We start from the raw sequence: 144,179 nt of genomic DNA on the forward strand, positions 1-144,179 counted from the left end.
TGTGCTCATATGAGCTGGAAAATCCACTGGGCAACTTCCTGTACAGCAGCTCTTTATATGCAGTCTCAAATGTGATATATTTTTTCAAGGGTTGTTATTTTCAAGACATGGTCTCTTTATGTAACACTGGCTGTCCTGGAACTTGCTACCTTAACCAGGGTGGCCTTGGATTTAAAGAGACGCTACTGCCTCTGCCTCCCAAGTGCTGCGATTAAAGGTGTGTTTCAGCATAACCAGCTTTTAAAATATTTTTTAAAGATTAACTATATGTGTCTTAGCACACGTGACTCATGCACACATGCAGTTGCTGTGGAGGGCAGGAAAGGACACTGGGGCTAGACCTTGAGCCAGCTGACTTAGGTGTTGGGAACAGTCCTCAGCAAGGGTAAAATATTTATTAACTACTGAGCCACCTCTAACCTCCACCCCCAATGGATAACTTTAAAGGAATGATATTTTATATCATCATTTCCAACATACACATATATGTTTTTCAAAATATATGTATGTGTATGAAATGAGTCCCCGTAAAAGATCTGTGTGTGTCAGTGCCACATCAGACTGGGCTAATTTCGTGTTAGTCATCACTGCCTTCATCTTCATCGTCAGCTTCTTCATTCTCCTCAGCTGAAAGTACAGTGACCTCTTGTGAGGCCCTGGAACCCTATTCCTCACTCACACTGGGATCATCCATTTCTGTAATTTCCGGTCCACTGGGGTATTCCTGCTAGACTGGTGGCAGGCCTGGGGTGTGTAATTCTCCATAGCCTATGTAGATGTTTTCAATCTGCTTGTTTGTGAAAAGAGAATAATATCATGTCTCTTTAGAAAGGTTGACCCCTTTATACTAATAAGGGCTTTAAAAAAAACAGGGCATTTAAACTGCCATAGTGAAATAGTCCCCAGTAATTCATCAACTACTGGGAATTATTTTTTTACTAAACTGCTAAGTCAGTTATGAAAAACAGAGCCAGGAGGCTGGAGAGATGACTCAGAGGTTAAGTTCATTGGCTGTTTTTTCAGAGGACCTGGGTTCTATTCCCAGCATAGCAGCTTACAACTGTCTTTGACTCATTTCCAGTGGATCTGTAATCCACATACAAATGTGCATAAATTAATATAAAAAAACAGTCCAGTACATGGAGTAGGATCAAAATCTAGTGCCATTGTCCTTGACTTCTTTGCAGCCCTCATTGTCTGCCATGTTCAGAGAGTCCAGTTTTATCCCATACTTTTTCAGTCCCAGTCCAGCTGGCCTTGGTGAGCTCCCAATAGATCAGCCCCACTGTCTCAGTGGGTGGGTGCACCCCTCGCGGTCCTGACTTCCTTGCTCATGTTCTCCCTCCTTCTGCTCCTCATTTGGACCTTGGGAGCTCAGTCCAGTGCTCCAATGTGAGTCTCTGTCTCTATCTCCATCCATCGCCAGATGAAGGTGCCCACACTCTGGTTCTGGTTCTGGCCTGGTTCTGGGGACAAGGCCTCTCAACCCATGGAGCTTCCTTCCTGATAACCATGTTCTTTCTTTATCTCTGTGTTTTTAAAGTAACAAAGTGAGTTACTAGGGGAGTTTTGGACAGACATCTTAGGAGGAACTGGAAACCAAGGTCAGCCTCTTGGGCTGTCAGCAATGCCAGTGTGTCCAGCTCCTGGAAAATTTACTATCAGGGCTTGGGGGTCACCACACACTGTGCCTCATGTCACAGGTCTCCTGGCACCACTGGGGGACACTGCCCATGCTCTTTCCTTACAGATTTTGTGTGTGTATCTATGTGGAACATACATATGCAAGATATTCATTAGTATGGCTATAGGATTGGGCCATTTCAGGCTCTCTCTCCTCAGCTGCCCAAGGACCTAGCTGGGGACATCTCTCTGGACCCCTGGGAATCCCTCTAGAGTCAAGACTCTTGCCAAACCTAAGATGATTCCCTTAATTAAGATATATATTTCCCTACTCCCATATCCACCCTTTCTTTATCTCAACCATCCCATTCCCCCAAGCTCTCCCCATTCTCCCCTTTTCACTTTTCTCTCCCCATTTCCCCTTTCACCCATCCTACCCTACCCCCAGTTCCCAATTTTTGCCCAGCAATCTTGCCTACTTCCAATATCCAGGAGGATAACTATACGTTTTCTTTGGGCTCACCTTCTTATTGAGCTTCTCTAGGATCGCAAATTATAGGCTCAATGTTCTTTATTTATGGCTAACAACCAATTATGAGTGAATATATCCCATGTTCATCTTTTTGGGTCTGGGTTACCTAACTCAGGATAGTGTTTTCTATTTCTATCCATTTGCATGCAAAATTGAAGATGTCATTATTTTTTTACCGCTGAGTAGTACTCTAATATATATATATATATATATATATATATATATATATATATATATATATTCCACACTTTCTTCATCCATTAATCCATTGAGGGGATCTAGGTTGTTTCCAGGTTCTGGCTATTACAAATAATGCTACTATGAACATAGTTGAACAAATACTTTTGATCCTACTGCATATACTGGCTTTGTGGGAGCCTAGCCTGTTTGGATGCTCACCTTCCTAGACCTGGATGGAGGGGGGAGTACCTTGGACTTCCCACAGGGCAGGGAACCCTAACTGCTCTCCAGACTGGAAAGGAAAGGGGAGGGGAGTGACAGTGGAGAGTGGGCGGAGGGGGAGGGTAAAGGGAGGCGGGGAGGAGGCAGAAATTTTAAATTAAAAAAAAGAGCAGGGAAGTATATATCTTAATTAAGGGAGCCATTTTAGGGTTGGCAAGAGTCTTGATTCTAGAGGGGCTCCCAGGTGTCCAGGGAGATGTCCCAGTTAGTTCCTTGGGCAGCTGAGGAGAGAGAGCCTGAAATGGCTCGATCCTATAGCCATACTAATGAATATCTTGCATATCACCATAGAACCTTCATCTGGCCATGGATGGAGATAGAGACAGAGATTCACATTGGAGCACAGGACTGAGCTCCCAAGGTCCAAATGAGGAGCAGAAGTGATAAAGATAACTTTATCACTACAATCATCAACATAAAACCACCAGCCGTAACACAATATCAAACTCCCTTATTCGTCTGATCAGTACTTACTACTGCTGTACTTTTACTTCTCTCTCTCCCTGTTCTAGCCGCAGGAATTACAATACTTCTTACAGACCGTAACTTGAATACTACTTTCTTCGACCCAGCTGGGGGAGGCGACCCTATTCTCTATCAACACCTATTCTGATTCTTCGGACACCCAGAAGTATACATTCTTATTCTCCCTGGTTTCGGCATTATCTCCCACATCGTAACCTACTATTCAGGTAAAAAAGAACCATTCGGGTATATGGGTATAGTCTGAGCTATAATATCCATTGGATTCCTAGGATTTATCGTTTGAGCTCATCATATATTCACAGTAGGACTTGACGTAGATACACGAGCCTACTTTACATCAGCCACAATAATCATCGCCATTCCTACAGGAGTAAAAGTCTTTAGCTGACTGGCAACCTTACACGGAGGTAACATCAAATGATCCCCCGCAATACTATGAGCACTAGGATTTATTTTCCTATTCACAGTTGGAGGACTCACAGGTATTGTACTATCCAACTCCTCCTTAGATATTGTTCTTCATGACACATATTATGTAGTTGCCCATTTTCACTATGTTCTTTCCATAGGTGCTGTATTTGCCATTAGCTGGATTTGTTCACTGATTCCCCCTATTCACAGGGTATACACTAGACGACATGTGAGCTAAAACTAACTTCGCCATTATATTCGTAGGAGTAAACATGACATTCTTCCCACAGCATTTCCTTGGCCTATCAGGCATACCACGACGCTATTCAGACTATCCAGATGCTTATACAACATGAAATACAGTATCATCTATAGGATCCTTTATCTCACTAACAGCAGTTCTAATTATAATCTTTATAATCTGAGAGGCCTTCGCTTCCAAGCGAGAAGTACTTTATGTAGAGCATACTTCCACAAATCTAGAATGACTTCACGGTTGTCCCCCACCATACCACACATTTGAAGAACCAACTTTTGTCAAAGTAAAATAAGAAAGGAAGGATTCGAACCCCCTAAAACTGGTTTCAAGCCAGCACCATAACCTCTATGTCTTTCTCGATGAGATATTAGTAAATAAATTACATAACTTTGTCAAAGTTAAATTATAGACTAAACTCTCTATATCTTATATGGCTTACCCATTCCAACTAGGCTTACAAGATGCGTCCTCACCTATTATAGAAGAATTAATAAACTTTCATGATCATACACTTATAATCGTATTCCTAATTAGCTCCTTAGTCCTTTATATTATTACTCTCATACTTACAACAAAACTTACTCATACTTGCACTATAGACGCTCAAGAAGTAGAAACTATCTGAACCATTCTGCCCGCTGTAATTCTTATTCTAATTGCTCTTCCCTCCTTACGAATCTTATACATAATAGATGAAATTAACAACCCAACCCTTACAGTAAAGACAATAGGCCACCAATGATACTGAAGCTACGAATATACAGACTAGGAAGATCTCTGCTTCGACTCGTACGTAATTCCAACTACTGATTTAAAGCCAGGAGAACTTCGCCTACTAGAAGTAGACAATCGAGTAGTCCTACCTATAGAACTACCAATTCGGATACTAATCTCGTCTGAAGACGTACTTCATTCATGAGCTGTTCCCTCATTAGGATTAAAAACAGATGCTATCCCAGGGCGACTAAACCAGGCAACTATCTCATCCAATCGTCCTGGACTATTCTACGGGCAATGCTCAGAAATTTGTGGATCTAACCATAGTTTTATGCCTATTGTACTTGAAATAGTTCCCCTAAAAAACTTTGAAGACTGATCTTTATCAATAATCTAATTACATTACGAAGCTTAGAGCGTTAACCTTTTAAGTTAAAGTTAGAGATGGTAAGTCTCCGTAATGAATGCCACAACTGGACACATCTACATGATTTATCACTGTGCTATCAACTACAATCACATTATTTATACTTATACAACTAAAAATTTCACTTCACAACTTCCCACAAACCCCATCAGTAAAATCAGTTAAACTTATAAAAACAAACAATCCCTGAGAATCAAAATGAACGAAAATCTATTCGCCTCTTTCATTACCCCTACAATAATAGGGCTACCTATTGTCGTGCTTATTATTATACGTCCATCGATTCTTATAACTTCCTCTAAACGATTAGTCGCAAACCGCTTACACTCATTCCAACAATGACTAATTAAACTTATCATTAAAAAATAATATTAATTCACTCGCCAAAAGGACAAACATGAGCACTAATATTAGTATCTCTAATTATATTTATTGGCTCAACCAACCTCTTAGGACTCCTACCACATACATTTACCCTAACTACACAATTATCAACAAATCTAGGCATAGCAATTCCACTATGAGCTGGAGCTGTAATCCTAGGCTTTCGCCATAAACTAAAAGCTTCATTAGCCCACTTTCTGCCTCAAGGAACCCCCATTTCCCTTATTCCTATACTAATTATTATCGAAACAATCAGCTTATTTATTCAACCTATAGCCCTAGCAGTCCGTTTAACAGCTAATATTACTGCAGGTCACTTGTTAATTCACTTAATCGGTGGGGCTACTCTAGTTCTTACAAGCATCAGCCCACCAACAGCCACAATCACATTTATTATCCTGGCTCTTCTTACTATTCTAGAGTTTGCCATAGCCCTAATTCAAGCCTACGTATTCACCCTATTAGTAAGCCTCTATCTACATGATAATACCTAATGACCCACCAAACTCATGCTTTCCATATAGTTAACCCAAGTCCATGACCCCTGACAGGAGCTTTCTCTGCCCTTCTGCTAACCTCAGGTTTAGTTATATGACTTCACTACAGTTCATATATCCTTCTATCCCTAGGACTCCTAGGTAATACACTCACTATATATCAATGATGACGTGATGTAATCCGAGAAGGTACTTATCAAGGGCATCATACACCAGTTGTACAAAAAGGCCTACGCTACGGAATAATCTTATTTATCGTTTCCGAAGTATTCTTCTTCGCAGGCTTCTTCTGAGCATTCTATCACTCAAGCCTAGTTCCAACCCATGACCTTGGAGGGTGCTGACCACCAACAGGAATTACACCCCTTAATCCTCTAGAAGTCCCACTCCTTAATACATCAGTTCTACTAGCATCAGGAGTATCTATCACATGAGCTCACCATAGTTTAATAGAAGGAAAACGAAGTAACATAAATCAAGCCCTATTTATCACAATTATATTAGGAGTCTATTTTACCATTCTACAAGCCTCAGAATACTTCGAAACCCCATTCTCCATCTCAGATGGAATTTATGGATCAACATTCTTTATGGCAACCGGATTCCACGGCCTCCACGTAATTATTGGCTCTACCTTCCTAATTATTTGCCTACTACGACAATTAAAATATCACTTTACATCTAAACACCATTTTGGATTCGAAGCAGCAGCATGATATTGACACTTCGTAGACGTAGTATGACTATTCCTATATGTATCCATCTATTGATGAGGATCTTACTTTCTTAGTATAATTAGTACATCTGACTTCCAATCAGTTAGTTCTAGAGTAACCTAGAAGAAAGTAATTAACATAATACTTATCTTATTAGTAAACATCACTCTAGCCATTGTCTTAATTTCTGTAGCCTTTTGACTCCCCCACCTTAACACCTGTACTGAAAAAGCCAACCCATATGAATGCGGATTCGATCCAATAAGCTCTGCTCGACTACCCTTCTCAATAAAATTCTTTCTAGTAGCAATTACCTTCCTACTCTTTGATCTTGAAATCGCACTACTTCTTCCACTACCCTGGGCAATACAATTTCCCAATATAAGTATACCAACAATCATAGCATTTATTCTTATCACAATTTTAGCCCTAGGTCTAGCCTACGAATGAACACAAAAAGGCTTAGAATGAACAGAATAATTGGTAATTAGTTTAATTAAAATTAATGATTTCGACTCATTAGATTATGATGGTATCATAATTACCAAAAAATGACGCCTGCCGTACTTAACATTACCCTAGCCTTTTCTTTCTCTTTACTAGGGACACTCATATTTCGATCACACCTTATATCCACTCTACTCTGCCTAGAAGGCATAATGCTGTCCCTCTTTATCTTAGCCACTATTACACCCTTAAATACCCACTCAATAATCATATTTCCTATCCCTATCATTATCTTAGTATTTGCCACCTGCGAAGCAGCTGTTGGATTAGCCCTACTAGCAAAAATCTCAAACACCTATGGCTCTGATTTCGTTCACAATCTAAATCTTCTACAATGTTAAAAATTATCTTCCCATCATTCATGCTACTCCCTCTAACCTGACTTTCAAGCAATAAAAAAGTATGAGTCAACGTAACAGCCTACAGCCTCCTAATTAACTTAATTTCCATTAACCTTTTATGACAAAACAACGAAAACAACCTCAGTTTTTCTACCATATTCTCCGCAGATCCCCTATCAGCTCCACTTCTAGTCCTAACAACCTGACTTCTTCCACTAACACTCCTAGCCAGCCAAAATCATATTAAAAAAGAATCTGAACACAATAAAAAACTATATATTTCCTTACTAATTTGTCTTCAAGTCCTACTTACTATAACATTTTCTGCCAATGAACTTATCATATTTTACATTTTATTTGAAGCTACCCTAATCCCAACTCTTATTATCATTACACGATGAGGAAATCAGACGGAACGTCTTAATGCAGGAATCTACTTCCTATTCTACACCCTAGTAGGATCAATCCCTCTATTAATTGCTCTGATCTATATTCAAAACTCAATAGGAACATTAAACTTCATCCTAATAACACTAAACTCTTCACCCATCAACCAAACATGATCCAACAATATTCTGTGATTAGCCTGCATTATAGCCTTTATAGTTAAAATACCTCTCTACGGAGTCCATCTCTGACTCCCCAAAGCCCATGTCGAAGCTCCTATCGCAGGATCAATAATTCTAGCAGCTATTCTACTAAAACTAGGTGGATACGGTATAATACGTATCTCTACAATTTTAGACCCAGTAACCAAATACATAGCCTACCCATTTATTCTCTTATCCCTATGAGGAATAATCATAACTAGCTCCATCTGTCTACGACAAACAGACCTTAAATCTCTCATCGCTTACTCCTCAGTTAGCCATATAGCTCTAGTTATCGCCGCTATCATAATCCAAACTCCATGAAGTTTTATAGGCGCCACAGCACTAATAATTGCTCACGGCCTAACCTCCTCCCTACTATTCTGCCTAGCTAATACAAACTACGAACGTATCCACAGCCGAACAATAATTATAGCCCGAGGCCTACAAATGCTATTCCCTCTAATAGCTACATGATGAATTTTAGCAAGCCTAGCTAACCTTGCTCTACCACCAACAATTAATCTAATAGGAGAATTAATAATCACAACCTCTATATTCTCCTGATCTAATCCATCCATTATCCTCCTAGGAGTAAATATCCTTATCACTTCCCTCTACTCAATTTACATAATTGTTACTACACAACGAGGCAAACTAACTAATGATATAAACAACCTACAACCTTCATATACACAAGAATCCACACTCATAGCCCTACATATTCTACCACTCATCTTACTCACCATCAATCCTAAACTAATTATAGGCCCCACACTATGTTAATATAGTTTAAAAAAAAACACCAGACTGTGAATCTGAAGATAGGATATGAATATCCTTATTTACCAAGAAAGTATGCAAGAGCTGCTAACTCATGCTACCGTACTTAAACATACGGCTTTCTTACTTTTATAGGATAGAAGTAATCCGTTGGTCTTAGGAGCCAAAAACTTGGTGCAACTCCAAATGAAAGTAATAAACATTATCACATCCTCTATCTTTCTTATCCTCGCACTTCTAATCTTCCCCATAATCATCTCATTCACTAACATAACAAAACAAATCAACTTCCCCAATTACGTAACCTCATGCATCAAATCTGCATTTTTCATTAGCCTTATTCCCCTGTCTTCCTTCTTCAACTCTGGCGCAGAACTTATAATCACAAACTGACAGTGAGTCACTATTGGTTCTATTAAACTATCATTGAGCCTAAAATTTGATTTCTTCTCAGTTATCTTCCTGCCAGTAGCCCTGTACGTCACATGATCAATTATAGAATTCTCTACATGATATATACACTCAGACCCTAACCTAAGTCGATTTATCAAATATCTTCTAACTTTTTTAATTACTATAATTATCCTAACCACTGCCAATAACCTATTTCAACTTTTCATTGGCTGGGAAGGTGTAGGAATTATATCATTCTTACTTATTGGTTGATGGTATGGACGAGCTGATGCAAACACTGCCGCTCTACAGGCTATCTTATACAATCGTATTGGTGATATCGGCCTAATACTAGCAATAGCTTGATTCTGTACAAAAACTAACTCATGAGAACTTCAACAAATCTTCATCATAGATGACCCCAATACTATCCCCCTTATAGGACTCCTTCTAGCAGCTACAGGAAAATCAGCCCAATTCGGACTCCACCCATGACTACCCTCAGCCATAGAAGGTCCAACTCCTGTTTCAGCTTTACTCCACTCAAGCACTATAGTTGTTGCAGGAGTATTTCTATTAATCCGATTCCACCCACTTATCTCTAATAACAATCTCATCCTAACAAGCATACTATGCCTAGGTTCTATGACTACCCTATTTACAGCTATCTGCGCACTTACCCAAAACGATATTAAAAAATTGTAGCCTTCTCAACATCAAGTCAACTAGGGTTAATAATAGTCACTCTAGGTATTAACCAACCTCACCTAGCTTTTCTTCACATCTGCACCCACGCATTCTTTAAAGCTATGTTATTCATATGTGCAGGATCTATTATTCATAGCCTCAATGACGAACAAGACATCCGAAAAATAGGAGGGCTAGCAAAAACTATACCATTTACATCTTCCTGCTTAACAATCGGAAGCTTAGCCTTAACAGGAACACCATTTCTCACAGGATTTTACTCTAAAGACCTAATCATCGAAGCAGCCAATACCTGCTATACCAACGCCTGAGCCCTATTAATTACATTAGTAGCCACCTCTATAACAGCCGTTTACAGCATACGAATCATTTATTTCGCCCTTATGACTAAACCTCGCTTTCCTCCCACAATTATTATTAATGAAAATAACCCGCTACTAATCAACCCAATAAAACGACTAGCATTAGGAAGTATCCTAGCAGGATTTTTTATCTCATACAACATCCCACCCACAACTGTTCAAGTAATAACCATACCTTGATATCTAAAAATTACAGCTCTAATAGCCACCATTGCAGGATTTATAATCGCACTAGAACTAAACAATCTAACAAGCAATCTCTCACCAACAAAACCTTCACCAATAAATTCATTCTCAAATTCTCTAGGCTATTTCCCAACAATTATACATCGACTGTTACCCCTAAAATCACTTAACACTAGTTTCAAAACAGCCCTAACAACACTAGACCTGATCTGACTAGAAAAAGCAATCCCAAAAGTTACTTCCACCATTCATATACTAACTTCTTCTACACTAAGCACCCAAAAAGGGATAGTGAAATTATATTTCCTCTCATTCCTAATTACACTAATTTGTATCCCTGTAGTTTTACTCACTTAATTTCCATGAGTAATCTCAATAATAATAAAAACTCCTATAAATAAAGTTCAACCAGAAACAACTATTAATCATGCAGAGCAACTATATAAAGCAGCTACACCTGCACCCCCTTCACCCATTAATCCCAATCCATCACCATCATAAATTGCCCACCCCCCTATACTATTAAACTCTAACATTAATTCTACACCTTCATAATATTTACTCACAAATAATATAGCTACCTCTATAAAAATACTTATAAATAAAATCCCAATTGTCAGTCAACTAGACACTCATGCTTCAGGATAATCTTCCGCAGATATAGCAGTAGTATAACCAAACACAACTAATATTCCCCCTAAATAAATTAAAAATACCATTAAACCTAAAAACGAACCCCCAAACCCTAACACAGCTAAACAACCTGAACACCCACTAGCAATTAAACACAACCCACCATAAATAGGAGAAGGCTTCAAAGAAGTACCTAAACAACCTACCGCAATTACTAAACTTAAAAAATAAATTAATTCTGTCATAATTCCTACATAGACTTTAACTATGACCAATGACATGAAAAATCATCGTTGTTATTCAACTATAGAAACATCTAATGACAATCATCCGAAAAAAACATCCACTAATCAAAATCATTAACCACTCATTCATTGATCTCCCAGCCCCATCAAACATCTCATCATGATGGAACATTGGATCTCTACTAGGACTTTGCCTTATTATCCAAATTCTTACAGGACTGTTCCTAGCCATACATTATACATCAGATACAGCAACAACATTCTCATCAGTAGCCCATATCTGTCGAGACGTGAACTACGGATGACTAATCCGATATATACACGCTAACGGAGCTTCCATATTCTTTATTTGTCTATTCCTACATGTAGGACGCGGGGTCTACTATGGCTCTTATAATATAATCGAAACATGAAATATAGGAATTATCCTATTATTCGCCGTAATAGCAACAGCATTCATAGGCTATGTACTTCCATGAGGACAAATATCACTCTGAGGGGCCACAGTAATTACAAATCTACTATCAGCCATCCCTTATATTGGCACAACACTCGTAGAATGAATCTGAGGTGGTTTCTCAGTAGATAAAGCTACCCTTACACGATTCTTTGCCTTTCACTTTATCCTGCCCTTTATTATTACCGCCTTAGTACTAGTCCACCTATTATTTCTACACGAAACTGGATCAAACAACCCAACCGGCTTGAACTCAGACGCAGATAAAATCCCATTTCACCCTTACTACACAATCAAAGACTTTTTAGGAGTCCTTATCCTATTGATAGCTTTCATAATTTTAACTTTATTTTTCCCAGATATTCTCGGAGACCCTGATAATTATACTCCTGCAAATCCACTCAATACTCCACCACACATTAAACCAGAATGATATTTTCTCTTCGCCTATGCCATTTTACGATCTATTCCCAACAAACTAGGCGGTGTCTTAGCATTAATCTTATCAATCCTAATTCTAGCCTTCATACCACTACTCCACACCTCAAAACAACGAGCACTTACCTTTCGCCCAATCACACAAACTATATACTGAATCTTAGTAGCGGACCTCCTTATCCTCACATGAATCGGCGGTCAACCAGTTGAATACCCATTCATCATCATTGGACAAACAGCTTCAATTGCCTACTTTACTATTATCGTAATCCTTATACCAATCGCAGGTATAATTGAAAACAACATCCTAGATCTAGATTAAATGTCCTGATAGTATAAACATTACACTGGTCTTGTAAACCAGAAATGAAAAAAATTTTTCTCAGGACATCAAGAAGGAAGGACTACTCCCCCACCGTCAGCACCCAAAGCTGACATTCTGTTTAAACTACTTCTTGTACATAAATTTATTTAACACATAATACATTTATGTATATCGTACATTAATTTATATGCCCCTAGCATATAAGCATGTACTATATATTAATTATACAAGACATTAAATTCTTAATCAACATTAATTATATAAACCATAACTATTAAGATCAACTATTTAATTAATGCTTCTCATACATAACTGCAAGACTCCCCATACCCCATTAAGTCATAAACCTTTCTCATCCATACGACTATCCTTTTCCTCATTTGATCTATTAATCTTCCATCCTCCGTGAAACCAGCAACCCGCCCACCTTATGCCTCTCTCCTCGCTCCGGGCCCATTTTAACTTGGGGGTTACTAATGTGAAACTTTATCAGGCATCTGGTTCTTACCTCAGGGCCATACAATGCTTTATCGTCCATATGTTCCCCTTAAATAAGACATCTCGATGGTACGGGTCTAATCAGCCCACGCCTGTCATAACTGTAATCCCGGGCAGTTGGTATCTTTTATTTTCGGTATGCTCCGCCTCCCCATAGCCGTCAAGGCATGAAGTTCAACTTACCTTGTAGACGAACTTATCATTCAAGTGTCATTTATCCTCATACGTTCCCCATCAGCATATTAATTAATTGGACCGGGACATATAAATAAGTCGTATTAACCATGCAAATGTTTTTCTCCCATAACAACCCCCAAGCGCATATTTTTCATGCTTGTTAGACATAACTTCTACCTCCCACCTAGCCTCCAAGAACAAGGGACCATTTCCGGGTTCTCGTACATTCGAGTAATCACCCAAATATAGCTTGAAATTTAGTATTGATCAAAAAATAAAAAATAAAAAATCAATACCAAAAAACAAGTCAAAAATCCAAAAATTTTCAAGTACAATTTCAGTATTGATTTTTTTACTCTAGTTAATGTAGCTTATTCAAAGCAAAGCACTGAAAATGCTTAGATGGATGCTAGCATCCCATAAACAATAAAAGGTTTGGTCCTAGCCTTATAATTAGTTGGAGGCAGAATTACACATGCAAATTTCCATAGACCAGTGTCAAATCCCATAGAGTTTCTTTTAACTCTTAGGAGAGGGTATCAAGTACATTCAATAGCTAAAGACACCTTGCCTAGCCACGCCCCCACGGGACCCAGCAGTGATAAAAATTAAGCAATGAACGAAAGTTTGACTAAGCCACGCCTCTTCAAGGGTTGGTAAATTTCGTGCCAGCCACCGCGGTCATACGATTAACCCAAACTAATTATTCTCGGCGTAAAACGTGTTAACAGAGACAAACAAAATAGAATTAAAACCCATCCAATATGTGAAAATTCATCGCTGGACCTAAAACCAATGACAAAAGTAATTCTAACATATCTAATACACGATAGCTAAGATCCAAACTGGGATTAGATACCCCACTATGCTTAGCCCTAAACCTCAATAATTTAGAAACAAAAATATTTGCCTGAGAACTACTGGCCCAGCTTAAAACTCAAAGGACTTGGCAGTACTTTATATCCATCTAGAGGAGCCTGTTCTATAATCGATAAACCCCGTTATACCTTACCACCCCTTGCTAATACAACCTATATACCGCCATCTTCAGCAACCCTAAAAAGGAGCAAAAGTAAGCAAGAGAATCACCATAAAAACGTTAGGTCAAGGTGTAGCCAATGAGGTGGGAAGTAATGGGCTACATTTTCTTATTAAGAACATTACGCTACCCTTTATGAAACTAAAGGACAAAGGAGGATTTAGTAGTAAATTAAGAATAGAGAGCTTAATTGAATCGAGCAATGAAGTACGTACACACCGCCCGTCACCCTCCTCAAACTAAATAAGCAAGAACTATACATAATTTTATCAAACTTTTACGAGAGGAGATAAGTCGTAACAAGGTAAGCATACTGGAAAGTGTGCTTGGAACAATCATGACGTAGCTTAACAACAAAAGCATCTGGCCTACACCCAGAAGACTCCACAACCAATGGACATCATGAACCAAGCCTAGCCCTAACAAACTCTACATTCAACTATAAATCTTAATAAAACAAACCATTTGATAAAATGATAGTATTGGAGAAAGAAATCTATCTCAGGAGCTATAGAGAAAGTACTGCAAGGGAAAGATGAAAGAACACTTAAAAGTAAAAATAAGCAAAGATTAAACCTTGTACCTTTTGCATAATGAGTTAACTAGAAAAAAATCTAACTAAGAGACCTTAAGCTAGATACCCCGAAACCAAACGAGCTACCTAAGAGCAGTACAAAGAACCAACCCGTCTATGTAGCAAAATAGTGGGATGACTCCTAGGTAGGGGTGAAAAGCCTACCGAGCTTGGTGATAGCTGGTTACCCGATAAAGAATTTCAGTTCAACTTTAAGATTACCATAAGAAATATCAATTAAAATGTAATCTTAAATTTTAGCCTAAAGAGGGACAGCTCTTTAGGAATGGAAACAACCTTGTATAGTGAATAAATCTTATACACTAAGACCATTGTTGGCCTAGAAGCAGCCACCAATAAAGAAAGCGTTAAAGCTCAACACTATGAACTTCTTAATCTCAAAAACCACAATGAATTCCTATTATACTAATCGGGTCAATCTATAATTATATAGATGAGATACTGTTAACATGAGTAACAAGAACATAGTTCTCCAAGCACAAGCCTATAACAACCCGGATAACCATTGTTAGTTAACATCAACAGGCCAAAACACCACTAATAAAGCTAACCTGCATCTAAAATGTTAATCCAACACAGGCGTGCTACAAGGAAAGATTAAAAGAAGTAAAAGGAACTCGGCAAACAAGAATCCCGCCTGTTTACCAAAAACATCACCTCTAGCATAAAAAGTATTAGAGGCACTGCCTGCCCAGTGACAAACGTTCAACGGCCGCGGTATCCTGACCGTGCAAAGGTAGCATAATCACTTGTTCCTTAATTGGGGACTGGAATGAATGGCCTCACGAGGATTCAACTGTCTCTTACCTCTAATCAGTGAAATTGACCTCTCCGTGAAGAGGCGGGGATACTATAATAAGACGAGAAGACCCTATGGAGCTTTAATTTCCTGACTTACTTAATCAATTAGCAACCCTAAAGGAACAAAAAAAAAAAAGAAATAAGTCAGTAATTTTGGTTGGGGTGACCTCGGAGAATAAAAAAACCTCCGAATGATTTTAACTAAGACCTACAAGTCAAAGTATCAGAAAATCCAATTGACCCAATATATTTGATCAACGGACCAAGTTACCCTACGGATAACAGCGCAATCCTATTCAAGAGTTCATATCGACAATTAGGGTTTACGACCTCGATGTTGGATCAGGACATCCCAATGGTGCAGCAGCTATTAATGGTTCGTTTGTTCAACGATTAAAGTCCTACGTGATCTGAGTTCAGACCGGAGCAATCCAGGTCGGTTTCTATCTATTAACTATTTCTCCCAGTACGAAAGGATAAGAGAAATGTGGCCTCCTTAACACAAGTGTCTTAGAACTAATATATGAAATTATCTCAATTTAGTAAGTTTGTCCAACAGCACCCTAGACAAGGGTTTTATTAGGGTGGCAGAGTCAGGAAATTGCGTAAGATTTAAAACCTTGTCCCCAGAGGTTCAAATCCTCTCCCTAATAGTGTATTTCATTAACATCCTAACACTTCTAATCCCAGTATTAATCGCCATAGCATTCCTTACCTTAGTCGAACGAAAAATTCTAGGTTATATGCAACTACGAAAAGGCCCAAACATCGTAGGACCCTACGGAGTCCTTCAGCCTTTTGCAGACGCTCTAAAATTATTTATTAAAGAGCCATTACGACCCCTAGCCACTTCCACAACCCTATTTATTATCGCTCCCACACTATCCTTATCACTAGCTTTAAGCCTATGAATTCCACTACCCATACCACATCCTCTAGTTAACTTAAACCTAGGAATTCTATTTATTTTAGCCACATCAAGCCTCTCAGTTTACTCTATTCTATGATCAGGATGAGCATCCAACTCTAAATACTCAATATTCGGAGCCCTACGAGCAGTTGCACAAACAATTTCATATGAAGTAACTATAGCAATTATTCTCTTATCCGTCCTCCTAATAAACGGATCCTTCTCGATCCAATCCCTTATCTACACACAAGAAACATTATGACTTCTATTCCCAGCCTGACCATTGGCTATAATATGATTTATCTCAACTCTAGTAGAAACAAATCGAGCCCCATTCGACCTGACAGAAGGGGAATCAGAATTAGTCTCTGGCTTTAACGTAGAGTATGCTGCTGGACCTTTCGCCCTATTCTTCATAGCCGAATATATAAATATTATCCTAATAAATGCTCTTTCAACAATTGTATTTTTAGGCCCATTCCACAACTTAAACAACCCAGAACTCTACACAATAAACTTCATACTAAAAACCCTAATACTTACAGCTTTTTTCCTATGAATTCGAGCCTCCTATCCACGATTTCGATATGACCAACTAATACACCTACTATGAAAAAATTTCCTGCCCCTAACCCTAGCTTTCTGCATATGACACATTTCTATCCCAATTTTCTTAGCAAGAATTCCACCGTACACCTAGAAATATGTCTGAAAAAAGAGTTACTTTGATAGAGTAAATCATAGAGGTTTAAACCCTCTTATTTCTAGAACAATAGGAATTGAACCTATACTTGAGAATCCAAAATTCTCCGTGCTACCCATTACACCCCATTCTAAAAGTAAGGTCAGCTAGTAAAGCTATCGGGCCCATACCCCGAAAATGTTGGTTTAAATCCTTCCCGTACTAATTAACCCAATTACACTTATAATTATCTATACAACCATTATAACAGGACCTATAATCACTATACTAAGCTCAAATTTATTTGTCATATGAATCGGCTTAGAAATAAACTTACTAGCCCTTATTCCACTTATAATTAATAACCCAAATCCACGTTCCACTGAAGCAGCAACCAAATATTTCCTCACACAAGCAACCGCCTCAATAATTCTTCTACTATCTATTCTTCTAAACTTCAAACAATTAGGGTTATGAACATTTCAACCCGAAACTAACAACACAATCATAACTATAACCTTTATTTCCCTAGCAATCAAACTAGGACTGGCCCCCTTTCACTCATGACTACCAGAAGTCACACAAGGTATTAAACTTAACGTTGGACTAATTCTTCTAACTTGACAAAAAATTGCCCCACTATCTATTTTATTACAATTCTACGAACTAATTAACCCCAACCTTCTGATCCTATCAGCCATTATCTCAGTATTAATTGGAGCATGAAATGGACTCAACCAAACACAAACACGAAAAATCCTAGCCTACTCATCCATCGCCCACATAGGATGGATAGTCTCCATCTTGCCATATAACCCATCACTAACAACCCTATATCTCCTAATCTACATTATTATAACCATCCCCATATTCCTTATCTTCCACTCCCACTCATTCACATCAATCACTTCTATATCACTTATGTGAAACAAAATACCAATAGCCCTACCCATAATCTCATTAATTTTATTATCAACAGGAGAACATGAGCAAGGAAGTCAGGACCGCGAGGGGTGCACCCACCCACTGAGACGGTGGGTCTGATCTCTTGGTAGCTCACCAAGGCCAGCTGGACTGGGACTGAAGAATCATGGGATAAAACCGGACTCTCTGAAAATGGCAGACAATGAGGGCTGATGAGAAGCCAAGGACAATGGCACTGGGTTTTGATCCTACTGCATGAGGGGGCCTGGCCTGTTTGGATGCTCACCTTCCTAGACCTGGATGGAGGGGGGAGGACCTTGGACTTTCCACAGGACAGGGAACACTGACTGCTCTTCGGACTGAAGAGGGAGGGGGAAAGGAGTTGGGGGAGGGAGAGAGGAGTGGGGGAGGGGGAGAGGAGTAGGGGGAGGAGGAGGGAAATGGGAGGAGGGGAGGAGGCAGAAATTTTTTCAGTAAAAAGAAAAGAAAAGAAAAAAAAACAGGCCAGATCCTGTCGAAAATGCAGTGTATATCTATACCTTCCTCAAGAAAGGGCCTTCTCCCATTACACAATTATTTAATTTTTTACAGAGATATTCTACAAAATTTGAAAGTTGCTAGCCTTGACTGGATGAAGAATGAGGGTAGCTAAAAGTGATTTGCTATTTTTTCAGGCCAGATCATAGGAAATTGCAGATGTTTTCCCTTGTAGGCCTCACCCCACTTAGGGCATGATGCATAACCAGTCAACACACACCCCTGCCTTGCTAGTGGGAGTTCTAGTCAAGAACTCTGCCCCCAAGCCTTGCCATGCATCCTTAACTTAAGAGCCTTCATCTGCCCCCTAGGCTGTTCATGCATTCCTAACTCAAGAGCCTTTATCTGCTTCCAAGGCTGGTCATGCACCGCTAACTTAAGAGCCTTCATCTGCCCCCTAGGCTGGTTAAGCATTCCTAACTCAAGAGCCTTCTAGGTGTTCTGGTCTGGCTGGAAGGACCCACCCCTACACATGATCCCACCTCCACTTCCATAAAACTTCCTCAGTCTTTTTTCCTGGGGTTCCTTCTCAAAGACATGACCTCATGGTGCCCATATATCAGTGACACACATTTCTGCAAATCCATTTCATCCTTGGAAGAGAATAAGGTGAGGGAAAAAGTCAAAACTGTCTCTTCCTCATGCTATCATGGTAAGTAATTTAATGCTTGGCTTTTACTTGTTTTTTTTTTCAATGCACTGCTTTTTAATTATTTGAAATTTTCACATCATACAATCCGATCACACTCACTTCTCAGTCCTTCCAGGTCTGCCCCCTGACCCTTGTGACCCCCCAATAAATAAAGAATAAAGCCACATGTCCAATTTATGTTGCCCATTTACTCTCTGGAGCTTAGTCAAACTCGCAGTGGCCATTGGTTTTCACTTTTGACTTAACTATGGTTTCTAAATTTTGTCATACAATATATGTCATCCTATTCTTTCCTCCAACCCCTTCCAAATTCCCATGTGTCCAACTCACTCTTCTTTCTTAGAAACAAGGGATCAGACATACACAAAGTGTTTTGTGTTGGCTAGCTAACACCTGATCATGAGGCTTGCTTTAATGGCTAGTCTAACCAAGGTAGCACAGCTTTTACCTACTTATTTGAGCTTTCTGATACCAATTAAGGAAGAAACAAACAAGATAAATGGGACTGTGTTCTTTCTCAGCAAGGTATAAAGGAAGCTGTAATAGTCTCTTGATCCTAATTCCCTTGAAAGTGATCACTTAAATAAAGAATATTTTAAATAACTTTTTTCAAAATGCTCAACAATTTCAGTTGCATCTTAAACTCTCCACTAACTTAATGAGGGAGTGTTGTAAATCCATGCCCAATATAGATAAATGGGATAATTAAGATGAAAAAGTACAACCCTGAATTACTCTAGCTCTGAACTTCATCTTAACTATATTACAAAAGTCATTTTAATAAACCGCACACTATATATCTAACATGCCAAAAGGAGTTAAGACAGGAGTAACATCTGTGATAACATAATTTCCAGAGCCTAAACAATTACAATTGTCAGACACTAAGCAAACCTTTCAATGCCAAATGCTTATATGAATGTACTTTCAGTGAGTCTTGTATTTCTATCTAAAGTTTACCCTGCAAGCTAGGAATACCCAGAGTCATTCCTGTCTGGGATTCAATTCCCAAGTCATGTTATTTATGAATTTCAGCTAAACACATGTCAAAATATATCTGTAATCTTTCTTTACTGGATTGTGACTTTGAATTGAATGGGCTTATGCTTATGCTCAGTACACTACACACAGGACTATCTCTGCCTTGGGTAAATGTATGGGCTCCCTGGACAAAACCATCACCTTCCATCCTTTGGCCAGGGAGGGGCTTTGAATTGGATTTCAATATTTTGCTTACCTGCTGTGGGTGAATAAATCCTTTCCCAGCTTTATGTTTTGGAGGATCTTATTTTGGTTTTGAACTCATCAAAATATAAGCTGTGGAGTTTGGTTACATATGGCTTTGTAAGTGGTGAGATACTTACTTGCCATTGCAAAAGGCATATGCTCCAGGGCAAAGATTAGATCTAAGGACAGCAAAAGCATACTGTGGAATAAGATTTGAGGACAGCCATGTTGTCCAAGAGGGTATATTCTGAATATCTGGAACCCAATGAGAAATTTATAAGCTTAACTTCAAACAGAACAAGAATCTACTGGTAACTGAACTGATTTTTATAAATATGGGACAGACTTCAACATTTGGTATAAAAAGTTAAAACATTTTCTTTATCCATTTTTTTTTTGGTCGAGGGTCATCTAGAATTTTTCCCTGTCTGGCTATTACAAATAATGCTGCTGTAAACATAGTTGAACAACTTCTTTGTTGTGTGATTGAGCATCCTTTGGGTATATGCCCATGAATGGTATTGCCAGGTCTTGAGGTAGGTTGATCCCCATTTATCTGGCAAAATGCCATACTGATTTCCAAAGAAGCTGTGCAAGTTTTCATTCCCACCAGCAGTGGAGGAGTCTTAATAGAGGGTTTTATGAGTATCCTGGGCAAATATAATTGTAAGGATGTATATGTAGTGCACACATATACATACATATCTTATGTCTAAATATATAGAACATCTAATGATATGTACAAACATTTTGCAATGGAGACTTTACTAACGGAGAAGTATGTGCATCCAGGGGAATAGTTTTATTATCAAAGGAAAGACAATTCATGATTATGGAATAAAACTAGTAAGAGTTAGTATAGCTCAAAGTCCTCTTTACTCCCACCCTACAGAACCCAGGAAGGAGAGAAGGGATGAAACCTCGCTCTCTGCCCCCCTTTTAGGGCTTCCAACAGTTACGTGTTTACTACATGTGTGTAATGTATTGTTTATGAGTTCTCATTAACACTGTGTAAAGTTAGTTAAATCTTCAGAGACTGATGTCAAAAGAGGAGGCCCCTCTTCCTGTTCTATGTAGTCAAGCTCTTCTCCTTTGTCTTGTTTTTCTTCGTCTTCTTTTTCCTCTTCCTCGTTCTCTTGTGCAGGATTGAACCAAGTACAGTGACCCTGGAGATGAAAGTTGCAAGGTTTAACAGATTAATAAAAACCTTGTAACTGTCAAAATATTTTTAATATTTTAGAATTTATGGTTAGTAATTACAAAGACAAGAGTTCTCTGTGTGGAAAACTTGCCCAACTATTCTGATACAGGATCACTTTCTATGATTCTCCTATGTAGGACAAATAATAAAAAGCCAGACACAGATATTAGGGTTTAACCCAAAAACCAGAAAAGCAAGGCAGCCAAGCCATTAGAAAAGGCGTACCTCTACAAGAGTGGGTGACCAGAGACTAAACAGACAGAGCTTCTCTCTCCTCTTATTTTATATTCCATTTAGTTCTGGAATTAAGGACATATGATTCCCTAAAAGTGGGATTAAAGGTGCGAGCCACTACCACTTGGATTTTCTTTGAATTGATCTTGTATAGCTCAGGGTAGTCTTGACTTTACAGAGATCCATCTGATACTGTCTCCCAAATCCTGAAATTATAAGTGTGTCACCATTGCCTGACCTCTAATGGCTCTAACTTTGCCTCTGGTCTTCAGGGACGACTTATTCATCAAAATACAATGATATCCCACTACACTCCTACTTCAGTTTTCCCAGTGCTAGACTTGCTGACACATGCCTCCACACTGAGCTTCTTCTTTCTGTATGATTCTAACAAGTGTTATTTTCATTTGGGTTACTTCAGGAAAAACAACAAACTTGTACTAGTTATTTCAATAATTTTACATTTCTTGAAATTACAGAACTTGAAGGTGTATGCATTCTTTAAAATGGTAGTAATACATTTGGACTAGTTTACATACTTCTATTGAGGGGCACCTACCAAATCCTGGTCTCCTGCAAGAGCAACTAGTGCTCTTAACTGCTGAGCCCTCTCTTCACCGCCTACATCATAGTTTTTAAAGCAACAGTTTGCTTCATTCTTTTTAGACTCCCAAAGAAAGCATTTCATAGTGTTACCTGCCCAAGTTCAGGTAAAGACAAATCGCCAAATTCTTTACTTTTTTTCTCTTGTTTTAAACTATTTTTGTTAGTTCTTGGAGAATTTTGTATATGTTTTGATCATATTCTCCTTCCCCTCCCAATGCTTCCTAGATCCACCCACTCAACATTGTGTCTTTTTTCCCTTTCATTAAGGCGAATTTGTGCTGCCCAAATATTCTTATATGCATGCCTTCCTCTGGAGTGGTAATTATGACATTCTAGTATACTCTGTTTCACAATTAAATTAACAAAACTTCATTTACCTTCCCAATAATTAATCATACTTTGTTAATAATTCATATTCTATATTTTTATGCACCATATTTACAGGCGAAGCATGGGCTTTTCACACTCCTATGTACTTTTCTCCCAGCACAATACTGATTTACAGAGTAAGAATGAGTGGATGGATGGATGGATGGATAGATGGATGGATGGATGGAAAGACGAATGGATGGAATGATGGACAGATGATGGATAAATAGTTCAATGGATGGATAGATGAATGGATGGATGAATAGATAGATGGATGGATTAATGGGTGGATGGATGAAGGAATGAGGAAATAATGGCAAGGTCTCTAGCCTGTTCCTCCTAAGACTTTGTTTCCGTTTTCATCAGAATCTATTGCATTGCCTCCTTGTCAGTACAAACTGTCATCTGAAAAGGAATGTGGAAACTAAGCACCAGCTTCATGGGATCCAATATCATGATCTCCAAGGGCACCCACATTCATAAGCATACACCCACACATAAATATATAATTAACAATATTTTTTTATGACCTGGAGTTATGTAGTGGTTAAGAGTACTTGCTGTTCTTTGAGAGCATTTGAGTTGTGTTTCCAGTACTCACACGCAACTAAGGGAAGTGAGGTCAGCTCACCTGCTCTCACACGCTCAGGGCTGGTTCACTTTCATCCCTGGCAACAGGATCAGCTCTACTATGATGCCCAGGTGAGGATCTGGGCCTGCTTTCCTAAGTGTTGCCTTTGGGGAGGGACACGACCAGCTCTCTCACTCTCATGGCCTCCAGACCAGATTTCCCACCTGCCACAGGTGGCTAAGAGGAGATGCTTTCCCTCACCCTGACACCACATAGCAACAAAGCAGAGTGGGCTCAGTTCTCCTACTTTGACACCCTCAGGGCTGGTTCACTTTTATCCCTGTCAACACAGTCAGCTCTACTATGATGCCCAGGTGAGGTACAGGGGTCATTCTCCTGTGTGCTGCAGTCAATGAGAGACAGGGCCAGCTCTCCCACTCTTTTGATCCCCAGGCTGGCTCTCTCACCTGCCAGAAGTGGCAAAGTGAGAGGGAGGAAAGAAGCTTATTTTCCAGAGAATTAATTTTTCTTGAATTATTCCTGTCCCATGCCACTGATCTAAAATACTTTGATTACTAGGATCTCAAACAGTAGGTACTGTGCTTCCAAATTTTCACTGTGTTAAGGTAATCTTTCCAAGGCTACATGACTAAGAAAGAATTTAAGTAAGTTTTATTCTAAAAGCAAAAGGGCCCCTGCAAAACAAAGCAATATATTTCTCAAATTTCTCAAATGATATTTGGTTTTACTAAATCATACCTAGACTATAAAAGTAAGGAATAAGTGAAGGATCATAAATCTAAAAATAAATTAATTTAACAAAATTGGTATCAGCCTTTCCAGTTGACACATAGTAAAACTGTAATCCAGGAGTATTTAATGTATGTTCAGTTCTGCATAGGATGGTGGTGTCCCCACATTACCACACAGATTCAGGATTTCATGCTGTTCTCTGACTATAAATATCCATGTAGAAATTTTAACAGTTGTTTTTGGGAATGTTAGAGGATTAAAATTAGACGTAGTTTGACCTTTGGCTATCTGTAAGTTCAAACTACTTTTTGGAATGAACTTATTAACTGTATTCATAATTTTATTTATCATTTACAAAGCTGCAGAATTCTTTCATTCCAGGTTCTGTTTTCCTCCTGCCAGTGCCTTGCAGGTTTGTTCAGTCCCACCTGTAAGCCCCTTCCCTGCTGTTGTGGGCTAGTCCTCAGTTGGAAGGTCACTGTAAGAGTAGCTCTGGCAGCGTCTGCAGGATCTACAGATGACGATCAGATGGTAACACCCTGGCACAAACACCAAGAAGCCCACAATCAGGATGGCAATGACCCAGCTGCTCCCCATGTGGCTGATGTAGCCGGTCAGCAGAAGGCAGCCCGTCACGATGAGAGTAGTGCCAACCAAAAGCTGCAAGGTGGCACAGATGATGGCCTTGTAAGGAATCTTAGCAGGGTTGTTGTTTAAGAAGAGAGATCTCATGATACCAGGATCTCTTTAGCTTAGCGCTAGTCAGCAGTTAGGTCCATCCCGAAGGTTACAGTTTTCTGAGTCAGCAATGAAGAGCTTCCAGTATTTACTTTGCACCGAGTATCGCAATGTGAACTTTCAGCTCAGATCCCTTCCAAAGGTTGCAGTGTTCGGGTCAGTGCAGTTGAGCCATGTTTTCTTTGCTGGCGATCGCAATGTCAGCTACAGCTCAGAGCCGTTCCAAAGGTTGCAGTCTTCATAGACCTTGAGAGAACAATAATCAATTGTATAAGGAAAACCGAAAAACCCAGGATAGCCAAAACAATCCTATACAATAAAAGTACTTCCAGAGGCATTACCATTCCTAGCTTCAAACTCTATGGTGAATAAAAGGTCATTATTGAATCTTTTGAACCTGGCTTGGCCTGGTTATTCCCCCATGTACAGCTGGTTTGGAGAATTAGATATCTCTATCATTGCCTACTTTCCTCCAAATGAGCCTATTACGTGACCGAATATAAATTTAGAACTCCCCACAGAAATATAAATCAGAGGTAGAGCTCAGGTTTCCACTTCTTTATAATTTTGCAAAAAGTGAAGGCTAAATAGAAGACTCGCATTTAGGAGAAATTATAGCAAATAGCATAAATGAATTCGCTCACTTTGCCAGAATTACTTAGTCTTAAGCAATTAAAAATCATTATTTGTGCCATACACTCTAATATGATATGCTATTCTAGTGAAAATCTGTTCATATTTTTCAATTGGAAATTGAGGCCTGAGTGTTTTTTTTTTTTCTTTTAAAAAGTCTCCTTGCTACTCAGGCTTATGTGATTGTTTATTCTGGACCCACTCTGTTTGTTGTTTTCATTCAGTGCTCTTTCTGGAAAGTACCATCAGACCAGCACTCTCTCTTCTCTTTGCTGAATACACATTGAGCTGTACTTTAAAGTGTTTGGCAATTAACAAATCTCCAAGTCCTATTTATCTTCTACGAATAATTTCTCTTTTGTGCCTGTCAGATTAGTCTATTTCTCCACCATGGCTTAAACATCTTCAAATTCCCCCTTTTGGTGACTCATTTAATCTCAGTAAGGGAGTAAGAAAATGAAAGTTATTTAAAAAATAAAACAGACATAGACAATAACACTACATCGCAATGTGTATAATACTAAACATGTGAAAGAATAAGATTATAACTGGGTGAAATTCTTGAAATAAAGTAATTAGGAAAAAATCTTTTTATTTTCAGAGAATGAATAACAAAATGAAGATTTATTTGAGGAATTGATAGAACTTTAGGATATAAACCATGGCAAGGCAGCTACTAAAACAGTGATAGGTAGAAAGCTGTTTTAAGGTCTTAAGTGTGATGAATTAATTTCTTGCAATTACAGTACAAATATATAGTGTATACCTTACTATTGTAACAAGAGTTAAATGTACAACACGGTAATTTTAAGTAACTTCAAAGAGCCTTAATCCTGCTTTGTGCTTTTCTCCCAGATAAATTTCTCTTATTAATACATAAAAACATGAGATACTAGGTGTTCAAAATTCTCTACCTAAAGACAATATTCAAAATCAGAGGGCACTGACTAGTGAAAGTTTTCAAAAGAAAGAACACAAGATGCTAACATCCAGTGGAAGATTATACCAGAATTCTCTGTGATGAAACAGAATAAATATGAAAAATGAAATCAATGTAGCTCCTCAAAACTTAAAATCATAGTAATAGATTCCACAGTGGGTGGAATAGATAAAATTCCAGAGAAATAATTCAAAGGGGTTATTAGAATTTTCAATGAAGTCAGAAGATATGTATAAACTCTGAATGAATTAAAATGAGCACAAAAGAATAAATAAAATAAGATAATATAGGTCGGGAAAATGTAATTTAACAAAATCATAGAAAAACTGGAAAAAATCAACTTGAAATTTTGGGATATGCTCAATCAGTTAATCTGGAAAACAACCTAACCAAGAAAGTTAAATCGCTACAAAAACATGTAGAGACACCATATCAAGAAATTGAAGAAGACACCACCAGATGAACAGCCCTGTTACATTGTTAACAGAATTCAACTGCAATTAGTTAAAGATTCCATGGTATTTCCATTAAATTCAAAATACAATTGGTCTTGTGCTCTTCATAGCATAGAATTCCCACTGGGGACAGGTAGAGCAAGCAGGCAGTCGAGGCTTATTTCAGCAGATGTCAAAACAGTGGCAAGACTTTTTCTAGTATTTAGCCTTAGAAATCTTGGCTTACCATGTCTGCTCACCTTGCCTATCCATGAGGGCAGTCCAGGGTCTCTTTCCTGCAACAGGTGAAGGCTTTCTTAGACGTCATCCGTGCCCAGAATTCAGTCTCTTAGATAGCAAGAATATGTATAAATGTACATAGAATTGAGAAGTTCACTAGGGGAAAGGGCAAAAGTTTCATACTCATGTTCTGAAGGGTGAAGGGTGTGTGTTTCCTGAGAGCTGATTGGACTCTATTGAGACCACTAGCACCTGGTAACTTCCTTCTCTAGTTACCTTGGCAAGCTATCTCCTATCATACTCATCTGCAAGCCCCAGTACTTGCCTTTCTCAGTGTTTCATGAGACGTCTGATCCCTCTGTCCTGCTTTAGACAAAAGTCCTTTTAGGTCAGTTAAGCCAGAATATCCCCCAAACTTCATGTTTATTCTCAATAATTTTCCATCTAGTGACCTCTGCCCAACCTTATAATCTGGCTACACAGTCTCAATTTCCTATGGTGTATTCAAATTTAAGTTTGCTGTTTTGGTTCATTTAGTTACTCATTGAGATTAATCATCAGCCAGTTCTCTGTGTTCAAAAAGTGAATTTCCCACTACTGACTTTTGTTATTTTAATTTTCATGGATTTCCCCTTACAAAATGACTAGCTCTAACCTACTGAGTAAACGTAGTCTACCACCAAGTGCCAACTGCTAATCCAGTTAGTTTTTAGTGAACAAAAGCCAATTGGTTGAGAAACTGAACATATTCAATTTAAAGAGATTGTCGCTTCAAGGAATAGGTCTGAAAGACTTCACTTGCTTGTTGTTATTGTTGTTGTTGTTTTTCAAAACAGGGTTTCTCTGTATAACAGTCCTGGCTGTCATGGAACTGGCTTTGAAGACCAGCTGTCCTCAAACTTACAGAGATCCCATACCTCTGCCTCCCAAGTGTTCTAATTAAAGGTGTGTGCCCTCATGCCTAGTTGTGTTCAGTTTAACATTAGTCTGAGTTATATATCTTATCCTAGATCTTTCTCTGCATATACTCAATTACAGTTTAGAGCTAAGATTCTTTTCAAGCCATTTAACAAGAACACTTCATCCTTCCTGATTGATGGCCATCAACATCTGACTAGACTCATTCATCTTTTTCATGCAGTTACCAACAGGTCACCCTAACCTGGCTCCAGCAAGGATCCCGTTAAGTCAGTTTGCATGGTATTTCCCTCATTCCTGAGTTTTTAAGTTGTTCACCAATTGGGTTTTCCCTGGCCCTTTTCTAAACTTTGCCATTATACATTCTGCATTGAGCTCAGTCTTATTGCAAAATCCTATTGCAGAGGTTCCCACACCTGTCATGATGGTCTTTTTTAAAAACACATTTTAATGGCTGTCTTAAAATAATTTTTTATAAACAGTGAACACATCATCTATAGATGAGAGAACACAAAATTCCAAAATAATAAGTCAGAAAAGAAAGTTTAATAAACTGTAAATACCTTTCTACATCATATTTCTCATTTATGGTTCTGCATAGTTTCAAGAAAATTTCTTTCACTGGTACTCCAAAAATCACCATAATGAAATACTATATATTGTATAAGTTAATTGGAATCATATTATTCTTATTGCAACAAAATATTTGACTGAGACACTCCTGCAAAAGATCCAAGCTATCATAATGCTCTGTGCCATCATGGGTCCTGAAACAAAGCCAGTAAACCATGAGCTAGAACCTCTGAACCCAGGAACCAAGGTGAATCTTTTTCCTTGCCACAGACTAGAAAGAAGTAGTGCACTGAAATAGTTGAAACAAAAAACCAAAATAATCCTTTGAGGTCCATAAATTAGCCATCTTGGGTATTTGGTTGCAGTGATGACCAACTTGGGTTGGTTCCATCTGGTGACTCTCATGAATGCTGCTAGCATATATATTCATGATCCAAATATAATAAATTTTTAAACATCTGCAGTTGCTTTATTAATTAAATTTCTTCTTCATTTAGAATTTGAAATTCATCTAGATATTTTAGAATTATTAAAATGTCTTTATAGCATGTGTTTAATTAGGATATGTTGCAGAAAGAACAATTTTCATACTAATACCTTGTAATTAAACCAGTAGGATTTTTTATTTATCTCTTAATTGATTCTTTGTGGATTTCACACCATGTATCCTGATGCCACTCAACTTCCCATCCCCTCATTTCTACCTTCTGCCCTTGCAACCTCCACCCCCAAAATAAAACAAAATTTAAAAGAAAAATCAAAGTAAAAACAAACATACAAAAAGTCTCTCAGTATGTTGTTGTGTGAAGTAGTAAGTCACACTATATATGCTTTAGTCCATACTCCTTAACTTTTAAGTGTTCACTGCAATGCTCATTGGTTTATTTCCAGCCTCTGGCTTCTTCTATGCCCTGGATACTGGGTCATCACTGGGTCTACTCTTGGATATCCCATTGTTGCCTTGTGTTATAGAGATCCAGTAGCTCTCTGGAATAGATTGTTGCTGTCAGAAGCAGTCGTGTCTCTTGTCAACAGAACCCTAAGTTATTTAAATGCCATGTTTCCACAGATCCTTGAAATGATTGAAGATTACTTGTCTATAGAGAATACAATCTCAGTGTATCTAAAGAACCTAATTGATCTGACAGTATGTACAGCAAGCATGAACAACTATTGACTTATAATAATTAATACCAGTATAACTTAAAGACTAAAACTTCATGTAAGAATATTTAATAACCTGTAAACAAATGAGTAACAAAAGAGGACAATGACCTTGAAATGTTAACAATATATAAGTATCTTGATCAGAGGTAGGAGTAATATATAAAACAATATAAAAATAGATTCTAAAAGTTGTGTCAATATACAAAATGTCCTAAACAGAGACAACATACTTATATACAATCTGACATTATGTACAGGTATATAAATAATGTAAAAAAAAAAGTAACAAATATGATTTGAACTTTTATCAATATACAAAAACTATACTAACATAAATTATCCAGGAATAATAGCTCACGAGTATTCACTCTATTACTCACTATTACTACTCCCCTTTTTTAAAACAAAAATAGTTTTCACCCCAACCCTGTATCTAATACAATTAATAATCAACAATCCCTAAACAGTGTTCCCAACCCTATGGACAAACTTTTTTGGGATGGGGGTGTCATCTTCTAAAATTGCTTCCCACTGTCATGGGGGTGATGTTGTCCTCAATTATTGAGGGAGCAGCGGGGCTGCATCCCCAGCACCCAGCCCGCCCGCATGGCTTATGCCCCGAAATAATTACACGGAAACTGTATTCTTTTAAGCACTGCCTGGCCCATTAGTTCCAGCTTCTTATTGGCTAGCTCTTTCATATTTATCTAACCCATTTCTAATATTCTGTGTAGCACCACAAGCTGGCTTACCAGGAAAAATCTTAACCTGCATCTTTCTGGAGTGGGAGAATCATGGCGACTCACTGACTCAGCTTCTTTCCCCAAGAATTCTGTTCTGTCTACTCCGCCTACCTAATTTTTTGTCCTATTAGGGCCAAGCAGTTTTCTTTATTAATTAGCCAATGAAAGCAACAGATAAATACAAGACCCACCTCCATCACTTAATGGGATCCTACAAAATTAAAGTGATGGTTAAGTTTCCAAATTACTGTCTCATATAATTGGAAACAATTTCCGAGCAGATGATAGGTAGATTTTTTTCCCCTTAAGTTCTTATTTGAAATTCTGGCCAGAATGTCATGAGAAGGTGCACCATTTCAGCAGCTGGTAACCCCCCCCCCCCCAAAAAAAAAGAGAAACGGTCTTATAGTAGTGCTGTCTGCATCACAATGTCATCTCAACTAGGTAGAGTTTTTGCTATGGGGCCCCATCTTCTTCTTGGAATCTTCAAACATTACTGCAGAAAAGGATCTGTAGAAAAATTTATTGTTCACCATAAAAAACTTAAACACCATTCATATAATTATACATTCAATGAAGAATATGATATAGACAAAAAAGGCTTGGAGAAAGTAAAAAATTTTCCTAAAATCTTTCTTCCGACCAGATGGCGCCATATTTGAAACAGAAACTCTGAATGTTCCTTTTAACATTATTCTTAGATTTAGAAAAGTACAGAGCCAGTATAAAATATACAGGATCCAGTTATTGGAGCATCACAGACAATTTGGGGAAGAATACAAGGAAGTCCTCTTTATAATGTTAAGTATTGATTTTTTTTATAGTCGCTATTAATCTCTCCCAAAAAATTAATACAAGTCCTTTGCCATGATCCATTGTCTTCCCATAATTTTTTTTATTTCATCAGTATTGAAAGGCACTATAATTTCTGCTTGCTCTATACCTGTTAGTTGACAAAGTCTCAATTTACCTCATAGAATTAATTCAGGGACTTTTTCCACATAAGTTTTTAATTTTTTACTTGGTTTATGTGGTAAAAATATTCATTCTAGAATAATATCTTCCCTCTGCATTAAAATTCATGTAGAAGAAATTATGAAGGCAAGATGACTAGAATACAACTAAGTTTGGATTCACCCTATCCACATGTGCCTCCTGTATTTTTCCTCAACTATTGTTAATTTCTTTTCTGCTTCAGCTGTAAATTCTGTGGGAGTATTCAAATCTTTATCACCATCTAAGGATTTATTTAAATGAATTATTAGATCAGGTGTTATCCCAACAGCTGGTCGTAGACTGGAAATGTCTCCTAACAATCTTTGAAAGTCATTAAGAGTCTGTAACCGGTCTCTCTGAAATTGTGAGTTTTGTGTTCTAATTTTCTGTAAACCTATTCTGTAATATAGGTAATTAACAGAATCTCCTTTTTGAATCTTTTCAGGAGCAATTTGTAATCTCCATTTAGGCAAGACTTTCTTTACTTCTTCAAACATCCTTTCTAAAGTATCTATATTTGAATCAGATAACAAAATGTCATCCATGTAATGGTAGATTGTTGACTTAGGAAATTGCTTACGAATTATTTCCAATAGCTGGCTGACAAAGTATTAGCACAGGGTAGAGATATTGAGTATTCCCTGTAGAAGGATAGTCCATTTATATCTACTATTAGGCTGAGAATTATTATAAGTAGGCACCGTGAAAGCAAACTTTTCTCTATCCTTTTCTTGTAAAGTTATAATGAAGAAACAATCCTTTAAATCAATAACTATAAGAGGCCATCCCTTTGGTAACAGAGAGGGCAGAAGAATTCCAGATTGTAGAGGGCCCATAGGTTGAATAATCTCATTGATAGCCCCTAGATCTGTCAACATTCTCCATTTTCCAGATTTCTTTTTAAGAACAAATACAGGAGAATTCCAAGAGCTACTAGATTCTTCTATATGCTGAGCATCTAGTTGTTCTTATACCAGCTGTTCTAAAGCCTGCAACTTTTCCTCAGCTAGAGGCCACTGCTTAACCCATATTGGTTTATTAGTTAACCATTTTACAGGTAGAGCTGTTGGTACCTATGAAGATTTATCAATTGCTTTGTGTTCTTGTAAAGCCCAAGTGGCTGGTGTCCATCATCTCTAATATTTTCTAATATTTTCTTCAGCAGAGGGCTGTTATCTAGGACAGTGATCTTTAAGATTTCCCCTTAAATAAATAACCCTTATTAAAATTATCCTTCCAAACTGGTGTGGGATTGTTTTGTGACTTACGATAACACCCTCCCTTGGCATAAGAGGAAGTGGTGCAGCTCTCCTGCTCTCATACTCACAGACCTGGCTACCTGTCCGCTGCCAACAGGGTAAGTTCTAGTGTGCTGCACAGGTGATCTGTTGTTCCCACTCTGCCATGTGCATGAACAGTAGAGCCACTAATGTCTGCACAGACATTAGGAGTCTGTGCTGATACCTAGGGTCAAGTTACTGTCCAAGGGTTGAGTCTCTGTTGGGGCCATGTAGATCTGTGTAATCTATGCTGCCACCCAGGGCCATTGAGTCGACTGGGCCTAGACTGCTGCCAGGCATCATGTCTGGGTCTAATACCCTGCCATGGCTGACATTGTGTTGTGTTCCTCGATTCATTAATCCACAAAAAGCAGTGAGGATAGGGCTGTAGAGTTAGCCCTGACCCTCACTGACTGTACCAGTCTGGAGAGCAGGCCCTGGACCTCCTCAGGGCAGCACAGTAGAGCTGTCCCTCCTTGTGTGGGTGTGGGTGAGCAGACCCTGAAGACTGAGAGTAAGAGAGCTAGCCCCACGATCTGCCACATTGTGGTGTCGGCAAGGGAAAGCTACCTCCTTGCTCCTCACTCCTCACTGATCAATACAGATCCCAGCTGTGACTGGATGATGGATTCATAGTCCTTTGCTGCAGCCTGGGCTCAGGTATCACCATGAACCTGGTGGCAGTGCAGGTCAGTTTGGCATAGACCCAATAGCAGCATGGCCCTTGAACCTCCGTATGTCTCTAGGTGTGAGCACAGATCCTGAGCATCCACACTAAAACCACCATAAGTTTAATCTTTGACTTTTATGTCTTTACTACAAGCTAAGTTATATTAATTTTAAAAGGCACAAATGTTTTCATATGACATCTCTCTTTATTTTATACAGCACATTTGAACTGTTGTATTGATTTTGAAAGCAATCAATTAAAGTTAAGTTTAAGATTAAATGGATTTTTAGTGTTTATTTGATCCTGAGTTAATTAAAGGTAAAGAAAATGTGAACGATAGAAGAATCTCTGAAGACTACAAGCCATGTTTTCTGTTTTTTATTATACTATTTTTGTGAAATAAACCATTGCTAATAGATACCTTTAAAATCAATGTTATGGGCAGTAAGCAAAAGATAAGTTAATTATATTGTTTGAGAATTGTGCTTTATAATTCTTAGGTAAGTGAGTGGAAGAAATTAATTTTAATATTTAAGTATGGCCTTTCATTAGTACATTTTTATATGATTAATTCATATGGTAATTAAAATTCTACTCCTCATTCATATCCCAAATGAACTTTAAGGGAATGTTTTTCATGTTCCTGTTGAATATTCTGTCAAATCTTTCATTCTGATCCACAGTCAAGTGATGCTTCCAGTCTCCAATGGTTCCTAATGGGAGAAGCACAGGTTAGCACCTACATAAATAGCAGTGTTGGGGAGCAGTTCACCCAACAAACTCTACTCTCTACAGCTCACACTGCACATCACTGAATTCTCAGGAGGGTTAACTTGACTATCTCTCCTCTCATCACAGAAGAAACCCAAGAGTAGCAACATAACAAATAGGTATCACTAGCTACTACCACTGAGTTGTAGCCAATATTTAGAAAGAAAAAAAACCTAAAGAGTTAAAAAAAATATTAGAATTTTAAAAGCATATTTTACTATGCGCCAATCATTATCCTAGAAAAAGCTTATACTTCAAACACAGTGTATTTTCAACACAGTTCTTTGAGGTATATGCTGTTTGGTTTTTCATTTTTAAACTGAAAAAATAAATGAGACCCAGAAGTTTTTAGCCAGTCCAGTCAAGGTGAAACAGAGCATCAGAACAGTTATCATTGTGGTTTTATTGGATAGGAGTTTGAAAGGATCAGTATGCTAGTTAAAATGAAAATATTTATTTGGTTTTCTAATTTGTCTGAGAGGATGATATATTGTTTGCATTTGGAACCGATGGAGAGCTATCATGGGTAAGACATTTAAGCTTGTTGAGAAATGAGATGTGAGAATTGTTGTTAAGTGGCAGAAAAGACAAAATAAAACAGTTTCTGAAAATATGGAAAACCAGCAATATTAAAATATAAGCTAATAAAGGGCGTCAAGAGGGAAATACTCATTCTTAACCATATCTCTGGGCATAAAATGAGATCATAAGACGTTTACTGCCTGTATACTGAATTTATGGCAGATAAAGTTATTAAGATATCACTGTAATTTTTATGCTGATAAAAATCTCACACAAGAGGAAGCAGAATTTTAAAATTTATCTTCAATATAAACAGAAAGTTTACTTGTCCATTAATCCTTTGTATTTCTAGCTATCAGGGAGGTGTATGTTATAGAGATAGAAGGATTATAAATATAAGGTAACTGTATTTGCTTATAGTACACTGAGAAAGAAACATTCTCTCTCTCTCTCTCTCTCTCTCTCTCTCTCTCTCTCTTCTCAGACACATACAACACACACACACACACACACACACACACATCCAACAAAACAAGACAAAAATAAAACAAAAAATCCCCCCAAAAACAATAGCATAAGATGAATTAGAGTCCTAACTTCTAAGCCATCTAATTCCTAGGACAAGACTTCTGACAATCTTTAAAAAAGGAGTTGTGTAGACTGAAGGGAAGAAAAGGCATATTTATAAAGTAAGTGAAATTATCAGATTTATTTTTTACTGAAACTACTACAAACACTTCAAGGTCTCTTGTCAACTAAAATGCTTGATGCTTCCAAATGTCATTATTTGGAGAAATACTTTTAAAACACATATTATTTCTCCAAAGTACTCCAGGGAACACTCAACAATTTTTTGCTACTACAGACTAGTAAATTTTACCTTTGCGGAAAAACGTTCCCTGATCATTTCTTGTCCAAATATTCTTTTTTATAAAATCATCATAATTTGCTCGTGGGTCAGATTTCATGTTCTGAAATGTAGCTTGTCTCACAACAGAATCCACATCTTTGTCACTGAGTTCTTTCTCCAGAAAAGTGCAGATTTTAACTACTGAGCCACTGAGGTTCTGAAAAAGTCATGGGTTGAGAAGTTACTGACCTTTCAATGGAGGTGTGAGTTACAGCCCAGTGTGTAACATAAATAGGTAGATTTACATTTGGATTGCAAAGATTGCTCAACACATGAAATAATCATAGAATCAGGGCAAAGAAAAACTGAAATTATTATTTATTGTCATTGATACAGAATAAACCATTAATGAAACACAGTTCTTTTGAGACTCTGTAGCCTAAGCTGGTTTGGAATTGAGTATTAGTCTAGGCTGTTCTCAAAGTTAGAATGGTCTTCCTTTCATAATGTCCCACGGACTAGGATTAGGGGTAGGAGCTACTGCACTCATCTCAATATCATTGTTAAATAAAAGCATCAATTGATGAGCTGAAGAACCCAAGTAACTCCATGCAAATCACTGTGCATTCAATATTTTTGACTAGAAACAAAGTTGGTTGAGAACAATATGATCATTATTATCTGATCTCTGCAATCCATCAGACTTTAGTACTTTCATTTAACATATTACTGGAAAATAATAGGCAGATTATTTAGTCAAGAAAGAGAAACATAGTATCTAAATTATAGGTAAAGAAATAAAAACTTCTCTGTAAAATGGACAGCAATATGACATCATATGTAAAACAAAAATGAGGGAAAGCAAAGAATCTGCTAAAACAGTGAGCTTTTACAAATCTTTAATATATAAATCAAATCAACACACAAATATTACTTGAAATTATAAATACTAGTGATGAGTAATGCTGATGTAAGATAAAAATACATGAACTTTGAAGTGGTAAGAGTAAAAAACTTAATAATAAATGCAGAAAAGTTTAGAGACAGGTCCATTGAAACCAACAAAACATCAATGAAAGAGAAAGAAACAGAAACACATCATCCTACACTCATAAATTGGAGTACAGTTATTTATTTATTTATATATTTATGTATGTATGTATTATTTGTTTATTTATTTGGCTTTTTTTTAAAGACAGGATTTCTCTGAAGTTTTGGAGCCTGTCCTGGATCTCACTCTGTAGACCAGGCTGGCCTTGAACACACAGAGATACATTGCCTCTGCCTCCTGAGTACTGGGATTAAAGAATGTGCCACCACTGCCCAGATGAGGACAGTTATATTAAAGAAGCTATACAAACCAATCCACAAATTGTATGTAGTCTAAAACAAAATTGCTGTGTTTTTTCTGCAAAGAAAAAAAAAGAAAAGAAAGGAAGAAAAGAAAATCTATGTAAAAGTCATATGATTTTGACACCTCATAGGAGCTAGTTATCTTTTTTAACCATGTGTTCCCCAAGGATTGCTGTTAGCTGATTAGGAATGGCAGGAAACCCCTTTACCTACTGAACCTTCTCTACCCACAAAGAAGTACTTTATTGTCTTGGTGATTCTAACAGTGTGGTAATGACTTGAATATAAAAATGACCCATTAGGACAGAATAGACTTCCCCGAAATAATCTCTAGATAATAATTCTAAAAAGGTTTTTTGATATTACTGCCAAAAATGTTAAATGAAAATGATTATTCATTTTAAAAAATGTTCTTGGATAAATCAGATATCCATATTTAACAGAACAAAGCTGAATTCTCACCTTACAGTGTATTTCAAACCAATGAAAATTGGCCAAACATAAAAACAAGGGCCTAAACTACGATGCTCTTAGAGAGACTTAAAGGGAATGATTTACAGCATAGGATTTCACAGTGGTGTCTGTAATATGTCCCTAGAAGTACAAATATCCAGAAAAAATACTTATTAAATTGATTATACTAAATTTAGTAACACCTACGTAAAAGGGGACAGATTCAATGAAGTGAAAAGATCACCTATAGAATGGGAACAATATGTCATTTATCTGATACAGCATTACCCTCAGAAATCAACAATAACAAAATCAACTTAACTAAAACTTTAAATAAACTATCCTCAAAGGAAGTCTAGAACCATTAAACACAGGAGAAAACTGTTCTGTATCACTAGTCATTTGGGAAGTAGAAACCGACAAGAAGAGCACACATCTTATGTCCTATTACAATGACTATTTCTTAACAAATTAAAGAAAATCATAAGCACGGTTGCTGCTTGTAGTAAAAGAGCGTGCTGCATTCCTGGCATGCAGCTAGCTTATATCCCGAAATAACAACACACAAATTGTATTCATTTAAACACTGTCTGGCCCATTAGTTCTAGCCTCTTCTTCGCTAATTCTTACATCTTGATTCAGCCCATTTCTAACAATCTGTATTCACCACGAGGTCATGGCTTAATGGGAAAGATTCAGCATGTCACCTGGTGGGTGGCTGGCTCCATTGTGGCTCTCTCTGACTTTCTTTTCTTCCTCCCAGAATTCCGTTCTGTTTTTCCTGCCTATCTCAGTTCGCCCTATCAACTAGGCCAGGGCAGTCTCTTTAATTAACCAATGAAAGTAACACATAGACAGAAGACCCTCATACACCAGCTGGTGGTAAAAATATAAAGTGGTTCATTTGTGAAGGGAAACCTATGATGCTTGTTTCACAAAACAAAATCAGGATCACTGTATGACCCAGCAACTCCACTAATGGCTTTCACTTCTGACTCCAAGCAATTGAAACCAAAATCTATGAAGGATTTGTACCTCTATATTCACAGCATCAGTATGCACAACAGCTAAAATGTGGAATCAAGCCAAACTTATGTAGATTATAGAACATAAATGCAATGGGACGTTCAGACAGAGAGAAGGAATTCTGATATATGATGCAATAAGCCTTGATGACATAGAGGACATCACAGTAAGTAAAGTAAGTCAATAAAAATACAACTGCATGTCTCCACTCATGCCAAGTACTAAGCTTAAAGAAATTAATACAGGAAGAACATAGTGTGGTAATTTTCAGGACAGAGAAAAGAATAATAATGAGTTATGGTTTAATAGTCCCAGGGTTCAGCTTGCCAAAAGGAAATTGGATAGTGGAAGTGACAAATGGTTACATAAAAAGTCAGGATGGTCAAATGGCACATTTCATGTAATAGATTATAAATCATTATTAAGAGTGCAATTGGGGTTAATAGCCTGAGTATGAATGTAGTAGTTGCTTATGAAAAATTAATTTTTCATAATTTTTCAGAGAAGTCGCAACATTCTTCATGATGAAGAAGCACTTCCCCCAAATCACAAACAAAAATCATAAATAAGAATGAACACATGGGTTTTATTTGTAGATTTAAAAATAAATATTGATTAAGAGAAGCTTAAAATTCCATTCATATTTAATGAAAGCTGGGCTTTTGAGGAGTCTATACATTTAATACAAAAAACAGAGATGTGTTTGCAGCTGGGGACCAGATGGTTTAGTACACCGCTAAGATGATTTGAGTGTGTTAGTCTCCATCTTTGTCTGTGGCCAATTGTGAAAGGAACTTGGTGTGTTGTGATGAATAAAATAATAGGATCCTAATGCTAAGTGATTTACACAAATGGCTTTGATGCATAATAACTGACTACAAAACGAAGAGCAGAAAGAACATGAAAAACAAAACAATGCAGCTGAAAGAAAGAAAAGAGATGAGAACTCTAGATGCTGCCAACGATGGAATTATTGGAAATAATTTTTACATAATATTATATTCAAGGAGGTAAAAGACAAAAACTTAAACTGCCTGAACCCAATACTATAAATAAAAAGGAATTAAGAACAGACTGTCTTTAATTTAAAAAAAATGTAAATCTCCGTGAATAATTTTAGTACAAGCTTCAACTCAGATGAACTCATAAATAACAAACTTGGAGCCAGGGATAGGAGCAAATTAACTCTCAGAATGATACAGAATGGAAAGACAAAGATGTTGGCCCCTGTATGAAGAACTATGCCTGCCTTTGGTAAGGTGACACACAACTTTAATTCCAGGATTTAGGAGGCAGAAGCAGCTGGATCTCTGTAAGTTCAAGGCTACATTGGTCTAAATAAAGAGTTTTAGACAAGCTAGAATTACATACTCAGATGCTATCTCAATAAAAGTAACAAATTAACACAAACAAAATAGGGAGTTTTGAATGTGATACAAGTCATTAGACTCCTGTGACTTTCATTTTTTTTTTTTGTACAGGATAGTTTCTCAGCAAATGAGACATTTCCTCAATTCCCCACCTTTCTCTGTTCATAATTCTAAGGCACATTTTATGAAAGAGCAAACTGTTTTTCATATAAATCTAGGAACCCCTCTCTGATTTCCCCCATATTCAGTCTTCAGTGACTACTACAGTGAGGAACATAATACAGATGCAATTCTTTACTGTAGACTTCGACCATTTGGAACATACAAAGGAAAAATAAACACATATAGGAAGGAAAAATCAAGTCCCTCACATCCTTTGAGGATTTGCCATTAAGTGGATTCTGATGTCTTTTCAGGTAAATTAAAATATCTAGATTCTTTTGCTTGTTTGTGTTTACATTTTAAAGGAAAATACATGAAGAAAAGACAAGCATTCAGTTCAAGAGTTATTAGGACATGAATCATAATTCGAACATATATTTAGGTAACCGAAATATGTAGGTTATTTTAGATCCCCACCAAATGTATCTCCTCCTAGTAGTAAGCCTCATCTTTTCTCCAAACAATGACTGTCCTCATCAATGAGGATGACTTTTTGCTATACCCATACTTTTGTCCCATCAATAGGAATCTTTTAACACTGTCTGCATTCTATCCATTGCTCTGTTCTTGAGAAAGGAAAACAGAAATGTTTCTGTATAGTCATGAAGTGCCTAGAGATGGCACTTCTAAGTCAGTGAATAACCAAACTCATCTGAAATTAACTGGTGATAATCAGTGGAGAAGCAAGCATGAAGATTTAGACAAAAATTACAAAGTCATTTCACAGCAGTGGACAAGGAAGACACCAAAATTATCTTAACTTTGTTGCAAATATAATTACTTGAGTATATTGGGAGTTTTCTCTCTCTTTAAAAATAACTTCAGTTATAATTATGGGCATGATGTGTGAGAATAGTCAGTGGGTAAATCCTCATCTTTAACTGGTCTACTTACATTTACCATTTTCAGTTTTAAACTCTTGATAGGGAATGATATTCCAAAGATATTATTTTTTCCATTGCTGTGGATTTTTATAATTCTTAAAGTCTCTTCACCACTTTAGGAATAATCCTTAGCATGACGCACATATTTTGTGCAGTCCTGACTTTGGTCTCACATACTAGTTTCTTGTCTCCTAGCCCTACACCTTTGATGTTCAAGTCCTTTTCTTACTTGGTTCTAGGTACTGTATTTGTTCATAAAAATTCCATCTTGTGTTTTGCTTTTAGCCATTTCTTTTTTATTAATTCATATATATTAACTTGAAAATCCCATGTTCCTTTTCCCCCAGAAAAACCATTATCTTCACTTATTGTAGAAACCTTTATATGAATACTAACATTTTATTTGGCATTTCTTTAATAACTACACTTTCTAGTCTAAAATCTCTAAAAGTTTAAAAATCACAGTGTATAGGTGTGTGTGTGTGTGTGTGTGTGTGTGTGTGTGTGTGTGTGTGTGTGTGCATCCGTGTGAGCATGCAATATGTTTGCTGCAAGACTGGAACTAGTGCCATGGTGCATGGGTGGAGCTCAGAAGACAAATTTATGGAGTGATTTCTGGCCTTCCAACTTTATGGAGGTTAAGATGATTTAATTTGAGTTTCAGGCTCACATTGGAAGTCCCTTTACACACTTTGCCATACCTCCAACCCACACACACAAGGATTTTTTTAATTTGGGTATTTGCTTTTTGACTATTTGCCTTCTTTGTTAGTGCATAAACTCTCTATAAAAAGGTAAGTCCTTGTTTATTCATGTTTTGAAGAGTGTCACAGAGAAATAATTCACTTATTTTTGTCAATCAATATGTCAATAAGAACATGAATCTGGTGAATTTTAACTCATTTTTTTTATTTATACAGCATGTTAAGGTACTGTTTACTTATGAACATTCAAAAATATTCTATAGATTCATCTTCAAGATGCTCCAAGATTATTTTTTCAAAAAGGGAGAACTTGTTCCATTGGTTAAATTATGGTGTGGCTATAATTGTCCACATTTTATAGTAGTTACATGCCTCACTGTTGTTTGCTGGCCTTTAGTAGTGACTATAGACTCCCTGAGTATATAGCCAAAGGAAATGAAGTCACCATTCAAAATCTTACTGTTATCTAGTGTTATTCCTATACATCTTCAACATGTACTTTGTCTAGTGTCCATCAACAGATGGAGGAGTAAATAATTTATGATATATGATGTATACAGTATATAAAATAGATGATTATTCAGAAATAAAAATAAAATGTAATTATGTCATCTACAGTAAAATGTATGAAGTTCAGGACATCAGGTTAAGTTAATAAGCCAGACAATGAGGCAAATTTCTTGTGTTCGCTTATATGTTGAAACCAAAAGTCAACCTTAAAGTAGAATTGTGTTTAATAGTAATTGGGGAGGGTATTGACAATGCAAGAAGCATGGCAAGATAAGATCAATGCATACCCTATTCATGGGCAAGAATATAACATCAATTACCACTAATGGATGAAACTAACATGTAATAATAAAGTTTTTAATTATAAATCCATTGGCGCTATGAAGTTTTGGGGTTGCATTTGACACAGGTAGTTGCATAAGAAGGGATCACAAAAGATGAGTTTACATGGAGAATAGAGTATGGGGGAGTGCAGTGAATGAGGCAGAGGCTGGACATTAGGAATCATCTCCAACAAAAGGCCCAAAAAGAATTAAAGTATGAAGATAACAGGAAGAATGTATTTTCAACCAAGAGAAGTGTGGTGTAAAAGGAATCATTTAAAAATACAACTACCTCATCTTACCTTCTTCATATCTTCATAGCTCAGGAACATAATGTTGAAGTCCTGTCTGTGTTCATACCAGCCTCTTATGTGGTCAAACCAATTGCTTCCTACCACTGGGAAGAAAAGTAACAAGTGAGAATGCCAAGCTGTGTGTCCATGTAGTGGACAAGAAACTCTGTGCCTCCTTTTCTGGCTTGAAACTTTTAGAAATAAAACAGATGGCCTGAAATGGATATTCATATCCCTATTTAAAATGTTTAGTGGTTTGATGAAACAATTACCTGACATTCATAGAAACCAGTCTATATAATGTTTGTGCAGGAACATAAAAGAAATAATTGAGAAATAAAGAGCCTGAGGGTGCAGGTGGCTTTAAGGCACACTGGTTCTTTTTCCTACTTCTCCACAGAGGTCATATGTCTCTGTTTTTTTTTTTTTCTTATTCACTGTCTGCAGTGGTACAGAATCTGAATATCATCTTACAAGCAAGATAATGCTCTTGTACCCTATAAAGATTGGTTACATGCTTTGGTTTAATACAATGCTGATTGGCCAATATCCAGGCAGGAAGTATAGGTGGGGTGACCACACTAGGAGAATTCTAGGAAGAGGAAAGGCAGAGATAGTCATCAAACAGAGGAAGCAAGATGAACATGCTGCACTCAGAAAAGGTAACAAATCATGTAGTTAAACATATAGAAAAATTATGGATTAATTTAAGTTGTAAGAGCTAGTTAATAATAAGTCTGAGCTAATAGGACAAACTGTTTATGTAATTAGTATAAGCCTCTGTGTTTTTTTTGTGGGGGCGGACTGAATGACTATGGGTCCATGTAGGACAGAAAATTCTGCCTTAGTGATGAGCCTCTTGCCTTAATTAATCCACCTATGTAGTAGAATGTACAATTCCAGAGCTTCATTATAAAGCCATACACAGGCTCATGCAAAACATACAATACCCTTAGCATCTTCTCTGACAGAATGGATTATATTACCTTTGCCACTAGTTGGAAGGAATTGATAGAATATCTGTAAACCAAAATAGTTCCCAAATGACATGCCTTTGTAATCCTGAAAATCCTCAAGTGGTGAATAAAGAAAGAAAACTCAGTTGTTAGCGCATAGAGTTGACAACCAATTGTCACTAGAGATAAGTTCTATGTGTTTTTTGTTTGTCTGGTATTGTTTTTTTTTTGTTCTGGTATTTTTTTTCTTGTTCTTTCTAAAAAGAAATGCCATGCTCCATTCTTTAAATTATGTTCTGTAAGTCTAAGAATTTGGTTTACTGGTCCCTTTTGTGTAATTAATTTCATTCTGGGTCGATGAGTTAGTACTTACCTCTTCCATCTAGAAATGCTTGCATAAATGTTTCTAATGTATTTGAGGCTTCAGGTTGACGCAACAAATTTGAAAAATGAAAGTAGGAGGTCAAAACATCTTTCGGGTTTCTGTAGATATAAAGAATCTGCAGATAGAATTATGGAATTATTTCTTTAAGCAAATTTTGGTTATGCTTATAAGTTTTTAAATACAATTTTATGGTATTCAATAGTGACAACAAGCATAATTATTTCTTCTAGTCTTTGAGCTGTAGAAAGTCAAATGGCTATTTATTTATATTTTCGTATTACAAAGAGTACTATAATAAACAACCTTTCTCTATTGCATTTCATGTTTAAGGATGTAGTTCAAAAAGAGTGCAAGATCATGATGTGTACTCCCACTGAAACAGTCTACCTGATGTAATGGGAGCTCAGCAACTTCAGCTGGACCTGAAAGGAACAATCATAGATCCAAACCAGTCCCTCTGAATGTGGGTGACTGTTGCATGGCTTGGGCAGTCTGTGGGATCACTGGCAGTGGCATCAGGATTTATCCCTACTGCTTGTCCTGACTTTTTGGGAACCTATTCTTATTAAATGGATACCTTGCTCAGCCTAGATATAGTGGGAGGGCCTTGGACCTTCCCCAAATCAATGTGCTTTACCCTCTGTGAGGAGTGGTTGGGGGAGGTGGAGTGCAGGGGTATGTGGAGGAATGTGAGATGAAGAGGAAGTAGTAACTTGGATTGGTATGTATAATGAAAAAAGCTTGTTTTTTTAAGAGAATTAAAAATTAATTTAATTAAAAAGAATGTAGCTCAATTCTCAAAAAGCAATATTATTTGTAATGTTCATAAACATTTGAACAATAATTTGTCTTATGTGATCACAATATATAAAATTTTTAATTAAAAATTTAAAAGTAAAATTCATTACTCATGAGGGTCAATTGATAGATATTATATGATAGCAAAAAAAGATAAATCTGAAAACAAAAAACTAAGAATCATAATGAAATAACTAGTAATCTATTTATAATCTTCAAATACAAATGAGCTTTTCCTTCATATCTTTCAGAAAAAATAATGTAAACATGAGTTAAGAGCGTGAGTAGGATAAAAACTCATACATAGAAGCAATAATCTGTGGGTGTCTGTCCACAACATTAGCACCTGGGTATCTAGGGCAGGAGGAAGAGCCCATGCCAGCTTTGGCTACATGAAATACTCTCATAAGGGAAATAAAGTAAGAAAGTGAGGAAAAGAATAAGAAAGGAAAACTAAAACCCAGAGAACATATCTCTAGGCTTAACACAAGGAAAGTTTTTTCAAATGTGAATTTATTTAAAAGAAAAATAGGACAGGCTTCACAGACCCCACCTGCACCAGAAGAAACAGGTGAGTATCAGATATCTTGGCTGGAAAGCCCTGCTCTCTAGGCCCTATACCCTGCACTTCCGCAAACCACAGAACCCCCAGAAATCAGGCAGCAGTTCTCTCTCCCATCAACCATCCCTTGCTGCAGGACACACTGGCTGACCTACACATGAAGGGACAGCAACTCCTGGAGCCATAGGCCCAAACTGCACCCAGAGAAAGCGGCCTGAACTGCAGCTGGAGGAAGAGCAACCACCAGAACTACAGAACCCACTTGTACCAATTAGAGGAAAAGATGGGTAGATCGTAGTGTAAGAATAATACAACGACATAAAGAGCAACATGGCATCACCAGAAATGAGTGGTTCTACAACAACCAGGTCTGAATATCCCAACACACAGATGAAGCAGAAGAAAATGACCTTAAATATAACTTTCTGAAAATGATAGAGGCCCTTAAAGAGGAAATGAAAAGTTCCCTTAAAGAAATGGAGGAAAAAGAAAACAATAACCTGGAAGAAATCAATAAATCCTTTTTTTAAAAAAAAAGTAAAGAATACCATGAAAAAACAACCAGACAAGTGAAAGAAACAGTTCAAGACTTGAAATTTCAAATAGAGGCAATACAGAAAACACAAACTGAGGGAATTCTGGATGTGGAAAAACAGTATAAATGAACAGGAACTACAGGTGCAAGCTTAGCCAATAGTATGAAAGAGATGGAAGAGGGAATCTCAGGCACTGAAGACACAAGAAAGGAAATTGATTCATAGGTCAAAGAAAATGTTAAATCTAACAAATTCTTAGCACAACCCCCCCCCCAAAATTCCACTTGTCATGTATTAATCAAAACACTAAACATACATAATAAAGAAATTATACTAAGACCTGCAAAGGAAAAAGGACAAGTATCATAAAAAGGCTGAGCTATCAAAATTACTCCAGACTTCTCAATAGAAATTCTGAAAGCAAAGAGGTCCTTGGCAGATATTATGTAGACACTAAGAGATCATGTATGCCAGCCCAGGCTAGTATACCCAGCAAATTTCTCAATCACCATAGGTAGAGAAAACAAGATATTCCATGACAAATCCAGATTTGAACAATACCTAGCCACAAGTCCAGCCCTACAGAAAGTACTAAAAGAAAAACTCCAACCAAAGAAAGCTAGCTGCACCCACAAAAACCACAGGTAACAGGTAACCTCATATCAGCAAGCCCCTAGAAGGGAAGCATACAAACACGCCCACCACCACCAAAATCAAACAGGACAGCAATTAACAATCACTGTTCATTAATATCTCTTAATATGAATGGTCTCAACACACCTCAACCACAAAAACAGTGATTCCCTCAGAGTAAAGTTTAGGAAAGGATTTTCCAAGCAAATGGGCCAAAGAAGCAAGTGTATGTAACTATCCTAATGTCTAACAAAATAGATTTTAAACTAAAATTAATCAAAAGACATGGAGAAGGACATTTAGCTCATGTCAGTCTAGTGCGAGCTCAGGGACTGTTGACTGACAGATGAGAAACCTGCATGGGACTGAACTAGATTCTCTACATGTAAGTGACAGTTATGTGGCTTGATCTGTTGGAGGGGCGCCCAGAAGTAGCAACAGGGCCTATCCCAGGTACATGAACCTGCTTTTTGGAGTCTGTTCCCTATAGTGGGATACCTTACTTAGTCTTGATATCAAGGGTAGAGGCTTGCTCCTTCCTCAAGTTAGTATTCCAGACCTTGTTGATTTCTGAAGGAAGGCCTTACTACCTCTGAGAAGTGGATGGAGAATGAGGATGGGATAGGTGGAGGACAGGGAAAGAGGATAGAGGGGAACTGGGGCTGGTATATAAGGATGAAAAGTAATTTTTAATAAAAACATAAAAAATAGCAAGAAAAATCAATCAGTTTGATAACACTAAAATTAAGAATGTTGCTGATGAAAACCCACATGAGAAAAGCAATGAGGATAAGCTAAAATAGATTCGTATCTTGAAGTTATAGAAAACAAACTGACCAGAAGAATGTAATTAAACATTGGGCTAATGATAGACTCTTTTCACACAGTCAAACATCATGATGGCCACTAAACATCCAACATTGGCACTCCCATTACGAGGATGAGGATGCAAATTAACATACATTTGAGACACCTTTTCCTAGCTGCCATGTTTATAAACATCTAAAAGTCTGATATGTCAAGTTACTAGGGAAACACTAAGAATTCATCTATCGTGCATTTCTGCAAGAAATGACAAATACACTTTCTTCAGAAAGACTGCACCACCTTTGTAAGTGGAGTACTCTGGTCACTGTGGCTCTGCAGTCTATTCATGGGTGTGGGTTCTAGGGAAGCTGGTGGAAGAGTACCAGGAGACACACTCAAGATTGTTCATAGCAGCTGCATCACAGTGGCAAAATATTGGAATAGACTAATTATTCAGTACTTAGAGAAGGCATTCCATGGGTACAGTAAGTCACTAAACTCTATGACATACTTTGACTTTTTTGTTCTTGAAAACTTTTGGCACTAAATAATACGGGAGGTGGGTAGAAAAGATACGAGGCGATGGCCTTTTGGCAAAGTCCACATTACGAATATTGTACTCAAAGAATAGTACTCTGTCTGTGGTTTTGATGTTTTCAGTGTTGTTCCTGTGTCCCTCAAAATAAATCAGGGTGAGGATCTGTTGTGTCCAGACGGTTCCTGTAAGAACAAATAACAATCCCGTTTTCAATGCTGAAGTAGGTTTTTAATAATGAATACCAACAGTGATGTATCTGTTTTACAAATAATTTGGAGCTCTCTTTTCCTTTAGCACCCCAGGGATGCTTGGACATGCCCCTTTTTCATTTCGCCTTTTCTGCTTTGAACACTCAAGTCAGTAAGGCTGAACTCTACAACTCTTTGTTCCTTTCTCACTTACAAAGATGATAGTGATAATCCAGATGATTCTTGTAGTGTCTGTGTGTTCTATGCTTCATGTTGATTCCTTTCATTAATATTTAACTACTATTGACATATAACATTTGCAGATATTGACAGGTAAAATGCAGTACTACTACATGAGGATACATACAGTGTGGTCAGATCACACCAGGGATAGTGGCATTTCTGTCTTGCTGACAGTTCTTTCATGTTTGGAGCCTTCTAGCTTATTTATTAATTTTCATAAGATATATGGAAGATTACAGAATGCCACTTTATTTCTGTTTACGGGCAACTCTGACTCGTTTTGGAAATTACTTCATTATTTGCTTATATTTTAGAACTGAAAAATACTAATAGAATTAATATTTCCATTTTCTGCTCCTTATCTTGCTTTATACTCTCAAATACGTCTTGCCATATTCCTAGTAATTGATCATAGCACACATGTAGAAAGAAGAAACCAAAGATTTCAGTGTTATTGACATTTGGTCTCTGGACTATTAGATCATCATACAATGGAAGTATTTGGGAAATACATGCAAAATTTCAATTCTATTCCTTTTAAGAATGGATGCCATGTGATCAAATACTGTCGTGCTTAGGTTTAGCCTTAATTATTAATGGATATCCCTGATAATTTATTGGTGGCAGTATAGATTTGATTAATCCATAATAATTAATGGGATTCCAGATAATTCACTGGTAGTGGTATATATTGGATCAACCAGTCACTACTCCCAGTGAGGAGTGATGGTGCACCATATGAAGCAGTGCCTGAAATCTGGAAAGAGCTGATCATACCAAGACATCCCAGACTCCAGGGTTTCTGACAATGAATGTGCCAATATCCTGTGTGTCACAATATGAACACTCATCGCCTATTTCATTCTTTCTGAGGACCTCCAGAAGCACCCATCATCTCAGCAGCATCTGAGTTATTTAGTTATTATCTACAGTGAACCAGGGACTGCCTTACAGGGTCCTCCACGTTTTGTAGCACATTAAACATCACAAAGACAGAAAGCAAAGTAGGATTTGATAAGAACAATTTTTGCAATGCATCCTTATTTACTGAAATGTTTAAATATGGATACAAAATCTTATTATTTACATGGACAGTGGGGATGGGGTGGGGATGTTAATCTTAACACCTATAGCTTTACTATATAGTCTGTGTTAACCACTGAAAAAACTTACACTAAGACTTATAGGTTTCACCTTCTGCTGAAGAAGAAGTACCTTTACAAAAGTAACTTCAGTTCATCTTCATGTCCAACAGAAAACAGGAGTCAAACGGGAGTCGTTGTGCTTGCTTGTCCTGATTAGCTTCACAAACCTCAAGGCTTCTACACTTCTAGGAAGCCTCACTGCCTTGAGACTTTTTTTTACTATTTTTAAGAATTTTAAGTACATTACAGCTGTCTTGGTAATCTTGTCAACAGAATTGCATGCATTGGAAATTTAATCATTGTCTGAGATAAAGTCTCTACATAATAAAGCATGTATCTTTTACAGAAAAGGTTTTTCATTATCAGACCTGTTCAACAGGCTACGGAAACATGTCATCATTTACCAATAAGCTGTTGCTGGCTTCATATTTGATTCGCACCCTCCAGCATTTTTCCACAATAAATTACAATATATACATGGCAAGTGTTCTTATCCATAGAGACTTGTGATTTATTTACTCTTTGTACATACATTGTTCTAAAGTATAATTTGCTGTGATTACAGATACTGATGTCTGATGGAATTTAGGATATTCATGGAGACAAATCATTGGACTCCTATGAGGGGTTATCTAGATTAGGTTCATCAAGTTCACTGCAGATGGAAGTTGACAAGGAACCTTCAGCTGCCATTGGGACTTCTCCAACATGATGATGTATTCTGGTGCAGCAGTGAAAAAAGAAACTAATATTATTAAAATGACAGTGTGTGGAAAGTTGAATATTTATGCACTTATTATCAAACCAATATACAGGGTGGTGATGGAGCCCAACTTTAACCCCAGCACTTGGGAGGCAGAGGCAGATGGATCTCTGTGAGTTTGAGGCCAGCCTTGTCTACAACAGTAAATTCCAGGACAGGATCCTAAGCGACAGAGAAACCCTGACTTGAAAAAACAAACAAAATAAACAAACAAAAACAAATTCCATATGGCCTATTTATGCCACTCACCAGATTTCGGATATGTGACTATGAAGACATCATCATCTCTAATTTCCTGATTGTCCATGTTTTCCACTATGTTCATTTTAACTATAGACCTTTCAAAGTTATAGCCTCTGAAGTTAAGTATATGTTCACCTTTATTGTCCATATTTATTTACCTAGAAGAAAAAATTATGAAATTTTCTTAATTATCATAGTATTTTTCAATACTAAGTAATGCTTTTGAGTGGTCAACATGTACGAAGCATGACAAAAATGTCCCTCACATATTAATATTTTCTACAATAATCAATTACATATCCTAGATTATTTAAATTTACAATAATCTTATGTTACTACATTTTTATTATCACTGTATAATATATGAAGAAACAAACATAGAAGAAATCAGGAAGTTAGTAAGATTTTTCTATAATTTCAGATGGGAAAGGTGATCTTAGTTCTAAACATGCAGATGAGGAAATTAGGGTACAGAGAATGCAACCAAGTTTTGCAAGGTTGTTCAGTTGATCATCTTACAAAAAAGACAGCAAACAATTGGGGCAGAGTACGTGTTTGTAAATGAAGAGTTTTTTTGTATAATAAATTTTTATTCCTTATTTAGGGGCTGTATTATACAGCCATAATTCTGAAACCTTCAGAGCACAATTTGTACCTGTCACACGGAAGGTGGTCATCTAACCTTTTGAGAAAACCAGACCTTATCTTAACCAAAGGGTTAGGATATGCTAATGTCACTCTGAGACTTCTATGGTAATTTAAAAGGTTGCCTGGGAAGAGGTGGTAATTCAGTCTATGTGAGAGAGGAGCAATAGTTGCAGATGTGACCTAACTCATTCTCCCCTGCTACCCATAAAAAAAGATGCTAAGGGAACTTTCCCCTAGTTTACCTTTTGATATGAAAGTTGTTCAGATAATAAACACAACACGGGTGATCTTCAGGATTTGAATGAACCCTGAGACTCTCTCCTGATATTGCCACGTGAACTGTTTATATTCCCGTATCTCCACTCTGGTTCAAGAAATAATTTATGTTTGGGCTGGGCCCTGACATAGTGGTATCCAATGTGGGGCTGATCGTTGAACCCTAAAAATCACTGAAGAAGTGACCAGACATATGGAGGAGAACATGAGTATCCCATGAGGAAATTTCACCACAGTTAGTGAATGAGTAATGAGCACTCAGAACTGAAGAATAAAATATAAAGAAGCATAGAATAAAACAGGACAAAAAATGGTAATAAAAAATTTGTAAATATATTGAAATATGGGTGAATGAAGAAGTAATCAAATAGCTATACAGTTGATTGGAGCTATATTAAAGGATAGAAAGAGCAAGAGAACAGCAACATCAGATACAAGAATTTTTAGAATTTATAGAGCAGCTATGTCCTTGGTTTTCTGAGTACAGGACTTTAGAAAGAAGTTGGGATAAAGATTCAACAATATTATTGTAATTGTGGAGCAGAAAGCTTCCCTGTAAATACACTTTATTTCTGGATCCTAATACAGGAAAGGTTGGACTAAAATCCCATACAGCAGGACATACTTCCCTCTAAGTCAGTTAGAAGGGAGACAATACATTCTGCACCACAGGAAGAGTTGCAAGATGCTGTTACAGAACTGAGTGTTTACAGTCAGTCAGAGCCTAATGAATTAGAGAACTATGAAGAGGAATCTTCATCTCCCTCGTTAATAACCAGCAATGCTGAGAGACAAAAAAAAATGATAATGAGGATCAGAAGGAGCTAAAAGGCTTGATAAAGTTGGTAACCTCACTATAGCAGAGATGAGAAACTCTGCTGATCCAGGACTCTTGCCAGAAGAGTAATTCTCTTCCTAGCATAATAACTGGTTTAGATTCACCTATGGTGAATCAAAGAGCTCTGAAGGTTATGCAAATTCCATATAATAGTAATGAATCTCCTTTATAAGCTTGTATCAGAGACGACACTAACAGAGGGGAAGAGATGCAAGAAATTCAATTGTATTTCATAATAGAACAAAAAAATGCTTAAGGAAATTTTCTTAGGATACACACTCCCATTTAAGTTACTTGTCATTTAAGTTACTCAAAGAATTTAAAACTGACTGATCTCAGTATCCAATGGCCCATTTACCCAGATGCTATTAGAAAATATAGCAATAGACGCTCTGAAGCCACGGGATTGGAAGCAGATAGCCAAAGCTTGCCTATCGGAAGGAGACTATCTATTGTTGAAAACCAAATTTGCAGAGCAATGTCAGGCCACAGCTGAGAGAAACAGAGCTCAGCAGATTCTTATTTCCTATTAAATGCTGGCAGGTGAGAGACCTTATACAGGGGCAGATCAGCAATTAGGACATTGATGTGGCAGCATATGTTCAAATGTGTGCAGCAGCCAGGAATGCCTGGAATAGACTTCCATTGTGAGAAGAACAGATTCAGAAGTTGTCTAGTGTGAGATAGTGACCAGATGAATTATTTCAGGACTTTGTTTCCAGAATAACACAGGCATCTATTAAGTTGCTTGGAGACACAGAAGAAGGCTTGTTCATAATCGAACAACTAGCCTTTGAGAACACTAATGCTGTAGGTAAGGCAACTCTAAGACCTTTTAGAAAGCAGGATATCATAAGACATTATATCTGAATTTGCACAGACATTGGCCAGTTGTATACACAGGGAATGGCTATAGCTGCTGTGTTGCAGAGAAAGACAATTAATGACATCCTATCCCAGAAGAGAGATCTAGGCCTAGGAAGAATGCAAGCTACAAGACTTCCTGGAAGCTGTTTTGGATGTGGTTTGATGGAGTATCAGGACAGACAACATACCAATAGGAGAGTAAGCATGAGGACAGAAAAAGAACTAGGATTATGCAGGATATGCAGGGGAGAAAAACATTGGACTAGTGAGTGCATATCAAAAAGAGACAATCTAGGAAACTCTCTTTCAGGAAATGGATGCAGGAGCCAGTCTCGGGACCTGAGACAAAATTATGGGGCAATCCAACAACCTGTTCATCCACAAGGAAATCCATTCAGAACCTTTTCAGAGCAACCCCAGGAAGCACAGGACTTCACCTCTGTTCTTCCATATGCACGGTTCTGACACCTGAATTGGGGATGCAAGCTCTCCGTACTGTTGTTTATGGGCCCTTACCAAAGGGCACTGTAGGTATGTAACTAGGAAAAAGTTGGACCATTTATGTTATTGTTGCTCCTAGAGTCACTGATGCTGATTTTGAGGGAGAGATCAAGATGATGACTCACTCACCAAGTGGAGTTTCTGTAGTAAAAACAGGTTAAGAGGCTTGCAAAATTAATTTTACTTCCTGATATGCAAATCAAAAATCAGATAAAGAAAGATAAGAGAGGAAAAGATGGATTTGTTTCATCTGACCACAATTGGCTACAAGCCAAAGGTCCTCAAAGACGACAACTCACTTACTTTACAAATGGAAAAAAAAATATCTAGTCTTCTATATCCTGGCACAGAAATTTCAGTTATAACTGCTAGCCAGTGGCCTTCTAAGTGGCCAAAGACAGAGACTAAGACACATCTACAGGGAATTGGTCATACTTGAAATCCTGATCAAAGTAGTAATGAGCTGCAATGGAAGGATGGAGACTGCCATGAAAGACCTTTCCAGCCATATGTTTTTCCTCATTAGCCAGTAAATTTATGGGGGCGAGATATTATGTCCAGAATGGGGGTATATTTACATTCTTCCAGCAAGCTGTTACAAATCAAATGTTTCAATAAGGATTATTACCTAATCAATGTCTAGGCAAGGAAAATCAGGGAAGGATTGATCCTATCATACCAGACAGTAGACTTCTTAGGGCAAGATTAGGTATTTTTTTTAGGAGAGTTCACTAAAAAACCTGCACTCAATGCAGATCTAGACAAGGATTTACAGAAACAGGTCAAGACTTGTAACCTAATCCAAATTAGGCCTAAGACAACAAACTCCAAGGGAGCAGAGCAAAGTCCAAGAGTGTTGAGCTACCACCAGGATCATAGAGTAATCAATGGGGTAGTTAGAACTGTGGCACTAGCTCTACCATAAGGAACAGCCATCTCAGTTTTAGATTTACGGACACCTAGAGGATTAATCAACAAAATCTCCAATAGCCCCAACCGCACCTATTAAAGGAAAAGATGAGTAGAAAAGGTAAGAACACATACAACACTACAAATATCAACACCAGTAAAACCTAAAGACCCTACAACAGCAAGACATGAACAACCAACTAAAGATGAAGCAGAAGAAAATGACCTAAAAATAACTTCAGGAGAATGCTTGAAACAATGAAAGAGGAAATGAGACATTCCCTCCATGAAATGGAGGAAAAGACAAACAAAAAGTGGAAGATATCAGCAAATCCCATAAAAAATACCACATACAACAAAGAAAGTGCTCTTTTCTGGACTGCTTACCTGGACGAGTAAGACCCACAGAGAAATGACTGCTGAACTTACCTAAAGGTGACCCAGTCTGCAGGGGTTCCTGCTTCATGAAGAAAGAGACTGACAAACTGCCAATATATGTGGAACACTCTTTGGAATTTCCTCATTCATGGAAAAGTTTGCTGGATACTATGTGTCTGAAGGCTGAAGATGGATGCCCCAATGATACATAAGAACTTTGTGTGACTGTCCAGGCAGCACACACATAACTATCATTTTTAAGATAGCAGATTGACTATTGCTTAAGGAAGGTCAAGATTGCAATAGTAGAGGTGACAGGGTGGAGGGGGGTGCTGTTATGAATGGTTGTTAGAGCTACTTGTCATTCTGGTACATTCTTGGGTGACACAGCATCTTAGCGCCTTTGCACTTCTTGTGGTCCTTTTCTGGATCACTGCTCTCATTATCCATCCCTTTCCTTCTTACAGTCTTTATTCGCTTGTTACTATATTAAGCCTTTCCAGACTGCACTTATTTAAAACTGCAAGTGTGTGTGTGTTCTAAACACACATATGTCAACTCAGAGACTGCAAATGTATATATAGTAAGAAATGTGTTAAGATATGACATATTAACTGATATTTATACTTTGACTAGGTCACAGTTGAACAATTGTTGGAATTTAAGAGAGGAAAACCCGGACATTGTGCTTACTAACATTTGCTCGTAGATGTCCTTCCCAAGAAATGCAGAGACTGCTAAAGGAAGACATAGAGGCTGGTAGTGTCAGGCAGCTATGGAAATCTGTGGAGAATCTTAAACATAAGCAGTACCAGATAGTAGCAGTAGAGAGTGTTCTTTCACCAGGGGAGAAAGTTATAAGTATCTCAGTATCAGGTGAAGTTGCTTAAAAATATTTAGTTAAGTAACAGGAGAAGATGGCAGTCTCCACAGGAGTTAAAGTTCCTCGAAATTTTTGCTTGTTGGAAGAACTTGAAGAAGGACAGAAAGGTGTAGGTGATGGTACTGGGGCCTTGAAGATGATGAAGACATGACACTTACAAGGTGGACAGGTATGATTATTGGGCCACCAAGGACAAACTAGAAAAACAGAATATATAGTCTGGAGGTAGAATGTGGATCTAAATACCCAGAAGGTCCTCCATCCGTTAGATTTGTAACAAAAATTAATATGAATGGTATCAATAATTCCAGTGGAATGGTGAATGCACAAAGCATACCAGTATTAGCAAAATGGCAAAATTCCTATGGCATTAAAGTTGTCTTCCAGGAGCCAAGACGTCTAATGATGTCCAAAGAAAATATGAAGCTTCCACAACCACCAGAAGGACAAATGTACAACAGCTGATTTTAGTGGATCTCAAACTTGTCTTAAATCAACAACCTTCTACTCATGTTAATGTCTTGATTAAATATCACCATGCAAACACCCACACATTAAGTAAAAGAATTCCAGCTGGTAAACATGACCTGGACAGTTGTAAGAATATATTTAATATATGTACACATATTATGTTTTCACATAACAGGAGAAGTGCAGCACAATTTTTCTTTCTCTTCTTAAAGCACTGTCATTTAAACATGAGCCTGAAGTATTCAAAATGGAATTCAGGTTTTCAAGACAAAAGCACGGCAAATGAGTGTCAGATGGCAGTGGAAACCTTTGTCTTTCTGAACAATAAAGTCTCAAGAAGGAAGAGCAGAAATGGCATGCTTTATCCATCGTCCTTAGACTACAGTGAACTGTTTACAGTAGCAGGTATAATGCGTAGTCACAGTTGTGTTAACTAGAACCGGTGCAGGTGTGGGTGCTGACTACTATAGAATCATAAATAGCTTCAGGATTGTTTTGATACCTGTATTTATAATAAAAAGATGTTTGGGGTATTGATGAATCTCTGTTAAAAGCTGTTCCCGTTTGTTCCATGTAACAGACACAGTAAATATTTGTTTACAGTCTTTGTTTAATAAAACATGCTTAGAGGTTTTAAGTGAAGCAATGAAAAAAAATATTTAGTTAAAATCAGCTGTTCTCTTAGTCTCCTGACAACTCATTCTATTTCATGAAATGGCAAATATATTTGGCTTGCTATCCCTGGATTTCTGAAATGGCCATTTTTAAATTTAGAAAGTACTTAAATGCCTTTCAGTAGCATAACTCATTTTCATAAAATATTTAAATTTGTAGTTTTAAATTTTGATGTCAGGGAAGTGATCAGTAACAATAATGTGGTTTAAAAAACCAGCTGTAACTAACTCAGGTGGTCTTACTGTTTAGTCCATTGGATTTGGGAGTTATATCTTATCCTTTGCCTTCTGAGCATGCTCAGTTCCAGAACAACTCTTGCTTTATCATTTACAGTCAAGTGATGAGCTCCAAATTACTGAAGAATTTCTGGACATTAGAAAACCTCCACTGAGGTTGTAAGCTGTAGTGGCGTCATCGCACACTAAGCCTAAACAATGCATGAGATCCCAGAATCTTAAGATTTCATTTTTTATTTTAATTTCTAATTGCATGTATTTGTGTGTGTCTAAGTGTAGGATTGCACATGGAGTGCAACACTCATGGAAGCCAGAAGAGGCCATAGATGCCATGGAGCTTCAGTAGCAGATGGTTGTGAGCTGCTAGATGTGGGTCCTGGGAAATTCATTTGGGCCTCCTGCAAGAGCACTGTGTCCTCGTAACCATTGAGCACATCTGCAGCCCTGGTGTGGGAATTCTATGAGAAAACTAAAAAGAGTACTTATTGAGAACTTCATATTTGTTTCCCTTTAAAGATGAGACAGAATACTCGAGAGGGACATAAGAGAGAACAGATTCAAGGAAAAGCACTCATTTAAAACAGAAGCTGGCTAATCTCAGATACTTAACAGGAAATAAATGATAGGGATTGTTTGCTAGGCTACTCAATTTAAGTATGCTCTAAAAGATTACTTTGCAATGTATTTAATCCCCAATTATTTTAAATTTATTTTTAACTTATTTTTAATCCTTTTTAACTTATATTTACTCCTATTACTTGTTTAGCCATATAAATGTACAATTCATTTTAATTCTTGTTATGGGTTCCGATGCTTGCTTTGCAGTGCACAGTAACTTTTGAGTGTACAGTGGTAATCAGGTATTGACTGGGCTCCAGGTGAACAACACGTTAACTGACTTTTATGTTTCAAGTTTTAGAAAGTGAGTCACTGTTTCTGTTAGAATACTAAACATGTCTTTTCTGCTCTTTACCTTTGACTTTGTTCCATTGGGATTGGAGGGGGTGGTTTGTTAGATCATAGCTGTGCATTTAAAACTTACAGCTGTCCTAAGGTCTTTACATATATCAATGTATATAGCATCACTGTAAAGTAGATGGTTATTGTTCACCTGTTTCAAATGAGGATGCTTACAGTGAGTAGTGAAATCAGATCTGCAGTGTAGCAGTTCATCCAACTCTTGGCCTTGTGTAGCCTCTTGAAGTAATCTGACTGATTCTCTCCAGCCCTAGTTCTCATACTTTATAAGAAGTTTTACTAAATTTTTAAAGATTTAATATGTGTATACTATGCATTCTGATTATTGTCACTACCTTCACCTTTTCTGATCCCCCGTACACACCTATCAACCCACTTTTAATATTTTTTTCTTTTGGAACAGAGACAGGTCTTCTTATAGTGCATCCCTGCCTGACCATTATATACTCATTATTTAGACCAGACTAGCCTCAGAAATCACAGATTTTGGCCTTCCTTTGCTTCTCCATGCTGAGTTTACAGGTGTGCACCACTATATACTCCTTTATTAAAACTTTTAAATTATGATTATTTTTTATTTAAATTTGTGTATGTGTAGGCATTGTTGTTTCTCTCCTTTTACCATACAAGTCCCAGGGCTTAAATTCAATTCACTGGGTTTGGTAGGGACGGCCTTTAATAACTGAGCCATTCTACCTGCCTTGTTGTAATATTTTGATAATAATTTACCTATTATTCACAAGCAAAGTTTGGCATTCAAAACTTTTTTTAATCTTGAAACTGTCTTATGATGGCCATAAGATATTTTTACTGTGAATATATTTAGAATAACTTATTTATTTACGACCTGTCAAGATGTTTAAGCTCTTGATAGATGAAAGAATAAATACCTTCTAATTAGTGTTAGTTAAGAAATAATTAGATGTATACAAAACAGCCATTAGTCATAAAACCAATTAAAAAGAAAAGGAAAACTTTTTTAAAAGATCTCCTTTTTATATTTGTGTATGTGTGTTTGTGTGTGCCTGCAAGCAAACCTCATGAGTGTTACACCAGAACATGATGTCAGAAGGCATCAGATGATGGCTTTAGAGCCCCTATATCTAGAGACTTGGGTGATTGTGAGCCACCCAGTATATTTTGGTAACTGAGCTGACATATTTTGTAAGAACCGCATTATGAAACACTGAGCCATTTTGCTAGCTAACCTATTTTCACTTTTTTTTAACCTTTGAAACAAAGTTTCACGTGGCCCATGGTGGTCTTGAGTTCACTGTGTAGCCTAGGTTAACTATGAACTCCTCATTCTCTTACCTCAACCTCATGGATTGCTGACATTTAATATTGTGCCTAGGATCTTTTCACATCTTCATAATAGTTGCTAATTTATCTCACTACATTCTTAGTTTTTATTTGGTTATTCCAGTACTCTGAATTTTATGTAACCTAATTTGTTTAGTTTAGCTTAGTTTAATATGCTTTTGTTTGTAAACCAAATTTGGAAGCAGCACAAACAAGTTTCCTTTTTTCTTTTAATATCATTAACTCTATGAAAATTTTTATATATGTATACAATGTATTTTGACCATGTTTTCCTCCTCTATTCCCCTTAACTTCTCCCAGATCCTTTACCATCATGTTCTCATCATGTGCTTTATTTATTTTTTTCCATAACCCACAGAGTCCAGTTTTTGTCTTATATATTTCTGGATATAAGACCAGCCACTGGAGCGTGGTTAACTTACCAAGAGACACACGCTTAAAGAAACCGACTCTCACTCATCCAAAAGTCAGACACAGTAGCTCCTCAGCCAGGAGTGGTACAGCTGTAATACTAACTTATAAAAAACAAGGGTTTTGTTGTTGTTGTTATTGTTTTTGCTTTTGAGACAGGGTCCTACTCTACAGTTTTGGCTGTCCTGGAATTCAGTAGGTAGACTACACTGGCCTTGAACTCACAGAGATCCACTTGCTTTTGCCTCCTGAGTGGTGGGATTATTTGCACATTCCTCTGTCTTTCTTTTCATTTCTTCTTTGACCCCCAGGTGCTCCTCAAACCCCCTCACATCTATACTACTGTGAGTCAGCATTTTTACATTTGACTGAGACCATTAGGGAATAACATTTTGTTTCACTCTATTTTGGCTTCATCTAGAATTTTCTTTATGACCTGACTTGAAAATATGTATTAGTAATTTTTTTTAAGTTTTAGATCATAATTTTCCATCAGGACTTTTCATTGTTATCTTGAAAAATATCCAGGTTTTGTTTTCTACATTGAAATGATGATAAGAAAAAGGTTTGACACAATGGCTCAGTTGTCAAAGATACTTGCTGCCAAGGCTAAAAAGCTCTGACTTCAGGGAACACCTGTTACAAAGAGAACTGAACACTATACACACACACACACACACACACACACACACACACAAACATACACATGCATGCACAGATGAAACAATAAATAAAATAATAAACAATAAATGTATTTTTTTTAAATTGATAACAGTATATGTAATTAATTTCTAGGTTATAATAGCTTGTTTTCTTCTTGATTCTTTTTAAGGCCAGGAAACAGGCTTCTCAAGTGTTTACAGCAGAGAAGATTTTTGAATGAAATATTTCAGTGACGTTGCATTTATCCATTTTCTGATATTGAACTCTGATTCAGTTGAAGAATTTGATTTTACTTAAGTCCTAGGTATAACATTTAAGTTATAAGTGCCTGTTAAATTATACTTCTTAGTACTTTCTTGTCTGTAATTAGTTGAATATAACAACTTGTTTGCATTGTTGATTTTGAATTCTTGACCATGTCTCAAACTTGTTTTATAGTTTACAAGCTAATGGATTATGCCATAACTTGTATGAGTTACTCTACATACTTAACACCTATTAATACATTTAAATTTAAAGCAATTGTTTTAGGCAAGCACTATTATTAACCCCATGGACCCAGATGCCTGGGAAATTGGTGATTAGCCCTAGAATATTACAACAAGGAGCCCACGGCAGTTCACTGTATTTTCCACTGTTGTGTCAATGAAGGAGGAAGATTTCTTTTGCTTAAATATTTCAGTGATGTGTGGGCTTCCTCTGTGGTGAGACAACACCATGGCTGTAGTCTGCTGTGGTGCTAGAGCAGAGCCACTGCCTCACTGTGGCCAGAAAGCAGAGTTGAGGCAAGAAGAGGCAAGGAACAAGCTATACCCTCTATGACATACATCTCCAATAAGCATATTGGATAATCCACAAATGGCTGATCCACTGACAAGGTCAGAGTCCTTCTGCTCCAAGTAACTCAATAACTCCATCTACCAGTTGAGTCCACACTTTGAACACATGAGGTGGTATTTTAGGGGATGAATTTTCAGTTATCATGAAATGAGTACCTCCTCAATATGTAGTGAGCACCTTAATATATACAAGCTTCAAAACCAAGCATTTTCTTGTTAAATATTTCCACTAACCCTCCATCTCTGACAAAACCCCGTGTAAAGTGGCCTGTAGGAGAAATGTTAGATTCTAGTCAGACAACTCTTGTATGTGTGTATACATGAGAATCTTCTTATTTTTCCCAATAAACAAAAGAATTGTTGAAAGACTTAGAAATTCACAGAAACTGTGAATAACTTGGAAAAATGTCTTAGAACCAAATCAATTATAAGCTACAGTATGGTGTCAACAATTAAAGCAGGAACAATCAAGTTAGAATTGTAGAATGCTGAAATTTCAGATTACAAAGAGAACACATCTGCTTGGGTTAGAACAAAAGTCCCCAAAGGGGATAGATACTGAGCAATTAAAAAGGTGCTTATTTAAAAAACAAAACAAAAACCTGTGTGAAATTTTCTAACATGAATTTCAGTCCTCCAGTCTCCCAAAGAGTCTCCCTATCTTAATCTGTATTTAATAGTAAAGCCACATGCTCTAACCTTTACATGTGTTTTGTGACCTACCTTAATACACTGACTGGCTTGTTTGTAAAATTCTGCCTGTTGAAAAGCCAGAGAAATCCTTAGTAAATGTATATTGTTGATGAGGTCATGGTCATATCAAGGACCAATGCTTCAGGCTCATAGAAATGGCAAAACATTTCTTGGTGTAGCTCAGAGGGGCGTCTAAGCCTGTCCTGAGGTATGGGTGTGAATATTTGGAGTGAGTATAGAAAATAACACCTGTAGCTTTCCAGACGACCCTCTCCCACACCTCATATTTATGGTCTGAATACTGACACCCTACAAAGACTTCTATGCCTACCAAGATTAGTCAAACCTGCCTCCTTGTTCAGGTGTGTATAACAACACTGTCTCCTGCTCTGGCTGTATTCAAAATATTTGCCTCACTGTTCAAGTGTTTACAATAAAGACACTGAGATTCTGTGTTGCTGATGTTTCTCCATCAGAGAGCCCAGTTTCCCTTATTCCAGTTTTTCTGTGCGTCTGTGTGTTTGTCTTTTCTTTTTCCCCTCACCCCTATCATATTAACCCACATAGCCCTGGCACCAGCCTTCCTCACTATTCAGCCTCTGTTTGCCTCTGCAGGTCAACAATCACCCCTCTTCCCAACATACCTCTTACTGGAAGTTGTATTCACCTTAAAATGCCTTCCAAAATGCTGCCCCTACCGCTGGGCACCCTTCTGATGTAGGAAGTCCTTCTGTGTATCTGTTGCTTTTATTGGTTAATGAATAATGAATCTGTTCTAGGCCTGTGATAGGGCAGAATAGAGCTACACAGGAAAAACTAAACCGAAAGCTGAGATAAAGAAGGCAGAATCAAGTATGTAGCCCCAGAACCTTTCCAGTAAGACACAGTCACATGGCAATATTTTAAAGTTATCTTGTCCTCAAAATTTGGTTCTAAGGATATGTTGGTTTGTAGAAAGTTCTTTTGTTTCCACAGAGAATGAGAACCTACGGATTCCTTCCAGGCTAATTTAGTTTGATGGACTAAGACTCTGAAAGGTAGCCATGAACATGCCCCAAAATACTTTGACCCAAAAGAAGCAGGAATCAGTTTGGAGAGACCTACAACCCAATTCCCAAATATTGTTTATAAATATTTGTTTACACACAAAGTAGCATATGATATTGATGTGAATACTTTGCATTTTTTTTTTTTTTGGTTTTTCGAGACAGGGTTTCTCTGTGGCTTTGGAGCCTGTCCTGGAACTAGCTCTGTAGACCAGGCTGGTCTCGAACTCACAGAGATCCGCCTACCTCTGCCTCCCGAGTGCTGGGATTAAAGGCATGCGCCACCACCGCCCAGCAATACTTTGCATTTGTATGGATCTTTAATTATTGAAACAAAATTAAGGTCAATTTTGTTATACTGTGTATATGTATTTCTGCTCTTGATTACCATTTTGTGTTTATTCAGCTCATTTAAAAATGTAATGTGTAACTAAGAAATAAAGGTTAATAGATAGTCATCTATCATAGTCAATGTTGCAGTAATGTTAGTTAGGTTTTCTAGATAGAGAGAGATATATTCAGTTAGATAGGTATTATTCAAATCTTTCAAAGACTAATAGAATATGGCATTTAAACATTTTAAAAACTTAGGACTTTTTATGACAGTGAGACACATCTGCTGCTGGCAGCACCAAGTTACTTCAAGAGAATGACGGGCACCAAAGAAGCTCCTTTTGACATTAGTTAACCATTTGGGTATGAAACTGCTCTAGACTAGACTACTTAACGCTATGCTATATGAACTCGACATACAGGACCCCCAGGAAATGACTACTGAACTTGTGTAAAGGTGAGATGATCCTTCGGGGTTCATGTTTCGTGAAAGAGTCTGCTACACATTCTACAGGGCACAGAAAAAAAGTGACTGAAAAACTGTCAATATGAAGGAACTGTCTTTGAAATGTCCTGCTTCATGAAAAAGTCTGTCACATACCAAGGGCCAATAGGCTGAAGATGGGTGTCCGCAATGTTACAAAAGAACTTTGATGACTGTCCAGGCAGTGAGATATCTCTGTCAATTCTAAAGTTTTAGAAGTTGCTTACAACACTTTCTGTTTACCTAGGTAATATTATATCCTTCTGTGGTCTTTGATGGAGATGGAGAATAGACAGTTATAGTTTTTCTTAGAAGATAAAGTAAATATAAACATTGTAACTGTAATTCTTGCTTGATGCCTGCTTTGTTATATGTAATTTTATTATGTTAAAGTTAAAACCTTCCTTTTTATTTATACAGAAATGTGGAGATGATGTAAGAGGCCCTTCTGTCTATGTGTTGCCTTTATTGGCTCATGAATAAAGAATCTCTTTGGGGCCTGTTATAGGCAGAAAAGAGCTAGGTGGAAAAACTAAAAATGCTGGGAGACAGAAGGCAGAGTCAAGGAGATAAGTCTAGCCCTTCCAGATACCCAGAGCAGATGGAACTTTATCCGGTAAGCCACAGGCATATGGTGATTCCACCAGAGTAGTCTATGCAGTGGCTCATAAGTACTTTAGACATGTTCAAGTATTGAGTAGACACCTTCCGATTTACCACAGTGTTACTCAAAAGTATAGACCAATGATCAACAATCTCCCACTCTGTGACAAGGGAGGTGTAAAAGTGTAAATTATTGACTGCTTTCTAAAAGTAACACAGTTGTTATAATTTTGTGAAGATTTATTTTTATTTGAGGGTGTGTGTGAACTTGTGTGTAGCCTTGGAAGCTAGGAGAGGTACCACACATGACAGAACTGGAGTTAACAGGTAGTTGTTTAACTGCCCAGTGTGAGTTCTGGGAACTGAACCCAGGTCCTCTGCAAAAGCACCGAGTATAAGTGCTCTTAACCAACATGCCACCTCTCCAGTCCCTGGTTATCAATGTTTTAAATTCCATATCCCTTGACACTCAAAATCTAGGCATTTCCAAGAAGCATGGTGAATTATAACTTTCAATACTTGCCATATTTGAAATTAAATTTAAGCATTGTGGTATACACTTTAATCCCAGCACTTGGGAGGCAGAGGCAGACAGATTTCTGTGAGTTTGAGGTCATCCTGGTATACAGAGTGAGTTGCAAGACAACCAAGATACATAGTGAAATCCTGTTGGAGAGATCTTTCCCAATCAGGATTACTTAAGTGTTAATTACCTGAGTTGTAGCTATTAAAACAATGATATGCTCATATGAGCTGGAAAATCCACTGGGCAACTTCCTGTACAGAAGCTCTTTATATGCAGTCTCAAATGTGATATATTTTTTCAAGGGTTGTTATTTTCAAGACATGGTCTCCCTATGTAGCACTGGCTGTCCTGGAACTAGCTACGTTAACCAGGGTGGCCTTGAATTTAAAGAGATCCTACTGCCTCTGCCTCCCAAGTGCTGCAATTCATCAACTAGTGGGAATTAATTTTTAACAAACTGCTAAGTCAGTGAAATAGTTCCCAGTAATCCATCAACTACTCGGAATTATTTTTTTTACTAAATTGCTAAGCCAGTTATGAAAAACAGAGCCAGGTGGATGGAGAGATGGTTCAGGGGTTAAGTTCATTTGCTGTTTTTTCAGAGGACCTGGGTTCAATTCCCAGCATGGCAGCTCACAACTGTCTTTGACTCATTTCCGGTGGATCTGGAATCCTTACACCAATGTGCATAAATTAAATTAAAAAAAAACAGGCCAGATCCTGTGAAAATACACTCTATATTTATATCTTCCTCAAGAAAGGGCCTTCTCCAGTTATTCAATTATTTATTTTTTTTACAGAGATTTTCTACAAAATTCTAAAGTTGCTAGCCTTGACTGGATGAAAAATGAGGTGTAGATAAAAACTGATTTGTTATTTTTTTTTCAGCCAAGATCATAGAAAATTGCAGATGTTTTCTCTTGTAGGCCTCACCCCACTTAGGACATGATGCATAACCAGTCAACACACACCCCTGCCTTGCTAGTGGGAGTTTCAGTCAAGAACTCTGCCCCCAAGCCTGGTCATGCATTGCTAAATCAAGAGCCTTCCACTGCTTCCAAGGTTGGTCATGCATACCTAACTCAAGAGCCTTCATCTGCCCCCAAGGCTGATCATGCATTACTAACTTAAGAGCCTTCATCTGCCCCTGAGTCTGGACAAGCATTCCTAACTCAAGAGCCTTCTAGGTGTTCTGGTCTGGCTGGAAGGACCCACCCCTACACATGATCCCACCTCAACCTCCATAAAACTTCCTCAGTCTTTTTTTTCCTGGGGTTTCTCCTCAAAGTCATGACCTCATGATGCGCATATATCAGTGACACACATTTCTGCAAATCCATTTCATCCTTGGAAGAGAATAAGGTGAGGGAAAAAGTCAAAACTGTCTCTTCCTCATGCTATCATGGTAAATAATTAAAAGCTTGGCTTTCACTTGTTTTTTTTCAATATACCATTTTATTAATTTTTTGGGAATTTCACATCATACAATCCGTTCACACTCACTTCACAGTCCTTCCAGGTCTGCCTCCTGACCCTTGTGACCCCCCAATAGATAAAGAATAAAACCACATGTCCAATTTATGTTGTCCATATACTCTCTGGAGCTTAGTCAAACTCGCAGTGGCCATTGGTTTTCACTTTTGATTTAACTTGGTTTCTAAATTTTGTCATACAATATATGTCATCCTATTCTTTCCTCCAACCCCTTCCAAATCCCCATGCGTCCAACTCGTTTTTTTTTTCACAGAAACAAGGGATCCAACACACACACACAAAGTGTTTTGTGTTGGCTAGCTAACACCTGATCATGAGGCTTGCTTTAATGGCTAGTCTAACCAAGGTAACTCAGCTTTTACCTACTTATTTGAGCTTTCTGCTATTAATTAAGGAAGAAACAATCAAGATAAATGGAACTGTGTTCTTTCTCAGCAAGGTATAAAGGAAGCTGTAATAGTCTTTTGATCCTAATTCCCTTGAAACTGATCCCTTAAATAAAGAATATTTTAAATAACTTTTTTCAAAATGCTCAACAATTTCAGTTGCATCTTAAACTCTCCACTAACTTAATGAGGGAGTAATGTAAAACCATGCCCAATGTAGATAAATGGGATAATTAAGATGAAAAAGTACAACCCTGAATTACTCTAGCTCAGAACTTCATCTTAACTATATTACAAAAGTCACTTTAATAAACCGCACACTATATATCTAACATGCCAAAAGGAGTTAAGACAGGAGTAACAACATCTGTGATAACATAATTTCCAGAGCCTAAACAATTACAATTGTCAGACACTAAGCAAACTTTTCAATGCCAAATGCTTATATGAATGTACTTTAGGTGACTCTTGTATTTCTATCTAAAGCTTAGCATGCAAGCTAGGAATACCCAGAGTCATTCCTGTTGGGATACAAATCTTAACCCATGTTACTTATGAATTTCAGCTAAACACATATCAAAATATATCTGTAATCTTTCTTTACTGGATTGTGACTTTGAATTGAATGGGCTTATGCTTATGCTCACTACACTACACACAGGACTGTCTCTGCCTTGCCTTGGCTCCCTGGACAAAACCATCACCTTCCATCCTTTGGCCAGGGAGGGGCATTGAATTTGATTTCAATATTCTGCTTACCCGCTGTGGGAGAATAAATCCTTCCCAGCTCTATGTTTTGGAGGATCTTGTTTTGGTTTTGCACTCACCGAAGTATAAGCTGTGGAGTTTGGTTACATATGGCTTTGTAATTTTGTACATATGGTCAGATACTTACTTGCCATTGCATAATGGATATATATATATATATATATGTGTGTGTGTGTGTGTGTGTGTGTGTGTGTGTGCGCGCTCCAGGCCAAAGATTAGAATTAAGAACACCAATAGCATACTTTGGTATGAAATTTGAGGACAGTCTTGTTGTCAAGAGGGTATATTCTGAATATCTGGATCCCAATGAGAAATTTATAAGCTTAACTTCAAACCGAACAAGAATCTACTAGTAACTGAACTGATTTTTATAAATATGGGACTGTCTTCAACATTTGGTATAAAAAGTTAAAACATTTTCTTTATCCATTTTTTTTTTTTGGTGGAGGGTCATCTTGATTTTTTCCCTGTTTGGCTATTACAAATAATGCTGCTGTAAACATAGTTGAACAACTTCTTTGTTGTGTGATTGAGCATCCTTTGGGTATATGCCCATAAATGGTATTGCCAGGTCTTGAGGTTGGTTGATCCCCATTTATCTGGTAAAATGCCATTATGATTTCCAAAGTGTCTGTGCATGTTTTCATTCCCACCAGCAGTGGAGGAGTCTCAATAGAGTGTTTTATGAGTATCCTAGGCAAAAATAATTGTAAGGATGTATATATAGCACACACATATACATACATATCTTATGTGGTTTTGTAGTGATAAGGCAAGCAGGCCTGCTTTTCATCCAGCCCGGCTCCTGTGTGGTTAGTTTTGCCCGGGAAATAACAACACACATATTGTATTCATTTAAACACTGCTTGGCCCTTTAGTTCTAGCCTCTTATTGGCTAATTCTCACATCTTGATTAACCCATTTCTAATAACCTGTGCAGCACCACGAGGTGGTGGCTTACCGGGAAAGATTCAGCATGTCTGACCAGGTGGCTGGCTCCATGGCATCTGACAAACTATGCTTTCTTTCTCCCAGCATTCTGTCCTGTCTACTCCATCTATCTAAATCCTGCCCTATCAAAAAGCCAAGGCAGTTTCTTTATTAACCATTAAAAGTAACAAATAGACAGATGATCCTTCACCATCAGTGTAAATATATAGCAAATGTAATGATATGTACAAACATTTTTGCAATGGAGACTTTACTAACGCAGAAGAAGTATATGTATCCAGGGGGTATAGACAATTCATGAGTATAAAATAAACTTTGTAAGAGTTTCAAGCAAAACAGAATAGGAAGAAACAAAAAAGAGACAAATATAGATTAGAAGTACCACTAGAGACCATACATAATGCTGTACTATAGCTGAACCACATGTTTGTGGTATATAGAAACCCAGACAAGAGTGATGCCATTCCTGTTGGTTACAGCCCATCCATGTTTTCTCTCTGCACCAGTCCTTCAGCCCCTTTCAAAGCATTAGTATAGACCAAAGCCCTCTTTACTCCCACCCTACAGAACCCAGGAAGGGGAGAAGGGATGAAACCTCGCTCTCTGCCCCCCGTTGAGGGCTTCCAACAGTTACATGTTTACCACATGTGGGTTATGTATTATTTATGAGTTATCATTAACAGTGCGTAAGGTTACTTAAATCTTCAGAGACTGATGTCAAAAGAAGAGGCCCCACTTCCTGTTCTATGTAGTCAAGCTCTTCTTTGTCTTGTTTTTCTTCATCTTCTTTTTCCTCTTCCTCATTCTTGTGTGCAGTATTCCGTCAAGTACAGTGACCCTGGAGATGAATGTTGCAAGGTTTAACAGATTAATAAAAACCTTTTAACCGTCAAAATATTTTTAATATTTTTGAGAATTTATGGTTGGTAATTACTAAGACAAGACTTCCCTGTGTGGAAAACTTGCCCAACTATTCTGATAAAGGGTCACTTTCTATGACAAATAATAAAAAGCCAGACACAGATATTAGGGTTCAACCCAAAAACCAGAAAAGCAAGGTAGCCAATCCATTAGAAAAGGCGTACCTCTACAAGACAGGGTGACAACAGACTAAACAGACAGAGCTTCTCTCTCCTCTTATTTTATATTCCATTTATTTCTTGGATTAAGGACATATGATTCCCTAAAACTGGGATTAAAGGTGTGAACCACCACCACCTGGATTTGCTTTTGCATTGACCTTGTATAGCTCAGGGTGGCCTTCACTTCACAGAGATCCATCTGACACTGTTTCTCAAATCCTGAGATTATAAGTCTGTGTCACCATTGCTTGACCTCTAGTGGCTCTAGCTTTATCTCTGGTCTTCAGGCAAGACTTATTTATCCAAATACAGATAATATACCACTACACTCCTAATTCAGTTTTCCCAGTGCTAGACTTGCTGACACATGCCTCCACACTGAGCTTCTTCTTTCTGTATGTTTTTACCAAGTGTTATTTTCATTTGGGTTACTTCAGGAAAACAACAAATGTACTAGTTATTTCAATAATTTTACATTTCTTGGAAAAAGAGAATTTGAAGGTCTATGCATTCTTTAAAATGGTAGTAATACATTTGACTAGTTTACATACTTTATATAAATAAAATAAATGATGACATTAAAAAGCATACTTTTTCATTTTTAATTGTTCTAATTGATTATATCGATATGTTATTTTAGATCAGAAATCATCAGAAAGATTTTAAGATCATTTAACATTTTAAAATTCAGTCATTAACGCCAAGCATAGTGGCATACACATTTAATTCCAACATTAAGGAGGCACAGGCAGGCACATATCTGGGAGTTCAAAGCTAGCCTGTTCTACAAAGCAAGTCCCAGGCTAGTCAGGAATATATAATTAGATCCTGCCTCAAAAATAAAAATCAATCATTATAATTTTCTCTTTTTAGAAGAGAGAGAGAAAAAGAGAGAGTGGAAGAGAGAAGAGAGAGAAACAGAGAGAGAGAGAGAGAGAGAGAGAGAGAGAGAGAGAGAGAGTGCTACATGTGTGCAGGTGTCCCCGGAGGTAGGAAGAAGATATCAGATATCCTAGACATGGAGTTGCAGGCCATTGTGTGCTATCTGGCAAGAATACTGGAAACAAAACTCAGGTCTTTTGGTAGAGCAGCAAGCTCTCTTATATCCAGTTCCTCTACTTTCTTATTTGTAGAGTATTCCTTAAAGATAAACAGTTTAAGGCATTGCCACAATATCCTTGGTGACATGGTTTACACATATCTGGCCTTCACTGTACTTTTTGTTTGTTTATTGTGACAGGGTTTTTCTGTGTAGTTCTGACTGTACTGAAACTCACTCTGTAGACTAAGCTGGCTGTGAACTTAGAGATCCATTTGCCTCTACTTCCTGAGTGCTGAGATTACAGATGTGTACCTCCATCACCTGGCTATAGTACTTTTTAGTAATTATTTCTATTAGCATAATTGTAACTTGTGAGTAACTTAACAAAAGAATGTTTTATTGTGATGTTTACATACATGTATATGACGTACTTTCATATTCAACCCTCATTAACTTTTCTTGTGTACCAATGCTAATTATTATTAAAAATAAAATTTCAAGTGTGATAAGACTGGGGTCCTAATTACTGAGGCAATAATCCTTCTCTAGAGTCCTCAGAAGAACCTATTATCTGTATGGAAGTGAAGACTTTCTACACATGATGGAAGAGTGCAGCAGGTGTTTCACAGGACGGGCTCTGGGTCCTTTGTCTCACACCTAACTCTATAATGAATCAGCTGAGGTTGCTTTACCATCTCTCACACCCTGTCTGCCTTAATGCCTTATTGTACAAAAGTATCCTGTATCCTTTCATGGGGTTGTGGTGATGTTCAAATCTTATGTTCCTGTCACAGAGCCTGCATATAACCCCTGGTCAAAACTGGTTTTCATGTCTGTAGTAATCATTTAGAGTTTTTGACACAAAAGCTTCATGCAGAATAAAAGAACTGTTGACAAAATAAATGTACATTTATACTTAAAATATAACAGATCATTTCAGTACACATGTCAATCTAAATCTACGAACTACCCAAAGACTCCTACCTGAGGAAGAATGTACTGCACATGATGAGCCCAACTGGATAGAGATTCTACCAGGTCAGTCACTTGGATTCCTTTATGTAACATGGAGGGTCTGCTTGTTGGGGTTTCTGTTTCACCCGATACCCCACAGCCAGCAGGCCCGAAGAAACTCACACAGAGATCTCCCTAAGTTATAAAACTGATTGTTCCATTACCTCAGGCTTCTTGTTAACTCTTATAGATTATATTAACCCATTGTTCTCATCTACATTAGCCACATGGCTCAGTACTTTTTTCAGCTGAGTAGACTACATCTTACTTCTTCCGAGGTCTGGGCAGGACTGTGGAGAGAGCTTCCTGTTTCCCAGAATACTCCTGTTCTCATCGCCCCCGCCTCTACTTCCTGTCTGGTCAGTCAGCGTTATTAAAAAATGATTGAAAGAATACAGACAATTCTCCCACACCACCCTCAAAATCATGGTTTTCCTCATTGCTGTTTCAACCACCTTCCACCGCTGCTGCTTCTTCTTCTTCTTCTTCTTCTTCTTCTTCTTCTTCTTCTTCTTCTTCTTCTTCTTCTCCTCCTCCTCCTCCTCCTCCTCCTCCTCCTCCTCCTCCTCCTTCTTCTTCTCCTCCTCCATCCTCTTCAGCAAACTGATAGAATCCTAGAAGGCTTACATGGGTCCCTGCTGAAATATGGGCATTTTGTGCTCTTAACTAATTGCTTCCATTTCCTAGGATGGGCAGGTAGCAAATGATGGCCGCATCTAGGCGCCCAGTGAAAAATTTCTTGATTTTTCTTGTGGTAACAATTTTTGCAGGCATAACTGCTGGTAACTTCACCCACAGCCTTGCAGGCTCATTGTAAACACAATAGATGTACTTGTTGGTGCCTGTTCTGGTTTCCTCCTTAGGTATTGCCTGTGGGGTCTTATACACAGACTTGGTAATTGATCCTTCTGGCCTTCATTGGCTTCACTTTCTCCATGGTCTCTTTCTTCAGCTACCCCTTCCTATTCCACCTTCTCTTCATTTTCTCCATCACAAAATTCAACTGCAACATCAATATAATTCATTTCCAGACCCATGATCTTGCCCCAGAAGCAGCTTCTTTGTATTGGGTGTGTTTCAGTAAGTTTCTTGAAGACAAGAAACACATAATAAATCTCATCTATCCCTAAATCAAAACCAGCTTTGTTCAAAAGAGTAAGCTGACTCCATCACATTGTACAGAGAGCTTTCTGCCTAGGAAAATACATATCCATGGTTAAAATTTTATTCATAAGAGGAATGTTTGCCTCTTTTCTATGCCTTGACACTATCTCTACTTTTTCCACCTCTCTTTCTTTGAATATACGAACCAAAATGTGTGAACCCCTAAATTTTCATTCTTCCCTCATACATAAGACTTCTTAGACCAGTTGTGTGCTATACTCATCGATACAATGATAGTTACTTTGCTTTATGAGACTCTTAGAAAGAACTTAATGGCTACTCGTGATAAACATTCAAGTCAGGCATTATGGTTCACATCATTATTCCTAGCACTAGGAAGGCAGAGGCAGGTATACAGTTTTCAGTTTGAGGCCAACTAGTCTACACAGCAAATTTCAGTCCAGCCACAGCTATTTAGGGAGGCTCTATTTGAAAAAATTTCAACATTATTTTTCATATAAAATAAGTTAATATTGCTAAAATAAGATAGAGTCTAACAGACACATATTTATATACATTTATGTTGTCACTAAACTATGTATTAAATGTATGGCTTTACATGTATGTCAGGTAAATAACATTAGCATTCTATATAGGAACATATGTAAAATCATGGAAAAGGTTTAAAAGGTAAACATTTTTTTGAAGTGCTTGGCATGAGTTACACTTTAAAACACAAAAGTAAGTACTTGGCAGTATATAGAGAAAATAAAAACATTTGAAGTGATGAAGATAAACATAATTCCATAAAAGAAATAAAGGGAAAGGAACACCGGGTTCTAAATGGACTCTAGAATAGTTACAGTTAGAAGACCAAATGGAAATGCAAAAGAACCTTAGCTAAGGTGGGCGGCTTCCCAGTCAGTCTTGACTCACAGGACAGAACAGTTATGAGCACTCATCATTCTCACAAATGACTTGCTAGTGTTTATAGTTTCCCATTGTGGTGCCAAAAAATATAAAGACTTTGGGAAAGGTTGTTTGATTGTTCAGCTTTGGTTGAGAAAGATCTTAGTGTGTATGTAGCCCTGGCTGTCCTGGAACTCACTCTGTAGTCCAGACTGGTCTGTCTGCCTCTGCCTCTGAGTCTGAAATATAAAGCCACCTGTACTTGACTACCAGAATGCCTTTTAAAATCCTCACCCATGACATAGACTATAAAATCCATTCACTGTCATGTAGAATATTACTTGCTCTTGGTCCTGCTCACTTAGCTACAATGCCATGGGTTCAGCAGCACAATAATGGAGGTCAAATGACAATTTTATGAACTTGGTTCTGTCCTTAAGCATGTAGGCTCCAGGGGTGAACCCAGGTAAGTTTTTAGGCATGACAGTAGAAGCCTTTATCCCCTTTCTGGACCCCGATATGAAGCTGTACTATTCATCCCATAATTTACCTCCAATATTCCATGGCTGACGTCCTGATCCTGTATTAGGATGATGCTTGGTCAAGGATGGGCTTCAGACCCAAAACATCTATATGTCTTCTCACTCACCTCCTGTATCTGGGTGTAGATCCTAATCTACTGAAGTGGCTTAAGACAGCTGGGGGCCCCATTCCAGCACTGAATACTGACATTTCTTTATTTAGGTAACCCTGGGAATTTCTGCCATCTGCGTGATTTCCACATACTGAATGCTCCCACAGTTCTCATGGTTGTATTCGCCCATACTCCAATGCCACTGTGCAAATCAGCCTGGCATTAGCTCCTTATTCCTATGTCCCAAGAATCCTTGGTCCCATTGCATCAGGATGTGTTTCTTTCCAAATGCTGCTGCACCAAGGCAGTGTAGGTGCAGCCAAACCCTTGCTTTTTTTTTTGCCTTTCCCTGAAGGATTCTATTTTAAAAGTAGTTTATTAGAAACATACTTTGAATAGATTGTTGGTACTGGAACATGAAATCTCAGAAGTTATATATAAAATTTTAAGTATATAAACATTTAGGGGAAAGGATATAGGATGCTATTTTGAAGTATTTGAAGTTCAAATTTTGGTGAGACATCAAATTTTACTCCAAACTATATGTTTTATGCTTTCTGTTATCCATTCTTTCTAGAAATATTTTCACCACTTTCACTATCAATTTTAAAAAGGGATTTTATTCCTAACTCCTTGTAGTTTGAATCATGGTTAAATTATGTTAAATATCCAGAAAATGGAGCTTACCCTAAAAATAAATACACAATGGAATTAATATTAGAATTACTTTTAGGTTTTGAACTTAATTTAAAGGAAAATATGCAACTTGATTTAAAGCCTTTTAAATTGATGTTTATTGAGCTCTACATTATTCTAGAAGGACCAGGAGGTGTGGCCTTGTTGGAGTAGGTGTGAGCTTGTTGGAGGAAGTGTGCTACTGGGATGGGCTTTCAGGTCTAGGCTCTCTCTTTGCCTGTGGATCAGGGTATAGCTCTCTTTTCTGTTCTAGTGTCATGTTGATGGCATGGTTTCTGCCATGATGCTAATGAACAAAATTCTGAACCTGAGAGCAAGACCCCAATTAAATGATTTTTTTATGAGTTGCCTTGTTCATAGTGTCTTTTCACAACAATCGAACAATGACTCTTACTGGATCCATCCACTAAGAGTTCGCGCCATATCTAGTTATGGACAAATAGTGACTTTCTGGAAAATGACAGACATCATGTAGACCTAGCTCCCATAAAATGATAAAAGACATGTGACAGTTACTGACATAGAAGTCCCCATATATATGATGATAGTGAAATAAATTTATTAGAAAAGGCTTGAAGGGATGTAAGAAATTTCTGATTCAAATACTATTTACAGAGCTATAAAACAGTTTGTGTGCTCATAAGCAATCTCGTTCATCTCTGAAATTTTAGTATTTATTTGTAGCATTGATAAATTCGGTAATCACTTACAGTTATTTACAGAGCAATAAGATGGTGTACTGATGAGTCAAGTCCCTCCCATCCCTGAGATTCCAGTGCTAATTAAGAGTGTTATCACTTACAATTTCCTCGTCCAGTTCTTGATCAGCTCCTTCCAACTGGCCACAGAGAAAAAGAACCTTTTTCTCTCTGCTATTTCAAATACTGGAAGCACCTCATTTTAATTGTGGAATATATCTAACTTTTTATTAAAATTTTCCATTTTTAAATCTTTGTTTATATGTTCTTTTTAAACATTTTTCTATTGATATTTATTGAGATCTACATTTTTTTCTGCTATCCTCCCTGATTCTCCCCTCCCACCTTAAATCCTTCCCAAGGTCCCCATGCTCCCAATTTACTCAGGAGATCTTGTTATTTTCTACTTTCCACCTCCCATGTATATTTGATCTATGTAAGTCTCTCTTAGTGTCCTCATTGTTATCTAAGTTCTCTGGGATTGTGGTTTGTAGGCCTGTTTTCTTTGTATTATATTTTAAAAAACAGCTATGAGTGAGTACATGTGATAATTGTCTTTCTGTGTCGGGGTTACCTCACTCAAAATAGTGTTTTCTAGCTTCATCCATTTTCCTTCTAAATTCAAGAAGTCGTATTTTTGTTGTTGTTGTTGTTGTTGTTGCTGTGTAGTACTTCATCCATATCACATTTTTCTTATCCTTTCTTCAATTGAGAGGCATTTAGGTTCTTTTAAGGTTCTGGCTATGACAAACACAGCTACTATGAACATAATTGAGCCTATGTCCTTTTGGCACAATTGAGCATCCTTTGGATATATACACAAAAGTGGTATTTGTAGTAGTAGGAGCTGCGGGGCTGCATCCCCGGCACCCGGCCGCCCGTACAACTAGCTTTACCCAAAATAATTACACGGAAACTGTATTCTTTTAAACACTGCCTGGCCCATTAGTTTCAGCCTCTTAACCCATTTCTAATAATCTATGTAGCACGACGAGGTGCGCTTACTAGGAAAGATCTTAACCTGCGTCTGTCTGGAGTGGGAGAATCATGGCAACTCTCTCGACTCAGCTTCTTTCTCCAGCATTCTGTTCTGTTTACTCCTCCCACCTATGTTTTAACCTATGAGGGCCAAGCAGTTTCTTTATTGCTTAACCAGTGAAATCAACAGATAGAAAGATGACCCTCCTCCATCAGGTATTACTAGGTCTTGAGGAAGGTTGTGTTCTAATTTTCTGAGAAATTGCCACACTGACATCCAGTGGGTTTGTAACAGCTTGCATTCCCACCAGCAATACAGAAGTGTTCCCTTTTCCCCACAACCTCCTCAGGATAAGTTGTCATCAGTGTTTTTGATCTTGGCCATTCATACAGGTGTAAGATGAAATCTCAGAGTTGTTTTGATTTGCATTTCTCTGATGACTAAGGATGTTGAACATTTTCTTAAGTGTCTTTCAGCCATTTTAGATTCCTCTTTTGAGAGTTCTCTGTTTAGGTCTGTATTCCATTTATTGGATTATGTGTTTTTTGGTGTCTAATCTTGAGTTCTTAGTTTATTTTGGAGATCAAACCTTTGTCTGATATGAGGTTAGTTAATATCTTTTCCCATTCTGTAGGCTGTCATTTTGTCTTGTTGGCCATGTTCTTTGCTTTACAGAAGCTTTTTAGTCCCATTTATTAATTGTTTCTCTTAGTGTCTGTGCTGCTGGGGTTATATTTAGGCAGTGGTTCCCTGTGCCAATGTGTTCACGTATACTACCCACTTTCTCTTTTAAGAGGTTCAGTGTGGCTTGCCTTATGTTGAGGCCTTTGATCCATTTGGACTTGAGTTTTGTGCATGGTGACAGATTGGGGTCTATTTTCATTCTTCTTCATGTTGATATTCCATTATGCCAGCACCACTTGTTAAATATGCTTTATTTTTTCCATTCGATATTTTTTGCTTCCTTGTCAAAAATCAGCTGTTCAAAGATGTATGGATTGATATCCGGGTCTTCTTTTCAGTTCCATTTGTTCTGTCTGTTCTTATGCCAATACCAGGCTATTTTCAGTACTGTAGCTCTGTAGTAGTTTGAAGTCAGAAATTCTGAGGCCTCCAGAAGTTCTTTTATTGGCCAGGGTTGTTTTGGCTATCCTGAGTCTTTTACTTTTCCATATGAAGTTGAGTACCATTCTTTCCAGGACTTTGAAAATTTTTGCTGGGATTTTGATGGGTCTTGCATTGAATCTGTAGATTGCTTTTGGTAAGATTGCAATTTTTACTATGTTAAATCTGCCTACCCAAGAGCATGGGAGTTCTTTCCACTTCCTGGTGTTTTCTTCAATTTCTTTATTCAAAGATTAAATGTTCTTGTCATAAGTCTTCCATTTGTTTGGTTAGAGTTACTCCAAGATATTTTATGCTATTGTGAAGGGTGTTGTTTCTTTGATTTCTTCCCCAGCCCTTTTATCATCTGTGTAAAAAAGGGCTACTGATTTTTTTGAGTTAATCTCGTATCTTGCTACACTGCTGAAAGTATTTATGAGTTGGTAGAACTTTTTGAATCACTTATGTAAACTATCATATCAGCATACAGTGAGAGTTTGACTTCTTTTCCAATTGGTATCCCATTGCTCTCCTTTTTGTGTCTTATTGCTCTAGCTAAGACATCAAGTACTATAGTGAATAGATATCGAGAGAGTGGACAATCTTGATTTGTTCCTAATTTCACAGGAATCACTGGTAGTTTCTTTCCATTTAGTTTGATGTTGGCTTGCTGTATATAGCCCTAATTATGTTTAGGTATCCTCTTTGTATCCCTGTTCTCTCTAAGACCTTTATCATGAAGGGCTATTGTATTTTGTCAAAAGCTTTCTCAGCATCTAATGAGATGATCATGTGGTTTTTATTTTTCAGCTTGTTTATATGGTGGATTATGTTGACAGATTTTCATATGTTGAATCATCCCTGCATCTGTGGGATGAAGCCAACTTGATCATGGTAGATGATGGTTTGATGTGTTCTTGGATTCAATTTGCCAGTATTTTATTTAGTATTTTTGAATCAATGTTCATGAGAGAGATTGGTCTGTAATTCTCTTTTTTAGAAATGTCTTTCTGCGGTTTGAATATCAAGGTAATTGCAGCCTCATAAAAAGAATTTGGCAATTGTCCTTCTGTTTCAATTGTGTAAAGTAATTTGAGGGTTATTGGTATTAGCTCTTTCCTTTGAAAGTCCTGTATAAGTCTGAGCTTAAACCATCTGGTCCTGGGCTTTTTTGTTTTGGAGACTTTTGGTGACTGTTTCTGTTTTTTCAGAAATTATAGGTTTGTTTAATTTGCTTATCTTGTCTTGATTTAATTTTGGTAAGTGATATTTATCCAGAAAGTTGTCCATTTCTTTTAAGATTTCCAATTTGTGGAGTACAAGTTTTGAAAATATGACCTGATGATTCTTTGTAATTCCTCCTTGTCTGTTGTTATATCCTTCTTTTCATTTCCAATTTGTTAATTTGGATATTCGCTCATTCTGCTTTTTCATTTAGTTTAGATAAAAGTTTGTCTATTTTGTTGATTTTCTTGAAGAACCAGCTCTTTGTCTCATTGATTCTTTGTATTGTTTTCTTTGTTTATGTTTTGATCATTTCAGCTCTCAATTTGATTATTTCCCACTGTCTAATTCTCTTAGGTGAGTTTACTTCTTTTTGTTTTAAAGTTTCAAATGTTCTGTTAATTCACTAGTGTGGGAAGTTTCCAGATTCTTTTATTTATTTATTTGTTTATTTATTTATTTATTTATTAAAAATTTCCATCTCCTTCCCTCTTCCAATTTCCCTCCTACTCTCCCCTCTACTCCCCCTCTCCCTCCTCCTCCCTCTCCAGTCCTAAGAGAAGTCAGGGTGCACTGCACTGTGGGAAGTCCAAGGTTCTCCCATCTCCATGCAAGTCTAGGAATGTGTGCATCCAAACAGACTAGGCTCCCAAAAGCCCAGTACATGCAGTAGAATCAAAACCCAGAAAATAGCCATTATCATTGGCTTCTCAGTCAGCCCTCATTGTCAGCCACATTCAGAGAGACCAGTGTGATCACATGCTCATTCAGTCCCAGTCCAGCTGGCCTTGGTGAGATCCCATTAGATCAGTCCCACCATCTAAGTGGCTGGACGCACCCCTCACAGTCCTTACTTCCTCATTCATGTTCTCGCTCCTTCTGTTCTTTATCTAGACCTTGGGAGTTCAGTCCACTGCTCTGGTGTGAGTTTCTGTCTCTGTCTCCATCCATTACCAGATAAAGGTTCTATGATGATATGCAAGATATTCATCAGTGTGGCTATGGGAAAAGGCCAGTTCAGGCACCCTCTCCTCTGCTGCCCAAGGACCTAGCTGGGGACATCCCCTTGGACACCTGGAAATCTATCTAGAGCCAAGTCTCTTGCCAATCCTAAAATAGCTCCCTTAATTAAGATATCTTCTTCCCTGTTTCCACATCCAACATTCCTCCATCTCAACCATCCCATTCCCCCAAGCTCTCCCCAGTTATCTCCTTCTCCCTTTTCTCTCCTCAACTCCCCTTCCCCCACCCCACCCCCACACCCGTGCTTCCAACTTTTGCACGGAGATCTTGTCTACTACCAATATCCAGGACGATAAATAAGGTTTTTCTTTGGGTTCATCTTCTTATTTAGCTTCTCTAGGATTATGAATTATAGGCTCAATGTCTTTTGTTTATGGCTAGAATCTACTTATGAGAGAGTACATACCATATTCATCTTTTTGGTCTGGGTTATCTCATTCAGTATAGTGTTTTCTATTTCCATCCATTTGATGCAAGGATGTTATTGTTTTTTACTGCTGAGTAGAACTATAATGTGTATATGTGCCACACTTTCTTTATCCATTCTTCTATTGAGGGGCACCTAGGTTGTTTCCAGGTCCTGGCTATTACAAATAGTGCTGCTATGAACATAGTTGAACAAATGCTTTTGTAGTATGATTGGGCATCTCTTGGGTGTATTCCCAAGAGTGGGATTGCTGGATCCTGTGGTAGGTTGACTCCCAGTTTCCTGAAAAACCATCACACTGATTTCCAAAGTGGTTGCACAAGTTTGCATTCCCACAAAAAATGGATGAGTGCCCCCCTTACTCCACATCCTCTCCAGCATAGACTACCATTGGTGTTTTTAATTTTAGCCATTCTGACAGGTGTAAGATGGTATCTCAAAGTTGTTTTGATTTGCATTTCCCTGATTGCTAAGAAAATTGATAGATGTTGACCAATGGAATTGAATTGAAGACCCGGATATTAATCCACAAACCTATGAACACTCGATTTTCAACAAAGAAGGTAAAATTATACAATGGAAGAAAGAAATCACATTTAATAACTGTTGCTGGCATAACTGGATTTCAACCTGTAGAAGAATGAAAATAGATCCATATTTATCACCATGTACAAAACTCAAGTCCTAATGCATTAAAGACCTCAATATAAGTCTGACCACACTGAACCCAATAGAAGTCAAAGTGGGAAGTAGTCTGCAACACATGGGCACAGGATGCCACTACCTATTTATAACCCCAAGCACAGACAATAAGAGCAACAATGAATAAATGGGACCTCCTGAAACTGAGAAGCTTCTGTAAAGCAAAGGACACTGTCATTAGGACAAAAAGGCAACCTATTGAGTGGGAGATCTTCACCAACCCCACATCAGACAAAGGCGTGATCTCCAAAATATATAAATAACTCAAGAAACTAGACATTAAAATTCTGAATAAGGCAATTAAAAATAGGGTACTGAACTGAACAGAGAATTCTCAACAGAAGAAGTTCAAATGGCCAAAAGATACTTAAGGTCATTTCCAGCTTCTTTATGTATGCATTTAATGCTATGAACTTTCCTCTTTACACAGCTTTCCCTGTGATTTGTTTATATTTTCAATAATGTCAACAGCATCTGTAGGATGCTCATCTAACATCATGGTCAACACATTAGAAAGATGATCATATCAACCAAAAAGAAAAAATTCCATGAACATTTAAAAATGTTTCATGCAAATTCAGTTGGGTTTTAGAAAAGTTAAAAATTTGAAATCTTAAGAGATTTTGAAAAGAAGCTAATTTCTACCACTCCAGATAGAACCTACTCTAGAATTTTCTTTAGTAAATATTCTAATATGATGTGGATGTTTAACTTAGAAGAGGAAAGCCTAACAACAAGATATATAATATACATCAGCCATATTCACATTTCATTTCTGAAATTAAAATCTCCTAGCTATATACTAACAGTAATGAATATTTTTTAATGATTTCTTAATTGAAAGAAAAATAAAGTTCCCACCTCCTCCCAGCCTTCCATTTCCCTTCCCCTCCTCCCACTCTTCTCCTACTCCCCCCACTCCTCTCCCCCTCCCTCTCCTGTCTGAAGAGCAGTCAGGGTTCCCTCCCCTGTGGAAAGTCCAAGATCTTCCTCCCTCCATCCAGGTCTAGGAAGGTGAAGATGCATACTGGCTAGGCTCCCACAAAACCAGAACATAAAGTAGGATCAAAACCCAGTGCCATTGTCTTCGGCTTCTCATCAGCCCTCATTGTCCACCATGTTCAAAAAGTCCGGTTTTATCCCATGCTTTTTCAGTCACAGTCCAGAGGGCCTTGGTGAGCTCCCAATAGATCAGCCTCACTGCCTCAGTGGGAGGGTGAACCCCTCATGGTCCTGACTTCCCTACTCATGTTCTCCCTCCTTCTGCTTTTCATTGGGACCTTGGGATCTCAGTTCAATGCTCCAGTGTGGGTCACTGTCTCTATCTCCATCCATTGCCAGATGAAGCTTCTATGGTGATATGCAAGATATTCATCAGTATGGATACATGATAGGGTCATTTCAGGTTCCCTATCCTCAGCTGCCCAAGGAGCTAACTGGGGACATCTCCCTGGGCACCTGGGAGCCCCTCTAGGTTCAAGTCTCTTGCCAACATTAAGATGGCTCCCTTAATTAAGTTATGTGATTCCCTGCTCCTCTATCCAAACTTCCTTTCTCCCAATCATCCCGTTTCCCCAAGTTATCCCCATTCTCCCGTTCTTACTTTTCTCTCCCCATCTCCCCTTACCCCCATCCCACCCCATCCCCCAATTTTCCTATTTTTTGCCCGGCAATCTTGTCTACTTCCCATACCCAGGATAACAACTATATGTTTTTCTTTGGGTTCACCTTCTTATTTAGCTTCATTAGGATCACAAATTATAGACTCAATGACCATTATTAGTGGCTAAAAAACAATTATAAGTGAGTACATCCCATTTTCCTCTTTTTGTATCTGGGATACCTCACTCAGGATAGTGTTTTCTATTTCCATCCATTTGCATGCAAAATTTGAAAAGTCATTGTTTTTTACCGCTGAGTAATACTCTAATGTGTATATATTCCACACTTTCTTCATTCATTCCTCTATTGAAGGACATCTAGGTTGTTTCCAGGCTCTGGCTATAACAAATAATGCTGCTATGAACATAGTTGAACAAATGCTTTTGTCATATGATAGGGTATCTCTTGGGTATATTCCCAAGAGTGGTATTGGTGGGTCCAGGAGGAGGTTGATCACGAATTTCCTGAGAAACCGCCACACTGCTTTCCAAAGTGGTTGCACAAGTTTGCATTCCCACCAGCAATGGATGAGGGTACCCCTTCCTCCACAACCTTTCCAGCAAAGGCTATCATTGGTGTTTTTGATTTTAGTCATTCTGACATGTGTAAGATGATATCTCAAGTTGTTTTGATTTGATTTTCCCTGATTGCTAAGGAGGTAGAGCATAATCTTAAGTGTCTTTTGGCCATTTGAACTTCTTCTTTTGAGAATTCTCTGTTCAGTTCCGTGCCCCATTTTTTAATTGGGTTAATTAGCATTTTAAAGTCTAGTTTCTTGAGTTCTTTATATATTTTGGAGAACAGACCTATGTCTGTTGCGGGGTTGGTGACAATCTTCTCCCAGTCAGTAGGTTGCCTTTGTGTCTTAGTGACAGTGTCCTTTGCTTTACAGAAGCTTCTCAGTTTCAGAAGGTCCCATTTACTCAATGTTTCCCTTAATGTCTGTGTTGCTGGGGTTATACATAGGAAGCGATCTCCTGTGCCCATCTGTTGTAGTGTACTTCCCACTTTCTCTTCTATCAGGTTCAGTGTGTTCAGATTGATATTGAGTTTTTTGATCCATTTGGACTTGAGTTTTGTGGATGGTGATAAATATGGGTCTATTTTCATTCTTCTACAGGTTGACATCCAGTTGTGCCAGCACCTTTTGTTGAAGATGCTTTCTTTCTTCCATTGTATGCTTTTAGCTCCTTTATCAAAAATGAGGTGTTCATAGGTTTGTGGGTTAAAATCTGGGTCTTCTTTATGATTCCATTGGGTGACTTCTCTGTTTTTATGCCAGTACCATGCTGTTTTCATTACTATAGCTCTGTAATAGAGTTTGAAGTCAGGGATGGTAATGCCTTCAGAAATTCCTTTATTGTATAAGATTGTTTTGGCTATCCTGGGTTTTTTGTTTTTCCATATAAAGTTGATTATTGCCCTCTCAAGATCTGTGAAGAATTTTGATGGGACCTTGATGGGAATTGCATTGAATCTATAAATTGCCTTTTGTAGAATTGCCATTTTTACAATGTTGATCCTCCCAATCCAAGATCAAGGGAGATCCTTCCATTTTCTGGTATCCTCTTCAATTTCTTTCTTGAATGCCTTAAAGTTCTTGTCAAATAGATCTTTCACTTCCTTAGTTAGAGTTTTCCCAAGATATTTTATGCTGTTTGTGGCAATCGTGAAAGGTGATGCTTCTCTGCTTCCATATCCTTTGTGTATAGGAGGGCGATTGATTTTTTGGAGTTGATCTTGTATCCTGCCACATTACTAAAGGTGTTTATCAGATGTAGGAGAACTTTAATGGAGTTTTTGGGGTCGCTTATGTACACTATCATATCATCTGCAAATAACGAAAGTTTAATTTCTTCCTTTCCAATTCTAATCCACTTGATCCACTTATGTTGTCATATTGCTATTGCTAAAACTAAAAGCACTATATTGAAGAGGTATGGAGAGAGTGGACAACCCTGTCGTGTTCCTGATTTTAGTCGGATGGCTTTGAATTTCTCTCTGTTTAATTTGATGTTAGCTGTCAGCTTGCTGTATATAGCTTTTATTATATTTAGGTATGACACTTGTATCCCTAGTCTCTCCAAGACTTTTATCATAAAGGGATGTTGAATTTTGTCAAATGCTTTTTCAGCATCTAATGAAATGATCATATGGTTTTTTTCTTTCAGTTTATTAATATGATGGATTACATTGATAGATTTTCATATGTTGAGCCAGCCCTGCATCTCTGGGATGAAGGCTACTTGATCATAATGGATAATTTTTCTAATGTGTTCTTGGATTCAGTTTGCCAGTATTTTGTTGGGGATTTTTGCGTCGATGTTCATGAGCGAGATTGGCCTGTAATTTTCCTTCCTGGTTGAGTCTTTGTGTGGTTTTGGTATCAGGGTAACTGTAGCTTCATAAAAGGAATTTGGCAATGACTCTTCTGTTTCTATATTGTGAAATACATTAAGGAGTATAGGTATTAGGTCTTCTTGGAAGTTCTGGTAGAATTCTGCATTGAAGCCATCTGGTCCTGGGCTTTTTTTGGTAGGGAGGATTTGATAACAGTTTCTAATTCTTCGCGACTAACAGGTATATTTAGAATGTTCACCTGTTTCTGGTTTAGCTTTGCTATATGGTATTTATCTAAAAAAGTGTCCATTTCTTTTACGTTTTCCAGTTTTGTGGCATTCAGGCTTTTGTAGTAAGATCTAATGATTCTCTGAATTTCCTCTGTTTCTGTGGTTATGTTCGCCTTTTCATTTCTGATCTTATTAATTTGCATATTCTCTCTCTGCCGTTTGATTAGTTTGGATAGGGGTTTATCAATCTTATTGATTTTCTCCTGGAACCAGCATTTTGTTTCATTGATTCGTTGGATTGTTTTCTGTGTTTCTATTTTGTTGATTTCAGCCCTCAGTTTGATTATTTCCAGTCTTCTACTCCTCCTAGGTGAGTCTGCTTCTTTTTTTTCTAGCGCTTTCAGGTGGGCTGTTAAGTCTCCAATGTGTGCTTTCTCCATTTTCTTTAAGTGGGCACTTAGTTCTATGAGCTTTCCTCTTAGGACTGCTTTCATAGTGTCCCATAGGTTTGAGTATGTTGTTTCTTTCTTTTCATTGAATTCAAGGAAGACTTTAATTTCTTTCTTTATTTCTTCTTTGGTCCAGGTGTGGTTCAGTAATTGACTGTTCAGTTTCCATGAGTTTGGAGGCTTTCTGGGGGTAGCCTTGTTGTTGAATTCTAACTTTAATCCATGGTGATCTGATAAGACACAGGTGGTTACTAATATTTTTTTTGTTACTGTGGAGTTTTGCTTTGTTACCGAGTATGTGGTCAATTTTCGAGAAGCTTCCATGAGCTGCAGAGAAGAAGGTATATTTTTTCCTATTTGGGTGGAATGTTCTATAGATGTCTGTTAATTCCATTTGATTCATTACCTCCATTAATTCTCTTATTTCTCTATTAGGTTTCTGTCTGATTGACCTGTCCATTGGTGAGAAAGGAGTGTTGAAGTCTCCTACTATTAGTGTGTGTGATTTGATGGCTGCCTTGAGTTTTAGTAATGTTTCTTTTACGTACGTGGGTGCTTTTATATTAGAGGCATAGATATTCAGGATTGAGACTTCATCCTGATGAATAGTTCCTGTTATGAGTATAAAATGTCCCTCTCCATCTCTTCTGATTGATTTAAGTTTGAAGTCAACTTTGTTAGAAATTAGTATAGCCACACCTGCTCGTTTCTTAGGTCCATTTGCTTGATAAGCCTTTTCCCAGCCCTTTACTCTGAGTAGGTGCCTGTCTTTGTGGTTGAGGTGTGTTTCTTGTAAACAGCAGAATGTTGGATCCTGTTTTCGTATCCAATCTCTTAGGCTGTGTCTTTTTATAGGTGAGTTGAGTCCATTGATATTAAGTGATATTAATGACCAGTGGTTGTTAACTCCGGTCAATTTCTTAGTAGTAGAGTTTGTGTGTTTCCCTTCTTTGGGTTGCGCTGGTGAAGGGTCTCTAGATGTCTGAGTTATTGTGGTCATTGTTGGACTCCTTGGTTAGTGATTTTCCTTCTAGTACTTTCTGTAAGACTGGATTTGTGGCTACGTATTGTTTAAATATGTTTTTATCCTGGAAAATTTTGTTTTCTCCACTTATGGTGAATGAAAGCTTGGCTGGGTATAGTAGTCTGGGCTTGCATCCATGGTCTCTTAGTTTCTGCAGAACGTCTATCCAGGACCTTCTGGCTTTCATGGTTTCCATAGAGAAGTCAGGTGTAAGTCTGATAGGTTTACCTTTATAAGTAACTCGGCCCTTTTCCTTTGCAGCTCTTAATATTCTTTCTTTATTCTGTATGCTTCGTGTTTTGATTATTATATGGTGAGGGGATTTTTTTTTGATCCAGCCTATTCAGTGTTCTGTATGCTTTTTGAACCTTCATAGGTACATCTTTCTTTGGGTTGGGAAAGTTTTCCTCTATAATTTTATTAAATATATTTTCTGGACCGTTGAGCTGCACTTCTTCTCCTTCTTCTACTCCTATTATTCTTAGGTTTGGTCTTTTTATTGTGTCCCATATTTCCTGAATGTTTTGTGATGAGAGTTTGTTGGACTTGCTGTTTTCTTTGATCAGTGTGTTTATTTTCTCTATGGTATCTTCAGAATCTGAGATTCTTTCTTCTATCTCTGTATTCTGCTGGTTATGCTTATTTCTGTAGTCTCTATGCGTTTACCAATATTTTCCATGTCTAGCCGGCCCTCTGTTTGTGTTTTCTTCCTTGTCTCCAATTCAGTTCTTAAGTCTTGAACTGTTTCCATTATCTGTTTGATTGTTTTTCCTTGGATTCCTAGGGTATCATTCACCGCTTTATTCAATTCTTCAAACTTTCTGTTATACTTATCTATTTCTATAAGGGCATTTTTTACATGCTGTTTAAGGTAGTCAATCACTTTCATAAAGTCCATTTTTTCTACTTCTTCTTGATTAAGGTGTTCATGTCCTCCTGTTGTGAGGTCGCTGGGTTCTGGTGGTTTCATGTTGTTTTTCAGATTGTTGGGTGAATTCTTGCATTGGTGCCTACCCATCTCTTCCTCCGAATGCTTCTCTAAGGATCTTCTTTTACAAGATCAGGTTTCCTTGCCCACTGATGTACCTTCCCAGCAATGGCACTCTCCGTGATGGCTCTTTAGGTGCCCCAGTGATGGCTCTCCTGGTGCCGAGATCAGATCTCCGTGCTGGTTGGGTAGCTCATAAACAAAGTGCCTACCTTGCTTGCTGCAGGCAGGCTACTGAAACAAAGGAATTCCCGCCGGCCGGGCAGCCTTCAGATTCGATCCCAGCGCCCAGACAGGCTCAGTAATGAATATTTTTTTCTCTTACATTAATTATATTCTGTTCTCCATCCTTGCCCTTACCAAATATAATTTGATATCAAATATTGCTAATTCCTTAAGCGCTGTGTTCTTGCCCGCTTATATATTCTAAAGGATTTATAGTTATGTCTATGCATGTGAGTATATGCATGTGAAAGCAGGTGCCCATGCCAGATCTCCTGGATCCTGAGTTGTAGGGGCTTTGTGAGCTGCCTAATATAGGTGCTGGAAACCAAACTCTAGTCCTCTGCAAGAGCAATACATGTTCATAGCTGCAGAACCATTTCTCTAGCACCTACATCTTATTTTAAGGTTTATTTTTTTAATGCATGTGAGCATTTTGCTTACATGCCTGCACATATATCATTTGCATGCTGGTTACTGAGAAGGTCAGAAATTATTGGATACTCTAGAACTGGAATTAAAGGGTGTTGGTGAGCTAGTATGTGGGTGCTGGCTACCAAATCCTAGTGTCCTGCAGGAGCAACCAGTGCTCTTACCTACTAAGCCCTCTCTTCACCTCCTACATCATAGCTTTTAAAGCAACAGTTTGTTTCATTGTTTTTAGACTCCCAAAGAAAGCGTTTCATAGTGTTATCTTCCCAAGTTCAGGTAAAGACAAATTGCCAAATTCTTTACTTTTTTCACTTGTTTTAAACTATTTTTGTTAGTTCTGTTAGTTTTGTTAGTTGTTTGTTATATATGTTTTGATCATATTCTCCTTCCCCTTCCAATGCTTCCTAGATCCACCCACTCAACATTGTTTCTTTTTTCCTTTCATTAAGGCGAATTTGTACTGCCCAAATATTCTTATATGTGAGCCTTCTCCTGGAGTGGTAATTATGACATTCTAATATACTCTGTTTCACAATTAAATTAGCAAAACTTCATTTACCTTGCCAATCATTAATCATACTTTGTTAATAATTCATACTCTGTATTTTTTATCCACCAGATTTATAGATGAAGCATGGGCTTTTCACACTCCTATGTACTTTTCTCCCCGCACAATACTGATTTACGGAGTAAGAAAGAGTGGATGGATGGATGGATGGATGGATGGATGGAATGATGGACAGATGATGGATAAATAGTAGAATGGATGTGCAGGTGTGGGTGAGCAGACCCTGAAGACAGAAAGTGAGAGAGCTAGCCCTACGATCTGCCGCATGGAGGTGTGGGCAAGGGAAAGATACCCCCTTGCTCCTTGCTCCTCACCCATCAATACAGATCCCAGCTGTGACTGGATGATGGATTCAGACATAGTCCTTTGCAGCATCCTGGTCTCAGGTGTCCCCATGAACCTGTTTGTTAGTGCAGGTCATTTAAAATGGCATGGACCCAATAGCAGCATGGCCTTTGAACCCCCATATGTCTCTAGGTGTGAGCCCAGATCCTGGGCATCCACACTTAAACCAGCATATGTTTAATCTTTGACTTTTATGTCTTTACTAAGATCTGTTATATTAATTTTAAACGCATAAATGTTTTTATATGACATCTCTCTTTATTTCACACAGCACATTTGAAGAGTCGTATTGATTTTGAAAGCAATCAATTAAAGTTAAGTAAAAGATTAAATGAATTTTTAGTGTCTATTTGATGCTAATTTAATTAAAGGTAAAGAAAATGTGAACTATAGAAGAATCTCTGAAGACTACAAGCCATGTTTTATGTTTTCTGTTATATCAATTTTGTGAACGATAACAATGCTAAAAACTACCTTTGAAATCGATGTTATGGCCAGCAAACTAAGCATAAGCTAATTATTTCATTAAAGAATTGTGCTTTATGTTTCATAATTAAATAATAAGAAGAAATTAATTTTAATATTTAAGTATGGTCTTTGGTTAGTACATTTTTATGCAATTAGTTCACATGGCAATTAAAATTCTACTCATTTGTATCCCAGATGAACTTTAAGGGAATGTTTTTCATGTTCTTGTAGAATATTCTATCAAATCTTTCATTCTGATCCACAGTCAAGTGATGCTTCCAGTCTCCAATGGTTCCTAATGGGAGAAGCACAGGTTAGCACCTATATAAGTAGCAGTATCGGGAAACAGTTCACCCAACTCACTCTACTCTCTACAGCTCACACTGCACATCACTGAGTTCTCCAGAGGGTTAAGTTGGCTATTTCTCCTCTCATCACAGAAGAAACTTCAGAGCAGCAACATAATAAATAGGTATCACTAGCTACTACCACTGAGTTGTAGCCAATTTTTAAAAAGAAAAGATAAACACCTTAGAGGTTAAAAAAATAGGAATTTTAAAAGCACATTTTTTTCTATGGGCCAATCATTATACTAGGAAAACACTTAGACTTCAAACACAGTGTATTTCAAACACAGATTTTGAGGTATATGCTGTTTGGTTTTTTTCATTTTTAAACAGAAAAAAATGAGACCCAGAGGTTTTAGCAAATCATGTCAAGGTGACACAGAGCTTCAGAACAGTTAAGTTTGTGATTTTACTAAGTAGGAATTGGAAATGATCATTACACTAGTTAAAATGAAAATATCTATTTGATTTTCCTATTTGTCTGAGAGGATGATATATTGTTTGCATTTGGAATGGATGGCGAGCAATCATGGGTAAGACATTTAGGATTGGTGAGAAGTGAGATTTGAGAATCCATGTTAAGTGGCAGAAGAGACAAAATAAAAGAGTTCCTGAAAAATATAAAAACCCAGCAATATTTAAATATAAGCTAATACTCACAGCAATAATAAGTTAAAAGGGTATCAAGAGGAAAATATTCATTCTTACCCATATCTCTGGGCATATAATGAGATCAAAACAAGTTTATTGACTGTTCAATTTATTGAATTTATGTCAAATAAATTTACTAAGGCATTGCTCTAATTATTATGATGAAAAAGTCTCACACATGAGGAAGCAACATTTTTAATTTTGTTTTCAATATAAAGAGACAGTAAGTTTACTTGTCCAATATCCTAGAAAAATAGTAAATAAAATTGTTCTTGCCTAGGCAGTGCATCACCATATCTGTAATCATAATTTCATGCAGGGTGTGCAGTAGACACAGGAGGAGGATTATGAAGTTAAGGTAGCCGTGGTTGCTTAGACTACACTGAGAAGCACTCATTCTCTCTGTCTCTGTCTCTCTGTCTCTGTCACTTTCTCTTTTTCTCAACCTCTCTTTCTCTCTTTCTCTCAGACACACACACACCCAACAAAACCAAACCAAAATAAGGCAAGAAATTTCCCAAAAACAATAGCACATGATGAATTAGATCCTAGGATAATACTGCTGACATACTTTAAAACTTGAGTGTGTGCCTTATAAGGAAAGAAAGCAATATTTATTTACTAAGTGAAATTGTCTAATTTTCAGATTTTTTACTAAAACTATTAGAAACCCTTCAGGTTCTTTGTCAACTGCAATATTTCTTGCTTCCAAACATCATTATCACCTGGAGAAATACTTTAAAAACACATATTATTTCTCCAAAATACTCCAGGAGAACTCAACAATTTCTTTTGCTACTACAGAACAATAAATTTCACCTTTGCGGAGAAATGTTCCCTGATAATTTCTTCTCCCAATGTCGTTTCTTAATACATCTTCATAATTTGCTCGGGGGTCAGATTTCATGTTCTGAAATGTAGCTTGTCTCACAACAGCATCCATATCTTCTTCACTCAGTTCTTTCTCCAGAAAACTGCAGATTTTAAGCACTGAGCCACTGAGGTCCTGAATAAGTCATGGTTTGAGAAGTCACTGACCTTATAATAGAGGTGTGAGTTACAGCCCAGTGTGTAACATGAACAGCTAGGATTTACTTTTGGAAGGCAAAGATTGTTCAACACATGAAAACATCATAGAAACAGGTGAAGAAAAACTGAAATTATTATTTATTGTCATTGATCCAGAATAAACTATTAATAAAACACAGCACTTTTGAGACTTTGTAGCCTAAGCTGGTCTGGAATGCAGTATGTAGTCTACGCTGCTCTCAAAGTTAAGATGGTCTTTCTTTCATAACATCCCATAATGGCTGGGATTAGAGGTAGGAGCTACTGCACCCATCTCAATATCTTTGTTAAATAAAAACATCAAAAATGAGAAGAACTGAAGTGCATCCATGCAAAACAACTGTGAATTCAATATTTTTGGCTAGAAAGACAGTTGATTGAGAATATGATCATTTTTATCTGATGTCTGCAATCCATCAGATGTTACTACTTCCATTTAACATATTACTGGGAAATAATAGGCAGATAATTTAGTCAAGAAAGAGAAACATAACATCTAAATGAGAGGGAAAGAAGTAAAACGTTCTCTGCAAAATGAACAGCAGTATGGTCTCATATGAAACACAAAACCGAGGGAAAGCAAAGAATCTGCTAGAACAGTGAGATTTTACAAAGCTGTGAGATATAAAATCAAAATCAACACACAAATATTAGTTATACTTATAAATACTAGTGATGAGTAACAGTAAAGTAAGATTAAAATACATGAACTCTAAAAGGTAGAATTAAAAAACTTAGGAATAAATGTAGAAAATGTTAGAAACAGGTCTGCTGAAACCAACAAAACATCAATGAAAGAAAAAAACAGAAACAAACAGAACAGCATACACTGATGAATTGGAAAATAGTTGTTATTTATTTATTTAATTTTTCTGAGACAGGATTTCTCTGAAGTATTGAAGCCAGTCCTGGATCTCGCTATGTAGACCAGGCTGGCCTAGAACTCACAGAGATATGTTTGCCTCTGCCTCCTAAGTACTGGGAATAAAGTGTGTGCCACCATCGGGAAATTGAGGACAGTTATTTTAAAGATGCTATAGAACCAATCCACAAATTCTATGCAGTCTGTAATAAAATTGCAGTGTTTTTTTTTCATTTTTGCAAAAAGAAAAAAGAAAAGAAAGGAGGAAAAGAAAATATATTCAAAATTTTTATGAAATTTTGACACATCGTAGAGCTACTTTTCTTTTAACATGTGTGCTTCAATGATTGCAGTTAGCTCATCAGGACTGGCAGCAAACCCCTTTACCTACTGAACCATCTCTACCCACAAAAGAGTATTTTAATGTCATGGTGATTCTAACAGTGTACTTATGATGTGAATATAGAAATCAACCAATAGGAGAGAATAGACTTTCCAGGAAATAATCTCTCAATTATAATGGTTAAATAATTTTTGATATGGCTGTTAAGAACGTTAAATGGGAACATCATTCATTCCAACAAATGTTCTTGGGTAAATCAGATGTCTGTAAGCAAAAGAACAAAGCAGAATTCTCACCTTACAATGTATTTCAAACAAATGAAAATTGGCCAAACATAAAAGCAAGGGCCTAAACTACAATGTTCTTAGAGAGACTTAAACAGAATGATTTATCACACAGGATTTCACAGTCATATTATGAATATCCCTCAACAGGTACAGACAGCCAAAAAAAACATTAAATTGATTATACTAAACTTAACTCCTATGTAAAAGGGGACAGATTCAATGAAGTGAAAAGTTCACCTATAGAATGGGAACAGGATTTATGTCATTTATCTGATACAGGATTACCCTCAGAAATCAACTACAACAAAACCAACCTAGCTAAAACTTTAAATAAACGATTCTCAAAGGGAGTCTAGAACCATCCATTAAACACAGGAGAAAAATGCTCTATCACGAGTCATTTGGAAGTGGAAACCGACAAGAAGTGCACACCATTTGCGTCCTATTATGATGACTATTCCTTAACAAATGACAGAAAACCATAAGCGCTGGTGCTGCTGGTAGAAATATAAAGTGGTTCATTTGCAAAGGGAAATGTATAACAGTTGCTTCATAAAGCAAAGCCAGAACCACTGTATTATCCAACTACTCCACTTCTGGCTTTCACTTCTGATTCCAAACAGTTGAACCCAAAATCTCTGAAAGATTTGTACATCCATATTCACAGCATCAGTATGAGCAACAGCTAAAATGTGGAAACAAGTCAAATTTATATAGATTATGGAACATAAATACAATGGGATGTGCAGACAGAGAGAGGGAATTCTGATGTATGATGCAATAAGCCTTGATGACATTGAGGACATCACAGTAAGTAAAATAAGTCAATAAAGATACAACTGCATGTCTCCATTCATGCCAAGTACTAAGCTTGAAGAAATTAATACAGGAAGAAGATAGTGTGGTGATATTCAGGAATGAGAGGAGAAAAAAATAGGAAGTTATGGTTCAATGATCCTAGGGTTCAGCTTGCCAAAAAGAATTTGGATATTGGAAGTGACAAAAAGTTACATAACAAGTCATGATGGTGAAATGGCGCATTTCACGTGATGGATTTTAAAATCATAACAAAGAGTGCAATTGGGGTTGATAAACTGAGTAGGAGTAAAGTAGTTGTTTATGAAAGATTAGTTTCACCCAGAGAAGTTGCGACATTCTTCATGATGAAGAAGCACTATCCCCAATTCAAGAATAAAAATAATAAATAAGAATGACACATGAATTACCTTTGTAGATGTGAAAATATATATTGATTAAGAGAAGCTTGAAATCCCTTCCATATTTAATGAAAGCTGAGATTCCGAGGAGTCTATGCATTAAATACAAAAAACAGAGATGGGTTTGTTTCTGTATACCAGAAGGTTTAGGGCCCTGCTAAGGTAACTAGAGTGTGTTAGTCTCCATCTTTGTATGTGGCCATTTGTGGAAGGAACTTAGTGTGTTGTGGTGAATAAAATAATAGGATCCTAATGCTAAATGATTTACACAAATGGCTTTGACGCACAATGACTGACCACAAAACCAAGAGCAGAAATAACATGAAAAATAGAGCAATGCAGCTGAAAGAAAAAGAAAAAAGATAACAGAATTTTTGATGTTGCCAATAATGGAGTTCTTGGACATAATTTAAACATAATATTATATTCAAGGAGGTAAAAGACAAAAATTTATACAGCATCAACCCAATACTACCAATGAGAACAAATTTAAAACAGACTGTCTTTAATTAATAAAAAGTAATCTCAATGAATAATTTTAGTAGAAACTTCAACTCAGATGAACTCAGCAGAGCCGAACTTGGAGCCAGGGGTAGTATCAAACTTAACTCTCAGAATACTACAGAATAAGAAGAAAAATATGTTGGCCCCTGTATGAAGAACTTTGCCTGTCTTTGGTGAGGTGGGTAACTTTAATTCTACGATTCAGAAGGCAGAGACAGGCGGATCTCTGTAAGCTCAAGGCTACACTGGTCTAAATAAAGAGTTCTAGACAAGCTAGGACTACAGACTGAGATGCTATCTCCATAAAAGGAATAAATTAACAAAACCTAAATAGGCAGTTTTGTATGTGATGCAGTACATTAGACTCCTCTGACCCCCATGTTGTTTGTGCAGGATAGTTTCTCAGCAAAAGAGACATTTCCTAAATCCCCCACTTTTCTCTGTTCATAATTCTGAGCCCCATTTTATGAAAGAGCAAACTGCTTTTCATATAAATCTAGGAACCCCTCTCTGATTTCCCCCATATTCAGTCTGCAGTGACTACTACAGTGGGGCACATAATACAGAATCCAATTCTTTATTACAGACTTTGGCCAGTTGGAACATACAAAGGAAAAATAAACACATATAGGAAGGAAAAATTAAGTCCCTCACATCCTTTGAGGATTTGCCATTAAGGAGATTCTGATGTCTTTTCAGGTAAATTAAAGTATCTAGATTCTTTTGCTTGTTCATGTTTACATTTTAAAGGAAAATGCATCTGGAATAAATAAGCACCGAGTTAAAGAAGCTATTAGGACATGAATCATAATTCTACCATGTATTTAGGGAACTGAAATATGTATGTTATTAGAACCCCACCAAATGTGTCTCTTCCTAGTAGTAAGCCTCATCTTTTCTCCAAACAATGGATGTCCTCATGAATGAGGATAACTTTTTGCTATACCTATACTTTAGTCCCATAAATAGGAATCTTTTAACACTGCATTTTATCCATTGCTCTGTTTTTGGGAAAGGAAAACAGCAATGTTTCTGTATAGTCATGAAGTTCCTAGGGACGCCACTTCTCACCAAACTTATCTGAAATAAACTGGTTTATTGTCTTAGTGGGATAATCAGTGGAGAAGTAAGCAAGAAGCATTAGACAAAAATTACAAAGTTATTTCACAGCAATGGACAAGGAAGGCACCAAAATTTTCTTAACATTGGTAAAATCATAATTACTAGAAAATATTGGTAGTTTTCTCTCTGTTTAAAAATATTAATTTCATTTATAATTATGGGTATGATGTATGAGAATATTGAGTGGGTAAATCCTCATCTTTAACTGGTCTACTAACATTTACCACTTTCAGTTTTAAACTCATGATGGCGAATGATATTCCAAAGATACTAATTTTGTTCCATTGCTGTAGTTTTTTATAACTCTAAACGTCTCCTCATTACTTTGGGATTACAAAAATAATCATAAGCATGACCCACAGATCTTGTGTAGTCCTGACTTCAGTCTCACATACTAGTTTCTTGTCCCCTGCCCCACACCTTTAATGTTCAAGTCCTTTCCTTACTTGGTTCTAAGTACTGTATTGCTTCACATAAAATTCTCTCTTGTATTTTGATTTTAGCTATTTTCTTTTTGTTAATTCGTATGTATTAATTTGTGAATCCCATGTGACTTTTACCTCCAGAGAAGCCATTACCTTCAATTATACCAGAAGCCTTTATATGAATACTAACATTTTATTTGGCATCTTTAATAACTACACTTTCTAATCTAAAATCTCTAAAAGTTTAAAAATAATAGTATGTAGGTGTGTGTGTGTGTGTGTGTGTGTATGCAATGTGTTTGCTGCAAGACAGGAACTAGTGCCATGGTGCATGGGTGGAGCTCAGAACACAAACTTATGGGGTTATTTCTGGCCTTCCATTTTTATGAAGGTTGTAATGATTTAATTTGCGTTTTCAGGCACACATTGGAAGTCCCTATACTCACTTTGCCATGTACCCAGTCAAGATACGCTTATGGATTTTTTAATTTGGGTATTTGCTTTTTGACTATTTGCCTTCCTTGTTAGAGCATGAACTCTATAAAAAGGTAAGCCCTTCTTTACTCTTGTTTTGAAGCCTGTCACACAGAAGCATTCACTTATTTTCCATCAATCAATATGTCAATAAGTACCAGAATGAGATGAACGTTAACTCTTTTTTTACACAGCATATTAAGATACTGTTCAATTATGATCAATCAAAAATTATTCTATAGATTCACCTTAGAGATGCTCCAAGATTATTTTTTAAAAGAGGGAGAAATCAGTCAAATTTTAGTCTATGGCTCTATTTGTCCACATTTTATAGTAGTTACATGCCTCACTGCTGTTTTCTAGCCTTTAGTAGTGAGCTGTAGCCTCCCTGAGTATATAGTCAAAGGAAATGAAGTCACCATTCAAAACCTTACTGTTATCTAGTGTTGTTGCTATACATTTCAACCACAATACATGTGCTCGCCCTAGTGTCCACCAACAGCTGAAAGACTAAAGACTTTATGATATATGTCATATACCATATATAAAATAAATTAACATTCAGAAGTAAAAATGAAATGAAATTCTGTCATCTGCAGTAAAATTTATGAAGTTCAGGACATCAGCTTAAGTTAATAAGCCAGACAATGAGACAAATTTCGTGTGTTCTCTTATATGTTGAAACTGAACAGTCAACCTTAAAGTAGAATTGTGTTTAGCAACTGAGGAACGTCTGCGGGGGAAGAAAGGAATGACAATGCCAGAAGCGTGGCAAGGTAAGATCAATGTACACCCTATTAATTGGCAAGAATATAACATCAAATATCACTAATGGATGTAATTAATATGTGATAATAAAGTTTTTTAATTATGAAAGTCATTGGTGGTGTGAAGTTTTGGGGTTGCTTTTAACACAGGTGGTTGCATAAGAAAATATCAGAAAAGATTTTACATAGAGAACAGAATACAGAGAATGTCCAGTGGATGAGGCAGAGGCTGGACATTAGGAATCATCTTCAACAAAAGCCCAAAGAAGAATAAAGTATGAAGATAACTGGCAGACTGTATTTCAACCAAGAGAAGTATGGTGTAAAAGGAATCATTTAAAAATACAGCTACCTCATCTTACCTTCTTCATATCTTCATAGCTCAGGAACATAATATTGAAGTCATGCCTGTGTTCATACCAGCCTCTTATGTGGTCAAACCAATTGCTTCCTACCACTGGGAGGAAAAGTAACAAGTGAGAATGCCAAGCTGTGTGTCTGTGCCTTTTTTTTTCTGGTTTGGAATTTTTAGAAATAAAATGGAGGCAATCTTGTCTTCTTTCAATATCCAGGAGGATAACTATATGTTTTTCTTTGGGTTCAACTTCTTATTTAGCTATCTAGGATCAAGGATTATAGGTTCAATGTCCTTTTTTTATGGCTAGAATCCTCTTATGAATGAGTACATACCATATTCGTCTGTTTGGGTCTGGGTTACCTCACTCAGGATGGTGTTTTCTATTTCCATCCATTTGCATGCAAAATTCAACGTGCTATTTTTTTTTACCGCTGAGTAATACTCTAATGCATACATATTTCACACTTTCTTTATCCATTTTTCCACTGAGGCAAAAATTGGAAACTTGGGAGTGCGGTTGGGGTGGAGGTAAGGGGAGATGGGGAGAAAAAAGTGAGAAGGGGGGAGGGGGGATGGGGAGAGCTTGGGGGAATGGCAGGGCTAGGATGGAGAAAGGGTGGATATGGGAGCAGAGAAGTATATATCTTAATTAAGTTAGCCATTTTGAAATTGACAAGAGACTTTTCTCTAGAGGTGTCCTCAGGTGTCCATGGAGATGTCCCCAGCTATATCCTTGGGCAGCTGAGGAGAAGGAGCCTGAAATGGCCCTATCCTATATCCATACTGATGAATATCTTGCATATCACCATAGAACCTTCATCTGGCGATGGATGAAGCTAGAGACAGAGACCTACATTGGAGCACTGGACTGAGCTTCCAAGGTCCAAATGAGGAGCAGAAGGAGAATGAACATGAGCAATAAAGTCAGGACAGCTAGGGTATACCCACCCATTGAGACAGTGGGGCTGATCTAATGAGAGCTCACCAAAGCAAGCTGGACTGGGACTGATGGAGCATGTGATCAAACTTGACTCTCTGAACGTGTTGAACAAGGAGGGCTGACTGAAAAGCCAAGGACAATGGCACTGGGTTTTGATGCTACTGCATGTACTTGCTTTGTGGGAGCCTACTCTGTTTGGATGCTCACCTTCATAGATCTGGATGGATGGGGGAGGACGTTGGACTTCCCACAGTGCAGGGAACCCTGACTGCTCTTTGGACTGAAGAGAGAGGGGAGGAGGAGGAGGGGAGGGGGAGGGAATTGGAGGAGGGGCGGAGGTGGAAATTTTATGTAAAAATAAATAATAATAATAATACTAAATAAAATGGAGGGCCTACAATGGATGTCTATATTTCTATTTAAAATGTTTAGTGGTTTGGGAAAACAATTTCCTGACATTCATAGAAACTTGCCTATGTATTATTACTACAGGAGTAGGAAAGAAGTAGTAGAGAAATAAAGAGCCTGAGACTGCAGGAGGCTTTAAAACATACTGTTTCTTATTCCTACTTCTCCATAAAGGGCATAAGTCTCTGTTTCTCTTCTTGTTCACTGTCTGCAGTGGTACAGAATCTGAATATCATCTTTCAAGCAAGTGAAATTCTGATTCCACATGGGATGTGCTGTGAAATAATGCTCTTGTACCCTGTAAAGATTTGTCACTTGTATTGGTTTAATAAAAACTGATTGGCCAGTATCCAAGCAGGAAGTATAGATGGGGTGACCAGACATAGAGAATTCTGGGAAGAGGAAAGGCAGAGACAGTCATCTTCCAGATGAAGCAAGATGAAAATGCTGCACACAAAGAGGGTACCAAGTCATGTAGTTAAACATATATAAGAATTATGGGTTAACTTAAGTTGTAAGAGCTAGTTAATAATAAGCCTGATCTAATAGGCCAAACAATTTATATATGATTAACATAAGCCTCTGTGTTTCTTTGGGACTGACTGACTGCAGGTCCATGAGAGACAGAAACTTCTATCTACAATGATAAGCCTCTTGCCTTAATTAATACACCTATGTAATAGAATGAACAATTCCATAGCTGTAGTATAAAGCCATACATACACAGGCTCAAGCAAAATGTACAACAACCCTCAGCATTTCCTCTGCCAGAATGGATTATTCTACCTTTGCCATTAGTTGGATGGAATTGATAGAATATCTGTAAACCAATATACTTCCTGTATGACCTACCTTTGTAATCCTGACAATCCTCAAATGGTACATAGAAATAGAAAACAAAGTTGATAATGCATAGAGTTGACATGCAGTTGTCACTAGAAATAAGTTCTTTGTGTTTTGTTTTTTGTTTGTCTGTTATTGTTTTTCTTGTTCCAGTATTCTTTTCTTGTTCCTTTCAAAAAGAAATGTCTTGTACCATTTCTTTATACTTTATTCTATATGTCTGAGAATTTGGCTTACTTGCATCTTTTATGTAATTCATTTGAGTATGGGTCAATGAATTAATACTTACCTCTTCCATCTAGGAATGTTTGCATAAATGTTTCCACAGAATTTGAGGCTTCAAGTATAACAATCAAATTTGAAAAATGAAAGTAGGAGGTCAAAACATCTTTAGGATTTCTGTATATATAAAGAATCTGTAGGAAGAATTATGTAATTATTTCTTTAATCAAATCTTGGATATGGTTATAAGTTTTTAAATACAATTTTATAATATTCAATTGTAACAATAAGCATAATTATTTCTTCTAGTCTTTGAGCTGTACAAAGTCTAATGGTTTTTATATATATTTTGGTATTACAACGAGTACTATAGTAAATAACCTTTCTTATGGCATTTCATGTTTAAAAATGTAGTTTAAAAAGAGGTCAAGACCGTGATGGGTACACCCACTGAAACACTCTACCTGAGTTAATGGGAGCTCACCAACTCCAGTTGAACATGGAAGTACCAAACATAGGTCCAAACTAGACCCCCTGAATGTGGGTGAGAGTTGCATAGCTGGGGCAGACTGAGGGACATCTGGCAGTGGCATCAGGATTTATCCTTACTGCTTGTACTGGCTTTTGGGGAAAATATTTTCTTTGGATAGATACATTGCTCAGCCTAGATATAGTAGGAAGGGCCTTGGACCTTCTCCATAGCAATGTGCCTTAGCCTGTCTAATGAGTGTGTAGGGGGGTAAGAGTGTAGAGGGCTATGTGGAGGGAAAGGGATGAGGGGAGGAAGAAAGAAGAACTTGGATTGATATGTATAATGAAAAAAGATAGCTTGTTTTCTTTTTTAAAAACAGTAAAAATTAAAATTAAATAGAATGTAGCTCAATTCTCAAAAAGCTTATTATTTGTAATGTTCATAAATATTGAACATAAATTTGCCTTATGTGATCAAAATATATTATATAAAATTTTTAGTTAAAAATTTAAAAGTAAAATTCACTACCTATGAGGGTCAATTTATGGGTATTATGTGATAACAGAGGAGATAAATCTGAAAACAAAAAATAATAATTACATTGACATAACTAGTAACCTATGATAGTCAAAGAAAAATGAGCTTTTCCTTCATATCTTTCAGGAAAAAAATGTAAACATGAATTAAGAGCATAAGAAGCATAAAAATTCACACATAGAAGCAATAATCTGTAGGTGTCTGTCCACATTATCACCTGGGTATCTAAGACAGGAGGAGGAGCTCATGCCAGCTTTGGCTACATGAAATATTCTCATAAAAGAAATAAAGTAAGGGAGTGAGGAAAAGAATAAGAAAGAAAAACCAAAAGACAGAGAACGTATCTCTAGGATTAAAGCAAGGAAAAAATCTCTAATGTGAATTAATTTAAAAGAAAAATAAGACAGACCCCACTGACCCAACCTGCACCAGGAAGAAACAGGTGGGTATCTGATATCTCGGCTGGAAAGACCTGCTCTCTAGGCCCTAAACCCCACATTTCTGTCAACCACAGAACCCCAAGAAATCAGGCAACAGCTCTCTCTCCTATCAACCATCCCCTGCTGCAGGACCCACTGGCTGACCTACACATGAAGGGACTGAAACTCCTGGAACCACAGGCTCAAACTGCACCCAGAAGAAGAAGCCAGAATTGCGCCTGGAGGAAGAGCAAACCACCAGAACTACAGAACCCACTTGTACCAATCGGAGGAAAAAATAGGTAGACAGCAGTTAAAAATACATACAAAATCATAAAGAACAACATGGCATCACCAGAAATGGGTGGTTCGGCAACAACATCCCAACACACAGATGAAGCAGAAGAAAATGACCTTAAATATTACTTTATGAAAATGATGAAGGCCCTTAAGAGAAAATGAAAAAAAAATGGAGTAAAAAATAAAAAAAAAAACAGTGGAAGAAATCAATAAAACCTTTAAAGACAGTCAAGAATGCCAGAAAAAAAAAAACAATCAAGCAAGAGAAGGAAACAGTTCAAATAGAGGCAATAAAGAAAATACAAATCGGTGGAGGATTGAACGTTGCAGGGAAGAGGCAGGGAGAGGAGCAGAGAAAAATGTAGAGCTCGATACATATGAATAAAAAAACCACAAACTGAGGAAATTCTGGTTGTGGAAAACCAGGGTAAATGAACAGGAACTGGTGATGCAAGCATAACCAATAGAATGAAAGATATGGAAGATAAAATCTCAGTAGTTGAAGAACAATAGAGGAAATTGATTCATCAGCCAAAAAAATGTTAAATCCAACAAATTCTTAGCGTGAAACATCCAGGAAATCTGTGACAATATGAAACAACCAAACCTATAAATAATAAGAATAGAAGGAGAAGAATACCATCTCAAAGGCATAGAAAATATCCAACAAAATTATAGAAAACTTTCCCAACCTAGAGAATTAAATGCCTATGAAAGTACAAAAGCATACAGAACACCAAATATATTAGACCCCAAAAAATACATTCTTGAAATATATTAATTAAAACACTAAACATACAGAATAAGAAAAAGTATACCAAGACTTTCAAAGGAAAAAAAGCCAAGTAACATAAGAAGATAGAACCTAAAGAATTACACCAAACTTCTCAACAGAAATTTTGAAAGCAAGTAGGTCCTCGGCAAATGTTATGCAGACAATAAGAGATCATGGATGCCAGCCCAGACTACTATAACCAGCAAACCTCTCAATCATCATAGATAGAGAAAACAAGATAGTCCATGAAAAAAACCAGATTGAAGCAATACTTAGCCACAAGTCCAGGCCTACAGAAAGTACTAGAAGAAAAACTCCAATCAAAGGAAGCTAGCTGGCCCACCAAAAATACAGCTAGCAGGTAACCTCATACCAGCAAGCCCCAAAGGGAAGCACACAAATACTACCACCACCACCAAAATTAAATAGGACAGCAATTAAAAATCACTGGTCATTAATATCTCTTAATATAAATATTCTCAATTCACTCATGAAAAGAGACAGGCTATCAGAAAGAATACAAAAACAGGACTCATCAATCTGCTTTATAAAAGAAACACACCTCAAACTCAATGACAGTGATTACCTCAGAGTAAGGGTTAGGAAGGGATATTCCAAGCAAATGGACCAAAGAAACAAGTGGGTGTAACTATCCTAATATCTAAGAAAATAGATTTTAAACTAAAATTATTCAAAAAAGATGGAGAAGGACATTTAGCATATGTCAGGCTAGTGGGAGCTCAGGGTTTAAGGACTGACAGGTGGGGAACCTGTATCGGACGGAACTAGACCCTCTACATGTAGGTGACAGTTATGTGTCTTGATCTGTTGGAGGGAGCCCTGGCAGTCGCACCAGGACCATCGGAGGTGCCTGAACTTGCTTTTTGGAGTCCATTCCCTATAATGGGTTACCTTACTCAGCCTTGATATCAGGAGAGAGGCTTGCTCCTGGCTCTAGTTAGTATTCCAGACATGTTGATTTCTGAAGGAAAGCCTTACTCCCTCCGAGAAGTGGATGGGGAATGAGAATGGGATAGGTGGAGGACAAGGAAAGAGGATAGAGGGGGAACTGAGGTTGGTATATAAGGATGAAAAGTAATTTTTAAATAAAAATATGAAAAAACAACAAAAAATCAATCAGTTTGATAACACTAAAATTAAGAATGTTGCTGATGAAAACATACATGAGAAAAGCAATGAGGATGAGCTAAAATAGATTCATTTCTAGAAGGGATAGAAAGCAAACTGAACAGAAGAATGTAATAAAATATTAGGCTATTGATAGACTCTTTTCACACAATCAAAAATAGTGATGGCCACAAAACATCTAACATTGGCACTCCCATTATGAGGATGAGGATGCAAACTAACATACATTTGAGACACCTTTTCCTAGCTGCCATGTTGATAAACATCTAAAAGTCTGATATGTCAAGTTATTAGGGAAATATTAATAAGTCATCTTTTACACATTTCTGCAAAAAAATGACAAATCCACTTTCTTCATAATTATTGCACCACCTTTGTAAGTGGAGTACTCTGGTCACTGTGGCTCTGCAGCTCTATTCATGGGTGTGGGTTCTAGGAAAGCTGCTGGGAGAGTACCAGGAGACACACGCAAGAATGTTCATAGCAGCTGCATCACAGTGGCAAAACATTGGAATAGCCTAATTATTCAGTATTTAGAGAAGGCATTTCATGGATACAGTAAGTCACTAAGCTCTCTGACATACTTTGACTTTTTTGTTCTTGAAAACTTTTGGTACCAAATAATACGGGAGGTGGGAAGAAAAGATACGAGGTGATGGCATTTTGGCAAAGTCCACGTTATGAATATTGTACTCAAAGAATGGTGCTCTGTCTATTGTTTGGATGTTTTCAGTGTTGTTCCTGTGTCTCTCAAAATAAATCAGGCTGAGGATCTGTTGTGTCCAGATGGTACCTGTAAGAACAAATAACAATCCTGTTTTCAATCCTGAAGAAGGTTTTAATAATGAATACTAACACTAATGTCATCCAGTTTACAAATAATTTAGAGCTTTTTTTTTTTCCTTTAGCACTCGAGGCAGGCTTGGATGTGCCCCTTTTTTATTCCCCATTGTCGGTATCAAACACTCAAGTCAGTAAGGCTGAACTCTATAACTCTCTGTTTTTTTCTCACTTACAAAGATGTGCTGATTGGTCGTGATAATCCAGATGTTTCTTCTAGTGTCTGTATGTTCTATGCTATGCTGTTTATGGGCAATTCTGACTCATTTCTGAAATGACTACATTATTTACTTATATTTTATAACTGTGAAAAAAACTAAAAGAATTAAATATTTCTATTTTCTACTCCTTATCTTTCTTTGTACTCTCAAATACTTCTTACTATATTCCCAGTAATTGATCATAGCATACATGTAGAAAGAGGAAACCAAAGATTTCGGTGTTATAGACATTTGGTCTCTGGACTATTAGATCAAATCATACAGTGGAATTATTTGGTAAATAAGTGCAAAATTCCAATTCTATTCCCTTTAAGAATTGATCCCATGTGATCAAATACTGTTATGCTTAGGTTTAGCCTTAATTATTAATGGCTAACACAGATAATTCATTGGTGGCAGTGTAGATTTGATGAATCCTTAAATATTAATGGCTATTCTAGATAATTCATTGGTACCAGTTTAGATTTGATTAACTAGCCACTATTCCCAGTGAGGATTGATGGTGCACTACATAAGCAGAGCCTGAAATTTTGAAAGAGCTGATTATGCCAAAATATCCCAGACTCCAGGGCTTATGACACTAAATGTGTCAGTATCCTGTGTGGCATAATATAAACATTCATTGCCTATTTCAGTCTTCTTGAGGACTTCTAAAAGCACCCAGTGTATCTACTGTGACTGAATTATTTGGTTATTTTCTACAGTGAACCACTAACTGCCTCACAGGACCCTTCATTCTGTACCACATTAAACATTACAAAGATGGAAGCAAAGTATGATTTGATATGAACAAAGAAATATTTTTGCAAAACATCTTTATTTACTGAAATCGTCAAATAGAGACATAAAATCTTGGTGTTATTGTACATGGACATTGAGAGTGGGGTGTGGATGTGAAATCTTCACACCTATTGCTTTACTATGTAGTCTGTGTTCACCACTGCAAAAAACTTATTCCAAGACTTGTAAGTTTCATCTTTTGCTGAGGTAGAAGTACCTTTACAAAAGGAACTTCAGTTTATCTTCATGTCCAACAGAAAACAGGAGTTAAATGGGAGTGTCTGTGTTTGCTTGTCCTGATTAGCTTCACAAACCTCAAGGCTTCCAGGAAGACTCACTGTTTTAAGAAGATTTTTTTTGAGAATTTTATGTACATTACAGCTGTAATAGAAATTTTGTGCACAGAATTGCATGTTTTTTTAAATGTAATCATTGTCTCTGCATAATAAAACATGTATCTTTTGCAGAAATCGTTTTTGAATATCTCACACCTGTTCAACAGGCTAAGGCATCTTGACATCATTTACCAAAGAGCTGCTGCTGGTTTCATATTTGATTCCCACCCCCCAGCATTTTTCCACAATAAATTACAATATATACATGGTAAGTGTGTTTACCCATAGAGACTTGAGTTTTATTTATGTTTTGACCATATGTTGTTCTAAATTGTAGGTTGCTATGATTACAGATACTGTTGTCTGATGGGTTTTAGGATATTCATGGAGACAAATCATTGGACTTGTATGGGGGGTTATCTAGATTAAGTTCATCAAGTTCACTGCAGATGGAAGTTGACAAGGAACCTTCACCTGCCATTGGGAATTCTTCAACATGATGATGTATTCTGGTGCAGCAGTGAGAAAAGAAACTAATATTGTTGAAATGACAGTGGGTAGAAAGAAGAATATTTATGCACTGATTATCAAACCAAAATACCGGGAGGTGATAGTGCATAGTTTTAATCCCGAAATATGGGAGACAGAGGCAGGCAGATCTATATGAGTTCAAGGCCAACTTGTCTACAAGAGCTAGTTCAAGGACAGGCTCCAAAGTGACACAGAAACCCTGTCTCAAAAAATAAATAAATAAATAAATAAATAAACAAACAAACAAAAAACAAAACAAAGACAAATGTCATATGGCCTATTTATTCCACTCACCAGATTTTGGATATGTGACAATGAAGACATCATCATCTCTAATTTCTTGATCGTCGATGTTTTCCACTATGTTCATTTTAACTAGAGATCGTTGAAAGTTATAGCCTTTGAAGTTAAGTAAATATTCATCGTTATTGTCCATATTGATTTACCTAGAAGAAAAATTATAAATTTTCTTTACTATCAAGGTATTTTCCAATAGTAAGTGATCAACATATTCCAAGGACACTGTAATATCCATCACATATTAATATTTGCTATAATAAGCTATTACATGTGCTAGTTTATTTAAATTTACAAAAATTTTATGTTACTATATTTTTATTATCACTGTATTAAATATGAAGAAACAGACATAGCAGGAATTTAGAAAGATTTTTTTCTATAATTCCAGATGGGAAAGGTGATTTTAATTCTAAGCATACAGAGAAGGAAATTAGGGTACAGAGAATACAACCAACTTATTCAAGGATGTCCTGCTCATCAACTTAGAAAGAAGACAGCAAACAACTGAGGCAGAGTAGATGTTTGTAACTGAAGAGTTTATTTGTATAATAAATTTTTATTCCTTATTTAGGGCCTGTATTATACAGGTCCATATTTCTACATTTTATGGCAACCATAATTCTGAGTAACCTTCAGGGCACAAACAAAAAAAAGGGCTGAATAATGGACACGTTACACCATCTTATTCACCACGGAATTCTCCAATTTATGTCATTAAAAAGAAATCTGGAAAGTGGAACTTTTTCAGGATATAAGGGAGGTTAATGCAACCATGCAGCTGATAGCGACATTACAACCAGGACTGCCTTCTCCTACAATGATATCAAAAGGCACACATAATATTATTTTAGAGATAAAAAATTATTTCTATACCACCCCTTTATCACCACAAGATTGCCAAAGGCTTGCTTTTGATATCCCCTCATTTAATATCAGAGAGGCATAGAAGCAATATCAATGGAGCATCTTAATTCAGGGTGTAGCAAACAGTGCCACTTTATGCCAGAAGTTTGCAGCTCAGGTTAGAGATCAATTTCCACTGATTTTTATCATCCATTATATGGATGACATTATATGGATGAAGGAGTTTTACTTGAGACATATGAACTACTACAACAGAGCCTTAGTCTTGAAGGCTTACTTATTTCCATAGAAAGTGCAGAAGTACCCACCTTTCCAGTATTTAGGTCATATGTTTTTCCCAAAAAAATAAGCCTCAAAAATTAGAAATTTAGAAGGATAGTTTAAAGAGACTAAATGACTTTCAAAAGTTGTTAGGAAGTATCCAATGGCTTTGAGCTTATCTAAGGTATCCTATGGGAGACCTGGATACTCCAAGTGAAATCCTTAAAGGGGATAGTAATTCAAATTTCAGCAGAGAGCTTTCAGCAGCTGCCAGACAGGTTCTCTCTCTGCTAGAGCAGGCTATACAGAACAACACATGCATTATATTGATTACAGCCAAACGTGGCAGGCATGCATTTTTCTCACAAAACTAGATCCCACAGTGGTTTTATGACAAAACAAGAAACTCTTATGTATGCACCTCATGTATCATCACTAAATCTTTAATTTGAATCAGTAGCATGCTTAGCACAGAAGAACAGGATAGAATCTAAGAAATATTTTGGTAAGGAACCAGTTGTAATCAATGTTCCTTACACTAAGCAATAAATTGAGTGGTTATTTCAAAATATTGATTCTTGGGCAATTGCATTTGCTCAAATTCAAGGCCAGTTTAATAATGTTTTCCCAACTGACCATTGCTGCAGTTTACCCAACTGCATTCATTCCCTTTTCCTAAAGTAGTAGCAAAAGATCTTACAAAGGATTCTCTGTTAATTTTCACTCTCTAATGGCTCTTCTAATGGGACAGCTGCTTATGTGACTAAAAATAAATGACATGCAGTGCAGACAGAACCAACACCAGCTCAAATAGTCAAGCTGTGAGCTATGGCTTTACTGTTTCAAAATTTTGCAAATGAAGTGTTTAATTTTTATACTGAAAGTCATTACATTTAAATTGCCCTTCAGGTGCTAGAGACTCTTTCTCATATTGGGACTAGTAAAAAACAAGTTAAGATGCTCTTCCAGTAGATTTAAGAATCCAAACAACATTGAAAGTTACCATGTTTTATGGGACATATCACAGCAAACTCGAATATTCCTGGACCATTAGCTGTAGGTAATACTTTAGCTGACAAGCTTACAAAAATAATTGTTCTATCACAGGTTGAGCTTGCTCAGTAGTTGCATATTTTGTATCATTAAAATAGTTTAAGTTTAAGAAAGCAACTTAAATTAAAGGGATACACCTTGCTTAATTGTTAAGCAAAGTGAGATATGGCCACAATACTTACTTGTACCTCATTTGGGGGTAATCCTCAAGGTCTGCTTCCATATCATATTTGGCAAATGAATGTTACTCATGTAACAGAATTTGGACAATTGAGATATGTGCATGTCACAATTGATACATATTCAGGATTCTTGATGGCCACTGCACAAACTGGGGAAACCACTAAGCATGCAATACCTCATTGCTTAAAATGTTTCTCATGCATGGGAGCCCAAAACATCATAAAGATGGACAATGGGTCTGGATATGTTAGTAGAGCATTTGAACAATTGTGTACCCAGTACATAAGACCAATAATCCTTATAATCCTCAAGAACAAGGAATTGTAGAGCATGATCATAGCTTCGTGAAAACACAACTTCAAAAGATAAAAACATGAGAATTATATTCTAAAAGTCACATAATGCTTTAAATCATTCACTGTTTACTCTAACTTTCTTGAATATGGATGTCCATGAGTGATCAGCAGCAAAAAGTTTATAGCATAATAGTACAAAGACCACCATTGCTAAATCAATGTGGAAAGATCCTTGCACTGGAAAATGGAAAGGACCAGACCCTATATTAATATGTGGTTGAGGGCATGTCTGTGTTTTTTCCCAAGATGATGATTCTGTGAGATGGCTTCCACAACAACCGCGCTGATGTGTCCAACAGAAGGACACTAGACTTGATGATGTCATAGCTGAAAAAGCCCTAGCAGGAGAGTTGTAGTGAAAGAAGATGGAAAAAAAAAAACATGGTCTAGCCTTCCCAAACCCCAACAGAGACCATGGATGCAAGCCAAGATTACTGTACCCAGCAAAGCTTTCTTTTACAATCGATGGAGAAACAAGATATTCCATAAAAAAACAGACTTAAAAAATATGTATCCACAAACCCATTTTTAAAGAAATTATTAGAAGGAAAACCTAAACCCAAGGAAGCTACCTACAACCCCAATAACACAGACTTCTGATAATGCTCAACCAACACAACCCAAAGAAGGGAAACACAGAAACACACCCACCAAAAAATAACTGGAGTTAACAACCACTGGTCATTAATATTGCTTAATATCAATGGACTCAATTCACCTATAAAAAGACACAGGCTAAGAGAATGGATACAAAAACAGGATCCAGCCTTCTGCTGTATACAAGAAATACACCTCAACCTCAAAGACAGACACTACCTCAGAGTAAAGGGTTGTGAGAAGTATTTCCAATCAAATGGACATAACAAACAAGTGAGTGTGGTTATCCTAATATCTAACAAAATTGATTTCAAACTAAAATCAGTCAGAATATATGGGGAAGGACACATTATACTCATAACAGGAGCAATTCATCAAGATGAAGTCTCACTCATGAATATTTATGCCCCTAATACAAGAGCACCCATGTATGAAAAGGAAACATTACTAAAACTTAGATTACACACCAAGCCCCACACACTAATAGTAGGAGACTTCAACACTCCTCACTTGCCAATGGACAGATCAACCAGATAGAAGATTAACAGAAAAATAAAAACTAACAGATGTTGAAATGGACTTACCAGACATCTATATAATGTTCCACCCAAACAGAAAAGAATATGCTTTCTTCTAGCACCTCATGAAATCTATTCTAAAATTAATCACATCCTCACTAAAAAAGCAAGCATCAACAAATACAAAAAAAAATGGAGTAACCACCTGTGTCTTATCGAGTCAGCATGGAGTAAATTTAGAATTTAACAACAATACTACCCCCAGAAAATCCCAAAATTCATGAAATCTGAACAGTCAACTACTGAACCACCCTGGGTCAAGGAAGAAATAAAGAAAAAAATTAGCCTTCCTTGAATTCAATGAAAAAATGAAGACACAAAATATCTAAACCTATGGGACACTATGAAAGCAGTGCTAAGAGGAAGGTTCATAGCACTAAGTACCCACATAAAGAAAACAAAGAAAACTCACATTAGCACCTTAACAGCACACATGAAAGCTCTAGAAAAAAAAAGAAGAAGCAGACTTGCTCATGAGGGGTAGAAGACTGGAAATAATCAAACTGAGGGATGAAATCAACAAAACAGAAACACAGAAAACAATATAAAGAATCAATGAAACAAAGAGCTGTTTCTTTGAGAAAAACAAAAGATTTACAAACCCATATCCAAACTAATCAAAAGACAGAGAAAGAACATCCAAATTAAGAAAAATCAGAAATGAAATGGGGATATAATAACAGATACTGAAGAAATTCAGAGAATGATTAGGCCTTACTACAAAAGCCTGTACTCCACACAATTGGAAAATGTAAAAGAAGTGGACAATTCTTTAGATATCCTATACCAAAATTAAATCAAGACCAGGTGAGCAATCTAAATAGACCTGTAAGTCAAGAGAAAATTGAAGTTGTCATAGAAAAAAAATCCCAACCCAAAAAAGCCCAGGGCCAGATGATTTTTGTGCAGTATTCTACTAGAAATTCCAAGGAGAGTTAATACCTACATTACTCAATGTGTTCCACATAATAGAAACAGAAGGATCATTGCCAAACTCTTTCCATGAAGCTACAGTATCCCCAATACCAAAACCACACAAACACAGACAAATCTCACTCATGAATATGGTTGCAAAAATTCTCAATAAAATACTGGAAGACCGAATCCAAGAAGACATCAAGAGTTATCCATTATGATCAAGTAGGCTTCATTCCAGAGACGCAGGGCTGGTTCAATATATGAAAATCTATCAATGTAATTCATCATATAAATAAATTGAAGAAAAAAACCATATGGTCATTACATTAAATGCTGAAAAAGAATTTGAGAAAATTCAAAACCCCTACACGATAAGGTATTGGAGAGATTAAGCATATATGGATCATACCTAAATATAATAAAAGTAATATATAGCAAGCTGAAGCTGGCATCAAATTAAATGGAGAGAAACTCAAAGTGATTCCATTAAGATCAGGAACAAGACAAGACTGTCCACTCTCTCCATATCTCTTCAACATAGTGCTTGAAGTTCTAGCAATAGCAATAAGACAACATAAGTATATCAAGTGGATGCAAATTAGAAAGGAAGAAGTGAAACTTTCATTATGTGCAGATGATATGATAGTGTACATAAGTGACCCCCAAAACTCCACCAGAGATCTTTTAGAGCTGATAAAAAAAACTTCAGTAATGTGGCAGGATACAAGATCAACTCAAAAAAAAAAATCAGAAACCTTCTTAAACCCAATAGATAAAGAACCCGAGAGGGAAGTCAGATAATCATCACCCTTCACATTAGCCACAAAGAGCATAAAGTATCTTGGGGTAACACTAAAAAGGAAGTAAAAGACCTATTTGATAAGAACTTTAAGTCTTTGAAAAAAAGAAATTGAAGAAGATACCAGAAAATGGAACTGTCTCCCATGCTCTTGGATGGGAAGGATCAACAGAATAATGAAGGCAATCCTACCAAAAGCAATCTATAGATTCAATGCAATCCCCATCAAAAAACCAACACAATTCATCACAGACCTTGAAAGAACAATAATCAATTTCATATTTAAAAACAATAAGCTCAGGATAGCCAAAATAATCTTATGCAATAAAGGAACTGCTGTAGGCATTACCATCCCTGATATCAAAACATATTACAGAGCTGCAGTAATGAAAACAGCTTGGTATTGACATAAAACCAGAGATGTTCACCAATGAAATTAAATCAAAGACCCAGATAGTAATTCAAACACCTATGAACACCTGATTTTTTCACAAAGAAACTAAAATTATACAATGGAAAAAAGAAAGCATCTTCAACAAATGGTGCTGGCATAATTGGATGTCAATCTGTAGAAGAATGAAAATAGATCCATATCTATCACTATGCATAATACTCAAGTCCAAATGGATTAAAGAGCTCAATATAAACCGACCACACTGAACCTAATAGAGGAGAAAGTGGGAAGTGGCCTTCAGTTCATGGACACAAGAGACCACTTTCTAAATACAACCTCAGTACCACAGACAATAAGAGCAACAATTAATAAATGTGATCTCCTGAAACTGATGCAGCCAATAAAGAAACAAAAGACTAAAAACAAAATGATTATTTGAACTATCTATATTCTTGGTAATAGTGACAGAGAGTTATTAATATATATTCACAAGAATATATCAGCTATTTATTGCTGCACTGTTCACAAGTATTAGACAAGTGACAGAATCAGTTGATGTAAATTTAATTTGAATTTCTAAGGTTATTGACAAAGAGAGAAATTAATAACACTTTAATGTTCAAGATTTATTTTTTATATTTGTTTTATACGTTTTTGTCCTTTAACCTTGGAAACTACATTTTCCTTATTAATTTAAACAGTCTTCATACACATGGCCAGTGAGATGTTGGTAAAAGTCCTTCATGCATAGGCCTGGTGGTGTGAGTTTGATTCCCGGAATCTGTGTATAGGTAGGAGAGAACCAATTGTACAAAGTAGTCCTATGATTTCTATATCACAAATTGGTGTGGGACATTTACCTGAGAAAACTACGTGGATGTGGGTTTAAGTCAATAGACAGTCTTTATTAGCAGGCTGGTGACTACACTGTGTGTTTGGGATCTCAGTGTAGCACTGTACCTTTCTCAGGCAGAGCTTTTAAGCAAAAAAAAAAAAAAAAAAAAAAAAAAAACTTGTGCTGGGTTGACATACTTCAGTTACCATGAATATTTAGCCAGAAGTAGAACTATAGAAGTCAAAATGCAAGGTTAGCACATTTAGAGTCTTTCCAAGAACCATTGACTTTGATTGATTAGGTCTTTAATTTCATTTTGGCAGGTGGTACTGTCTACGTGTGGATTTTTATGTTCTCAATGGTACTTCCATCATGGAGTCAGTTGTGCTAAGGTCTCTGGGACTCTGTTACACAGTGTCATGCACACCTATACACACATCATATATACATAATACTATATTTAAATTTCGAATTAAATTCATAATGACTATAAATATTTATGTATGACATCTATTAACTTTTCTGAGCCTCTAACATCTTTATAATATTTCACACTTTAATAAAATTCTCATGAGTGAAAGAAGGAACTTGTTTCTCTTTTCTCTACCCATTTGACAGACAAAAAACAATCCATTTCAAATGGTACTGTGAAATTATCTGAAATAATTCATACAGTTGCACTTGAAATTCACAGGCTCTAGTTCTTTATGATGAACAATCTTATTTTTATGGCACAAAGCATCCTTAAATGCTTGGGACAGGATTCAAAGACCAGTAAAATTAATTAAGTCATGTACTAAGGTTAATCAGGGACAAAGTAATCCCTTTAGTGACTTTTTACAATGATTTACTGACTAAGGCTGTACAAATAGGTGTAACAGACCAAGATGCTAGATGATTACTTTTTGAATCTCTGGCTTTTGAAAGTACCAACTGAGAATGCAAAAAGATACTTGGGCCATTAAAGGCAAGATTGGCACCAATGGATGAATTGATCCTGAACAATGAACATTAAGATTTTTGACTATAATACTAAACCTTGGATAGAAGAAGTAATTTCTAAAGTCATGAGGAGACATTAAAATGCCAAACGATTTAATTGTGGTAGAATAGTCATCTGAGAAGAAGAGTATAGACAACGAATACCTAGAAATAATGTCTCCTCTGGGAATGGCAAAAATAAAAAGTATCAACATTCTGGTTTGTATAAAAGGTGTGGCAAAGGCCAACATTGGACCAGTGAATGAAAATCAACAAAAAACAGACAAGACAACCTGATACCATTGGGAAAATCCTTGGGGACATCTCTAGAAGGCCACCAAGTCAAAAGTGGTCCAGTCATTTCCAGTAACTGTGGAAAACATGTCTTACCAGGAAAATTAAAAAAAAAAAAACAGAATCTTCTGTAAATAAAAAAAAGTATATTGTTCTTGAGAAAGGAAAAAAAAAAAAGCTCATCCACAGAGGTGACAACCAAGCAGGTAATAAGGAAATCTCATAAGTGTAGGGGAACGATTCTGTTCTTGTCTTTGCAGGAAAATACTCATCTTCAAAAAACATCAAGAGACCCTGGACATAAAGATGTCTAAAAAGGAAAATATAATTTTCCAGAGAGGATCACCAAACAAAGAGAATTATGACTTATGAGTACAGGTCATCTGAGGGTAAGAATCTCTGAACATAAACAAGAATAATAGTCATGCCTCACTTAAAAATCAAAGATGGCCTTGGAGTTGGACAAGGGCTCTTTCTTTCTCTAAATCAAAGTATGTTGTTAAATGAAAAATTTAGAGTGTCTCATGTCAGGAGATACCTGGTACGGGACATAAAGAAAAAAATTAGGAATTTATTCCTATTTTTAGCAACTTTTTGTCTGTATTGTACCTTTCATTGAAAATATGTCTGTATAAATTATGTTTAAGTTTTCCACAATGAAACAAGACTTTTCTTGCAGTAATCTTTGAAGTTTCTAGGAAGAAGATTGGGCTCCAAAACAATGATGACTCCTGGATAAAATGTCATGATGCAGATAGCACTACAATAAGTCTGTTTTTTTTGGGGGGGGTACCAACTGCAGAAATGGTATACCTTCTCACAACGTTCTGGACAGAATTTCAAACAGGAACCTCAGAGTAACCCTACCAAATACTCAGAGACTATTTGCAATTATACCAGACAGTAATTTTGAAATTTAACCATTATTTTACTTTCACATATTCCCATAGAAAGAACATCAACCCCATGACAGCTGGAAGTAATTCTATAAGTTGATATCCCCTCTTCCTACAAAGTTTGTCCTCAGGGTTAGGGACATCAATTGGGGGTTGATTATAATTGATACAGGGTTGGGGCTGGAAGAAATTATGTAGGCTTAGGGATCTTTTTGAAAAAATAGGGGAATTGAATGGGATAATAGATTATTATGAGCTTACTCACACTAATAATCACAGTTCATATTATTTATAGGCAATGTACATTGGCACAGATTCTTGTTTATTGATACAAACTTAAATTATATTGAATATGTTCCTATTTTCATCTACAATATTTGGATATTTAGGAAAAGTTATTTTGTCATATTCTATGCATGCATGCTTCTACCTCTGCTTAAGACATTTTGCGCCGGGCGATGGTGGCGCACACCTTTAATCCCAGCACTCGGGAGGCAGAGGCAGGCGGATCTCTGTGAGTTCGAGACCAGCCTGGTTTACACAGCTAGTTCCAGGACAGGCTGCAAAGCCACAGAGAAACCCTGTCTCGAAAAACCAAAAAAAAAAAAGACATTTTGCATATTGATACAATCTTAGGCTATATTTATTTATCATACTGCAAAATAAATTTCTGCCTCTGATCTAGATACTTATACATTCTTTACATTTTGAGGTCATTTGTTGCACAGTCATTTGAGATTGTTTAATATTCTAATATGAAGTCATAGTCTTTAAGATATATAGGTATTAAGAATTATAGGTCAATTGTCATCCATGTTTGTCATACTTATAGTTAAAATAATCAGGTTCTTTAGATACATAGAGATCATATTCTGAATAGATATTCTTCGACCACTTCAACGAGCCATAAAATATAGCATTTAAATAATTTAGCATTCTGTTGAAGTGAGGCATGATTACTCCTGGCAGCATCGATCTATTCCTGAGAGAATGTTGAGCACTGAAGACACTCTATTGGAGCTTGTTTTTTTCTTGGCAAAACTGGTCTTTGGGAAAGGAACTGACCATGCAGCTACCACTGACAAAATGCATGGTGTCTTGACAGGACAAGCAGGATACAAGAAAAAAGACTGTCAAATCCTGCCAAGACAGTGAAAGATGGTTTGAAAACATTCATGCCCCTGAAAATGGTCAGTCAATTGCTCTATCCTCAGCCAAATTTGGTTGTTTCGCAGTGTTGATGTGGAGACTTTAGCTGGTAAACCACAACCATGTGACAATACATAGATTAATAGAAATGGGTTAAATTAATATGTAAGAGTTAGTCAATAAGAAGCTAGGGGTAATAGACCAAGCAGTGATTTAATTAATACATTTCTGTGTGATTATTTTAGCTCTAAGCTAGCCGGATGTTGGGCACAAACAAGCAGACACTCCTCTGACAATTTGTTTTGCTAATGTGGTGGACGAAATCTATGTAAAACCTAAAAGAACTTGAAAAGGAACTCTAGACACACAAAAATAAAGTTTTGCCTCATTTATTTTTCAGCTGTCAGCCTGCCACAGCTCCTTTAAGAGACTATTTCCTGATTCAACGGTAGAAAAAAAAAACATGCCATTTTGAAATGCCGGCTTTCTAAGCTATCCTTCCAGCATGAGCTCTGACTCTTTTATGAGACCAAGTATATGGATGGAGTTTGTGAGCAGACTGCTGCAGCTTGCTTTAATGGCAATGTGAACCAGCTTTGTGCTTGGAACTGAGGCGGTGTGTGCAGCTCAGAGGTGTAAGTGTCTCCATCATGCTGGACTGTGTAGAGTGAGCAGGCAATACTGTATATACTATAATAATGCAGCTTAAGATTTCGACTGGGTGGGCCAACAGGTAATACCATATATACCCCTAGTAATGGTACAGCTTAACTTTTAATAAGCACTTAGCATTTCAAAACGCACTCCTAGATAGTAAATAATTACAGATATGCAATAAAGACAAATCCAAATGAGTCACAGTATTGGATAAATAAATGTAGGATTGAAAGAGAGAAAAACGGATATAGAGAAATATAAGAAGAAGAGACATAATACAGGCAGTCATAGATTAAAAGAAGTAAAAAAAATGAGCCACTTAAAGATGGAAAAGTCACAGAGTCTGGATTATGTTTATTATTGTATTTTCTTTGAATTTCTTGACTGTGAAGGAGCTAAGTACAGGGAGATATTTCATTGTATGGGTTGCTAAGCTAAACCAGCATGTATATTACAAAGGTATCATGACTTCAAATTTGGGTCTAAGGGTACATTCCTTTGGAAAAGAGATTCTTCTCTTGTTTTCTTCTACAGAAGATAAGGACCAGTGAATTGCTTCCAGTCTGGAGTGGTTTGACAGAGCAAAATCCCCTGAAAGGTCACCATGAACACCCTCAAAAAATTGCTTCACCTAACTGCTCACTGGATACACCATGAAAGACCTAATTAACAGTGCCCCCAAACAGCAGGAAGAAGTTTAGACAGAACTACGCATATTTTATCAAATATTGTCTATAAATGTCTCTTTATGGGCTGGAGAGATGGCTCAGTGGTTAAGAGCAGTGTCTGCTCTTCCAGAGGTCATGAGTTCAATTCCCGGCAACCACATTGTGGCTTCCAACCATCTGTAATGAGGTCTGGTGCCATCTTCTGGCCTGCAGACGTACACACAGACAAAATATTGTATGCATAATAAATAAATATTTAAAAAAATGTCTCTTTATATTTAAAGGGGAATATGCTATAGAGATTTGTATTGCTATGAATCTGAGTTTATTTATACAAACTTAAGGTCAATATTGTTATAGGTATATTTCTGCTCTTGATTAAAGTACTATGTTTGTGCACCTCATTTAAAAATGTAATATATAATTAAGAAATATAGGCTAATAGATAATCATCTGTAATAGTCAAGATTGTAGTCATGTTACTTAGATTTTCAAGATGTATAGAGAAATATAGGTATTCTTCAAATGAATTGATATTCTTCAAATCTTTCAGAGACCTTCAGAATATGGCATTTTAAATGTTTTAAGAACTTAGGACATTTCATGAGAGTGAAACACGTCTACTCATGACAGCACTAGTTACTTCAAAAGGAAGATGAGCGTTGAAGAGGCTCCTTATGGAGTTTGCTAGCCATTTGGGCAAGAAACTGCTCTTTCCTGGACTGCTTACCTGGACATGTTGGACCCACAGAGAAATGACTGCTGAACTTGCCTAAAGGTGACACAGTTTTCAGGGGTTCCTGCTTCATGAAGAAAGAGACTGACAAACTGCCAATATATGTGGAACACTCTTTGGAATTTCCTCATTCATGGAAAAGTTTGCTGGATACTATGTGTCTGAAGGTTGAAGATGAATGCCACAATGATACATAAGAACTTTGAGTGACTGTCCAGGCAGCACACGCATAACTATTATTTTTTAGATAGCAGATTGACTATTGCTTAAGGAAGGTCAAGATTGCAATAGTAGAGGTGACAGGGTGGATGGGGGGTGTTGTTATGAATGGTTGTTAGAGCTACTTGTCATTCTGGTACATTCTTGGGTGACACAGCATCTTAGCGCCTTTGCACTTCTTGTGGTCCTTTTCTGGTTCACTGCTCTCATTTTCCATCCCTTTCCTTCTTACAGTCTTTATTCACTTTTTCTATTAAGCTGTCCCAGACTGCAGTTATTTAAAATTGCAAGCATGTGTGTTCAAAAACAGAGATGTCAACTCAGAGACTGTGAATGTATATATAGTAATAACTGTGTATAGATATGACATATTAACTGATATTGATACTTTGAGTAGGTCACAGTTGAACAATTGTTAGAATTGAAGAGAGGAAAGCCCAGACATTGTGCTTACTAACATTTGCTCGTAGATGTCCTTCCCAAGAAATGCAGAGACTGTTAAAGGAAGACATAGAGGCTGGTAGTGTCAGGCAGCTATGGAAAACTGTGGGGAATCTTAAACATAAGCAGTACCAGAGAGTAGCAGTAGAGAGTGTTCTTTCACCAGGGAGAAAGTTGTAAGTATCTCAGTATCAGGTGAAGTTGCTTAAAATATTGAGTTATAATAAGATGTTCTCTTAGTCTCCTCATAACTCATTCTATTTCATGAAATGGCAAATATATTTGGCTTTGATATCACTGGATTTCTGAAATGGCTGTTTTTAAATTTAGATAGTACCTAAACGTCCTTCAGTAGCATAATTCATTTTCTTAAAATATTTAAATTTCTAGTTTTAAATTTTGATGTCAGGTAAGTGATCAGTAACAATAAAGTGGTTTAAAAAACCAGCTGTAACTAACTCAGGTGGTCTTACTGTTTAGTACATTGGATTTGGGAGTTATATCTTACCTTCGGCCTTCTGAGCATACTCAGTTCCAGAACAACTCTTGCTTTATCATTTACAGTTAAGTGATGAGCTCCAAATTACTGAAGAATTTCTGGACATTAGAAAACCTCCACTGAGGCTGTAAGCTGCCGTGGCGTCATAGCACACTAAGCCTGGCAATGCATGAGATCCTAGAATCTTAAGATTTTATTTTTTATTTTAATTTCTAATTGCATGTATTTGTGTGTGTCTAAGTGTAGGATTGCACATGGAGTGCAACACTCATGGAAGCCAGAAGAGGCCATAGATGCCATGGAGCTTCAGTAGCAGATGGTTGTGAGCTGCTAGATGTGGGTCCTGGGAAATTCATTTGGTCCTCCTGCAAGAGCACTATGTCCTCATAACCATTGAGCACATCTGCAGCCCTGGTGTGGGAATTCTATGAGAAAACTAAAATAAGTACTTATTTGAGAACTTCATATTTGTTTCCCTCTAAAGATGAGACAGAATACTCGAGAGGGACATGGGAAAGAACAGGTTCAAGGAAAAGCACTCAGATTTAAAACAAAAGCTGGATAATCTCAGATGCTTAATGGGAAATAAAAAGATAGGGGTTGTTTGCTAGGTTACTCAATTTAAGTATGCTTTAAAAGATTACTTTGCAATGTATTTAATCCCCAATTATTTTTAACTTATTTTAATTATTTTTAACTTACTTTTAATCCTATTACTAGTTTGGCCATATAAATTTACAATTCATTTTAATTCTTGTTATGGGTTCCAATGCTTGCTTTCCAGTGCACAGTAACTTTTGAGAGTACAGTGGTAATCAGGTATTGACTTGGCTCCTGGTGAACACCATGTTAACTGAATTTTATGTTTCCAGTTTTAGAAAGTGATTCAGTGTTTCTGCTAGAATATTAAACACGTCTGTTCTGCTCTTTACGTTTGAATTTGTTCCTTTGGGATTGGAGGGATGGTTTGTTAGATCATAGCTGTGCATTTAAAAATTACAGCTGTCCTAAGAACATATATATATATATATAAATGTATATAGCATCACTGTAAAGTAGATGGTTATTGTTCCCCTGTTTCAAATGAGAATGCTTACAATGAGTAGTGAAATCAGATCTACAGTGTAGTAGTTCATCCAACTCTTGGCCCTGTGTAGCCTCTTGAAGTAATTTGACTGATTCCTCCTGACCTAGTTATCATACTTTTTAAGAAGCTTTACTATTTTTTTAAGATTTCATACATGTATACTATGCATTCTGATTATTGTAACTACCTCCACCTTTGCTGATCCCCCGCACACACCTATCAACCCACTTTTACTTGTTTTTTTCTTTTGGAATTGAGATAGGTCTTCTTACAGTACATCCTTGCCTGACCCGGAACTCATTATGTAGACAAGACTAGCCTCAGAAATCACAGATTGAGGCCTGCCTTTGCTTTTCCATGCTGAGTTTACAGGTGTGCACCAACACGTACTTCCTTATTAAAGCTTTTAAATTATGATTATGTTTATGTAGTTGTGTGTGTGTGTGTGTGTGTGTGTGTGTGTGTAGGCATTCAGAAATTCAGAAGTTGCTTGTTGTTTCTCTCCTTTTACCGTATAAATCCCAGGGCTTATAATTAATTTACTGGTTTTGGTAGGTATGGCCTTTAATAACTGAGCCATTCTACCTGCCCCGCTGTTATATTTTGATAATAATTTACCTATTATTCACAAGCAAAGTTTGGCATTCAAAACTTTCTTATTCTTGAAACTGTCTTGTGATTGCCATAAGATATTTTTGCTGTGAATATATTTTGAATAACTTATTTATTTACGACCTGTCAAGATGTTTAAGCTCTTGATAGATGAAAGAATAAATACCTTCTAATTAGTGTTAGTTAAGAAATAATTAGATGTATACAAAACAGCCATTGGTCATAAAACCAATTAAAAAGAAAAAGAAAATTTTTTAAAAGATTTTATTTTTATATTTGTGTGTGTGTGTGTGTGTGTGCCTGCAAGCAAACCACATGAGTGTTACACCAGAACATGATGTCAGAAGGCATCAGATGATGTCTTTAGAGCCCCTTTAACTAGAGTCTTGGGTGATTGTGAGCCACCCAGTGTATTTTGGTAACTGAGCTGACATATTTTGTAAGAACCACATTATGAAACACTGAGCCATTTTGCTAGCTAACCTATTTTCACTTTTTTTTTTTTAACCTTTGAAACAAGGTTTCACGTGGCCCATGGTGGTTTTGAGTTCACTGTGTAGCCTAGGTTAACTATGAACTCCTCATTCTCTTACCTCAACCTCATGGATTGCTGACATTTAATATTGTGCCTAGGTTCTTTCACATCTTCATAATAGTTGCTAATTTATCTCACTACAATCTTAGATTTTATTTGGTTATTCCAGTACTCTGAATTTTATGTAACCTAATTTGTTTAGTTTAGCTTAGTTTAATATGCTTTTGTTTGTAAACCAAATTTGGAAGCAGCACAAACAAGTTTCCTTTTTTCTTTTAATATCATTAACTCTATGAAAATTTTTATATATGTATACAATGTATTTTGACCATGTTTTCCTCCTCTATTCCCCTTAACTCCTCCCATATCCATTACCATCATGTTCTCATCATGTGCTTTATTTATTTTTTTCCATAACCCACAGAGTCCAGTTTATGTCTTATATATGTCTGGATATAAGACCAGCCACTGGAGCGTGGTTAACTTACCAAGAGACACACCCTTAAAGAAACTGACTCTCACTCATCCAAAAGTCAGACACAGTAGCTCCTCAGCCAGGAGAGGTACAGCTGGAATACTAACTTATAATAAACAAGGGTTTTGTTGTTGTTGTTGTTGTTGTTGTTGTTTTTGCTTTTGAGACAGGGTCCTACTCTACAGTTTTGGCTGTCCTGGAATTCAGTATGTAGACTACACTGGCCTTGAACTTACAGAGATCCACCTGCTTTTGCCTCCTGAGTGGTGGGATTATTTGCACATTCCTCTGTCTTTCTTTTCATTTCTTCTTTGGCCCCCTGGTGCTCCTCAAACCCCCTCACATCTATACTATTGTGAGTCAGCATTTTTACATTTGACTGAGTCCATCACGGAATAACATTTTGTTTCACTCTATTTTGGCTTCATCTAGAATTTTCTTTATGACTTGACTTGAAAATATGTATTAGTAATTTTTTTTAAGTTTTAGATCATAATTTTCCATCAGGACTTTTCATTGTTATCTTAAAAAATATCCAGGTTTGTTTTCTACATTGAAATGATGATAAGAAAAAGGTTTGACACAATGGCTCAGTTGTCAAAGATACTTGCTGCCAAGGCTAAAAAGCTCTGACTTCAGGGAACACCTGTTACAAAGAGAACTGAACACTATACACACACACACACACAAACATACACATGCATGCACAGATAAAACAATAAATAAAATAAAAAACAATAAATGTATTTTTTAAAAATTGATAACAGTATATGTAATTAATTTCTAGGTTATAATAGCTTGTTTTCTTCTTGATTCTTTTTAAGGCCAGGAAACAGGCTTCTCAAGTGTTTACAGCAGAGAAGATTTTTGAATGAAATATTTCAGTGATGTTGCATTCATCCATTTTCTGATATTGAACTCTGATTCAGTTGAAGAATTTGATTTCACTTAAGTCCTAGGTATAACATTTAAGTTATAAGTGCCTGTTAAATTATACCTCTTAGTACTTTCTTGTCTGTAATTAGTTGAATAAAACAACTTGTTTGCATTGTTGATTTTGAATTCTTGACCATGTCTCAAACTTGTTTCATAGTTTACAAGCTAATGGATTAGGCCATAACTTGTATGAGTTACTCTACATACTTAACACCTATTAATACATTTAAATTTAAAGCAATTGTTTTAGGCAAGCACTATTATTAACCCCATGTACCCAGATGCCTGAGAAATTGGTGATTAGCCCTAGAATATTACAACAAGGAGCCCACGGCAGTTCACTGTATTTTCCACTGTTGTGTCAATGAAGGAGGAAGATTTCTTTTGCTTAAATATTTCAGTGATGTGTGGGCTTCCTCTGTGGTGAGACAACACCATGGCTGTAGTCTGCTGTGGTGCTAGAGCAGAGCCACTGCCTCACTGTGGCCAGAAAGCAGAGTTGAGGCAAGAAGAGGCCAGGAACAAGCTATACCCTCTGTGACAGAGATCTCTAATAGGGATATCAGATAATCCACAAATAACTGATCCACTGACAAGGTCAGAGTCGTTTTGGTCCAGTCAACTCAATAACTCCATCTACCAGTTGAGTCCAGACTTATAACAAATGAGGTGGTGTTTTAGGGGATGAATTTTTGGGGGGCAGGTGGATCTTTTGTTGTTATAAAATGAGTACCTCCTCAATGTGTAGTGAACACCTTAATATGTAACAAGCTTCAAAATCAAGGATTTTCCTCTTAAATATTTCCACTAACCCTCCATCTCTGACAAAAACCTGTGTCAAGTGGCCTGTAGGAGAAATGTTAGATTCTGGTCAGACAACTCTTGTATGTGTGTGTACATGAGAATCTTCTTATTTTTCCCAATAAACAAAAGAATTGTTGAAAGACTTAGAAATTCACAAAACCTGAATAACTTAGAAAAATGTCTTAGAACCAAATCAATTATAGGCTACAGTATGGTGTCAATTATTAAAGCAGAAACAATCAAGTTAGAATTGTAGGGTGCTGAAATTTCAAATTACAATGAAAACACATCTGTTTGGGGTAGAACAAAAGTCCCCAAAGGGAATGGATACTGAGCAATTTAAAAAGGGGTTTATTTATAAAACAAAACAAAAACCTGTGTGAAATTTTCTAACATGAATTTCAGTCATTAAGTCTCCCAATGAGTCTCCCTATCTTAATCTGTATTTAACAGTGAAGCCACATGCTCGAACCTTTACATGTTTTTTGTGACCATCCTTAATAAGCTTTCTTGCTTGTTTGTAAAATTCAGCCTGTTGAAAAGCCAGAGAAATCCTTAGTAAATGTATATTGTTGATGAGGTCATGGTCATATCAAGGACCAATGCTTCAGCCTCACAGAAATGGCAAACCTTTCTTGGTGTAGCTCAGAGGGGCGTCTAAGCCTGTCCTGGGGTATGGGTGTGAATATTGGCAGTGAGTATAGAAAATAACACCTGTAGCTTTCCAGATGACCCTCTCCCACACCTCATATTTATGGTCTGAATACCGACACCCTACAAAGACTTCTATGCCTACCAAGATTAGTCAAACCTGCCTCCTTGTTCAGGTGTGTATAACAACACTGTCTCCTGCTCTGGCTGTATTCAAAATCTCTGCCTCCTTGTTCAAGTGTGTATGATAAAGCCACTGAGATTCTGGGTTGCTAAGTTTTCTCCATCAGACAGGAGCCCAGTTTCCCTTATTCCAGTTTTTCTGTGTGTCTGTGTGTTTGTCTTTTCTTTTTCCCCTCAGCCCGTCATATCAACCCTTGTAACCCTGGCACCAGCCTTCCACACTATCTCGCCTCGGTTGCCTCTGCAGGTTCAACAGTCACCCCTCTCCCCAACATACCTTTCACTGGAAGTTGTATTCACCTTAAAAGTTTTTCGAAAATGCTGCCCCTACTGCTGGGCACACAGCTTATGAAGTCCTTCTGTATATGTGTTGCTTTTATTGGTTAATGAATAATGAATCTGTTCTGGGCCTGTGATAGGGCAGAAAAGAGATAGGCAGGTAAAACTAAACAGAAAGCTGGGAGAAAGAAGGCAGAGTCAAGTATGTAGCCCCAGAACCTTGCCAGTAAGCCACAGTCACGTGGCAATATCTTAAAGGTATCTTGTCTCTTAAAATTGTTTCTAAGATATGTCGCTTTGGAGAAAGTTCTTCTTTTGTTTCCACAGAGCAAAAGAACCTACGGATTCCTTTCAGGCTAATTTAGTTTGATGGACCAAGAACTCTGAAAGCTAGCCATGAACATGCCCCAAAATACTTTGCCCAAGAAAAAGCAGGAAGCCGTTTGCAGAGACCTATACCCCAATTCCCAAATATTGTTTATAAATATTTGTTTACATGTAAAGTAGGATATGATATAGATGTGAGTACTTTGCATTTGTATTGATCTTTGTTTATTAATACAAATTTAAGGTCAATTTTGTTATACAGTATATATGTATTTCTGCTCTTGATTATGGTATTGTGTTTATTAGGCTCATTTAAAAATGTAATGTATAACTAAGAAATAAAGGTTAATTGATAGTCATCTATCATAGTCAATGTTGTAGTGATGTCAGATAGGTTTTTTTTAGATATAGAGAGATATATTTCAGTTAGAGAGTTATTCAAATCTTTCAAAGACTAACAGAATATGGCATTTAAACATTTTAAAAACTTAGGACTTTTTATGACAGTGAGATATATCTGTTGCTGGCAGCACCAACTTACTTCAAGAGGATGATGGGTACCAAAGAGGCTCCTTATGACATGAGTTAGCCATTTGGGAATGAAACTGCTCTTGACTAGACTGCTTAATGCTATGCCATATGATCGACATACTGGACTCCCAGGAAATGACTGCTGAACTTGTGTAAAGGTGAGATGATCCTTCGGGGTTAATGTTTCATGAAAGAGTCTGCTACACATTCTACAGGACACAGAAAAAAAGTGACTGAAAAACTGTCAATATGAAGGAACTGTCTTTGAAATGTTCTGCTTCATGAAAAAGTCTGCCAGATACTAGGGGCCAATATGCTGAAGATGGGTGCCACAATGTTACAAAAGAACTTGAGGTGACTGTCCAGTCAGTGAGATCTCTGTCAATTCTAAAGTTTTGGAAGTTGCTTACAGTGCACTTTCTGTTTACTAGGTAATATTATATCCTTCTGGGGTCTTTGGTGGAGATGGAGAACAGATAGTTATAATTTTCCTTATTTAAATAGAAGATAAATTAAATATAAACATTGTAACTGTAATCTTGCTTGATATCTGATTTGTTATATGTAATTTTATTATGTTAAAGTTAAAACCTTCCTTTTTATTTAGACAGTAAGGGGGAGATGATGTAAGAAGTCCTTCTGTCTATGTGTTGCTTTTAGTGGCTAATGAATAAAGAATCTCTTTGGGGCCTGTTATAGGCAGAAAAGACTAGGTGGAAAAACAAAAAATGCTGGGAGACAGAAGACAGAGTCAAGTAGATAAGTGTAGCTCCTCCAGAGACTGAGGGCAGATGGAACTTTATCCGGTAAGCCACAGGCATATGGTGATTCCACCAGAGTAGTCTATGCAGTGGCTCATAAGTACTTTAGACATGTTCAAGTAATGAGTAGACACTTTCTGATTTATCACAGTGTTACTCAGAAGTTTAGAGCAGTGGTCAACAATCTCCCACTCTGTGACAAGGGAGGTGTAAAAGTGTAAATTATTGACTGCTTTCTAAAAGTAACACAGTTGTTATAATTTCGTGAAGATTTATTTTTATTTGAGGGTGTGTGTGCACTTGTGTGTAGCCTTTAGAAGCTAGAATAGGTATCAAACCTGACAGAACTGGAGTTAACAGGTAGTTGTTTAACTGCCCAGGGTGAGTTCTGGGAACTGAACCCATGTCCTCTGAAAAAGCACCGAGTATAAGTACTCTTAACCACCATGCCACCTCTCCAGTCCCTGGTTATCAATGTTTTAAATTCCATATCCCTTGACACTCAAAATCTAGGCATTTCCAAGAAGCATGGTGAATTATAACTTTCAATACTTGCCATATTTCAAATTATATTTGAGCACTGCGGTATACACTTTAATCCCAGCACTTGGGAGGCAGAGGCAGACAGATTTATGTGAGTTTGAGGTCATCCTGGTATACAGAGTGAGTTGCAAGACAACCAGAGATACATAGTGAAATCCTGTTGGAGCGATCTTTCCCAATCAGGATTACTTAAGTGTTAATTACCTGAGTTGTAGCTATTAAAACAATGATGTGCTCATATGAGCTGGAAAATCCGCTGGGCAACTTCCTGTACAGAAGCTCTTTATATGCAGTCTCAAATGTGATATATTTTTTCAAGGTTTGTTATTTTCAAGACATGGTCTCCCTATGTAGCACTGGCTGTCCTGGAACTAGCTAAGTTAACCAGGGTGGCCTTGGATTTAAAGAGATCCTACTACCTCTGCCTCCCAAGTGCTGGGATTAAAGCTGTGTTTCAGCATAACCAGCTTTTAAAATATTTTTTTAAAGATTAACTATATGTGTGTTAGCACACGTGACTCATGCACACACGCAGTTGCTGTGGAGGGCAGGAAAGGACACTAGGGCTAGACCTTTACCCACCTGACTTAGGTGTTGGGAACAGTCCTCAGCAAGGGCAAAATATTTATTAACCACTGAGCCACCTCTAACCCCCACCCCCAATGGATAACGTTAAAGGAATGATATTTTATATCATCATTTCCAACATACACATATATGTTTTTCAAAATATATGTATGTGTATGAAATGAGTCCCCGTAAAAGATCTGTGTGTGTCAGTGCCACATCAGACTGGGCTAATTTCGTGTTAGTCATCACTGTCTTCATCTTCATCGTCAGCTTCTTCATTCTCCTCAGCTGAAAGTACAGTGGCCTCCTGTGTGGCCCTGGAACCCTATTCCTCACTCACACTGGGATCATCCATTTCTGTAATTTCCGGTCCACTGGGGTATTCTTGCTAGACTGGTGGCAGGCCTGGAGTGTGTAATTCTCCATATTATACTTATGATCCCAGCCTATGTAGATGTTTTCAATCTTCCTGTGAGTGAAAAGATAATAATGTCATGTCTCTTTAGAAAGGTTGACCACTTTGTATTAATAAGGTCTTTAAAAAAACTTGGCATTAAAACTGGCTCACCTTCTTATTTAGCTTCTCTAGGATCGCAAATTATAGGCTCAATGTTCTTTATTTATGGCTAACAACCAATTATGAGTGAATATATCCCATGTTCATCTTTTTGGGTCTGGGTTACCTAACTCAGGATAGTGTTTTCTATTTCTATCCATTTGCATGCAAAATTGAAGATGTCATTGTTTTTTTGCCGCTGAGTAGTACATATATATATATATATATATATATATATATATATATATATATATATACATTCCACACTTTCTTCATCCATTAATCCTTTGAGGGGATCTAGGTTGTTTCCAGGTTCTGGCTATTACAAATAATGCTACTATGAACATAGTTGAACAAATACTTTTGATCCTACTGCATATACTGGCTTTGTGGGAGCCTAGCCTGTTTGGATGCTCACCTTCCTAGACCTGGATGGAGGGGGGAGTACCTTGGACTTCCCACAGGGCAGGGAACCCTAACTGCTCTCCAGACTGGAAAGGAAAGGGGAGGGGAGTGAGGGTGGAGAGTGGGCGGAGGGGGAGGGTAAAGGGAGGCGGGGAGGAGGCAGAAATTTTTAATTAAAAAAAAAAGAGAAGGGAAGTATATATCTTAATTAAGGGAGCCATTTTAGGGTTGGCAAGAGTCTTGATTCTAGAGGGGCTCCCAGGTGTCCAGGGAGATGTCCCAGTTAGTTCCTTGGGCAGCTGAGGAGAGAGAGCCTGAAATGGCTCGATCCTATAGCCATACGAATGAATATCTTGCATATCACCATAGAACCTTCATCTGGCGATGGATGGAGATAGAGACAGAGATTCACATTGGAGCACTGGACTGAGCTCCCAAGGTCCAAATGAGGAGCAGAAGGAGGGAGAACATGAGCAAGGAAGTCAGGACCGCGAGGGTTGCACCCATCCACTGAGACGGTGGGACTGATCTCTTGGGAGCTCACCAATGCCAGCTGGACTGGGACTGAAGAAGCATGGCATAAAACCGGACTCTCTGAACATGGCAGACAATGAGGGCTGATGAGAAGCCAAGGACAATGGCACTGGGTTTTGATCCTACTGCATGAGGGGGCCTGGCCTGTTTGGACTCTCACCTTCCTAGACCTGGATGGAGGGGGGAGGACCTTGGACTTTCCACAGGACAGGGAACACTGACTGCTCTTCGGACTGAAGAGGGCGGGGGAAAGGAGTTGGGAGAGGGAGAGAGGAGTGGGGGAGGGGGAGAGGAGTGGGGGAGGAGGAGGGAAATGGGAGGAGGGGAGGAGGCAGAAATTTTTTCAATAAAAAGAAAAGAAAAGAAACAGGCCAGATCCTGTCGAAAATGCAGTGTATATCTATACCTACCTCAAGAAAGGGCCTTCTCCCATTATACAATTATTTAATTTTTTACAGAGATATTCTACAAAATTTGAAAGTTGCTAGCCTTGACTGAATGAAGAATGAGGGTAGCTAAAAGTGATTTGCTATTTTTTCAGGCCAGATCATAGGAAATTGCAGATGTTTTCCCTTGTAGGCCTCACCCCACTTAGGGCATGATGCATAACCAGTCAACACACACCCCTGCCTTGCTAGTGGGAGTTTTAGTCAAGAACTCTGCCCCCAAGCCTGGCCATGCATCCTTAACTTAAGATCCTTCATCTGCCCCCAAGGCTGGTCATGCATTCCTAACTCAAGAGCCTTCATCTGCTTCCAAGGCTGGTCATGCACCGCTAACTTAAGAGCTTTTATCTGCCCCCTAGGCTGGTTAAGCATTCCTAACTCAAGAGCCTTCTAGGTGTTCTAGGTTTTCCTCCTGCCAGTGCCTTGCAGGTTTGTTCAGTCCCACCTGTAAGCCCCTTCCCTGCTGTTGTGGGCTAGTCCTCAGTCTGGAAGGTCACTGTAAGAGTAGCTCTGGCAGCATCTGCAGGATCTACAGATGACGATCAGATGGTAACACCCTGGCACAAACACCAAAATGCCCACAATCAGGATGGCAATGGACCCCATGTGGCTGATGTAGCCGGACAGCAGAAGGCAGCGGGTCACGATGAGAGTAGTGCCAACCAAAAGCTGCAAGGTGGCACAGATGATGGTCTTGTAAGGAATCTTAGCAGGGTTGCTGTTTAAGAAGAGAGATCTCATGATACCGCAATCTCTTTAACTTAGCGCTAGTCAGTAGTTAGGTCCGTCCCGAAGGTTAGAGTTTTCTGAGTCAGCAATGAAGAGCTTCCAGTATTTACTTTGCACCGAGTATCGCAATGTGAACTTTCAGCTCAAATCCCTTCCAAAGGTTGCAGTGTTCAGGTCAGTGCAGGTGAGCCATGTTTTCTTTGCTGGGGAACACAATGTGAGCTTGCAGCTCAGAGACGTTCCCAAGGTTGCAGTGTTGTGTGTCAGTGCAAGAGGGCCTCCAGTGCTTACTTAGTTCCTGAGGATCCTAGTGCTATGTTGGTACAAGTTACATAACAAGTCATGATGGTGAAATGGCGCATTTCACATAACGGATTTTAAAATCATAAGTAAGAGTGCAATTGGGGTTAATAACCTGAGTAGGAGTATAGTAGTTGTTTACGACAGTTTAGTTTTACCCAGAGAAGTTGCGACATTCTTCATGATGAAGAAGCACTACCCCCAATTCAAAAATTAAAATAATAAATAAGAATGACACATGAATTACCTTTGTAGATGTGAAAATATATATTTATTATGAGAAGCTTGAAATCCCTTCCATATTTAATGAAAGCTGAGCTTCCGAAAAGTCTATACATTAAATAAAAAAAACAGAGATGGGTTTGTTGCTGCATACCAAAGGTTTAGGGCCCTGCTAAGGTAACTAGAGTGTGTTAGTCTCCGTCTTTGTATGTGGCCATTTGTGGAAGGAACTTAGTGTGTTGTTATGAATAAAATAAAAGGATCTTAATGCTAAGTGATTTATACAAATGGCTTCGATGCACAGTGACTGACCACAAAATCAGGAGCAGAAAGAACATGAAAAACAGAGCAATGCAGCCAAAAGAAAGAGAAAAAAGATAACGGAATTTTGGATGTTGCCAATAATGGAATTATTGGAAATAATTTTAACATAATATTATATTCAAGGAGGTAAAAGACAAAAAATTAAACTGCTTCAACCCAATACTACCAATGAGAACAAATTAAAAATAGACTGTCTTTAATTAATAAAAAGTAATCTCAGTGAATAATTTTAGTAAAAACTTCAACTCAGATGAACTCAGCATAGCTGAACATGGAGCCAGGGGTAGTATCAAACTTAACTCTCAGATTACTACAGAATAAGAAGAAAAATATGTTGGCCCCTGTATGAAGAACTTTGTCTGTCTTAGGTGAGGTGACATACCTGTAATGCAGGATTCAGGAGGCAGAAGCAGCTGGATCTCTGTAAGTTCAAGGCTACACTGGTCTAAATAAAGAGTTCTAGACAAGCTAGGACTACAGACTGAGATGCTATCTCCATAAAAGGAATAAATTAACAAAAACTAAATAGGCAGTTTTGTATGTGATGCAGTACATTAGACTCCTGTGACCCTCATGTTGTTTGTGCAGGATAGTTTCTCAGCAAAAGAGACATTTCCTAAATCCCCCACTTTTCCCTGTTCATAATTCTGAGCCCCATTTTATGAAAGAGCAAACTGCTTTTCATATAAATCTAGGAACTCCTCTCTGATTTCCCCCATATTCAGTCTGCAGTGACTACTACAGTGGGGCACATAATACAGATCCAATTCTTTATTACAGACTTTGGCCAGTTGGAACTTACAAAGGAAAAATAAAAACACAGGGGAAGGGAAAATTAAGTCCCAAACATCCCAGAAGGATTTGCCATTTAAGGAGATTCTGATGTCTTTTCAGGTAAATTAAAGTATCTAGATTCTTTTGCTTGTTCGTGTTTACATTTTAAAGGAAAACGCATCTGGAGTAAATAAGCACTGAGTTCAAGAAGCTATTAAGACATGAATCATAATTCTACCATGTATTTAGGGAACTGAAATATGTAGGTTATTTTAGAACCCTACCAAATGTGTCTCTTCCTAGTAGTAAGCCTCATCTTTTCTCCAAACAATGGATGTCCTCATGGATGAGGATAACTTTTTGCTATACCTATACTTTAGTCCTATAAATAGGAATCTTTTAACATTATGTGCATTCTACCCATAGCTCTGTTCTTGGGAAAGGAAAACAACAATGTTTCTGTATAGTCATAAAGTTCCTAGGGATGCCACTTGTAACCAAACTTATCTGAAATAAACTGTTTTATTGTCTTATTGTGATAATCAGTGGAGAAGCAAGCATGAATTTTAGACAAAAATTACAAAGTTATTTCGCAGCAATGGACAAGGAAGGCACCAAAATTATCTTAACATTGGTGAAAATATAATTACTAGAGAATATTGGTAGTTTTCTCTTTGTTTAAAAATATTAATTTCATTTATAATTATGGGTATTATGTATGAGAATACTGTATTGCTTCACATTAAATTCTGTCTTGTATTTTGCTTTTAGCCATTTTCTTTTTGTTAATTCGTATGTATTAACTTGTGAATCCCATGTGACTTTTTCCTCCAGAGAAGCCATTACCTTCAATTATACAAGAAACCTTTCTTTAATAACTACACTTTCTAGTTTAAAATCTCTAAAAGTTTAAAAATAATAGTGTGTAGGTGTGTGTGTGTGTGTGTGTGTGTGTGTGCCTCCATGTGAGCATGCAATGTGTTTGCTGCAAGACTGGAACTAGTGCCACGGTGCATAGGTGGAGCTCAGAAGACAAATTTATGGATTTATTTCTGGCTTTACACCTTTATGGGGGTTGGGATGATTGAATTTGGGTTTTCAGGCACACATTGGAAGTCCCTATACTCACTTTGCCATGTAACCAGTCAAGATACACTTAAGGATTTTTTTCTTTTTTTCATTTTTATTATTATTGAAAATATTTCTGCCACCTCCCCACCTCCCATTTCCCTCCCCCTCCCCGCACTCCTCTCCCCCTTCTCTCACTTTTCCCCCTCCCTCTCCAGTCTGAAGAGCAGTCAGTGTTCCCTGCCCTGTGGAAAGTCTAAGGTCCTCCCCCCTCCATCCAGGTCTAGGAAGGTGAGCATCCAAACAGGCTAGGCTCCCAAAAAGCCAGTACATGCAGTAGGCTCAAAACCCAGTACCACTGTCCTTGACTTTTCATCAGTCCTCATTGTCTGCCATGTTCAAAGAGTCCGGTTTTATGCCATGCTTCTTCAGTCCCAGCCCAGCTGGCCATGGTGAGCTCCCCAAAGATCAGCCCCACTGTCTCAGTGGGTGGGTGCACCCCTCGCGGTCCTGAGTTCCTTGCTCATGTTCTCCCTCCTTCTGCATCTCATTTGGACCTTAAGAGCTCAGTCCAGTGCTCCAATATGGGTCTCTGTCTCTATCTCCATCCATCGCCAGATGAAGGTTCTATGGTGATATGCATATTCATCAGTATAGCCATACTGATAGGCGATTTCAAGTTTCTTCTCATCAGCTGCCCAAGGAACTAACTGGGACATCTCCCTGGACACCTGGGAGCCCCTCTAGATACTCTTGCCAACCCTAAGATGGCTCCCTTCAATGGGTATATGCTTTCCTGCTACCATATCCACCCTTCCTTTATCCTAACCATCCCATTCCCCCAAGCTCCTCACATCCTCCCCTTCTCACTTTTCTCTCCCCATTTCCCCTCACCCCCATCCCACCCCACCCCCAAGTTCCCAATTTTTGCCCGGCAATCTTGTCTACTTCCAATATCCAGGAGGATGACTATATGTTTTTCTTTGGCTTCTCTAGGATCACGAATTATAGGTTCAATGTCCTTTATTTATGGCTAGAAACCAGTTATAAGGGAGTACATTCCATGTTCAGCTTTTTGGGTCTGGGTTACCTCACTCAGGATAGTGTTTTCTATTTCCATCCATTTGAATGCAAAATAAGGAACTCAAGAAACTAGACTTTAAAATGCTATTCAACCCAATTAAAAAATGGGGCACTGAACTGAACAGAGAATTCTCAACAGAAGAAGTTCAAATGGCCAAAAGACACTTAAGGTCATGCTCAACCTCCTTAGAGATCAGGGAAATGCAAATCAAAACAACTCTGAGACACCATCTTACACCTGTTAGAATGGTTAAAATCAAAAACACCAATGATAGACCTGGATGGAGGGGGAGTTCCCACAGGGCAGGGAACCCTGACTGCTCTTTGGACTGGAGAGTGAAGGGGAGAGGAGTGGTGGGAGGGAGAGGAGAGTGGAGGGAATGGGAGAGGAGTTAGAGGGGGGGGGGAAAATGGGAGACAGGGAGGAGGCAGAAATTCTATCAATGAAAAAATTAAATAAAAAAACAAAGTATTAATGAATGGAGGAACCAAAACAAAAAGAGAATGGATAAGAAAACATGATCCAACATTCTGCTGTTTACAAGAAACACACCTCAAGCTCAAAGACAGACACTACCTCAAACTAAAGGGTTAGGAAAAGGTTTTCCAATCAAATGAACCAAAAAAACAATGTAGTGTGGCAATACTAACATCTAACAAAATTGATTTCAAACTAAAACAAATCAGAAGAGATGGAAAAGGACACTTTATTCTCATAACAGGAACAATTCATCAGAAGGAAGTCTCAATCCTGAATATCTATGCCCCTAATATAACAGCACATACATATGTGAAATAAATAAAAATAAAAAAATTAAAAAATTACTACAACTCAAAGCATGCATTAAACCCCACACTCTAAAAGTAAGAGATTTCAACACTCCTAACTAACCAAAGAACTGGTCAACCAGAGAGAAACTTAACAGAGAAAGAAGAGAACTAACAGACAAATGAACCAAATGGATTTAGCAGATATCTATAGAACATTCCACCCAAATAGAAAAGAATATATATTTTCTTTCTCAGCATCTCATGGAACCTTCTCAAAAATTGATCACATAATTGGCAACAAAGCAAACACCCATAGATACAAACAAATTGTAGTAACCACCTGTGTACTATCAGATCACCATAGAATAAAGTTAGAATTCAACAACAATTCTACCCCCAGAAAGCCTACAAACTCATGGAAACAGAACAGTCAACTACTGAACCACCCCTGGATCAAGGAAGAAATAAAGAAAGAAATTGAAGTCTTCCTTGAATTCAATGAAAATAAAGACACAACATACCAAACCTATGGAACACTATGAAAGCAGGGCTAAGAGGAAAGTATATAGCAATAAGTGGCCACATAAAGAAAATGGAGAAAGCACACATTAGAGACTTAACAGCACACCTGAAACCTCTAGGGAAAAAAAAGAAGCAGACTCACTCAGGAGGAGTAGAAGACTGGAAATAATCAAACTGAGGGCTGAAATCAACAAACTAGAAACAATCCAAAGAATAAATAAAATAAAAGGCTGTTTCTAGGAGAAAATCAACAAGATTGACAAACCCCTATCCAAACCAATAAAACAGCAAAGAGAGAACATGCGAATTAACAAGATCAGAAATGAAAAAGGAGGACATAACCACAGACACAGAGGAAATTCTGAGAATCATTAGATCTTACTACAAAAGCCTATATGCCACAAAATTGAAAAATGTGAAAGAAATGGACATTTTTTAGATAAGTACCATATACCAAAATTAAATCAAGATGAGGTGAACAATTTAAATAGACCTGTAAATTGCGAGGAATTAGAAGCTGTCATCAAAAACCTCCCTACCAAAAAAGACCAGGACCAGATGGTTTCAATGCAAAATTCTACCAGAACTTCCAAGAAGACCTAATACCTATACTCCTTATTGTGTTTCACAAATTAGAAACAGAAGAGTCGTTGCCAAATTCCTTTTATGATGCTACAGTTACCCTGATACCACAACCACACAAAGACTCACCCAAGAAAGAGAACTACAGACCAACCTCACTCATGAACATCGAAGCAAAAATTCTCAATAAAATGCTGGCAAACTGAATAAAAGAACACATTAAAATAATTATCCAGTATGATCAAGTAGGCTTCATCCCAGAAATGCAGGGCTGGCTCAACATATGAAAATCTATCAATGTAATTCATCATATAAATAAACTGAAAGAAAAAAACCATATGACAATTTCATTAGATGTTGAAAAAGCATTTGACAAAATTCAACACACCTTTATGATAAAGGTCTTGGAGAGATTAAGGATACAAGATTCATACCTAAATATAATAAAAGCAATATACAGCAAGCTGACAGCTAATATCAAATTAAAGGGAGAGAAACTCAATGCCATTCCACTAAAATCAGGAACAAGACAAGGCTGTCCACTCTCTCCATACCTCTTCAATATAGTGCTCGAATTTCTAGCAATAGCAATAAGACAACATAAGGAGATCAAGGGGATTCAAATTAGAAAGAAAGAAGTCAAACTTTCATTATTGCAGATGATATGATAGTGTACTTAAGCAACCCCAAAAACTCCACCAAAGAACTACAGCTGGTAAACACCTTTGATAATGTGACAGGATACAAGATCAATGCCAAAAAAATCAGTTGCCCTCCTATACGCAAGAACAAAATGCAGAGAGGGAAATAAGAGAAGCATCATCTTTCAGGATAGCCACAAATAGCATAAAGTATCTTGGGGTAACTCTAACCAAGGAAGTGAAGGATCTATTTGACAAGAACTTTAAGTCTTTGAAGAAAAAAAATTGAAAAGGATACCAGAAAATGGAAGTATCTCTCTTGCTCTTGGATTGGGAAGATCAACATAGTAAAAATGGCAATTCTACCAAAAGCATTCTACAAATTCAACGCAATCCCCATCAAAATCCCAGCAAAATTTTTCACAGACCTTGAGAGAACAATAATCAACTTTATATGAAAAAACAAACAAAAAAAAACAGGATAGCCAAAACAATCCTATACAATGAAAGTATTTCCAGAGGCATTACCATCCCTGACTTCAAACTCTATTACAGAGCTACAGTAATGAAAAGAGCTTGGTGTTGGCATAAAAACAGAGATGTTGACCAATGGAATTGAATCAAAGCCCCAGATATTAACCCACAATCCTATGAACACCTGATTTTCAACAAAGGAGATAAAATTTTACAGTGGAAGAAAGAAAGCATCTTTAACAAATGGTACTGGCATAACTGGATATCAACGTGTAGAAGAATGAAAATAGATCCATATCTATTACCATGTACAAAACTCAAGTCAAAATGGATTAAAGATCTCTATATAAATCTGACCACACTGAACATGATAGAAGAGAATGTGGGAAGTTGTCTGCAACACACGGGCACAGGAGTCCACTTCCTACGTATAACCCCTGTAGCACAGACAATAAGAGCAACAATAAATAATGAGACCTCCTGAAACTGAGAAGCTTCTGTAATGCAAAGGACACAGTCATTAAGACAAAAAGTTAACCTACTGAATGGGAGAAGATCTTCACCAACCTTGCTTCAGACAAAGGTCTGATCTCCAAAATATATAAAGAACTCAAGAAACTAGACATTAAAACTCTAATTAACTCAATTAAAAAGGGGTACTTAACTGAACAGAGAATTTTCAACAGAAGTTCAAATGGCCAAAAGACACTTAAGGTCATGCTCAACCTCCTTAGTAATCAGGGAAATGCAAATCAAAACAACTTTGGGATACAATCTTACACCTGCCAGAATGGCTAAAATCAAAATCATCATGATAGCTTATGCTGGAGAAGATGTGGAGTAAGGGGAACACTCACACATTGTTGGTTGGAATGCAAACTTGTGCAATCACTTTGGAAATCATTGTGGCAGTCTCAGGAAACTGGGAATCAACCTACCTCAAGATCCAACAATGCCACTCTTGGGAATATACCCAAAAGATGATCAATCTGTAGGCCCATATTTCTGTATGGCACAAGAGCCATTAGCCTGGTCTGAGGTGGTCACAAACTCTGCAGACTAGCTGTCTCTGTTTATCAATAGCCATGATGTGCTGCTCCTAGTTTCTTTTGTTTAAATGTAGATTACCTGAGAAGAGATGTTGGCTGAAGCTGATGAATTAAGAGTTAAGAGGTTTGGTACTTCCTCCCTTTGAAATTTGGAGATGCTAATTCATGGCCTAAGTGACTGCTAGCAGACAGGTAGATGCTGACGTGACTTGAGCCCATTCACCTGGTTGCCTAGGAGACAGCCTAATGTATTTTCCCGCTCAATTTATGTGATGATATGTAAGGTGTTTGGAGGATGAACGAGAGATCTTTGGAGAGAGATCTTGCCCTTCCATGATGACCATGTAAGCTGTGTCGGTTTGTTCCTCATGACTCCGTTCCAGTCCAGTTAGAGAATCTGTGTTGGACCCACATGGCCTCCAACACCAATCATACTACAAAAGCATTTATTCTACTATGTTCATAGCAGCACTATTTGTAATAGCCAGAACCAGGAAACAACCTAGGTGCCCCTAGGAAGAATGGATAAAGAAGGTATGGCACATATACACTTTAGAGTCCTACTCAGCAGTAAAAAAAACAATGACATCTTGAATTTTGCATGCAAATGGATGGAAATAGAAAACACTTTACTGAGTGAGATAACCCAGACACACAAAGAGGAATATGGTATGTACTCACTCATAAGTGGATTCTAGACATAAACAAAGGACATTGAGCCTATAATTCGTGATCCTAGAGAAACTAAATAAGGTGAACCCAAAGAAAAACTTATATTTATCCTCCTGGATATGGGAAGCAGACAAGATTGCCCTGCAAAAGTTGGGAGCATGGGGGTGTGGTGCTCTTGGGGGGATGAGAAATGGGGAGAGAGAAGGGAGAAGGGGAGGAATGAGGAGAGCTTGAGGATATGGCATGGTTGAGATGGAGGAAGGGTAGATATGGGAGCAGGGAAGAAGATATCTTAACTAAGGGAGCCAATTTAGGTTTGGCAAGATATTTGGCCCTAGAGGTGCCTACAAAAGGTCCAAGGTGATTTCCCCAGCTAGGTTCATGGGCAGCAGAGAAGAGGGTGCCTGAACTGGCCTTCTCCCATAAATACATTGATGAATATCTTGCGTATTACCATAGAACTTTCATCTTTCTTTTTTTTTAAAGATTTATTTATTATGTGTACAGCATTCCTTCCATGTGTGTCCGCATGCCAGAAGGGGGCGCCAGGTCTCATCATAGATGGCTGTGAGCTACCATGTGAACCTTCATCTTTCAATGAATGAAGATAGGAACAGAGACCAATATTGGAGCACGGAACTGAGCTCCCAAGGCCCAGATGAAGAGCAGAGGGAGAGAAAACATGAGCAAGGAAGTCAGGACTGTGAGGGATGCATCTACCCACTGAGATGGACTGGGACTCACCAAGGCCAGCTGGACTGGGACTAAATGAGCATGTGATCAAACCAGACTCACTGAATGTGGCTGACAATGAGGGCAGACTGAGAAGCCAATCATAATGACACCTGGTTTTGATTCTACTACATGTACTGGCTTTTTTGGAGCTTAGTCTGTTTGGATGCTCACCTTCCTAGACCTGGATGGAAGGGGGAGGACCTTGGACTTCCCACAAGGCAGGGTACCCTGACTGATCTTTGAACTAGAGAGGAAGGGGTAGGGGAAGGGGGGAGGGAGAGGGAAATGGGGGGAGGGGAGGAGGTGGAAATTTTTAATAAAAAATAAAATAAAAATAAAAAAGAGTATGTGGAGTAAGGGGAACACTCATCCATTGCTGATGGGAATGTAAATTTGTGCAACCACTTGGGAAATCATGGTGGTGGTTTCTCAGAAAATTGTTAGTCAACCTACCTCAGGATCCAGCAATACCACTCTTGGAAATATACGCAAAAGATGCCCAATCGTACTACAAAAGCATTTGTTCAACTATGTTCATAGCAGCATTATTTGTAATAGCCAGAACCTGGTAATAATGTAGGTGCCCCTCAACTGTAGAATGGATAAAAAAAAAAAAACTGTAGCAACTTCTACATGTTAGAGTACTACTCAGCAGTAAAGTTGTTTTTTAATTTTTTTTTTTTTTGTGAGTTAGGTCTCACTATGTAGCCCTTATAGTTCAGGATAACACTCATACTGAGAGATTGTCAACCTCCTAATTTTACAATTATTGTTATGTAGCACATAGCTTGATCAGAAAGACTTGATGAAAGAAGATAGACCATGACCAATTCAAAGCTTTAAAAAAATCTGTAGAAAAGGTTTCAATGTGATTGAGAAATAATGTGCTCATAAATAATGAAATCTCTTTCATCATCTTTCTAGCCAAGTGCATCCCATGAAAATTTTTCTATAGTATTATCTAAAATACTTCATAGTTTCTTCTGCCATTGATGACCTTACAAGGACACCCAAATATCAGTTTTCTCGGGTGATTTTTCTCCTTACTGACTTAGAAATGTCATCCTTAGATCATTAGTGACCATGCAGAATCATCTCTATTTTCCTGTCTCAAGAGTTCAGCCAAGACTTTGAACAGAGACAGTTAATTTCTAAAGAATCATATTCAAGAACAGATTAATATAAAAACACCATTGCATAGTTGGATTCACTTGCAGAGTTGTCCTGCATGGTAATTTCACTGCACCCTCATTGCTGTTATATTCCCTCTCTACTCCTCTCTTACATACCCTCCTTTATTAATCCTCTACTCCAGGCTCTCCCTTATTCTTCCATAACAATGTATCCTATTTCTCCTTTGTCTTAGTTAGGGTTTCAACGACTCTAAAGAGACACCATGACATTAGCAATTCTTATAAAGAAAAACATTGAATTGAGGTGGTGTCTTAAAGTTTCAGGGATTATTACATTATCATGATGATGGGGAGAGTGGCAAAGGAGGAGTATGGTGGAGTGCAGTCAAATGTGGTGCTGGAGAAGAAGCTGAGGGCAACTACACTTTGATTCAAAGGCAGTCGGAAGTGAACTGAGTTACTGGATATGGTGTAAGCATACAGGAGACCTCAGCACCCATACCTGCAGTGACACAGTTCCTCCAACAAGGTCATCCCTACTCCAACAAAGTCACATGTCCTAATAATGTCACTCTATGTTGCGGGAGGTCCTCCCACTCCTCCAGCCTATCACCGCTGAGATACCAGCCCATGGGGCGTGGTCTCTCTCCCTTTAAAAAAGCAGCCACTTCCCTCTCCTCTCTCTCTTCACTTCCTGCTCTGCTGGTGACTAGACTCCTTTCCTGGTTGCTTAGAGGGCTGTTGCCTGGGACAGTGATCTATAAGTTTTTTCCCCTTTAAATAAATACCACCCTAATAATCATAACCCCGAATTGGTGTGGCATTGTTTATGACTTACGCCTTCATTTTGGCACCCAACGTTTGGTTTGAGAACCTCTCCTTTCCCCACTCGCAGCCGCGAGTTCGGCTTGGCGGCCCCAAGTTCGGCTTGGCGGCTGCGGGCTTTGCGGGCGCAAGTTCAGCTTGGCGGCGCGGGCTTGGCGGGCTCTAGTTCGGCTTGGCGGGAGCCCTCCCTTCCTCATCCGCCAGCGGCCTTGGACTCCCCACGTGGATTTAAACTCCACAGGCCCGCTTAGTCTCTGGCCGCGTGGTTTGCTCTTTTCTGAGTCATTTTTAAATCTCCCTTGCAAGTACAGCTCTTAAGTGGCACGAACCAGGGCACGTGGTTGCTGAAAGCTGCAACCCCTCAGGGTGACTCTGTCACGTGGAGGCATAAGCGGCTTCCAGATTGCTCTTCTCTACCCCTGGATTCTGGGTTTCTGGTTCCGTCTCAGGAATTGATTTAATTACATTTACTTTGTTGAGAAACTTGTATTTTCCAGTTTTTAACATCTACTAAGGCACTGAAACAGGACCATGTTTTCACCGCGGCTCTGCAACAGCGCCACCTGCTGGATAATAGGTAATATTGCAGTTTTTGTTTCTAACGCAAATTTTACTGCTTTGTTTTCACTGATACAATGGATTAGTAAATTTATATTTACTAATACAATGAATTACATCATACAAGGTTTATATGATTATGGGGATACCTTAATTTGCTTGTTACTAGCCTTCAGTTTTCTTTTCCATATTCTATCATTAAGGAAGAATATGGCACTCCTAAGAACGATTGAATCTTTACGTACTAATAATGAACAGAAAAATATGGCACTCCTAAGAACGATTGAATCTTTACGTACTAATAATGAACAGAAGAATATGGCACTCCTAAAAACGATAGAAGCTTTACAAACTAATAATGAACAGAAGAATATGGCACTCCTAAGAATGATAGAATCTTTACAAACTAATAATGAACAACTAATTGACAGGATTAAAATTATTGAAAATCAG

The 144,179-nt window shown here is 37.4% G+C and overlaps 3 protein-coding genes and 2 pseudogenes across 3 annotated transcripts; 2 read left to right on the top strand and 3 right to left on the bottom strand.

Moving 5' to 3' along the window:
- Window positions 1-577: 577 nt before the first annotated feature.
- LOC121449287 lies at window positions 578-81,952 on the bottom strand (annotated as a pseudogene).
- Window positions 15,357-15,684, top strand: LOC121449231 (humanin-like 13). Its single transcript, XM_041653535.1, has one exon. The coding sequence runs from the start codon at window positions 15,568-15,570 to the stop codon at window positions 15,682-15,684; it is 117 nt and encodes a 38-aa protein (XP_041509469.1). The 5' UTR covers window positions 15,357-15,567.
- Window positions 33,888-62,900, bottom strand: LOC121449999 (amine sulfotransferase-like). Its single transcript, XM_041654657.1, has 7 exons — window positions 62,842-62,900; window positions 50,615-50,766; window positions 48,000-48,208; window positions 44,141-44,267; window positions 42,821-42,915; window positions 35,764-35,950; window positions 33,888-34,303 (listed from the first exon to the last, which is right to left on the bottom strand). The coding sequence occupies exons 2-7, from the start codon at window positions 50,754-50,756 to the stop codon at window positions 34,182-34,184; spliced, it is 882 nt and encodes a 293-aa protein (XP_041510591.1). The 5' UTR covers window positions 50,757-50,766; window positions 62,842-62,900; the 3' UTR covers window positions 33,888-34,181.
- On the top strand, window positions 55,943-56,373 carry LOC121450001 (annotated as a pseudogene).
- Window positions 81,953-90,330: 8,378 nt separating the features above from the next.
- Window positions 90,331-107,787, bottom strand: LOC121450000 (amine sulfotransferase-like). The gene is made up of 6 exons (XM_041654658.1): window positions 107,646-107,787; window positions 105,229-105,437; window positions 101,060-101,186; window positions 98,584-98,678; window positions 91,972-92,158; window positions 90,331-90,449 (listed from the first exon to the last, which is right to left on the bottom strand). Exons 1-6 carry the CDS (start codon window positions 107,785-107,787, stop codon window positions 90,331-90,333), a joined length of 879 nt encoding a protein of 292 aa, XP_041510592.1.
- Window positions 107,788-144,179: the final 36,392 nt, after the last annotated feature.

The sequence above is a fragment of the Microtus oregoni genome, unplaced genomic scaffold (genome assembly GCF_018167655.1).
Source record: "Microtus oregoni isolate MIOR12 unplaced genomic scaffold, Mior012 000006F_ref0000085, whole genome shotgun sequence".
Classification (NCBI taxonomy): Eukaryota; Metazoa; Chordata; class Mammalia; order Rodentia; family Cricetidae; genus Microtus; species Microtus oregoni.

Excerpts from the sequence above, each read along its gene's own strand:
- LOC121449231 (XM_041653535.1), top strand. The coding sequence starts at position 15,568 with ATGGCCTCACGAGGATTCAACTGTCTCTTACCTCTAATCAGTGAAATT.
- LOC121449999 (XM_041654657.1), bottom strand. The coding sequence starts at position 50,756 with ATGGACAATAAAGGTGAACATATACTTAACTTCAGAGGCTATAACTTT. Across the intron at positions 44,268-47,999 it reads TCAAGAACAAAAAAGTCAAA|ATTCTTTATATCTACAGAAA; the intron begins GTATGTCATAGA and ends TTCTATCTGCAG. Across the intron at positions 34,304-35,763 it reads GGGAACGTTTTTCCGCAAAG|GAACCATTGGAGACTGGAAG; the intron begins GTAAAATTTACT and ends TTCTCCCATTAG.
- LOC121450000 (XM_041654658.1), bottom strand. The coding sequence starts at position 107,787 with ATGGACAATAACGATGAATATTTACTTAACTTCAAAGGCTATAACTTT. Across the intron at positions 92,159-98,583 it reads GCTATGAAGATATGAAGAAG|GACCTCAGTGGCTCAGTGCT; the intron begins GTAAGATGAGGT and ends TGACTTATTCAG. Across the intron at positions 90,450-91,971 it reads GGGAACATTTCTCCGCAAAG|GAACCATTGGAGACTGGAAG; the intron begins GTGAAATTTATT and ends TTCTCCCATTAG.